This window comes from Battus philenor, unplaced genomic scaffold, assembly GCF_028537555.1.
Source record: "Battus philenor isolate CCGP_79_NKW_IND1 unplaced genomic scaffold, ilBatPhil1.0.hap1 SCAF_29, whole genome shotgun sequence".
Classification (NCBI taxonomy): Eukaryota; Metazoa; Arthropoda; class Insecta; order Lepidoptera; family Papilionidae; genus Battus; species Battus philenor.
Genome location: NW_027181692.1, coordinates 710,019 through 816,540, shown reverse-complemented (window position 1 = coordinate 816,540; position 106,522 = coordinate 710,019). Strand labels below are relative to the sequence as shown.

Sequence of the window (106,522 nt, the reverse complement as noted above, 5' to 3'; positions counted from 1 at the left end):
CAATTCTTTGTATTACGTCGACCTTGGTTTGCTTAGAAACTGCAAACATAGCCTTCTACTATTTGGAATTTGCCAAATGCGAGCAGCACTAGCGCGGTCAACGTGGTGATATTTGAAAGCCTATGCTTTGCAATTTTTTGGTGTCTATACTATAGATAAGAAAAGGACCAATATTTAGCCACTTCCGCACATGCAGTAGTAGTCATGGAAAAAAGTGGGAAGAGCACAAGTTCGATTTTCAGAACCGCCATGACAAACATTAAGTGTAAGTAAAGGACCAATATTTAGCCACTTCCGCACATGCAGTGGTAGTCCTGCAACAAAGTGCACCGCCAGCCAGCGGAAGGGCGGGCGGTGCACTTTGTTGCACGACTACCACTGCATGTGCGGAAGTGGCTAAATATTGGTCCTTTTCTTACTTAGTATGGACTTCCGCAAGGTAACGCCTAATTCCATTAAATATACTATAGATGTCAGATAAGTCTGTAAGATATTTTTGTGTTTATGTGAATTTATATCGCCTGCATACATTAAAACTCTTTATATTATTGAACAAATATAAATAATTATTTGCCCTTACTAAAGTGACACGAATCGTGTCGTAAAGTGTGGTTGCGCCTTAAAAGTCGACGATCGGAGCGACGTCTAACCGCAGACCTCAGTCGCCTACCGGCCCTCGTTTTGTCTATACGTGTTTTTTTTTAATCTGTGCAAAAGTACATTCGCCCGCAACTCAAGGACGTCCATTGTTTGCGATATCGAAAAAAAGCTTCAAACAAAAAGGTAAGCCCGGTTTCTGATCTCGCTTTGAGTTATATGTTTGCGTAATGAATTAAAATCATGTTCGTTTTATTTGCTGTTGAAAACATCGAATGCTTTTCGCTTAGTTAAAGAAAAAAAAATATTTATGACGTTTAACACAATATGGCGGCAATTAAAAGTAATTATTCTTATTCGAATTTTTATATTCTTCACTATATTTATATCGATAAATTATAATCACGGAATATATTTTAATATGTTTAATTATAAATAGATAAGCGTATTATAATACGAGTAAAAAATATACATAATTATTTACATTAATTTTTTTTAAAACAAAATGGCGGCAAATATAATTCCTATGTATCTATAGTTAGTTGTTTTATTACTTTTTGTTATCTTTATTCAGACAATCTAAATGAACTTTAATTAGGAAATATAGTACATATGTAAGAATATTCCGGAAAGTAAACATTTATCAATAGTTATATGTTTCGTTTTTATTAGGGTTTATTAAGAGAAATTTTAATTTACATTATGTATTGATTAATACGTGTAAAGCCTTGAAAGAGGTCAATGTGAAATCTAAAAATCAATGCTTTCATTTATAAAATACTAGCTGATTCCGCAAACGTTATTTTGCGAAAAAAAATTTTAATTAACAAATAAAAAATAAGGATTGATCGTAGACGGGTGAAAATTTAGAGTTGTGTGTATTTTTGTATGCTGTATCACATAAAAAAAATTCCTTAAAAAAATTAAGGGTGAACAACCCTTACCACTTAGGGGTATGAAAAATAGATAGTAGCCGATTCTCAGACCCATTGAATACACATATAAAATTTGGTAAAAATCGGTCGAGCCGTTTCGAAGGAGTACGGTAACTAACATTGTGACATGGAAATTTTATATATCAGATAACGTAATGATAATATAATAGACCGAAACGTTTTTAAAGTAATACTACATATTAAAATTAATTATTGTTTAATATCTTGACTTTGTAGTGAAGTTATTGGCTTGTCGCATTTAAATGGGAAAAAATAAATTAATATAACACATTCTAGAGTGACCATTTTATAAAGGTATGATTGTAAATAGGCGTAAAAGAAAATGAATATCTGTACAAAAAACCTAATGATGAAGTATTTTAGAAAGGCTTAGGGGGTGCATGGCATATAAAGGTTGAGTAACACTGGTTTTACATACCTTATTTTGGTTTAGATTCACGTCAAATGTTTGACAGCTAAGGATAGATGTGTTTATACTCTATGGTCGGTAGATAATATTTTTTTTCTGGCAATTTTTACATTTTTTATATTTACGAATAATAAAACGATAAAATGTAAGTTTTGAGGAGTGAAGAAAAACTATATGTTGGTTATCTATCAAAAATTTTAGCTACATATAGCAGTGAACATATAACAACATATTTGTATATATTCTTTGCATGTATTTAACCTTATTTAGACAAAAAAATCCTTTGTCTATCTCCGCCATTTTTAGCCAGAGAATTATGTTAAAAATTGACAAGGTATATTGAAACTCGTAGATTATATATACACGTAAATATAATATATAAATAATATCTTTATTTCTCTCCACAAACAACAATCACAGCCTGAGTTTGTGAGAGCTGACTCTTGTACTAAGTTTGCACCTGGACTACAAATCATCAGGGCTCGCTTCTTGAATAGTATTTTGATTTTGATAGTACAGTCCAAGAAAATAGTATCAACAAAATTAGGTTTACACACCCAGAGAAATAAGGAAATACACCAATACCTCACTTTGCGTCGTGGTCACGTTCCAAAAAAACACGACGCAAATTGAAACGCCGCAAAGTGAATTAAGATTTTCTATAGCAAACCATGTAAAGATCGAAGTTAGGTTCCAGGGTCACGAAAATACTACTTTTTTATAAAGAAAATTGAACAAAGTAAACATTTTAAAAACAGAAATAATATTACTCTGCCAATAAATAAATTGGAATAATATTTACCTTTTTTGTAAGCAGAAACAACACGTTAAAATTTATATAAATTTATTATTCTCTTTTAAAAAAACCACAACACACACTACATTATACAACGCACTACGTAATTAATACTGAATTCTAAAATTAGCAAAACAAAGTGAAAATAAAACTGTATTCAAATTGCGTTGATTTTTAGTTAGAAAGGGAATCCCCGAGTTTTGATGGCATGGCGCAATTAGAAACAAAAGTGTTGCCATCTTTTTGAGAAAAAAAAAGAAAATTAAAAAAAATTAGACTCGAATCCAAAACAACGCAACCTCGAAAATCTAACGACGCGCAGTGAAAATTAGTACTAATTAAGCAGCGACGCAACTTCGAAGAAAACGCAAAACGAATCGACTCAAAGCGAGGTATTGGTGTATAAATTTCAAGTAGTTATTTCTTTGTAATTACTAAGTGAAAAGTGTCTTGTATGTTATTCACTGTGATGTTATGTCTTATTAATTTATTCCAGAGAATGTAGTGAGTTTTCTGTCTTCACAAATTTTTCGTTTTGCAACCATTCCGTTAGCATATTTACTTTGAAAGTATTTAGAAGATGAATGGAGAACGTTTCATGAATTTTGAACAGATTAGCAACTTAAAAAAACCAAAAAATCTGTTGTTTATAAAAACACACACACACATAACTGTGCCAAGTACTGTATAAGAATTGTAAATAGGTTTAGTGTTAATAACTTTGAGTAATATAACGTGGTTTGGTTTTTATGTCGCTCTGTGAAGCCTACACATATAAAAAAAAACCTGTTATTGCTCTAATAAATTAGTTACGATTTGCAAGTTGAATTTATTCAAGTTACGCTTTACTTTATTGATTTTATTTTACGCATTAACATTATTGAATCATCGGATGCGTGAACAAATTTGTATTTATATACAATCAATTTGTATGAAGCGTTCATTCTTAAATATGTTACATTAATATATTTTTTTGTTTCAATGCGATAGCCCAACAACCTCAGTCACTAAAAATCTGTACGGACAGATAGTAAATAATAATTATATATATATATATATATACATATATATATACATATATATATATATATATATATATATATGTATATATATATATAATATATATATATTAGGGGGATCGTAATGTCGCTTTCTTAAGTTAAATTCACACGACATCTTTAAAGTTTTTATTTCTAATCAACAATATATTCACCTTCGTTATCAACAACCTTTTGCTGTCTAATATACAAAATGCCGGAGCGGTAACAAATCAATCGGTTTTTCTGTAAAATATGTCGACAGAGACGACATTACTTTCCGGTGTACCTAATAGCGGGAATTAGCTGGATGTGGATAGCGGAAACCTCTTATATATATATATATCATACCGCAAAAGTAATAAGTGCTAAAATCGCGTGCAATGTTTCAAGGTCAGCTGTGAAGCTGACAGCAGCCAGCGCGTGACGCGCGCGAGCGATTTAAATCTTTATTGCACCATTACACCACTTCCACAACGATTAATTTGCAAAACGTGGGTATTTCACAAACAGTTGCAATGTAAACTAAATGTTATGTTTGTTTATTTATATTTACATATGAACGTATTGTAAAATGAAGTAATTGTTAAAAGAATTTAATAAAAGGGTAAGTTGTACTTATAACTTTGTTGTCAACAGGTGTTTTGGGTCCCCAATAGCGTCGCGTGTTAGGGATAGTATAGGCATATAAGAATATATTGTTGATAAGAAATAAAAACTTGTTGAAAATGTTGTCGTGTGAATTTAAACATTATAAAGCGACATTACTTTCAACTCCCTCAAGTATGACGCCACAACTTAGTAGAATTATATATGTGTGATCTGTATTGACATTCGAAATTCAAATATGATATCTTAGCCCGAGATAGAATCATTATAAATAAATTAAAAAAAAATAATAAGTTAAAACTTTCTCGCAAGATACAGCCAGGTTCACCGCCAGATACACTTAGGTCAGAGGTCCAGACGGCGCTAAGATAACAGACCTCAACAAGAGTTCAACGTTATCCCACATAAATGTATGTACTAAGTTAATCCTTATTTTAAATACAGGGTGTTCCATTCGACAAGTAGTGGGAAGATCGCAGCTTCCCGCGAGTTCATCTATGTCGTTAGTTCAGCTAGTTCAGAGTTCCCCAAATTTTTTTTGTGTCGTAGACCCCTTGCCATGTTTTTCCGTGTTGGGTAGACCCCCTACTTACCTGATATTGATTTCCTGTAAATTTCTAACTGTAGTGAAGTTTAGTGTTAAAAACTTAAAGTAAAAACACATGTTAATTTATACATTTATTAATTGAATTTAAATTAAAACTACTCAAAATAATATTTTGTATCTGTTATGTAAAATATACGTAACATTAAATAAACAATTTTTTTACTTCATAGGTACTTTTATAAATAATGTAAATGTTTTGATATTATAAGATGGTATGATGTATGTAAATAGGTACTATCAGTGTATGTGTTGAGATCCACTATCGTGGACCCCCATTTTCATTTCATGGACCCCCAAAATTTTTTTTCGCTGACGTAAACCCCTTGCAGGTTGTCATAGACCCCCAGGGGTCGATATAGACCACTTTGGGAATCACTGAGCTAGTTGGCTCGAAAACCTTTCAGCCTCACCGCCATCAGCTGCACGAGCGAAATGCCCCGCCCTCAGACACATCATATGAGCAATTCTTCAAGCTACATTCACATTCTTAAATATGAATGAGCTTTTAAAAAAATGTGATACGAATTTTCAAATGTTATACGATGGAACGTAATACATGTTGTCCCATAAATCAACGTCAGACTAAAAATTCGCTAACTAGAATAAATCTATAAATGATCCGTGTGTTTGCTTGCATAAATAATAAATGTAATATGATAGGAAAGGATAAATCAAATGTCAAATGCAGTACCCGGCGATAAATGTTGCACATCGACTTTCGGAAAGAGACAATCGACTTATTTCGGCTTCGTAGAGCATTATCTTTGTTCCACGCTACCTATATGACGTTTTGTCAGTCGTTGTATTTCTCTACGAAGCCGAAATTAGCCGATTGTCTCTATTCAGATATCGATGTGCAATATTTATCGCCGGTCATTGTACTGCATGAGTTCAATGTATAATTATTGTTAACATATTTAATCTGTATCATAACAAAATGGCGGCGGAACGGGGACATCTTGGCATTACGCGCATGACCTTTGCCGATAAAAAACGTATCGAAACGCTATGTTTCCAAACAGAAGACGCGCGGGTAGGATCCTCGGTCTACTGTGGCGGGTATGTGTTTTTAAATTAAGAACTAAGTTGTTTTAAGTTGAAATCTTTTGAACTTAGCGCCTGGGTGTACCGCGTTTGGAATAGGAGAATAAGCACACTTTCTTGTGGTTTTACATGGTGATAGAGAATGTAATTAGGCAAAACAAAACCGTGTACGGAAGTGTGGCGAGGGATGGGAGGCGATGCGTGAATGTAATGTGGGTGAATGTAATTTGAATGTATGCTGAATGATAGAAAATTTGAAGGATGAAAGAGGGAGGGTGAAGGTAGGAGGGTGTATAATCCTGTTCCGAAAACAAAATGGGGGATGAGTGGTTTTACAAGGTGGTGGGGTGACGTAATTAGGTAAAACAAAACCGTGTATGGAAGTGTGGCGAGGGATGGGAGGCGATGCGTGAATGTAATGTGAGTGAATGTATTTTGAATGTATGCTGAATGATAGAAAATATGAAGGAAGAAAGAGGGAGGGTGAAAGTAGGAGGGTGTATATCCCTGTCCCGAAAACAAGATGGATGATGAGTGGTTTTATAAGGTGATGGGTGACGTAATTAGGCAAAACAAAACCGTGTTCCATACACAGTGTGGCGAGGGATGGGAGGCGATGCGTGAATGTACTGTGGGTGAATGTAATTTGAATGTATGCTGAATGATAGAAAATATGAAGGATGAAAGAGGGAAGGTGTATAACCCTATCCCGAAAACTAGATGGGTGATGAGTGGTTTTACAAGGTGGTGGGGTGACGTAGTTAGGCAAAACAAAACCGTGTACGGAAGTGTGGCGAAGGATGGAAGGCGATGCGTGAATGTAATGAGGCTGAATGTAATTTGAATGTATGCTGAATGATAGAAAATATGAAGGATGAAAGAGGGAGGGTGAACGTAGGAGGGTGTATAACCCTATCCCGAAAACAAAATGGGGGGTGAGTGGTTTTACAGGGTGATGGGTGACGTAATTAGGCAAAACAAAACCGTGTATGTGAGTGTGGCAAAGGAATGGGAGGCGATGCGTGAATGTAATATAATAATGTGGGTGAATGTATTTTGAATGTACGCTGAATGATAAAAAAATATGAAGGATGAAAGAGGGAGGATGAAAGTAGGAGGGTGTATAACCCTATCCCGAAAACTAGATGGGTGATGAGTGGTTTTATAAGGTGATGGGTGACGTAATTAGATAAAACAAAACCGTGTATGGAAGTGTGGCGAGGGATGGGAGGCGATGCGTGAATGTAATGTGGGTGAATATAATTTGAATGTATGCTGAATGATAAAAAATATGAAGAAAGAAAGAGGGAGGGTGAAGGTAGGAGGGTGTATATCCCTGTCCCGGGAATAAGATGGGGGATGAGTTGTTTTAAAATAAAAAAGGATGTACCACAGAGACCTAATCTTCAACCATTACTTTATTCAAACTTCATAGCACACCTCGGCTGTGTGTGTGCTAGTTTATCACTTTTATGTCAAGTATACCCAAAGAGACCGTTTTTAAACAGTTTTATTTAGTTCGACCCGTACGGAATTTGTATATTTGGGTCAAAATTATAAATTTAAATTTAAGCACCTTCCCGTTGTCAGATTGATCTGAAATTTTGGTACACACATTTAATTTAGATGTCAATACTATATAATAAAATCATCACATTATAAATCTAAGATGGCCGCTGAAACAAAATGGCGGATTACATATTTTTCCTTAACCCTGTCAATATGGGTATACTAGTAAAACACGATGTATATGTCAAAATTTAAAATTCAAGATGGACGCCGTTCCAATATGGCGGACTAGGTACATATTCCTCCACAACCACCACAATATGGGTATCAAAAAACCGTTTAATTTAAAAGTTTTTTAAGTGTATTTATTTAAATCATACGTGGAAGTTCACTGTAAGTTAAAAGCCTACAAAATAATGCCTTAATTCCATAATATTCATATTTCATTCATATCCACTATTGAATTGAAAATTGTCATCATATATTTTGTCTAATTCAAGTACGAACTTTTATATCGTATCTATTTATTTATTAACATAAGCAGAAAATAAATTAAAATTACATTAAAATTTACTATATACAACAATGAAGATTTTTTTTTGCAAAAAAATCTCGTAGCGAGATACAGTACCCGGCGATTAATATTGCACATCGACCTTTTGAAAGAGACAATCGGCTAATTTCGGCTTCGTAGAGCTTTATCTCTGTCGCACGAAATACCGTCATACAGTGGATGCCGTCTGACTCCGGCGTTGGTAACGAAAGGTTTAAAGATATCTTTAAAAATGTCTAAACTTATCTGTCATGTATGAAATATTTTTATTTGATTCAGCATATTGTCAAAGGTTATCTGTGGTCTGCTATATTAATAGCAGTTATAACGAATCTAACGGATCTATTTATAGCATTATATGCTATTAACGGGTAAATATGTGTTACCACGCGAGCACATATATGTATCTGACAATAATAGATATATCAGGGGTGGTCAAACTGCGGCTCTTTGAACGATTATTTTTGTCTCCGATCGATTGTCGAATAATTACAATATTTAAATTTATATAACACGCGTCAGCTGCTGCTGGTAAATCGAAACAACATTAGCGAAATACAAACACCAATCGTATGTCACTGGTTTAAATCCCGAAATATCTAATATATAAAATTCTCGTGTCACGGTGTTCGAACTTGAACTCCTCTGAAACGGCTTGACTGATTTTTACCAAATTTAATATGCGTATTCAGTAGGTCTGAGAATCGGCTACTATCTATTTTCTATACCCCTAAGTGATAAAGGTTGTTCACACTTAAAAAAATTTTTTTATTTTTTTAACGAAATTTTTTGTTTTTATTTTTTTATGATACAGCATACAAGAATACATACAACCATAAATTTTCACCCCTCTACGATCAACCCTTATTTTTTATATGTTAATTAAAAACTCTAATTTTTTTTGCAATACAACGTTTGCGTGATCAGCTAGTAATCTTATATAATTCACAATTTATATATTGATTATATATCATTGAAAAGCCGACTTATATTTCATCGCTCCAAACTATCCTCAGTAGTGCTTCCCAAAGTGGTCTATATCGACCCCTAGGGGTCTACGATAACCTGTAAGGGGTCTACGTCAGCGAAAAAAAATTTGGGGGTCCATGAAATGAAAATGGGGGTCCACGATAGTGGATCTCAACGCATACACTGATAGTACCAATTTACTTACATCATACTATCTTATAATATCAAAACATTTACAATATTTATAAAAGTACCTATGAAGTAAAAAATTATTAATATGTTACGTATGTTTTACATAACAGATACAAAATTTTATTTGGAGTAGTTTTAATTTAAATTCACTAAATAAATGTATAAATTAACATGTGTTTTTACTTTAAGCTTTTAACACTAAACTTCACTACAGTTAGAAATTTACAGGAAATCAATATCAGGTAAGTAGGGGGTCTACCCAACACGGAAAAACATGGCAAGGGGTCTACGACACAAAAAAGTTTGGGAAACTCCGGTTTAAACAGATAATTCTTTTTAAAACACTCGCAGATTTGTTTTAAATTGACGGACATTATAAATACGATTATTTAGTAATTTTATATCGAATTAAACACAAGAAATCACAGTAAAATTTTTAGATAAAGTAATGTGCGACGACAGTGCCTGTTGAAGACCTCTAAAGCCTTTTAATTCTGGAGTAGAAATTCCACCAAATGTCTCTATTGGAACAATGTGGAATGACCTATATCAAGAAGTGAACATCCTTCCTATCTTTTTTTTTTATGGCCCCCGCTATTGGGAGCCTTTCGTACCCCTGTTTTGTTTGGGACAGGGACTTTATTTACAAATATTTTTTCATGGTTTTATCTTTATTCTACACTCGCTTTCATTATTCTCAATTTCTTTTATTCTTTCCTTTTATCCTTCACAATAACTTGCAATTTTTTTTGTTATTTCATTCCTCGCTTTCATCGCCATCCTTTCCTCATCTTTTTTACTCTTAGGTGGCTAGGTACAATTTTATTTCTAATCTTTATTTTATTCTTGCATTTCTATCATTATATTTTGATATTACAGATTTGTTTAGATTAGACTTTCCATCCTATCTTGTAGGATATAAGTGTTCATTGTAAATAATTTAAAAGTGTCAATTGATACAAATAAATGAATGTAAATCATATGAAATCATTTCGTCTCTCATTGCTCCGGGCGTCAGCTGTGTCCGCTAAGATCGTTTAGTTAAAGTACAATATACTAATACGATTTAGTGATGTACTGATCGAGAATTTATCGGTTAATCGGTTTTAATAATAAATTATATCGTTTTTTTTACCGTTTTTTATATATACATAAATTCTTATGGTCACCCATAACTCGATGTTTTAATTTCAATTCAAATAAGTGTAAACTGTCGCGGTGATATATGAAATTCATTGGAATGACAGTGTCGCCATCTGTCGAAAATTTGTCATACCAACTAAGAAACCTTCGTGGGATGATGTACAACAAGTTTGCTAAATATTTAATGGAATCAGGCTTTACCTTGCGGAAGTCCATCCTTAGTAAGAAAAGGGCCAATATTTAGCCACTTCCGCACATGCAGTGAGTAGTTGTGCAACAAAGTGCACCGCCCGCCAGCCCGCTGATAAATGCGTGTTTTCACAGAGTGTGTTTGGCACTAATCGGTGTAACATAACTCCTGAAGATGCCCCGTGGAGGGGTGAAACACGTGTTGAGTGATTTAACGGTGGTAGTTGTGTAATTCGCGTTGTTTGCCGCTTGTGCATTTGTCAGCGGGTTTTAAAATTCAATTAATTTCTCTAAGGGTGCAATCATGTTATTGATCGCTTTTACTCAAAAACAATTCTTCGCAAGTATATATATATATATACATATATATACATGTTTTCATTGGAATATCGAGAAAGAGGTCCGACACGGACAAGAAATTACGTAATATCTTGTTACGAGTGTCTTATAGGTGTAAGATAACATCATCAGCGGCGCGTCGAAAAGGGGAATTCCACAGAATTCCATTTCATAGAACATGGTTGCACAGACTTATTAAGACTAGGGGCCACTCGGGCAAATCATGAACTGATGGCGGGCCGGCCGCCAGGAATGTAGGTAATTAAATTTTTTTTTGGTTTTATTCTTGAATAGAATTAAATATGTTTTGGAATGTACGAGAGTATTATTTTTGCTGTCGGCGGGCCACCAGTATTCGACCGGCGGGCCGCGGTCTGTGCATCCATGGTATAGAAGAATAGCGCACCACGGTTTTTCCGCGGTTCTATATTGAATTGCTCCGCTTGTATATATATACAAACACAACATATACACATATATGTACGTAAACGGACACTATTTCGTACGGAACAACTTAGGATTTTTTTTTTAATTATAAAGAAATTAATTTTACTTTTTTTTAATTTTTTTATATGGTCCCCATTTTTGGAGACCTTTCGTTATCCTGCCATGTGTGGGTCAAGGACGTTACATTTCGGATATATGTGTTTTTCTAGATTTTTTTAGACCTTTACAATATCTTTTATGCCTTCCTTTTGTCTTTCGAATAGTCTAATATTTAAACTACGTAATAAAATATGAAATTCCAAAAACTATTCCATAATATAAAATGAAATTGTTACTTGGAAAATATATATACAAGAATTTAAAAATCTTTTTTTTAATTTTAACATATATATAACCAGCTGTAAAAGTTAATCTAGAACTGGCTGATTATACCAGAGCGAGAGGAAGACCTGATGCCAGATGGGCTGACGTGATCGTGGCTGCAGCAGGTCACGGGGGACTCCAAGTTGCCAAAGATAGAGAGAAATGGAAAGATTTGGAAGTGGTTTTTATTGAGGGGATCCATACAAACTTAGTACAAGATAACCATAAACTATATTTAAAGTTACTAGTTTTAAATCATTTGTGTGGAATCAAAATAAAGCTTTATTATAATTAAAATTCAACCGGTAAAATTGTCATGTCATGTCACATCACTAGATTTCTTTAACCTGTCAAATGTCAACTTGCGCGCGCGCCGTATGTGGGGCGAGGTTAAAGAACTCGCGTGGGAAGAACGGTAAACCTATTCTTTGCGACTTCACAACAGTTTAATAGCAAATGTAATTTTTACAACCTCCATAAACATACGTTCATTAATATGTATATGTATAAGGTGGCGCAAAAATAATGTCACAATTTAAAAAGAGATCTGTTTTTTTTTGTCGCACGAAATATAAACAATCACTTAAGTAGTGTGGGACAGAGATAATGCTCTAAGAAGCCGAAATTAGCCGATTGTCGCTTTCCAAAGGTCGATGTGCAATATATATCGCCGGGTACTGTATACTAAATAACAGGTGGCGCAAAAGTAATGTCACAATTTGTACCGGCAGACATTTTGTTATAAATTAAAAAAGAGATCTGTTTTTTATCTCTATCGCACGAAACACAAACTGTCAAATAGGTAGTGCGGAACAGAGATAATGATCTACGAAGTCGTAATTAGCCAATTGTCTCTTTCCAAAGGTCGATGCGCAATATTTATACTGTATAACTAAATAACAGGTGGTGCAAAAGTAATGTCACAATTTGTACCGGCAGCCATTTTCTTATAAATTAAAAAATAGGTGTTTTTTTAAACAAAGTTTATTTAAATGTGTAAAATTAATGTTATTAATTTAAATACTATATATAGTTAAAATATTCACCTTGCGAATTGATATATAAATTGCCTTCGTTTTAAAGAATTTTGATTTGTTGCTCATAATACATCTGGCTGCAAATTGGTGGTTTCCGTGAAAGCATTTAATGCTAAACTTTGGGTGATTCAATCAGTCTAAAACTTTTGTAAATAAAACTGTGTTATTTGAGTTTAAAAAATATTTTAAGTACACCGTATACGAACGATTTAAAAAGATATGGATTTTAACAGAGATAACTTTGTGCTAAAATAACCAAAGACACGACTATATCTATAAGATACACCTGTAGTCATGTCATTGTAGTCGCATTGTCCAGAAACGACGACGGCGAGCAGCGAGCACACTGCAGCTAGTCAATAACAAACCGGTATCGTCGGTAACGAGGTCTGGTCGTGCGTTACAGTGGACACCAATCCACAATCATTCCATACAGACGCGATGCTGGAGTTCCTTCTGCTAATTCTTCTCTTTTAGCTTCATCATCAACTGATCAAGCCAAAGTACTGCATTCTTTATATCAGAATGCTAAGCGGGTATCAACGAATCAGCCCAAAATGAGGTCCCCTCGTGGGGCACCATGACCCTAATCAATCCATGCGTCCACCATAGCGATATAATCCTGATAGAGTACGTATCGGCCTGATCCAAGACTCCGAAGAGTCTTTGACCTTCAGTACTTTTAAATAGGTCTTAGATTAGGCGCCCTCTGCCGCCTCGGAATATTTAAATTCCATTTGGGCAGCGGTGATAGTCCGTTTCAAGTGGCAGTAAGTAGACTACATAACGTATAATAGATGAACGCCAAGACTTTAAGGTTTTAAAGGTAAGTATGGCGTCCACAAGGCGTATTGCGCCCTGAGTGTCAAAAGATTAGATGCAAGACGATTTTATTCAGTCTTATTAGAATATATATATATATATATATATATATATATATATATATATATATATATATATATATATATATATATATATATATATATATATAACTATAGTGAGGTTTGTTATATTTGTTAAAAGTAAATATGGAAACGCCGACATTACATCGTTCTCTACAACTGTTTACATACAGGGTGATTGGTTATAGCTACAAAGGAATAAAAGTGTAGCTAATTTTTTTTGTTTTTTATGGCTCCCGCTATTTTTTTTTTTTTTGTAAATACCCCTATTTTCCTTATTAATTATATATTTTCCTTATTAATTCTTCTATCTTTCTCTATTGCTCTGTTCTACTTTTATTCCTCATTTCTTATTACATTATTTTGGCTCCCGCTATTGGGGACCTCTCCTTCCACCCCCTACTTAATTGGCTTGTTTATTTTAGTTTAGTTGTTTAATTGGGTTGGTGTAAAATAGGGTTTTGTATTTCTTAATAATTTTTTCACTAGAATTTTTATTTTCGTTCTTGTCTTCCATAGTACACAATGTCTTTTTTTTCTCCTTCTATCATTCTACAAGTCTATCTCCCTTTCTCAATCATTCCATTACTTTCGTAGATCCTCAAACACTTCAGTTATCTAATTTCTATTACAGTATCACAGTTTTAATTAAGTAAAGCTATTTACAATCAACCTGTATATGTGATCAATCTAAAAATCAATTTATATGTAACAGACCAATATCTGTCAATACAAAGTGTACAGGAACAGATACTAAATAAAAAAACTTTAAAACATTTTTACTATATTATCATATTTTTATACAGGTATACCATATATAAATTGAAAGTAAATGTGATATACATTCATTCTTTTAAACAATATATAGTTAAATATATTGTTTAAAGTAATATATAGTTAAAACGTCACTTATATATATATATATATATGTCTAGGTTAAAAGTTAATCTACCGTCATTAAAATCGAATGAACCAACTCCATCTAGCGACAGTCATACGAAACATATCAACACTAAATCGAGATTTAGAAAGGCTGTATAGAAAGCTTGCCTTCGTATAGCAACGACTCGAGAAAGTTGAAAGTTAACAGATGTTATATCCGGTAATAAAGGTTTAAGGTGGAAAAATATAGCGTAAATATAGTTTGTGGCGCTAGTAGCGCAGCGGTATAGGAATGCGATTTGAGATCGTGAGTCGCTGGTTCGATTTACGAGATACAAACTTATATAATTCACACTATTTGTATTAATTATATAGGATTGCTTCTAGAGCAGTGATTCCCAAAGTGGTCTATATTGACCCCTAGGGAGTCTATGACACCCTGCAAGGGGTCTACGTCTGCGAAAAAAAATTTGGGAGTCCATGAAATGAAAATGGGTGTCCACGATAGTGGATCTCCACACATACACTGATAGTACCTATTTACTTACATCATACTATCTTATAATATCAAAACATTTACATTATTTATAAAAGTACCTATGAAGATAAAAAGAAACAGACTGGACATCATTAGCCGAGGAGATTTAAGATTAATCCTCACAAAATTGACGCCATATGATAATTTATTATTAAAGCATCAGGTTCAATTTTCTCACTAAAAATATTAACTTATTGCTTATGTTATTTTATTTATAGTTTATTTTATGTTACGTATATTTTACATAACAGATACAAAATTTTATTTTGAGTAGTTTTAATTTAAATTCAATTAATAAATGTATAAATTAACATGTGTTTTTACTTTAAGTTTTTAACACTAAACTTCACTACAGTTAGAAATTTACATGAAATCAATATCAGGTAAGTAGGGGGTCTACCCAATACGGAAAAACATGGCAAGGGGTCTACGACACAAAAAAGTTTGGGGAACTCTGTTCTAGAGGATGGTCAGTAGTGTCCTCTGCGTACCATAATACCACACTGCGATCGCCAATCCACCTGCCAGGCGTGGCGATTATGGTATAGTAATAGGTCGACAAGTTTTTTATTTAATCACCCCGTTTTTGGGACCTCTTGTAAACCCTGAGGATAGGAACTATTTTGGTTATAATTTTTTTTGAGGTTATGTTTTCTGATGGATCAACATTCGTTATGGTCCACTAGGAAGACGAAGGGGAGAGAGAATGCTTCCTCAGCTACTGCAGGAAGGTGGTAATAAATGCAATAGGTAAAAATAAAACGAACACTAAAATATAGAAATAAAAGGAATAGTAGTACCAAAAATAGTGTAATAAATAGTAGAATATAAGATGATAATTACAAAGAAAATACGTGTTAAATATTTGAACAATAAATAATGTTGCAAAATAAAAAAGTAAGGAAACCTAGAATGTAGTGGTTGAGGATGGATGTATGGCTAATGGAATGAAAGAGAAAGACTGGGAAAATTGTAGAATGAAAGAAACAGTACGACAGATAAGATGATATATGAAAGAGAAGAATGATAATAATAAAAAATATGAATAAATTACTAGAATTAAAAAGTCCCTGTCCCGCACGAGATAGGGGAACGAGAGGTCCCCAACAGCGGGGACCATAAAAAGAAAAAAAAAAGGAAGGTGATGTGACCTTAATACGATTCCTTTTACTTTTATCTCATAGATAGACTGAAAAAGGAACAGATAGTAGATGTAGGTTAAATCAATTTCATTCTTAATTGCTATTGTCTGCCATTTTTATTAGTATTCTACAGACTGCATATTTCAGAATATGCGTCCCTCTCGCACACTTTAAGAAAGGAGTGCCGCAATAGCTGTCGAACTGCGTAATACACCTATCCCCCGATTTACACGGTACTTGTTTTACACGTTTTCGCTTTTACACGGTTTTCCAAATAAGTTTTTTTTTTGTTTATATTTCTGCTTAAAACATCGAATCGGCACAAATAACTTGGAGTGATGAAAGTGAATTCGAACCTTCGATTCCGAAAAAAAGAATGAGAGTAATTTCTGTCAGTGATAAAAAATAATAAAACACCTTTGGTTTTATTTTTCGTTCTTCTGTTTAATGTATTGTAATTAAATAAAAATTAAACAGTGTTTCCGTAATATATTAAATATTTTAACTTGTCAGTGCATTTTATTTTCTGCGAGCTTTTCGATTTACACGGTTTTGACTTGAAAATTTTTAATTTTCGATTTACACGTTTTTCTTAGGAACACATCTGCCGTGTAAATCGGGGGATAGGTGTATTTTAACTTTGGACATCACTAAACTTTAAAGATATAGCATCGGCGAAAATATGTCTGCTTTTATCGGTGTTATACATACAGCATGTTTCAGAATGTGCGTTGGAATTACGTCAAATAAATCCGCCATATTTCTTGCATCGGACAACAAGACGGTTGAAATTCCTTCCACCCGCACTATTTGTTTTGTTAATACTTTTATATTGCGTTACATGGAGTGAAATAACTTACCGGCGTCATTATTTCTGGCTAGATATACCTTGGGAGTCTTCCAGTCAAGTGTTAAAAGTATTTAATGGAATCAAGCGTTACCTCGCGGAAGTCCATCCTAAGTAAGAAAAGGACCAATATTTAGCCACTTAAGCACATGCAGTGGTAGTCGTGCAACAAAATGCACCGCCCTCCAGCCCGCTGATAAATGCGTATGCGGCAAACAATGCTAATCACACAACCGCCACTCGTGTAAAACATGCACAACCAATTCTGCATCATCCTGTGTATAACACAAAAAAATAGTAGTACAGATAATAAACACAAAATACACAAATTGGTTATACCGTCATTCGTAACACTAACCTTGTTTCCGATGCACGCAAAAAAAAAACAAAAACAAACATGGCGTCCGTTAGTCTGACGTTTGACATTAGCAGCGCGGGAAAATATTACGCAATTAATTCGAATAATGTTAATTTTGAAATCGACAAATTATATATTACTAGAAATTAGGTGAAATTTTTCCTTTTTAATTTTTGATACACCCTTTTGTATTCCAACATAAATATATAACGTTTTTATTTATTTTTTTCAAATTTTGGAACACTCTTTTGTATTATTACATAAATATATTATATGACATTTTTTTTAATTTTGGTACACCCTTTTTTATTCTAACATAAATATATGATATTTTTTTAATTTTGGTACACCCCTTTGTATTCTAACATAAATATATGACATTTTTTTTTTAAATTTTGATACACTGTTGAGTATTCAAACATGAATATATGACATTTTTTGTTTTTAAAAACACTCGTTCGATTGTTTGCCTTGGCCTATATACATCCACTTCAAGGCCTAGGCCCTCCACTAAAGATATCTGTGGGGTATATACCTCAATCGCCACTTTTTGATTTGCGATCGCATTTTGGTATTATGGTACGCAGAGGATGCTACAGCGTATATCAGAAACTTGTTTGTTATCTGTGGCAATCCTATATAATTAATGTAAAAAGTGTAAACACATTTGTGCTCCCATCTACCACAGCTGTTTGTAAATAAATTACATAGTGTTTTAACGTTCTATTCGCAGCCGCGAAACCTTCAAATGTCACTTGGTCAGCAATGTAAGCTAGGTCAAAAAAAATTTGGTCGTTCAAAGATCGTTATGGTGCGCATGCGCTGCATCCAGAGACATTCCACGAAAATGTCGTCGCTCTTTCGGAAGGTTACGTGGTCATTGTAAATGGTGCATCCTATATCTACTCGTAATATATAAAATATCCATGTCACAATGTTAGTTACCGTACTCCTCCGAAACGGCTCGACCGATTTTTACCAAATTTTATTTGCGTATTCAGTAGGTCTGAGAATCGGCTACTATATATTTTCCATACCCCTAAGTAATAAGGGTTGTTCACTCTTAAAAAATTTTTGTCGATTTTTTTTTGATACAGCATATAAAAATACATACAACTCTAAATTTTCACCCCTCTACGATCAACCCTTGATTTTTATTTGTTAATTAAAAACTTTTTTTTCGCAAAATAACGTTTGCGGGATCAGCTAGTATATTTATATATATATGTGTGCGTGTGCGTGTGTGTGTGTGTGTGTGTGTGTGTGTGTGTAACTTTGACTATGTCGTCGGTCCACTAGTGGGCGGCTTGCCCACGCCACGTCTACCCGCTCATGGTCACCACGAGGTCAAGCAGCTAATTACACTTTTAATTTCGACGTTTTACAACATTCGTCTTTTCTGTTCCAGTACAAGATGAAAACTCTTCTGGTTTTTGTTCTGGCCGCCATCTTGTGCGGTGTATGGGCCAAGAGCAAGAGGGATGATAATAAGGTGAGTCTTAAGTGATTTCTTTTAATTTAATGACGTCAAACACTCATGACGTGTGTGCTTCTGTTTTTTCACCGGTATTTCAGTGTTATTGTAATAAAAATTATAGGCTTTCAATTTCAGGCTCCAATAACAGGTTACGATGTGATATCATTGTCATTTCAACCATGGGACGCCCACAGGTGGACAAAGACCTCTGCTTTAACCCTTAGTAGCCTGATTTACGAAAGTGATTTTTTTTTATATTACTGTGTTTGCTTGAGGGTCTAGATGAGGGGAAAAATAGATTTTTTTTTAATTTCGTTAGAAAGAATATTATACAACAGTAAAATACATACAGCCAACCTATTAAAAACTAATAGTAATGTGAACATTCGGTTTAAAAGATTGGTATCAAAATTGAAACTCTAGGTCATTAAGGGTTAATCTTTATAATTTTATGTATATAATTGGTGTAACATTACTCCTGAGGATGCCCCGTGGAGGGGTGAAACACTTGAGTGATTTAACGGTGGTAGTTGTGTTTCCCATTGTTTGCCGCATGCGCATTTATCAGCGGGCTGGCGGGCGGTGCACTTTATTGCACGACTACTGCTACATAGCGGAAGTAGCTATATACAGTAATAAATGTACAAAGAAAGTATGTCCCTGTTCATAACAAAATAGGGGGTGGAACGAGAGGTCTAGCGGGGGCCACAAAAAAATCATGTGTCAAACAATAATCAAGGGGTCTTTTAGATCTCCTAACGATATATTTCTCCGCGCAGGTAAAGATCGCAGTTTACCCTCCCGGGGGCCAAAAAAAATTTGCGTCAAACAAAAATCATGAGGTCTTTTAGATCTCCTAACGATATATTTCTCCTCGCAGGTAAAGATAGCTGTTTACCCTCCCGAGGGCCACAAAAAAAAATTGCGTCAAACAAAAATCAAGGGGTCTTTTAGATCCCCTAACGATATATTTCTCTGCGCAGGTAAAGATAGCTGTTTACCCTCCCGAGGGCCACAAAAAAAAATTGCGTCAAACAAAAATCATGAGGTCTTTTAGATCTCCTAACGATATATTTCTCTGCGCAGGTAAAGATCGCTGTTTACCCTCCCGAGGGCCACAAAAAAAATGCGTCAAACAAAAATCAAGGGGTCTTTTAGATCCCCTAACGATATATTTCTCTGCGCAGGTAAAGATCGCTGTTTACCCTCCCGAGGGCCACAAAAAAAATTGCGTCAAACAAAAATCAAGGGGTCTTTTAGATCTCCTAACGATATATTTCTCTGCGCAGGTAAAGATCGCTGTTTACCCTCCCGAGGGCCACAAAAAAAATGCGTCAAACAAAAATCAAGGGGTCTTTTAGATCCCCTAACGATATATTTCTCTGCGCAGGTAAAGATCGCTGTTTACCCTCCCGAGGGCCACAAAAAAAAATTGCGTCAAACAAAAATCAAGGGGTCTTTTAGATCCCCTAACGATTTATTTCTCTGCGCAGGTAAAGATCGCTGTTTACCCTCCCGAGGGCCACAAAAAAAAATTGCGTCAAACAAAAATCAAGGGGTCTTTTAGATCCCCTAACGATATATTTCTCTGCGCAGGTAAAGATCGCTGTTTACCCTCCCGAGGGCCACAAAAAAAAATTGCGTCAAACAATAATCAAGGGGTCTTTTAGATCCCCTAACGATTTATTTCTCTGCGCAGGTAAAGATCGCTGTTTACCCTCCCGAGGGCCACAAAAAAAAATTGCGTCAAACAATAATCAAGGGGTCTTTTAGATCCCCTAACGATATATTTCTCTGCGCAGGTAAAGATCGCTGTTTACCCTCCCGAGGCCCACAAAAAAAAATTGCGTCAAACAAAAATCAAGGGGTCTTTTAGATCCCCAAACGATATATTTCTCTGCGCAGGTAAAGATCGCTGTTTACCCTCCCGAGGGCCACAAAAAAAAATTGCGTCAAACAAAAATCAAGGGGTCTTTTAGATCTCCTAACGATATATTTCTCTGCGCAGGTAAAGATCGCTGTTTACCCTCCCGAGGGCCACAAAAAAAAATTGCGTCAAACAAAAATCAAGGGGTCTTTTAGATCCCCTAACGATATATTTCTCTGCGCAGGTAAAGATCGCTGTTTACCCTCCCGAGGCCCACAAAAAAAAATTGCGTCAAACAAATATCAAGGGGTCTTTTAGATCTCCTAACGATATATTTCTCTGCGCAGGTAAAGATCGCTGTTTACCCTCCCGAGGGCCACAAAAAAAAATTGCGTCAAACAAATATCAAGGGGTCTTTTAGATCTCCTAACGATATATTTCTCTGCGCAGGTAAAGATCGCTGTTTACCCTCCCGAGGGCCACAAAAAAAAATTGCGTCAAACAAATATCAAGGGGTCTTTTAGATCTCTTAACGATATATTTCTCTGCGCAGGTAAAGATCGCTGTTTACTACGAGGCGCTTTGCCCGGACAGCAAGCGATTTGTGACGTCACAGCTGGCGCCAGTGTGGCGTGACTTCCGCGGCGCCGTCAAGGTCAAACTGGTGCCTTACGGGAAGGCCACTGTGAGTACATCTTTCTTTTATCTAATATATAAAATTCTTGTGTCACGGTGTTCGAACTTGAACTCCTCTGAAACGGCTTGACCGATTTTTACCAAATTTTATATCCGTATTCAGTAGGTCTGAGAATCGGCTACTATCTATTTTTCATACCCTTAAGTGATAAGGGTGGTCCACCACTAAATTTTATTTTTAATTTTTTAGACAATTTTTTTGGTTTTTATTTTTTTATGATACAACATACAAAAATACATACAACCCTAAATTTTCACCCCTCTACGATCAACCCTTATTTTTAAATTGAAAATTAAAAATATTTTTTTTGCAAAACAACGTTTGCGGGATCAGCTAGTTATTATACATTTATTTCACAGTGATCATATATGTATATCATTAGATAGAAGTTTTCCCGGACGCTATCTCAGCCTACCGCGTGTCTTCAGTGTCGAGGTGGACGCGGTCTTGGTCCAGCTCTTTGCGGGGCACGGGGGGTTTTCTGAGTACCTTCACAGGTTCAAGATGAAGGAGGACCCCTCGTGCTTCTGTGAACCAGGCGTGGACCAGACCGTGGTCCACCTGATAGCCCACTGTTCCGCGTTTGGAGGACTCCGAGTCGGCTCCGAATGCCTAACCGGCAATGAATAAACTAGAAAAATGTTTACCTTTTTTGTAACCAGAAATACACGTAAAAATTTATATAAATTTATTATTCTGTTTAAAAAAAAGCACAACACACTACGTAATTGAAACTGAACTCTTAAAATTAGCAAAACAAAGTGAAAATAAAACTGTATTCAAGTTGCGTTGATTTTTAGTTAGAAAGGGAATCCCCGAGTTTTGATGGCATGGCGCAATTAGAAACAAGTGTTGCCATCTTTTAGAAAAAAAAGAAAATTTCAAAAAAAATTAGACTCGAACCCAAAACACCTCAAAAATCTAACGACGCACAGTGAAAATTAGTGCTAATTAAGCAGCGACGCAACTTCGATAAAAACGCAAAACGAAACGACGCAAAGCGAGGTATATATATATATATATATATATATATATATATATATATACACGCATGGGATACACCATTTACAATAAGAAAAGAAAAAGTATACAGCGAAGCCATTTCAAACATGCGAAATCTGCAAATAGCATTGGGGCAGCATTGACACTCCGATCCAAAAAAATTGACATTATAATATTTTCATAAACGTATTGAATAGCAAAAGTCAACGTTTAAATTACAATAAATTAATATATCTACACAAAAAGTAAACCAATTAAACCAATTTTCTTTTAATATCGTTTAAAAATAAATTACAGATTAAAAATCTATTTCAGACATCTTTATGTCATTTATACAATGACATTTAATAATTATATAAATAATTTGCATTTTATGAATTTTGTTATCGATTTGCTGACGCTTTTACGTATTGCGACTTATTTAATTAAAAAAAAAAACATGGATCTACATAAATTAATTACTAATTAAACGTGTTTTAATATTACGTAATACAGGTTTATCATTTATTTTTAACATGTTTCCTCTTTACTATAATTAGTTATTAGATTTGTACATAAATTGAATATATTTTCACGTATTTTAAAATGATTTCAATTTTAATAATACTACGTTTGTGATGTTGGCAATATAAATAAATACATTTAAAAAACTTTTAAGTTAAACGGTTTTTGATACCCATATTGTGGTGGTTGTGGAAAAATATTTACCTAGTCCGCCATATTGGAACGGCGTCCATCTTGAATTTTAAATTTTGACATAATCATCGTGTTTTACTAGTGTAGCCCTTTGATTTGATACCCATATTGTGGGGGCTAAGGAAAAATATGTAATCCGCCGCCATCGGCGGCCATCTTAGATTTATAATGTTATTGATTTTATTATATTGTATTGTCATCTAAATTAAATGTTTGTACCAAATTTCAGATCAATCTGACAATGGGAAGGTGCTTAAATTTCAATTTCTAATTTTGACCCAAATAAATAAATTCCGTATGGGTCGAACTAAATAAAACCGTTTAAAAACATTTCTGAGGTTATATGTACATATTATTAAATAAATATTATAGCATGGTAGTTTATGTTTGATCTAAATGTGTGGAACTTGGTTTGATGACATATTTACATGGTGGATATTATAATGTATACAAAATTGTTAAATTTCATTTAAAACAGCAACTGTTGAGTTTCTGTCTGTCTGTTAGAGCAGCGCTAGTCGGCGGCAGCTTGCTGCTTGTAATGTTACAAATAATCGACGATACAAAAGCGCGTGTGAATTACTTGAAAAAGTAAGAAAAGGACCAATATTTAGCCACTTCCGCACATGCAGTGGTAGTCGTGCAATGAAATGCACCGCCCGCCAGCCCGCTGATAAATGCGTATGCGGCAAACAATGCGAATCACACAACCACCAAATCACTCAACACGTGTTTCACCCCTCCACGGGGCATCTTCAGGAGTTATGTTACACCGATTAGTGCCAAACACAGAGTCAGACATGTGCATGTGCGGAAGTGGCTAAATATTGGTCCTTTTCTTACTTAGGATGGACTTCCGCGAGGTAACGCCTGATTCCATTAAATTACTTGAAAAATATATATTTTTAATTTGAATAGATTTACAAGACTGGAAAATGGATTTAGTGATTTGTGAGCTATGTCAGCCGTCTGCTATATTCAGAATGAATGTTAAAAGATATCGCCCAGTTTTTTTCTTGCATATTATTTTTCATTTATTTCTCTTATGTACATATTTTAATACATTTCTATATAGAACTAGCTGATCCCGCAAACGTTGTTTTGCAAAAAAAATATTTTTAATTTTCAATTTAAAAACAAGGGTTGATCGTAGAGGGGTGAAAATTTAGGGTTTGTATGTATTTTTGTATGTTGTATCATAAAAAAATAATAACAAAAAATTTCGTCAAAAAAATAAAAAAAAATTTTAAGGGTGAACAACCCTTATCACTTAGGGGTATGAAAAATAGATATTAGCCGATTCTCAGACATACTAAATACTCATATAAAATTTGGTAAAAATCGGTCAAGCCGTTTCAGAGGAGTTCAAGTTCGAACACCGTGACACGAGAATTTTATATATTAGATGGATTGCGAAATATTTGACAGTTATTATTGATGATATTTTAAATTGAAATTGATTGTTTTTTAGCACGACAAGATAAACGGAAAATGGGAATTTACGTGCCAACATGGTCCTGATGAGTGTTACGGGAACAAGGTATGTTGACTTTTGTTGATATTTATCAGCGGGCTGGCGGGCGGTGCACTTTGTTGCACGACTACCACTGCATGTGCGGAAGTGGCTAAATATTGGTCCTTTTCTTACTTATGGACTTTCGCAAAATAACGCCTGATTGCATTAAATAAAAGCATATAACTCTATTTAAGGGAACGTTCACAATAAAGATGATTGCAAATTATTCGTTTTAATTTTATGCTTTTTTAATGGCGCCCATTATTGAGGGCCTTTCGTTCCTCCATCTTATTTGTGGGACATGTATATCTTTCACAAATTTTCTACTCTCTCTCTCACACCCTTTAAAATTTCTATCTCTCTCTCTCTCATCTCTTGTAATTTTAATTAATTACATTTCCAATCGAATATTTTCGTTTTTGTTTCCTTCAATGTTTCTATTACGTGTTACTTCATATAATAATATTATAATTATTTCATTTTCTAAACAACTGTTTCTTCTCAACATTATAAATATGTCAATATATTATAATGTATTCTTACATTGGTTTCATTACGCTTAATTACAATTACTTAGGATGGACTTCCGCAAGGTAACGCCTGATTCAATTAAATAAATAAGTTGACTTTTATTTAGACGCCTTCACATTTGATCACCAACTTCCCTGATGATAAGCGACGATATTTTCGATGAACGCAATAAATAGGTACCTCACTCTGACTCTTAAGACACCTGGCTTTTCGAAAAATAAACTGGATTCTATACTCTGGCTTAAAAATCGTAGAGTCGAAATGCTTAATTTTAATGGCTCCTTCTTTCTCCTTCTTTCTTTTAAGCTGATGGATGCCCATTGCAAGACAAGCATTCCCTAAACATCGTCACAATAATTTGTTTTGAGCTGCTCGCTTCCAGCAAGTTCCCACTTAACTATATCGTTATACCACTAGTGGGAAGCTTACCCACGCCGCGTGTGCATGTGCACAGGCAACTGCCACTTTAGACGATTAATTCTTCGAGTCGTGTCAGTAATCTTTGTCCTTCTGCGGATTTATGATTCGATCTCGCAGCGAAATTCATATGTAATTCATGTTTATTGTTTCCAAAGAATGGTCTGCAGTAGAAGTGTAAGTGGAATCCTCTGCGTACTATAATATCACACTGATCACCAACCCGTCTGCCAAAAGGCGATCATGGTGTATGGAGGGATATATATATATATATATATATATATATATATATATATATATATATATATATATATATATATCTTTGGTGAAAGCGTTGCAGTGGGTCTCTATGAGCTGAAACAATGATTTAAATCAGAGTTCTCTAAACTTTTTTGTGTCGTAGACCCCTTGCCATGTTTTTACGTGTTGGGTAGACCCCGTACTTACCTGATATTGATTTCCTGTAAATTTATAACTGTATTTGTAGAGTGACGAATTGAACAAGTCAGTGCAAGGTAGCGAAGCTCTGAGACTGCGACTCTCAGGTTTTTACAAGTTCAAAATGTATTGCGACCACAAAGCGAATACCAACATCCTACAACTTACACAATTTTATAAACATATATAATATTTTATTTACTTCATAGGTACTTTTATAAATAATGTAAATGTTTTGATATTATAATATAGTATGATGTAAGTAAATAGGTACTATCAGTGTTTGTGTTGAGATCCACTATCGTGGACCCCCATTTTCATTTCATGGACCCCCAAATTTTTTTCGCTGACGTAGACCCCTTGTAGGTTTTCATAGACCCCTAGGGGTCGATATAGACCACTTTGGGAATCACTGGTTTAAATCATAGGACGTCAACTGCTGAATTTCACTAAAACCTGCTGAAAGCTTGTATCCAGCGATTTCAAAGTATTTTGTCCACTTTGTCCACAATTGGGCATCAGATAATGATGATTTATATATACGTGATCATTCACAGCTGCAAGCCTGCATCCTGAAGGACCGAAGCCTCCAGGATACAGATAAGATGGAGATGGTGCTGTGCTTGATGGGCAACGCGAGTCCCGACAAAGCCCTGGACACGGTAAGTACAAAAGAAGTTAATAATGAACCTTTTTGGACCTCTAGTGGAGCAATAGTGATCATACTGGAACTTTCTACGACGTAATTAGGTTCATTTAAAACTTAAATCCAGGTGGTACCAGGTCTAAGGTGTGTAGATATTTAGAAATTCAAGATCACCTGAGGAAGATTTAGGAGAAGATAGGTCATCTGTCTTAACTGACGCACTGTAATAATTAAATAAATATTTATTTCAAATAATGTTTACTTAGGTATATATAGTGAGAGGCCGGTCTCGCGCCGGCGCGAGATCCTACCGACAAAATTACATGAGATAGTACGACGTCAGCATCGCGCGAAGTAACATGCTAAAATGTCGGCACTGCGTATTTTTTAATTTTAATTACCTTATATATGCAAATAATATTTAATTATTAACATTTGAATTCAAGTAAATGAACAAAGAAAAAGTTGGCTATAGAAAAATGGGAGTCATTCAGAAATCACTTCCATTTTTCAAATATAGTCCAGTAGCGACCTCATCGTATACATATGTTAACCTCTTTGGTAGATTTATAATAAATATTCTAGAAAAATCTATGGCAGAGGTTTTTTATACCGCGTGGTGTACGTAAAGAAATATTTATATTTTTTATTTATAAATTTCTTTCAAAGTTTGTTACTATTTATATAGAAGTAAATGAAAATGAGAGAATAATCAGAAAGGTTATTCCGTGTAAGATTAAAAAGCATTATTTATAATTGAAATCAAGGTAAAAAACCACTAATATCTAAGGAGCGTAAATAAAAAAAAAACTTAATATATCGAACAGCTAGCGCGTGGAACATGCTATATAACAGTAGCAATAATATTTTAACTGTTGTCGCGAATGTTGTGCACTGGATACATGTACACAAGAGTGTGTATGGCAAAATAAACGCTAATATTAAGTATTATCTTAAGTGAGTTTTGATATTAAGCGACTTTTTAAATTAGTGTTAAAGTTAGAGTGTATGACATATTAAACCATAAGTAATATAGCCTTTTAATAAAATTTTGTTACCAACTTATATTCTATGGACTCACTGGATCCTGAAATAAAAATTATTCATTCATAAAAAACCGGCGCGTGGCATATATGGTCGCGTGGATTTTGTATCTGGTTCAAATTTATAAGCGACAGCGTTTTTGGAATAAATGTCATGATCTAAGATATTTTAACATTTGGTATCTGGTCCAACTTTATAAGCGATAGCATTTTTGAATCAATGTCATGACGTTAAGATAATTTAAGATTTGGTATGTGATTCAACTTCATAAGCGACAGCGTTTTGAATCAATGTGATGGTTTAAGATATTTTAACATTTGGTATCTGGTCCAACTTTATAAGCGACAGCGTTTTTGAATCAATGTGATGATTCAAGATATTTTAAGATTTGTGTATCTGGTTCAACTTTATTAGCGACAGCGTTTTTAAATCAATATGATGGTCCAAGGTATTTTAACATTTGGTATCTGGTCCAACTTTAAAAGCGACAGCGTTTTTTAATCTATGTGATGGTCCAAGATATTTTTCATTTGGTATCTGGTTCAACTTAATTAGCGACAGCGTTTTTGAATCAATGTCATGGTCTAAGATTTTTTAACATTTGATATCTGGTTTAACTTTATAATCGACAGCGTTTTTGAATCAATGTGATAGTCGAAGATATTTTGAAATTTGTATCTGGTTCAACTTTATAAGTGACAGCGTTTTTGAATCAATGTGATGGTTTAAGAGATTTTAACATTTGGTATCTGGTTCAACTTTATAAGAGACAGCGTTTTTGAATTAATGAGATGGTTCAAGATATTTTAACATTTGGTATCTGGTTCAACTTTATAAGCGACAGCGTTTTTGATTAAAATCAAAAGTTATGGTTCAAGAAATTTTAAGAGCAATTTTAATTGTCAATACTTTGACATAATTATTGTGTTCATAATATTTTACTGTGACCACATAGTAGAAGTTTTATTAATTTAGCAATAAAAACCAACTACGTAATGTCGATACTTTGATATAATATACAATTATTGCACAGGGTATTAATAATGCAAATTTTCTCCATTTAGGCCAGGTTCGAAATGTTGGTTCTTCCGAGAAGAACCTGACGATGTAATGAAGAACCTTGAAATAAATAATTATACATTTACAAGCAGCATCGAGGTACGGTGATACAGATGTTACATCTCCGATATATTCCATCACCGTTTCTTCCAGTGCCTGGACCAGGTGAAGAAGTCCGCGAGCTCCGACAAGCTGAAGCGTTGCGCAGCTGGTGAACAGGGTGATGCACTCCTGGCTGCGTACGGAGACAAGACGGATGCCGTGCAGCGCCCACTGTCCTTCGTACCAACTGTCATCATCAACGAGGTTCCATAATTTTATCATCATTTTAACCCTAGGATGACCAATGAACATATATTTTCTCCTAGCCTCTCCTGATGTCTTTCAGCGACCTTAAGGTCTATCTACTCCTCAAAGTAAAGCCTTTTTTACTCCACGGTTGTCGGTACTAGTGACAAGCTGACCTTCATTGCCACCTTCATCAATGAAGTTCCACAACTTTATCATCATTATCATTTTAGCCGTTAGACTTCAACTCTTCAACATGGTGACCATGCTTTTAGATTTTCAATAGGATCTGTTAGAAGCGAGCCGTCAGTGGGCGGACGTCATCCGCTGCGTGTCGATCCAAAGTCTCCTCACCATAAAACCCCAACCGTCTCTTCTGCCCCCGCCACATCAACGTACCTTTTACTCACAAATCTATCTAAATTTTTTTATTCAAATACCCTCTTGGAGTTGTGGCTGTCAAACTTTGTGCCACGCCCTTTTTTTTTGGTTTCGGTGGGGGAAATCTTCCGGTATTCAAGATGCCCTGCCTCTGGGGGGAGGACAGGCATATGTGGGATTCCTGCCCACTAAAACCCCCCCCCCGGTGGTCGCCCTCTGCGCTATACGGGGGACCGCGGTATCTCCCGGTCAGGGATCACCACGCGGTCTTCGCTCGCGCCGTGCTATTTTAGATAGCCCGTCTCGGGGTATGCGTGGATACGCTACCCCCGAAACCCTCGAGGTGCTATCACGATGGTTATGCCACGCCCTACCTTATCCTTTCTAAAAATTCTTACGCCTATTACGCCTCTATTTGATATATATATATATATTAAAGCGAAAGGGTTCAACTCGTGTCGAGTCCACTTTCGAATGTGGGGCGTGGGCCCCGTGTCGGGAAAAACCACTAAGACTTGAGATGTCTAAGTTGAGGTTGCAAGACAAATGAGGATCTTGGGGAAAATGTACTATGTCTGTTTCTCTGGCGTGGTACATCCCACAGTCCATCAACAGCTGGACAAGTGGTACCCGGTTGCAAACTAGGAACTTCTTTCCGCACTCCTCACTACCACGGACTGTGATCAATATTACGTCATCTGTGTAAAACTTTGCTGTATCCTGTTACAGAAGTTCGATCAGGCTGTCCAGGACGAGGCGGTGAACGACCTCCGTGCGGTCGTATGTCGCGTCGCCACCACCAAACCCGCCGCCTGCTGACAATCGTCACCACCAGACATACCACTTAAAAAGTAAGATATATTACACTTACCGTTCGATAGATGGCGTTGTAATAAAATTTATTTCTACCCTCAAATTTTTTTTACAGATTAAGTACAATTATCACTTTTGCTAGTAATATTGTTTATATAAATACAGTATGTTACATTTTAATGCGATTTAAATATGACAATGTTATTATAAAATGAACTTAATGCTCATAGTGTTGAAGTACAATGTTCAATAAACACTGTACGTAAATATCACAAGACTAAATCGACAATAATTAGTTTTAAGGAACTTGTAATGTTTTTTTTATATATTAAATTAAGTACTTATGTATAGTTGATTTATTTACAAACCTACCCACGGCTAGAGGTCCCGATATGGCTAGACCCTATCCTGATACAGACTAGCTTTCTAACCTATTTCTATATTTAAAATCCACAGGATGATTATTTATAGGTGTAAAAGGTTTAGATATAGGATATAGTTTAGATATAGGTTTAGATAGCGGAACTAGTTTCTTTAATAATTCTACTTTGTATTATGCCTAGCTTATGTCGGTAAAGCAGTGTTTGTTTCACCTTGACGCTCCATAGATGGCGCTGTCAACAACGGTGTTAAGCTCCTGTCTATTTCTATATTTAAAATCTACAGGATGATTAGTTATAGGTGTAGCAGCTTTAGATATCTGACGAAACTAGTTTCTTTAATAATTCTATTTAGAATAGTGCCGCCCTTATTTAATGTCGGTAAAGCAGTTGCTATTTAACCTTGACGCTTCATAGATGGCGCAGTTTACAATGGTGTTAGGCTCCTGTCAATTTCTATATTTAAAATTTACAGGATGATTAGTTATAGGTGTACAAGCTTTAGATATGTAACGAAACTAGTTTCTTTAATAATTTTATATTGTGCCGCGCTTGTCGGTAAAGCAGTTGCTGTTTAACTTTCATAGATGGCGCTGTTAATAATGGTGTTATGATGGCGTCCGTTGTGGTCGGTAAAGCAGTTGTTATTTGTGATGACAAAGTGATAAAAATGGCAGAATATAATTTTAAAGGGAATTGACAATTTAAATATTAAATTTAAATGTAGTTTCTTTGTTTTCAGAACAATGCATTGTTATTTATATATATTTATACCTATATATAGTCGTAAGAAATATATAGCTTATTCACTGTCTATTAATATACATCACAATAATAAAAAAAGAGTTTTTAAAATTCGTATAAATACATATAGAAATTAATTATTATTTATCTGTCCTATTATAATTTGTACTGCCTGAAGATTTAGCATGTGGCAATGAAATAGTTTCAGAACGATCCTTTTATACAGGATGATTGGAAATATGTGTAAAATCTCTAAAACATAACCTCTAACCCATCACCATGTATATTCGATATTAAAAAACAAAGTATTTTATTTATAGTGTGCTTCAATACATACGTATTTAATAATGAAGACCAGTGGGTAGACCTAGGTATCGCTGGATCGATCGCGTTGAGGCAGACTTGCGCGAATTGAATGTCAGCCAATGGCAGACGATGGCGCAAGATAGAGGAAAGTGGAAGTCTCTCGCTTCGGAGGCCAAGACCCACTTTGGGTCACTGAGCCAGCGGAGTAGTAGTAATAATGATATGTTCGGTATTTCTCTATGATATCCGATTGAAAGTAAACAATCTAATCTAGCAGATAGAAAAGTTGAAGTGGCAATGGGCAAGTCAAATAGAAGAATTGATGGTCGCTAGGTTCTTATAACTCTGGAGTAGAGATCACAGACAGGCTGCATAGGACATCCACCCAGAAAGATGTCCAAAGATGCTGCAAGCAGAACCTTTCTATCCAATCTTTTTAGAAATTCACTAGCTGATCCCGCAAACGTTGTTTTGCAAAAAAAAAATATTTTTAATTTTCAATTTAAAAATAAGGGTTGATCGTAGAGGGGTGAAAATTTAGGGTTGTAAGTATTTTTGTATGTTGTATCATAAAAAAATAAAAACAAAAAATTTTGTCAAAAAAAAAAAATTAAGGGTGAAAAACTAGATAATAGCCGATTCTCAGACATACTAAATACGCATATAAAATTTGGTAAAAATCGGTCAAGCCGTTTCAGAGGAGTTCAAGTTCGAACACCGTGACACGAGAATTTTATATATTAGATTAACCCTTTCCACTCCAATGTCGAGTGTCACTCGACACTGATTTTGTTCCACAAGCTCCACTGTCGAGTGATACTCGACATGGTGTAATACTTCTTTTTGCGGAAAAATTTAAAACGGGAAAGATTTTTAAAGCGTGCGTGCGTGGGTACGTAGCAAGCTTTTTAAAAGAATAGAAGGTGCGAGGGCAGAATGGGAAAACTTATACTAAAACCAACGTATTTATGCGAGAAAGTTGAGGGGCAAACTGACATGCGCTCCGCGTCAAAATCGTACCGAGACTGGATCCCGCGCCGGCGCAGCCGCTGCACTGAGTGAGCGGGGTTGCGCGGGCGACGGCGGGCCGTGACCTACATAGCCGGCCGGCAAGCAAATGTCGCAGCTAGACTGCTAAAATAAATGTTGCGTACAATGTCAGTTTGACCCTAGAATATTTATTTATTGAATACACATAAACAATTACAAGTAGATATAATTTAAATTAATTTAGGTGTTTAGGTTTATGTAAATAAAATCTTTTGTATTAAAATAAATGTAAATAAAAATTTTGACAAATAACAATTTAAATAAAGTGACTAGTGTTAGTGAGATCACTACATTTTTGTTACTAAAATGTTTGAATCGCGAATGAACGAAACATATTCTAGAATCGCAGGATACTATAATTCAATTACATTTTATCGATGCTACATAACAGCCTTGGAGTGGAAAGGGTTAAGGAAACTTTTAGAGGATTATCTAAATGTGTTTTATGATAGATTAACCATCTCACTGCACCAATCCCCCAACATTTACTAAAGAATTATAATTAATCTATCTACATTGGATCATCTAGAGCAATGTTTCCCAACGTGCCCACGCCCCACAGGGGGCAGCTTGATTGTTATCGAGGGGCAACTTGAAATTGAACTCGATATTAGTGTTTACCCTTATCGCTTTAATGCTGAAATGATATATGTTACATAGGGGAGTGTAAGTTTTAGAAACGCTTAGGTGGAGCATGGCGCAAAAAAGGTTGGGAAACGCTGATCTAGAGGGACAGCTCGTGTCATAAATCTACGAGGGTTCCAAACGCATCCTAGTCTAAGACAATATATAATTAAAACAGATTTGAGAAAGCGACCAAACAAAACCTTGGTCAGAAAAGGATCAATATTTAGCCACTTTTGCACATGCAGTGGTAGTCGTGCAACAAACATGCTTTGGCACTGATCGGTGTAACATAACTCCTGAAGATGCCCCGTGGAGGGGTGAAACTCGTGTGGAGTGATTTAACGGTGGTAGTTGTGTAATTCGCATTGTTTGCCGCATACGCATTTATCAGCGGGCTGGCGGGCGGTGCACTTTGTTGCACGACTACCGCTGCATGTGCGGAAGTGGCTAAATATTGATCTGTTTCTTACTTAGAATGGACTTCCGCAAAATAACGCCTGATTCCATTAAAACCTTGGTCGTCATTTCAAAATCTTTATTCAGTTCTCTATGATCTATCTAACATTAGCATTACAAATATATGCCCAGTTGTGGGAAATCAAACAATTTAATTTCATGTCATCATAATATATTTGAGAAGAATGTCCAGCATCTTCCATACAAACACCGCAGTGGCACACACATTACAAATATACATTCAAACCATTGCCATGACTAATTACATCAATCTTGGTCAGAATAAATTAAGGGGAATTCCCACTTTTAGTTCATGTTACACTTAATCTACCATCAATGATTATATGTATATTTCAAAATAGTCAAATTTGACATTTAGTTCATATAGCAACACATTATACAAGCTATAGGGCAGTATTTATTAAAATGGAACCCACAATCCACAGGTCGGACAAGAATCATATGGAGGTCATGTCATGTTCATCATCTACAGAGAGACGGTGACTTGCTCGTGCTCTATAGAATGTCCATCACCACAAATAAGGCCCCACTGTCCCACAGAGCATACACCCCAATATACGAGAACCTATTGAAGGTTGTACCCTCTCTAAGAATCCCAACAATCCACAGCCTACACAAGGGATCACATAATGCACAAACATAACCCATCTTTTCTATTGAATGAGAATTAGATAGATTTAAATAATAAATCATCTTAAAAAATTTATTATAAAGGAAAATTAGGAGAAACCTCGCTTTATAGGAAGTATATATATATTGGGTTATTCGGAAAGTTATTTCGTTTACATATAAGTCGCATTATCACTACATGTTTTGACAGCTGATACAGCAAGGCTTATGTGTGAATAAATTCAATTGATTGTATGCAGTAGTTTTTGGTCGATGCCCTTCTAAATATGAAGAGCAATGAGCAGCATTTTCGTCATATTTTACTTATGTACTATAGAAAAAGTAAAATTACATTAATTAAATATATCATACAAAGATCATCTTTCGTTTTCACCACAAAAAAAAACGAAATTACTTTCGGAACAACCCAAAATATTATATATATATATATATATATATATATATATATATAATGAAGTTCTTGAAACGTTTATGTATGTATTATTGATAGATATGAAACACTGCCCCAGAGTTTGCCAATATATCATACAAAAAAAGTTTGCACAATTATCATACCAAATATAGTGATTGTTGAATGTACAAAATCTATTATAATACTATAGCAACACATCCCACTGTGTGGCCATTCGATTTGGTAGTATACAAACATTACATAAACAAAAATCAACCTTAAGACTATAGGACAAGCTTTACATTCGCCAAACACAGGTTGTCCCATAAATCAACGTCAAAACGTAGGTAGTTTCAAAATTAAATATGAATTAAAATGACTCCAAATCCTAACTTTTCTATACTTATCTCAATTTCATCTCACATTTCTTTAAACTACAGACGAAATTGCGCACTTTGTGTCGGATTTCAAAACAAAATTGTAAGTTTTGTTAAATCTAGAACTAAATTATTTCTACCCCAGATATTAACAGACTTTCTAGATTTCTGGTTTTAGTCACTACAAGGTTAGATCCTGCCTACTTTGGTTTGCTGAAGTATTAGCGGATTTCTGTTTGACCTTGATTTATGGGACAACACTATATACTGAATTATTCGTGTATAATATATATGTATATATGAGTGTGAGTATAATATATATATATATATATATATATATATATGTGGGTGAGTGTATATATATACATATAGACATAGGCATTTGTTGTGGTACAAGCCAAGCAACAGAAATGTTATTAGTAAACCCAACTTAACAACATAATAGAACTAACTTGAATTGGACCAGGGTTTGGTAAACATATACAAAATTATCAAATATAAGAAAAATAAAGTCTAATGGGAACAACTGTGGTTTTGTACTGGAGACCAGACATTCACTCATTAGATGAACAGACCATCTTGTTATCTAAAGATGTTAAATGCAGTTTTCCTCTTTCCGGTTCTATTGGGAATCTACAGGATCTGAAGATGTTAAATCCAGTTTGCCTCTTTCCGGTTCTATTGGGAATCTATAGCATCGGAAGATGTTAAATACAGTTTGCCTCTTTCTGGTTCTATTGGAAATCTATAGCATTGGAAGATGTTAAATTTAGTTTGCCTCTTTCCGGTTCTATTGGGAATCTATAGCATCTGAAGATGTTAAATGCAGTCTGCCTCTTTCCGGTTCTATTGGGAATCTATAGCATCGGAAGATGTTAAATACAGTTTGCCTCTTTTCGGTTCTATTGGGAATCTATAGCATCTGAAGATGTTAAATGCAGTCCGCCTCTTTCCGGTTCTATTGGGAATCTATAGCATCGGAAGATGTTAAATACAGTTTGCCTCTTTCTGGTTCTATTGGAAATCTATAGCATTGGAAGATGTTAAATTCAGTTTGCCTCTTTCCAGTTCTATTGGGAATCTATAGCACCGGAAGATGTTAAATTCAGTTTGCCTCTTTCCGGTTCTATTGGGAATCTATAGCACCGGAAGATGTTAAATGCAGTTTGCCTCTTTCCGGTTCTATTGGGAATCTATAGCATCTGAAGATGTTAAATGCAGTTTGTCTCTTTCCGATTCTATTGGGAATCTATAGGCTCTGAAGATAGTACATGCAGTCTGCCTCTTTCCGGTTCTATTGGGAATCTACAGGATCTGAAGATGTTAAATTCAGTTTGCCTCTTTCCGGTTCTATTGGGAATCTATAGTATCGGAAGATGTTAAATTTAGTTTGCCTCTTTCCGGTTCTATTATAAATCTATGGGCATGGCATGTCCAGTAGTGAACAAATTGGGTTAACTATCACATTCCCTTGCTTGACTTTAATATATTTTATATAACTATATTTATTTGAATGATTTTATTACATTGTGGGTGTACAAATTTATCTTAAGCATTACATACAAAACAAGACAGTTCAATTCAATCTTAATGCTTACAATCAAAATCAGAATTTTATACAATTCCATTTTTTTGCATAAATATCTAGCTATATATACTTTTAAATTAAAGTTACATTTTAATATCAAAATTTAACTAAATCAAATTCTTAACCCGCACTGTAAAATGACCGAAATGTAGCCATTTTTAACATTCTTATATAAATACATCAAATACCCAGTGATGTCCTAAACTTATAGTAACTTATAAATAACATACATACAACACGGTGTTGCAAACTATATATATATATATATATAAATATATATATATATATATATATATATATATATATATATATATACATATATGCCAGACAGATATCAAATACACCCAGCCAACAATGCGACAAGAGTCCAAAATCACAAATAAATTTCTTTGCTAACATAAGAACTTTAGTAATTAAATTCAAATCAAATCAAAATGAAGTTTACAATTATATATAAGAATGCCACATGTAAAAATGTAACCACATGTAAACACATATTTACTTTTCATTATAACTGCTCAAAACAATCATCTGACCGTTGAAATCTGTCAGACATATATATTATAGATATAATTATTAGTATTGCTATCAAAAATATATATATAGATAATATATATATAAGGGGTTGGCCAAGTGCCTTGATGATGCGAGCCAATTTTTGGTTATTTGAAATTTTTAGTGAACCGCAAATAAATGTTTTATAACAAAAATATAGAATATATGCATTGAAATTAGATACTAGTGATTTTAAAATTAGTTTCGACAGAGGAGTTACTATTTTTTAAATATAATTACATAAATATGAAAGTTGTACTGTACCCGGGGATAAATATTGCAACATTGACCTTTAGAAAGAGACAATCTGCTAATTTAAGCTTCGCAGAGCACTATCTCTGTTGCACGATTGACAAAACGTCACATGGGTAGTGTGGGACAGAGATAACGCTCTACGAAGCCGAAATTAGCCGATTGTCTCTTTCCAAAGGTCGACAAATAATATTTATTTTACTGTACTCGGTTACATTTATTGCAAGCTACATATAATCCAAAACAGCCGTAGGTTGGCAACCCCTGATTATAAATAAATGAGCACAATTCTTAATTATTAATGGTAATGTTTGGGACAGGAATTTCAAGTCGATTTTTGCAAAATTAGTCTGCAATTGTAACATATTTTGATTGAACCTTACAACATCCTGTGATTTAATACATTTCTTATAATTAACCCTTAATCAAATATTGGGAAATTATTTCCCACATGCCACTACTGAAATTTTTATGTTTTATTTCGTTTTTGGCAACTCTAATCAGTACCAACCTTAGGGAAAAATAATCGTACAGAATTTTTTAATTTTATTTATTTGCAACATTTTGTCTTAAGGCGCGAACTGTCATTGTATGTCAATGTCAAAAACACAGTTTGAAATATTTTGTGAAAAAATCGTTTCAAACGGAAGATTTAAAAGTTTTTGAAGAAAAAAATCTGGTAAGTGCATAAACACAATAATCTTGTAAACTAGACTTGTTTTCTGAATGTTTCTTACGGTTTTTGGGCTCGCAGCATTGATATTTGTTGTATTTTCTTAGGTTTAATTATGTGGGAAATTATTTCCCATTGTTTGTTCCTGCATTTGAAAAATACCAATTTCTATATATACAATAAATAATTTGTCTGTTGCACTATATAAGTACCTAAACAGGTATAGTTATTTATAATTTTATCTAACTTACACAAAATTGTCAGCGAGTAACTCATATATGGAGCTTTCTCGAGAGTTATGACTGCGTTTGTGTGATTTCTCACTTGATTTTTATAACTATTATATTTTAGAACTATTTGTAATGCTCAGACTACCAAGTTAGTTTAGACTTCCTTTTATTTGTTTTAGCTATCTAAATATGGACGCTAAAAAGTTACAAAAAGTTCTACCAAAGAAAAAATTGGAGGAGGTGGTGCAAAATTTAGACAACTTGTCTGATTTATCAGCCTCAGATTCTGAAGATGACTCATGCTATGTCAATAGCATTCATTCTCCATCCGATACTTACCTCAATCAGCTTGACGATAACCTAATTGAACAACGTCTTGAATATATCTTCGGCTTCAAATCGAATGAAGATAAACAAGAAATGCCTACTATACAAGCCCAACAGATTTCAACGGATGCCTTACTGACAGCCTTAGGAGAAACATCTCATATCACAAACTCACCAACAACAGACAGTCCTTTGCTAACTTACTTAGATACAGAAAATGACGAATGTAATATACAACTTCAAGACATTCACGCATTTGAAGTTCAGCAAGACTTAAATGTCATTGACGTTCCCATGGAAGAGTTTTTGGCAGACTGAAACTAACAACGAAATACGCAGAGATCGTTCTAAGCCAAGAGTATAGGAGACCAAATCCGAAACCCATGATATTCCCGTTTTTGAAAAACGTTTTAAACCCAAGGCGAATGACACGCACAAAACTTCACCACTAAGTATTTTTGAACGGCTTTTTCCTGATGAACTGATTGTTATAATTGTGGAACAAACAAATAGATACGCATATCAGAAAAATAGCAACAATTGGCAACCAGTAACTCAACAAGATATTAAGGCGTATCTAGGAGTTTTAATCCTCATGGGCTTAAATCCTCTGCCGGACATGGAACTGTACTGGTCTTCAGATCCTTTTTATTACAACAAGGAAATTGCCCAGGTTTTCCCAATCATAAGGTTTAAAAAAATTACGGAAAATCTCCACTTAAATGATAATGAAATGGAACCACCAAGAGGCTCTTCTGAATACGACAAATTATATAAACTGAGACCCCTCCTCACAGTACTGAACAAGGTTTATCAGAGAGAAGCATTTAATTCTGAAGTACAATCAATTGATGAATGTATGGTGAAGTTTAAAGGTCGAAGTTCGTTAAAGCAATATATGCCGAAAAAGTGATGCAAAAACCGGGTACTTGTACCAATTTGAAGTTTATACTGGAAAAGGCGACAGCACGGAAAATGAAGGATTAGGATACAATGTTGTCATGAAACTCTGCAGTAGTGTACCAAAAAATACTTTAGTCGCATTTGATAACTTTTTTACAAGTTGTAATCTTATAGAAGATCTATATGATAAAAAGATTTATGCAGTAGGGACAGTCACATGCAATATGCAATAGAAAAGATCTACCTGATATAATAAAGAAAAAGCAACCAAAACCATTGCGATTGGAAAAACATCAGTTTGCAGCTGTTACTGCAGAGCCAATCACAGCCATTAAATGGCTTGATACGAAAGAAGTCGCTATACTTACGACAGCCCATCAGCCACTAGATACAATGCTTGTAAAGAGGACCCAAAAGGATGGTTCTAGAGCAGACATTCTTTGCCCGAAAGCAATTGCTTCGTATACACTTAGCATGGGTGGAGTTGATCTATTCGATCATTTTAGATCATCGTTTCCAATAAGCTGTAAATCACGAAAATACTGGATGAGACTTTTCTTTTTTTTGTTCGATGCATCCATAATAAATGTATATATTACCTACAACTATACACATGTTGCGACCCTTCACGGACACCGAGAATTTAGGTTACGCTTAGCACGTGCCCTAATAGATAATCACACAACACGGAAAGGTAAAGCACAAACAGGTGTACTTTTTAAAAAAGATAAGAAAGGGGGTAGGTTTGGCGTGCCAGACGAAATTCGTTTATTGAATGTGGGCATACACTTGCCAGAAGAGACTAATACTTACAAAAGGTGTCGCTTATGCAGTACCAAACAGAAAGAACAGAGAACAAAAATACAATGTTCCGCCTGTGGAATAGCTTTGTGTGCTGAAAATTGCTTCAAACCTTTCACACTGTTCCACCTCAATAATATTATTTTTCTTAGTAATTAAGTTTCAGTTTATATTAAAACTATATATCATTCCTAACGTTGTTGTTTCATTTTATAACTTTATTCACTCCTATTACAGTATTTTTTTCAATTTTATTATATAAGACAAAAAAGAAACAAGTAAAGTAGGAGCAACTTACATGTATAGAACTTGTAGTAAAAATATATCAAAAGTTGAGAGCTATTCCGGATAATGGGAAATAATTTCCCACTGCAAAACCCCTATTTCCCCCCTTTTTATAAAAAAAAGGAGTTGTTTTTTGAAATCTACGGCACCCACTTACCTAAAAGCCGTGACCAGATTTCAAATTACTCGAAAAATAAAGTTTGTTTGATTAAGGGTTAATATAGTTTTTAACATGAAACTATAGGATGGAGTGACATATAGCCCTGATTATAAAGCGACCTATTTAAACCACTCACTTTTGATGTTTTCTCATCTTGTGCCTCTTCAGATCTGATTTCCTCTTGGTGATATAGTCGCAAAGTCTGCACGAATACACTTTGTCATTGCAATGACGAACATGACGAGTGATATGACGCTTATGTTTGGCCTTGTATCCGCATTTATCGCACTTGAAATCACTGCATATATCGTTTACACTATTGTGACAACTCTCATTGACACTTTCATGGCAATTCTCACTGACAATTTCGTGGCAAATTTCACTGACACTTTTGTGGCATTTATCACTGACGTTATGGCACTTATCACCGACACTCTCGTGACACTTGAGGTGGTATACCAGGCTCATGCGGTGACGGGCGCGATACTGGCAGAGGTGGCACTGGAAGCGACGCTCCTCCTGATGGCGTTTCTTGTGGCGCGTGTACTGCGTCTTGCTGGATGTCGTGTACTCGCACTTGGGGCACGCAAGGATCACTGTAGAGTGGGACAGCATGTGCTTCTGGTATTCCACCTTCTCCGTTGTCCTGTACGAGCATTGCAAGCAGTAATACTAGAACAGAGATGAGAGTTGAGTTGATATTTATAATTATTACTCGGGCAAGAATAAAAAGTGTGTAGCGAAATAATCACAGTTGTCAAAATGCTTTCGCTTATCTGTCAATCCATCGGTCTACGCATGCGCAATAACTTATGACGGCGGCGTATGATTTGTAGGCGGTTGTCTAAACCGCGTCTCACGCCGAAAAATATGAAATATAATAATGGCGAACGGCGTCAAGTGACATATGTGTTGTTGTTTGTGAATTTGTATTAAATCTTCAGTGCTGTGATGGAATATGTAATTAAATACTATCTTATATCAATTTTGAATCAATGTTTTATATGTACAAGTGAGTGATGAAAGTTTTATGTAAAAATTATTTCATGCGCATCAAAAATAATTTATTACGGCGTTGGTGTGTCTGAAGATGTAGGCGGATGACTTTTAAAATAAACTGTGTCTATCTTTCATCCTAGCGTTTTAATTTTTGTGCTCCAGCTCGTTAGGTGTTGTCTCTAACATTGCCTACCTAACCTGTTAAACTCCACCACAACTGGTGACCCCGACGTGATTTGAACACGCAGCCTTCTGATCTGGAGCATATAAATTTATAAATCGTCCACAGCTGGGCTTATACGGCTTAACTCGTTGCTGGCTTTGACTGACATGTTTAACTAGAGTTTAAGAGAGTAAATAAAATTTATTTACGATTTCTCTTTTAATATTGTTTAATAGACATATTCCATAGTTTATTATTTTGATTAATGTTTATTACACAAGAAAGAAAATATCTTTTGTATAGCTTTTAAATAAGTATTGAATTGAACATGCCTATGGTCCCCTGAGCAACTGTGATCTGGCCAACGAGGAGTTCAGTGTCGCATGGAGGCCGCTTCTAAACAGTCTTATTGGAAATCTTATTGGTAATCTTAAAATTATTGTGATGATGCTTATGGTGATTATTGTGATGATGGTGTTCATTGTGATAATGATGATGATCATTGTGATTATTGTTACGATGATGACGGTCGTGATCATTTTGATGATTATGAAGATGGCGATTGTGATGATGATGGTAATTAATGTGATGTTGATGAAGGTGTTCATTGTAATTATGACGATGGTCATGACTGTCATTATGATGGTGATTATTGTGACGATGATGAAAGTGATTATTGTGTTTATGGTAATCATTGTCCTGATGATGGTGGTTATTGTGATGATTAATGTGATTGTAGTGATGATAATTATTGTGATAATGGTAGTGGTGATGATTGTGTTAATTATAGCGGTGATTATTTTGATAATGATGATGATTATTCAATGTATTCAAAGTTTGTAATCAACACCAATTGTACCTAAATACAAGATTTAATAATACCTCATATATGCCAAACCCGTTCTTCCTGTAAAAGGGGTTGGGAGCTCGTTTCCTGGGGCGAAGCTCCCTGGGGCTCCGGCCCGGGCTGAGCAGCGACACGAGAGGCACGTCGTCCTCGTCCGTCGCGTCAGAAACCTCAACCGTCTCGATGTGGGGCTCCTGTATGATCACGTCGTCTTCATCGCTTGACGTCAGCAAGCTGATCGGTTCCTCATGACTGGAAATTACAAGATGATCTGAACACTATACTCTGATGTATATGGAGGACGTAAGAATTTTAGCAAGATGTTGAACCAGTACTTACTGGCCAGTGTCCTCGTCGCGGTCAGGGAGCAGAAGGTCGTTGGGGTCCAGTTCCACCTGGACGCTCTCCAGTAGCATCAGACAGTCGCGAGGACTCCCCGGGCCTGCAGTCGCTTGATGCTCTGTGGACATAATCAATATATGAGAAGTTTCTTACTCGTGTTCTTTTTCGATATGGACAGAGTTCAATCTGTACTTCCTTTCTACCATGGTTCTTCCACCATTCAGCAAAAGAGAGTGAGAATTAAGTATAAATAGATATTCATTAATAATAGTATAAGATATATTTTGCTTGATTACATCCAAACACAGAAACAAGGAAATTCGCTGAGTAACCTCGGTCATTGATTTAACTTGAAGAATTACTCGTTTTAAGTGGCAGTGACAAGAAGCTCTTGCTTGTTTATACAGGATGATTGTAAATAGGTGTAATAGTTTTAAAGCTTTTTTTCTAGCTTTACATTCACCTAATTAAAGCTCCATGATGACCGATCCGCTGCCCACATCTAGTAACTTCCCATATCCTTGACTATGTCGTCTGTCCACCAAATGGGGGGGGGGCTACTCCCACTGTGTCTACCGACTTATGATCGCCACTCAAGAAAGCCTACTGCCACTTTAGATGAGCAATACAGAGTTATAAATTGCTAAACTTTACAACCAACCGGAGGTATTTGATTTTAATTTTTATAAATGTGAAGATTCACACATTTTCTAGAATGTTCTAAAGGAATACAATTTATAGAAGGGGAGTAAAAATAATCATGTATACCCTGGTCCACAGCGACTTCAATGAACACGGGCTGTGGCTCTGTATGATTTGATAGATCGATCACATTGCTACTGTCATCCGCTGTTTTATCTCCATTCTTTATGACCTCCTCACTCAACTTCTCCTTCTGCAACTCCTCCGTCTGTCTCTCCGCTACTTCTTTATTCTGCTTTATATAGTAGTATGTCAATATATCTTCTATATCATCTTTTTCTATCGCAGAACCTGTTTGTTGTCCTTGTTTGATTTCGTTTGTGCTGAAATTTGAAAAATAGAAGTCTTAGGAACTACAATTTATATTTAGGTCATAGAAAAAAAAGATTCTTCTAGATTGAATTTATACTGTGTATAATATTTAATATAAACATATAATGTTTTGGCTTTTGAAAGGTGCTTAAGATAGACTATTTGAAAAAATATTATATATAAATTCCAAAAAAATTTATTCAACATGTAAATGATTTTATTCAACATGAAATGATGCCGGTAGGCCTTACCATACTTTGGCTTTTCACACAATACCATAGTAATAACTGAACTATATACATTACCTTTCTGATAATTTATTGGGGACTTCCCCCGCATCTGCCTCTTGTCTATGGTCCTTATCAATGTGATTTGACTCCATTTCCATTTCGGAATTTTCATCGCCATTTTCTTTTGAATTTCCATTATGATTTTGATTTATTTCAACTCTACTGTTATCGGTTTCTATGTTATCTGTTTTTTTGTGATTATTCGAAGGATTTTGGGAGTTTTGATTTGACTTTTGTGATGTTTCATTCTGAAATAGTAACATATAAACATATGATATCTGAAGATGTATGACATAGCATTTAAGGCTTCATAGGCGACGGAAGGCTTGTGCTCGGTATTTTCTAGCGAGATCTATTCAGGAATATTGAAATCCATTGACGAAATTAACCGACATAGCTCACAGGATTGGCAGGTTGAAATGGCAGTAGGCAGGCCATATAGCGCGTGAACCGAAGGCTGCTAGAGGAATTTGGTTTTTGGAGTGGAAACAAAAAACCAGCAAGCCAGCCGCACCAACAGTTCTATTGGAAATCTATGGGGTGGTCGATGTTCAGAAGCTGTCTCCGACCAAGGTCCCTGACGTAACTTAAAGAATGGCTCGTCTGAAATGACAGTTGACAGGGTACTTAGTGCGTGGAACAAATGGCTGCTGGGATATTAAGGTTCTGGAGTTGAAATATAGAACCAGGTAATGAAGGACCTATGAATGAAGACCACGTATAACCAGTTATATTGGGGTTCTATGAGGTGGCCAATGTTCAGCAGCTGTCTCTGGACAAGTTCACTGACGTAGCTTAAAGAATGGCTCGTCTGAAATGACAGTTGACAGAGCATATAGTGCGTGGAACAAATGGCTGCTGGGATATTAAGGTTCTGGAGTGGGAATATAGAACCAGCTAATGGAGGACCTATGAATGCAGACCACGTATAACCAGTTATATTGGAAATCTATGGGGTGGTCGATGTTCAGCAGTTGTCTTTGGTCAAGGTCACTGACGTAGCTTAAAGAATGGCTCGTCTGAAATGACAGTTGACAGAGCATATAGTGCGTGGAACAAATGGCTGCTGGGATATTAAGGTTCTGGAGTGGGAATATAGAACCAGCTAATGGAGGACCTATGAATGCAGACCACGTATAACCAGTTATATTGGAAATCTATGGGGTGGTCGATGTTCAGCAGTTGTCTTTGGTCAAGGTCACTGACGTAGCTTAAAGAATGGCTCGGCTGAAATGACAGTTGACAGGACACACAGTGCGTGGAACAAATGGCTGCTGGGATATTAAGGTTCTGGAGTTGAAATATAGAACCAGGTAATGAAAGGCCTATGAATGCAGACCCCGTATGACCAGTTATATTGGAAATCTATGGGGTGGTCAATGTTCAGCAGCTGTCTCTTGCCAAGGTCAACGACGTAGTTTAAAGAATGGCTCGGCTGTAGCGGCAGTTGACAGGGTACTTAGTGCGTGGAACAAATGGCTGCTGGGATATTAAGGTTCTGAAGTGGGAATATAGAACCAGCTAATGAAGGGCCTATGAATGCAGACCACGTATAACCAGTTATATTGGAAATCTATGGGGTGGTCAATGTTCAGCAGCTGTCTCTGGTTAAGGTTACTGACGTAGCTGGAGAGTGGGTATATATATGTTGGTTGGGGCAGAAAGGTCCTCGAGTGTCAACCACCAACCCGTACATGCAGACATATGGGGAAGTGAATCACGCAGGCGAATAATAGATGTTTTTAGATATTTTTTAAACACTTTATATATATATACAAACCGGCCCATCGCCATCTTCCCAGCGTATGCCATAATTCAATCCTACTCTTCATTCATTCATCAATCAATCGCTCACTTCCTTCACTCTTACGTTCCGTTCCCACATATATATCTATTATATAAAATTCTCGTGTCACGGTGTTCGAACTTGAACTCCTCCTAAACGGCTTGACCGAATTTTACCAAATTTTATATGCGTATTCAGTAGATCTGAGAATCGGCTACTATCTATTTTTCATACCCCTAAGTGATAAGGGTGGTCCACCCCTAAATTATTTTTTTATTTTTTAGACAATTTTTTTGGTTTTTATTTTATTATGATACAGCATACAAAAATACATACAACCTTAAATATTCACCCCTCTACGATCAACCCTTATTTTTTTTTAAATTAAAAACTTTAATTTTTTTGCAAAACAACGTTCGCGGGATCAGCTAGTTACATATATATAACTCACCTGAGATACAGGCAACACTTTAGGTTTTAACCGAACCTTCCCTCTGACAATACCATAGTCATCCGGGTGAAAATGAGCACTGCACACCATGGAGTTGTATGTCAGTTTCCCATTCACCTTGATGTTCTCCAACCATTTCTTGCATCGTGTCTTACTATTGGGGAATCTGGAATAACATATATATACATAAGTTTTTTTTTTTTAATTTAGAACAATTATAAGACATCACTATTGTGAATACACCAATACCTCACTTCGCGTTGTAGTTACGTTCCAAAAAATAAAACACGACGCAAATTGAAACGCCGCAAAGTGAATTAAGATTTTCTATAGCAGACCGTGTAAAGATCGAAAATAGGTTCCAGGGTTACGAAAAAAGAAAATTGAAAAAAGTAAACATTTAAAAAGCAAAAATAATATAACTCTGCCAATAAATAAATTGGAATAATATTTACCTTTTTTGTAACCAGAAACAACACGTATAAATATATAAAAATTTATAATTCTCTTTTAAAAAAAGCACAACACACTACATTACAACACACTAAGTAATTGAAACTGAACTCTTAAAATTAACAAAACAAAGTGAAAATAAAACTGTATTCAAATTGCGTTGATTTTCAGTGAGAAAGGGAATCCCCGAGTTTTGATGGCATGGCGCAATTTGAAACAAAAGTGCTGCCATCTTTTAGAAAAAAAATTCCAAAAAAAATTAAGGACTCGAACCCAAAACAACGCAACCTCGAAAATCTAACGACGCACAGTGAAAATTAGTGCTAATTAAGCAGCGATGCATCTTCGGAAAAAACGCGAAAAGATAAGACGCAAAGCAAGGTATTGGTGTACTCTGAAAGAGTAATATATCTTTTGACTTAGTTTCATATGGAATTGTACACCTTGACCTAAAAAGTCAAAGTCAAAATTATCTTAATAAAACTATCGATGCTGAATTGTCTAAACCAGTGTCTCCCAACGTGGACCAGTGTGGGCCCCATAGGGGGGCAAATTGACAATGGACTTCAACACAAGTTTAACCCTGAAAAAGGCTTAGATGAGGCATGGCACAAATAAAGTTGAGAAACACTGATCTTAATTGTCTTCATACCAAATATCAACGACCCTGGAAATCCGGATAATTCCAAAAGATACCAGGCAAGTATGTTGCTAGAAGCTATCATCGTCAGAGCATCGAAAAGGGGAATTCCACAGAAATATAATTGTTTACATATCAGCCAAAAGAGGGCGCTGTACAATAATTCTGAAGGCGTTATTTTTATAGATGGTTTGATGGATGGAAAGGTTCCTACCCAGTAGAAGGTCTAACGTCATTTAGAGAGCAATGTTGAGGGCTATGAGAAATGAGGAGATCTGGAGAAGAACCAAGATCACGGAGGTAGCTTGAAGAATTGCCTATCTGAAGTGGCAGTGAAGGCACATCGCTCGTGCAACCGGTGGAGCCGAAAGATTTTCCATCGGTGACCATTAGCAGGTAGGCGCCGTGGGTACGCACCAGGTAGACCAAAGATATATAGTCACGGGAAATCACTGAATGCGAGCATTCATATTTTGAAATATAAAGTCTTACCTGAAATATACAACATCTTTGGCATCACAACCTTCGACACAGCAGGACATCACCATATCTCTCGAACTGAAACAATAAACAATTATTATTATATTACATTGGATGTCCACAGGTAGACCGAGGACCTGTTAAAATCATCGGAAGACTGAAAACAAAATGCTTCCAATTGTTTCAAAATCTATGGTGAAGATGTCAAGTAATGGAGTTCCTTTGGCAGAAATAATGCTGATGATAACACTTCTATGACAAATATGAATGTAAATGTACCAAGAAATGCTACATCTGTGGAGAGACGATTGGCACAGCTAACTTTGAAGATATAGGAGGAGAATTTAGTCTTTCAGCAGCAAGAGCGCAGAAAAAGTCAAAATGAACAAGCGACCCATCAACTTTCTGAAAGGTGACTCATAAATATATAGAATACTGTGATCAAAAACTAAGTTGTAATTTGTATATGATGTGTAAATTCTTTATTTATTCTTTTAAATTAATTTCATCACCTTCAATGTAATCCCCGTCTGATATTATGCACTTTTGCCAACAATTTATCCAGTTCTGGAAACTACCAGAACAGTCTTTTTCCAGTATAGTCTTCAAGACCTTCGGTTTTTATCTATACAATTGTTTCAAAACTGCGACCCTGCTTTGGCTGTTTGAGTTTGCTGAATAGCCAGCTGCAGAGCTAAATCAGGCAAATACAGTTGTTATGGAATGTGATCAGTTGAGTTTTTTGTCAAGAAAAGTTGTGAAGAACCAATGCCATATGACATCAACCAATTGAGACACAAAACATCATTCAAATGGTTCAGGCTGAGCTGATATTAAAATTTTTGACAGACAGACGCTTGGCAAATGTTATAGGTAGTCCTACAACCATAGAAATAAAAATTTACCTACTTTCCTAATGGCTAGAGATTTTTAATAACAATTCCACCTTACTTTTTGATCTTAGCAGTATATATACAAACAAAAAACACACACATATGGTAAATAATATATTAGGTGGACCGCAAAGTAATATTGTTTCTGACAAAACATCTTAAAGAAAAACTGATGGATTTGTTACCGCTCCGGCATTGATTTTACTAGATGGCAAAAGGTTGTTGATAACGAAGTTGAACATATTGTTGATAAGAAATAAAAACTTGTTAAAGATGTCGTGTGAATTTAACTTAAGAAAGCAACATTACTTTCCGGTGTCCCTAGTAGAATCGCTTAGTAATGGCAGCAACATCCTTACTGAACTTGTTCCTTATTCCAATGAACATTGAAGAATACCAGGCAATATGGTATGCTCACTGCTTCATGGTACATTGTTAAGTGTTATGCAAATCTCAAGAAAATACTTAAAAATAGCATTTAACATATTCCATGGCACAGCAATTTTTGAAAATTTTCCATTCAAGCCACATGGGGCATATATGACCACCACACTTTAAAAATTAAAAGAAAATCTAAATTATATAAGAATATGACTTATATACCTTAAACTTTTTCATTACTGCAAAGCTATAATTAGTAAGAAAAAGTTATAAATTTTAATATGCATTACCTACATGTGTACACGATGTGAAGTTATCTATATTCTACCCTACAAATCATTTGTTTAAGAATCCTTTGTTTTTCAATGAGAACTGCAAATGGCCTGAATGGAAAGTGCAGCATGGGTTGCATGCGCCCCATATGGCAAGGAATGTACTAAAGTTCATTCTGGAAATTATACATTTGCCAAGTTTACATATCTCATTTGAAAAGCAGTCCCTGAATTATGAGGCATATGGTGTGAACATAATTGTGTCAAATAAGAAGCTCTGTTGGGAGACCTTGGGATGCCTGTGCTGAGTCGGTTTATTTCAAACCATATTATCAAAACCCCTGAGACCACTAGGCTGATCTATAACATTGTCAGTCTCTCAGCCTTGTAATTTCTAAGAGAACTTTATATTTCTATGAGTAGCATGTCTTCTCAGATCTTGTTAAAATTGAGATTAAAAAAGTAGTAAGCTGGCTCACTATTCCATACAGCCCAAGTATAGAACTTACTGCTTCCTTATTATCCAAGAATTATAACCCAAGTCTCATCAGGTTCAGTGTGATTTGGCTCCTACTAAGACTGCATACTTCATCTTTGATCACATTGTTGCCTTTTATCAGGCGAGTTGGTGGTCAAACCCAAACAAGAAAATATTTAAAAAAAAATCCAAATCATCATTAACATATCGGCCTTAGGACCTGCACTATTGGACACTGGTCTCCACAACCTATATCCTATAGGACTGCACGGAAGCCATCTGCATCCTGCACATTTCATTAATCTTAGATTGTCTGTTCACTTTGGAGGTGGATATCTTATACCATGCTTGGTCTTCACTCCAAAACAATAAGGCACCTGTTACCATCTGTTTTATGAACTATCTGACCCACTACAACTCAAATTTGCTTTATTATTTTCAGTTTTTTTTTTATATAGACTTAATTCCTGATTCAATCTTGTGGCTTTTAGAGCAACAGTGAGCTTGCCAAAGAAACCTGAAGTAAGAGACCACATTATCACTGTCACCTATTTGTCTACCTAATATTAATGACATAGTTTTTTCTGTGTTGTAGTCACATATTAGTTTACTTATATAAAAAGACCTTTTATAAATATAAATTTCTAGATATATTAAGTCACAAGAAATCATTGAATCTTGAGAAAAGACATTCATAAAAGTAGAAGTTGTATTTAAAAATCGTATATTTTTGACGTCAATACAACAAATTTATGTGTATTGGCTGAACTTCATGGAAATCAGTATAAACGATTTTAAAAAAGAAACAAAATTGAATGCAAATAAGGGGTATAAACACTTGTGGTTTTCTGTGCTGAAAATATTGAATACGTCGTTATTCTGGGATCGCATACGATTGGTATAAATGCGAAACCATTTATCGCTTATTGTTATAGACATAAGAATCATAATCCCTCAGCAACTGTCCTAAAAAGCGATCCAACTCAGTAAGCAATATTCAGAATAAGACGCGCCAATGATTTTAGCATCAAGTAAATATGTGAAAAAATACCTCGCATGTAAATCAAATGTCTTATAACTAAAAACCATTCGCTTCGTAAATATTTTCGCGCGCAAATAAGTAAACAATATTAAACGAACATAAATCACTTACAGCGGGTTGCGGTGCTTATGATGCCCGTGAGAGCTGCAGGATATCACGAAGATTGATCTTTCTAAAATATTTATTTTCCATGCTTTTCACACTTAAGACAAAAACCGGCGAAAATACTTCAGAATATAACAATAAAATAATAAGAAAAATATTTACAACCGATTGACTTTTTCAGACTTGTATGACAGTAATAGGGATGCGCCCTCACAAAACCAGTTCCGATTGAATCGATATCTGTTGATATAAATTCTCAATAATATTCGAATTTGTATAAAATATTTTTAAAGAAATTAAAATATATTTATTGTTATTTTCCTGTATTTTCTAAATTCTAAACATTATATACTTAGTCAAAACCGAAATAGATGTTACGATGATGATGAAATTTCTTTTCATGTTTATTGACGTAAAATCAAGAATAAATAAATTGGTCAAACTTTATTTACAAAGAAGAGTGATTTATGTGGTGATTTGTAGATTAAGTAATTTCTAGTGCTATAAAAATAATTCAATTATGTATAATATTAAATATCTAACTATATAATTAGATATTTTTCATTAAATATTATTAATAAAATAGTAATCACCTTAAGTACATGCACTACTAGATAGGAGTTCCCTGGACCTTAGTAAAGGGTCTATGACCATGCCTGCTCTGCCAAAAATAAGCGATAAATATAAAAAGAAAGTCCTGTGAACTTTTTATATAGGTCTTACCTAATACTACCTACCATGTGTAGTTTTTTTATTCTACTTACCTAGGTATAATTTTTGAAGGTATTGACAATTTTTGGAGTACCTGTGCGGTGGATTTTACATCTGAATACCGCTTTAATCCTTTTTTAGGTATAGAGGTCCTTAAATGTGACGATAGTTGTCTATCGAAAATTAAATAAAAGGCCGTTTTGTAAAGTAAACCACATACAATGCTTAACAGAATTATGTGGCTATTTATACATCTGCGGTAAAAATATCACAAAATGTTCCCATAGTCGCGGACTATGACAATTTTCATAGTTGGATTAAATACTAAATATTTTTATCGAATTTTGGGAACATGGTAAAAATTTAACTGCAAGGGATTCACCGGAACTAACTAATTTTTGTATGTCGTTTATGAGAAAGTCTAGGAACCTTCAGCCTCCAATGTGCAGAAAACCTTAATGCTTAGTATAAACAGACACCATCAGCTTCGAATTCAGGTAAACAGGAGTGAAATTAATATTATTAGAGAGAATAACAGACACCTTCAGGCCGTATAACAGTGTCCACGTGGTGGGAGCAATATCACGTCACACGAGACAAGATGCGATCGCAAAATTCATCAACTGGCGCACAATCTGAGGATGTCAATGTGGAGTAGGGATGAGGAAATGATCACAGGAAACGTAATTTTAAGAACTGAACATTGTAAAGGCGTCAGTTAAAATAATCAATACACCAATGATTTTTATAAAATATAAAAGTAATTATTTTACTTTAATTTATGGTAAAATAGTTTGCTAGTAACATGCAAAAATGTGGGCGACATTTTTTTTTTCGGAAATATTCAATGACATCTTAAAAATAGAGGCACGGACGCTAATGTCTGAAGTATAAAGACATTGTAAATGTCAATGAGAAATCATCATAATTTCAGAATTAGATTCGTCTTTTAAAATTAAATAAATCGTTTATAGCACAAGGTATATGTATATACAATAAAATTCTAGTCAATATCAGATCTGCTATTGGAAAGATCTAGAATCAATATTAAAGAAATATTTTTGAACAAAAGTATGTTATTGCATCCAAGAGCACTGCGCTGATGTCAATGCGCGGAGTTGTATGTAGTCACGCGCTTTGTGTAACTGTATTTGCAAAGAGCAACTGCTGAGCTTCTGCCTGTTCAGCAGAACTGTGTCGAGCTGATAGCTTGCTGTAGGGACGACAATGTCGACATTTTGCAAAGTGCTTGTAACAGCTTATTCAAATAAAGAATATTTTAATTTGATAGATTCCCAATAGAACCGTTTGAAAGCGTCCTGTCTTTACTCTAGAACCTTTAAGCCCTAGCGGACATTTATCATTACAAAAATATTAAAATGAAAAACAAAAATCAATTGTAAAAAATTTATTTCATTTTATTACTAATCACAAATCAACAAATATACTATATTGCTATATACAGTCTTATATTACACATAATTATATTTATTAAGGCTGGAAACAGCTTATACAGGATGATCGGTCATAGGTGTAAAAGCTGCCAATTAATGTATCGAACACCTGTATAAAAATCAATGATTTCAGAAATAATAACTCAGTGATAATGTAGGAAAAAAGTGTTTTAAAAATTAATATTACTACATATTAAAAGAAAAATATTGTTACTATCTGCCTCTCGCATATATAAAATATAAATAATGTAACATATTTAATGTATCTTTATACAGAGCAATTGAAAAAATATGTCAAAACTTCAAAGATCTTCGCTGACAAATAAACCAACTATACATTTGCCTCATAGCATTTACACCTATACTTAACACCCTGTATATTGCTTTAGAAATAAAAATTAATCTAACATTCAAAATGATCACTCTATACAGGTGATAAAGATTTTTGCTGACACTACACTCCTAGGCTTTTACAAGTATAACCAAACATCCTGTATATCATAATGTCAAGTCAGGCAAACATAGTAGATTGTTTGGCAGTATGAGCATACTTTAACGCATTATAGCTCTAAATGCAATAATATTTATTGATATATTACATATATAAATAGTCCGATGTTTCCGATTTCATTTCATATATTCTGATGAAAGATGTTAAGAATCTTGATATTTCCAAAGAGGTCCCCAGAGGCGTGATATCACATTATAGTGACTTTTGGGGCATTTTATGAAGCCATTGCATGACTTTAAACAAAAAGACGATGTAAAATTATTTATATTTTCATGAAAACATTAAGCATTCCATGAATTCACAGTGCGGGTGTAGTCTATCGCGGTTATCGGGGCTGACGCCTCGCATACCAGGTTTGGGATGGCCATCCTAACTTAACAAGTTATAAATGATCTTACTAATGTTGCTTTGAACGATTTGACACTGATTTTTACTCTATACAGATATAAATACTTCGACCAGATTACAAAATCTTTCACTCCAACCTCCACCGCAAATTCATTATGTATTTATTCCTAATTATTACATATATATATCTGCTTGTTCACATTAGTCATGCAATCTTTAGGTATATTTCTTAGGGAATGTCTGTCACTTATGAACATAGACCTCTCGCTTAGACTTAAAAATAGATTGGTTTGAAGCAACAGTTCAATGACTTTTGAAGATTTAAGCTTTGTAGATGTCTTACATTACACTTGCTGGTTCCTGGACTTCATTCCAGAACTACAAAGCTCCACTCATGTTTGCTCTTGACAAACACAAATAGTTTTCAAACACTGAGAATGTATAAGGATGCATCTACATTTATCTTAGCAATGGATTTCATGTTCAAAGTTATATTTATATAAAACTTTGCTGTCCATTCACTATAAAATGTAACCCAATCTGTAGGTCAGGGTTTTGCTACCACATGACTACAAGAATTATGTCCAAGCGCTCAGAAGACATTATCATGGTAGTTTGCTTTTTGACTCTGGCACTAATCAGTGTAACATAACTCCTGAAGATTCCCCATGGAGGGGTGAAACATATATTGAGTGATTTAACGGTAGCAGTTGTGTAATTCGCATTGTTTGCCGCACACGCATTTATCAGCGGGCTGGCGTGCGGTGCACTTTGTTGCACGACTACTACTGCATATTCAGAAGTGGCTAAATATTGGTCCTTTTTTATGTAGTTTGCTTTACCTGGTTTTTTACCAAGCTAAGTTCATTCAAGACCCACTTCAAGGTCTAGCTTAGCTGGCATTTAGTGAATTACCGCAGCCATAGACATATCATTTGTCTACCTAGGAGGGGCCCACACATCTACCAGCTTCTGCCAATTGCAAGAGCAATATGCCCTGCCTACTGCCACTTCCAATAAGCAATTCTTTCAGCTATATAGCACACTTGGATAAAATAGTTTTTTAACATTGAAGGGAGGTAATGTAGTGTTTACTTCTATATTAGCAAATGAAATTTGTAATGTTATAAGGCTATATTTCATTCATAGATCTGCAGCTTCATAGTAAAATGCAACCAAATGCGCAAAGCTCGGGTGTTCTATCCCAACAAATAAGGGAATGACGTCTGAGCGCCCAGAAAACCCTATTCGGATGACTCAGACTGGTTTTTTTTTCTGAAAATCTCGATAGTGTATATAGTACATATGAATAACATTGGCTTAGCAATCGACAAATTTTGAATGAATTTACCACTTCACAGTAATATGCAAACCGAAGCCCGAAGTTTAGGGCTTAGCCTCAATAAGTATGGGAACAGTGCATTAGTGTCAGAACATGAATAGAAGTCGGAGCCAGCAATGGGCTGTGCTAGCCTTGTCTTGTTTTTTCCTGTAAATCCTGCCAAGTTGTAATAAGATAACACAACTGGTACACTATAGTCTTCCAACACTGAGGAGAAGTAAGGATGCGTCTACCTTCACACTAACAATTAACTTTGTAATATTCAACCGTTGTATTCCGTTCAGTTTTCACCAAAATTGCGACCACTTCACTGTTTGTCACTTCGCTGATGTAACCCGACCCGAAGCTCAGGGCTTCGCCCCCACATGATTGCGGGAACGGCGTCTAAGCGCTCAGAAGACACGATCTTGGTATCCGGAGTCAGCAACGGGTTGAGCTGGCTTAGCCTGGGCTCCGGCTACGTGGTGATGATGCCGGAGGTGACCTGGCCTCCGTGGTGGCGCCAGATACTCGAACATGCTCTGCGTGTGCTGTGCGAGCATGTTCGCCAGGTCACACGGCATGGGGTCCGTCCAGAAGAAGTCGTGGTTCAGGGCCGTATCCGCATCATACCTGTAACATATTTTTTTTAATAATATCAAGCAATCTGCATATTTATTTCACTAATAAGACTTCCCACTGTTGGACTTAAGAAATCCTCAATAGATTTCAATCAAACATAAAGCGTTTCAAAGGAGATAAGTTAAAATACAATATCTCAAAGTGATGAGAGAGCCCTAATGAAGGGAGAAAAGAGAGGCAAGTCAAGAGATGTAAGGACAATTTACCATGGGGTTGACAGAGTTTGTAGATATAGAGATAGAGAAGAGTGTAAGGTTTGGGGGAGGGGAAGGTACAATGTAACAAAGAAATTGATATTAGAATCGATATAAAGTTGATGTTAATATTTTTTTACATTAATAAATAAACATTTACCTTTTAGCGGGATCCAGCTGGAGTAATTTATCAAGCAGATCACAGCCATATGGGTCCTTCACGTATGGTTTTAGCCTTTCCTGGAACAAAATTTAATTTCTATATAAAAACATGTACAGGAGTAAACTCACGATGGGTTTTTTTTGCATCACTGTTATAACTGTTGGCGACCATGCGGTGCAATTATTGGTCAGTATAATACATGCTGTTTCTATCGCTTCTAAGAGCAAAGATTTTGTCCTGGTGTTACAATCATTAATATAAGAAATAAAAATTAAACTTGTAACACATGTTATGTCTTACATAACAAATCCTTTGCGGGTCTGAGTGTATGCACATATAATAAAGTTCAATAGGATATCTTGGACCTTACTTTTCCTAGTTTTAAATTTAAAATACATAATATGTTATTAAGTAAATGTTATTATAGCATTCAAGAGTTTATATTTGATTGTTAGCTCCTTTACATGGTTGATATTATTCTTACACATCATTTTTTCTTTAAAATAGTCTTAAAAAGAGCAACTGTTTAGTATCCGGCAAACTCTTTCCAAATCATCATTCTGAGGCATATTAGTACAAGGTATTCTTTATTTATTTATTTATTAACACTTTTTTGTACATTATAGACAATAAATACAGGAAAAAAAGAAATAATTCATATAGAGGGGGTTTTATCGCTCAAGGCAATCTCTCCCATGCAACAAAAATATTGAAATAATTGCCAGTTCATAGGTGGAAATGCCTACTTGAACCTATTTGAAAAGGATTTGCCCAGTAGTGGACAACTTACAGCTGTAATTATAATGAAAATTGTACTGTATGTGAGAATAACAAACCTTGACTTTCCTCTTCTGTCCCTTGGGCAGTTCCATTTTATTGTACAAATCCAAGTTTTCAACACCAGGCCATACGTCCGGAGTACAGGATCCACAGAGCTGGGAGATGAGGATCAACTGCTGCTGCTCCGTTGGACCCTGGAATAAGTATAGGATATCAATGTCTCAACATGAATATTTGCATGATCACCAGCTGTTCTCTAAAAGGTAATGAAGGTAGTTAGAATAATCAAAACAATCACAGTTGATCAAATGGTAATACCACATGTAGCTTTATCATTTTGGACGTAAGACATCCACTTCTGGTCATATGCCTCCCCTATTAATTAACAAAAAGGCTGGTTAGAAGGCTTTTGCAGACACTATGCATCTTGTGGACCCCACTTCTTCTTTTCAACTGATAGATGCCCACTGCAAGGTTTAAGCCTCCATCAAAGATCGCCATTATGATCCGAATTCCCGTGAACCATATTTATGGTCCACCTAGTGGTAGCATACCCACTCTGCGTCTACTGGCTTGTCGTCCCCACTCTAAGCCCCATGTTAGCCCCACATAGGTTGTCCACACAAGCAATGTGTCCTGCTCATTGAGGAGCAATTCTTCGAGCTACGACGATGACCTTGGTTCTTCATGCTAACCATCCAAACCAGTTAGCTTTCTAGTCAGTCTTGTATAAACCTCTTGTTGCCAATAGCGTGGAGTAGTTCCAAACTAAAGGATGTATGTTTAAAAACTGACCTGCATGATAGGTGACCTGGTCCACATCTCAGCCATAATGCATCCTGCACCCCACATGTCCACAGGCGGGCCATAGTTACGATCACCTTTAAACAATTTAAATGCCTCTAAAATATTAGGGTGAACTTCAACTTCGTCATCAACAACCTTTTGCCATCTAGTATACAATATCAATGCCAGAGCAGTAACAAATCAAACAGGTTTTCTGTAAAATATGGACTAACATTTACAAAACTCATATTAAAAGTAAATTTATCGAAAAGGTTTATTATTCAATAAACAAATATTTAAATGCCAAGAATCCTTGGCAGCAATGTCGCTAGATTGTTTTGATTTCATTCAGGCTATATCTGATTGTGTATATGTATACATCATTATTAAATTTTATTAGCAGATGTGTTTTTGTAGAATTCAGATTTCTGTTTACCGAGTATGCTGTCTGAAAGATTGTGTAAACATCTGACATCTTCTCCAAAGAAAACAACTGAACAACACAAGGAAAGAGTGGATCCAGGTATCTATGAATAAATAACTTGCCCACTACAGTCACTCTAAAACTCTTAATATGTTAAATATTTAATGGAATCAGACGTTACCTCGCGGAAGTCCATCCTAAGTAAGAAAAGGACCAATATTTAGCCACTTCCGAACTTCACTGAGTGAGATCACTGTGTGTTTGGCACTAATCGGTGTAACATAACTCCTGAAGATGCCCCGTAGAGGGGTGAAACACGTGTTGAGTAATTTGGTGGTGGCGGTTGTGTGATTTGCGTTGTTTGCCGCATGACTACCACTGCATGTGCAGAAGTGGCTAAATATTGGTCCTTTTTTTTCTTAATATGTTAAGCGCTTCTGCATAAATATAGAAATAGCTTTCTGTGACTTTTTAAAAAGAAGTCCTGGATATGATCAAACTTGACTACAGTTTGTTACATTTGTTTTAAATCATTAATTCTGGATTTAAATATAGACGCTATTATTTATATGACCGCTAACAATGCATGTGTGTTTAGTTTGAGAAAGAAATAATCACAGGTGGCAGTTAAAGTTCTAATTGTGTATGCCATGAATAGTACAGATTTATGTTTGGAAAGTTTTTTGGAGGTAAATAAATTGCAAACAGCTTGTCTATTATGACTATATGACTGTTGAAAGTATAGTGGTAAGGTAAGCAGGGACCTGCTTGACACGCGGGAGACCAGGATTTGATTCTCTGCCAGATAGAATAATTTTTTATAAACATTATACCAAAATCTAAATTTATGGTCAAACATAATTATTAAGTTGGCACTTATTTTTGAGTATACATTACACAATGTTGTAATATATATGTGAAAATTCAAAAAGAATTCCTTTTTTGAAATTTGAAAATCTTTTCCTTTTTTTAACTAGATTCCACTAACATTTGCATTTGTACCTTTTTAACAATTACATTTAATATTTCTGAATTTTTTGGCTTATGTTATTTTTTCATGTCAGTGTTTAACAGTCCTTTAACAGTGTGAATGCCGTTCTCACCTTAGAGTGGGAAGAGAGGAAAAGCACGGTATGCCTGTCTTACCTTGAGGAGGGCTCTTGGAGTTGTGTTCTATATTCTGGTTCACTATTATTGATTTTGTATGTTTATTTTATATTAAATAATTAAAATTTCTAGATAACTTCATCTCAACCCAAGGCGAGAAAGGCACCCAGATTGAAAATTTTATCCCAGACCCTTTTCCTGCCCTAAATCATGAGAATTTTTTTAAGTAGTTTGAATTTTTTTTCTAATAAAAATCAATGAAACTACTTGTTTTGTATATTTTGTCAAAAACCAGATAAAACACCAAAAAACACTTGAACGTCTCCCTACCAGTGGAGCCCCACGGTCAGCAGTCAAACTGTTAAATTATTTCCTAACTTAACCCTTACAGTGCTAACCATAGATATATCATCACTATATGAATGTGCATAATGTGCGGAGTGTCAGTATTGCGAAGCTAGTACTATTGCGCAGTCTATTTGTAGATATTGACATGAAACTGACTTTTTTTCAAAAATCTTTATGCAATATAAAATTACCTCAGCACTAAAAGGGTTAAATGCCTACCTATGCTAATTTTTTTATACATATTATTTTTTTACAAGCTTGTTTTACCTTCTAGTATCATGAATTATATTATTACATTTAGCAATAAGATGTCCATTATTACCATATACATAGGACATAGGCCTTCCCCAAAGATTATTAACAGGATTGGTTTCTCATAAAAGACATTGCATCCAGTGTCTTCTAATGACTATAATAAAGTTATCACCAATATTAACTTACTGGTACATGATTGCCTTTCTAGAACCTTGAGGCTGCAGCTGCCATTTTGTGCAATATTTAACCTGCCCAATGCCACTTGCAACTTGCCAATCAGCTATATCAAAATTTATGCACAATCTCTTACCTAAAAGCAATTCCGGAGGCCTATACCAAAGTGTGACAACTCTGTTGGTGTATTTGTTGACTTGTCCCGCCTTCGCGACGCTAAATGCTCGTGCTAGACCGAAATCCGCCAGTTTCAACACTCCATTCTTAGTTATAAGAACATTAGCAGCTTTCATGTCCCGATGCAATATTTTGTTGCTGTGGATGTAGTACAGGCCGTTCAGCAACTGCTGCATGACCTTCTTGATCTCGCCCAAACTAAATTTCACATTTACGTTCGACAATAAACCCGCTAAATCGTGTTCGCAAAAATCGAAAACTAAATAAAAAGTCGAACGATATTTGTTATGCAATGTAGCTTTTGTGCGACATATTTCTATCAAATTCACAACATTATCGTGTTTTAGTAGTTGAAGGATCTTAATTTCTCGCAACGCTGTGATAGGGAAGCCTTCTTTTTCGTTGTCCATCAGCACCTTTTTCATGGCAACGAATTTCTTTGTGCTATTCCTTGCGCGCGCTTTGAACACTTCGCCGAATGTGCCCTGGCCGATTTTCGCAACCTTTTCGTATTTGGAAGATTCATCGCAGAACGGAAAGTCGAAATCTTCAATATATTTCTCTTTTTCTCTCATGTTTAGAATAGTCGAACTCGTGCTAAGTACAGGAGCGGGCTCCCGCGGAGCGTTTACGTTTTGCATTTTCGAAGCAATTATGAATATTTTAAAAGAAATACACGGTTAAATTTATCACAGTTAATGCAATGTCCACTTATTTTAGTTAAAATTCTCATAAACTTGTAAATCACACGTTGAACATGCAATGAACAGAGAAATGAAAACAATAAACGTCACAACTAAAAATAGATAAAAAATAAGACGTAAAGGTCAATTTTAAATTACAGATTATATTCATCGGGAAAGTTAACAGATAATCATCAAGTTGATAGTTTTGTACTGGATATCAATAAGTTTATTTATTTAGAAAGGGGTGGTAAATAAAAATATAAAGTGAATTATCATGCCTTCTGTTTGAAAAGGGCAACTACACAAAACTTTTTAACACGATAAAATCAATGTTATAGGGTGTAATTATGATTATACGTTATAACGGCTCTTGTGTTTGTTCGGACTCCTGTTTAGGACGTTACGATTAAAAGAACGCGAACTTTCTTAAAGAATAATAAACACACACGTAATAATTTTAATACAATATTATTCTGCGCTAGAACCTGTTGCTGGGAGGAAAATAAACTTTGTGGCGATATTACCACATTATGCAACTTAACTTAGTGTGTCATTCATATGGACGAAAAATTATATTTGTTTATTAACAGAAAACTTTTTTCTCGATCTCGACATATATTATGCTCGCAATAAGATATATAAACAAATGTATTGTTTATTTGTAACATTTTTTAAAGTTATGTTAAAAATATCTATTTTTTAATGAAAAGAAATGTATGTCGTAAATAAACAGTTAAAACAGAACTATACTTACATTAATTATATCTACATAACAACTGTTTCCGACAGTTGTCACTGATGTCAAGTGTGTCGCGTCATGGAGTAGGTGTATTAGATTTGTTTTCCCAAAATTTTCACGGTTTTCCACACAAATAAATTACTGACATCTAAATTCTCGTACTAAAGGTAATTATTACACTATATCATTATTTTATTTCTTGTAGTATAGTTACAAAACAGCGCTGTTGCACTTTCATTACGAATGCAGTATTGATCGTGAAAAGGGAGAAATAGGCCAACTCTTTATATGTTTATCGGTATTTTTCTGTTATCGTCCAGTTGCAAAATGTATAAAATGAATGACTCGGCGCATATGGCGCGTTGTGTGCTAAAATTTTACTGCAAACTCTTCCATTTGCTAAATAAATACGTTTTATACAAAGTATTGTTTATGTTTAACAATTCAAAAATATTTCTTTATTAGACCATTATCAAATATAATTTAATTATAAGCATATTTTTTCTAGGTTTGTACATATTGCGCCTTAATTTAGTCTTCTATATGTTTGTGTGTATATTATATGACACTGCAAAAACGAAGAGATTCGCGATGTTTGCAACGTCAAGATTATAGTTAAAGGGTGTGATATTAAAACATTGATTAAATCTAACTTTCACTCTCACAATTAAATTATTATTTACTTTTTTAAATGTCCATTTATCAATAGATGTGTAATGCAGGGTGCTCTATTTTAATGTATTTTTGGACCGGGTTGAATTCTAAAGGCTTCATTTTTAAGAGTCAAGTCCTGAAGACCAAATGCCATTAGCTTTCCTCCATTCAGTGTCCCCACCCCAATTGAAGAAGGGTAATTCCCATTCTTCATTCATCCACTCTTGCAGTAGTCTGGTTAGCATCAAACACTCTCAACATTAAATGTGATAGTGGCCATGGGAATTGTTACAGTAACTATTTTGTATATTTTTAACTAATTTTTTGATAAGTTCTATATTTATTTGACCTTATTACAATATTTGGTATAGTTACGTATGTTTATTTTTTATATTTTATGAATATTGTTCAAGTATTGGACAGGGTCCTATCTTATTATAATTAAGAGAGCATGGAATGCAACTCGATCAATAAACTGAAATTTACGGGTTAGTCAATGATGGTAGTTTACGATAGGCTTTATTAGAAGGCTGAAAGTCACCCATAGCAATGGAGAAAGCTATGCTTGGGATTTTGCTGTGCAAATAAATAAAAATGAAGATCTCTATAGTAGAAGCTAAATCATCAATGAAACAGACAAGTAATTCTACATACTTGTCTGAAGCTGGTGAGGTCAAAAGTTTCTATAGCAGTGTTTCCCAATGTGGGGCATACACCCCACAGAGGGACAATTTGATTGTTAACAGTGGGCAATTCGAAAATGAACTTGACACTAATTTAACCCTATCGATTTAATATTGTAATGATGTATGTTACATAGGGGGGTGTAAGAATTTTAAAAAGGCTTAGTAGCACAAAAAAGGTTAGGAAACACTGTTCTACAGTGTTGACAACAAACCAGTAGATGCAGCATGGACAGGATCCCCTCGAAGTAGAAAACATCAAAGTCGAGTAGCTGGATGTGGGTAGCACAATGCTGGTCATAGTGGTGATCTTGCAGGAAGCCTGTACCTTACAGTAGGAGTATGTTGGTTGATATGAATGAAATTAAAACCATTAGGGCCTAAGTTCTTATTTACAGGTAAGTCTAGAGGATATCAATACCATATCCTCAGGGACTTCATTATTATTCAATACTGTATTAAAATTATATGTTACATAACATATATTACAGCATAATGGCAAGCGACTCCAGCTCAGCAGTTCTAGAGCTGAATGATGGAGATATCACAGAAGACACAGAGGCACCAAGCGTCACGGATGATGCAGTTGAAGGTGCACCGTTGATCATGGAGCATGGATATGATATAGCTGTCAAGGTACCATGAATTTGTTTTCTACTTGAGCACCTTTGTGTTGGAATACTAATCGGGTATTATTGATAAGTGACTGCCCAAGCCTTAAGTTGAAGTAGTAGAATGTAGCGGCCTAAGTTGAGGGTGCTTTGAAAGCCCTTAAACTTTGCTACCTCAAAAGAAGTCTTAGGGTAGGTTGCCTTCTACACCCTTCAAACTCACGGAATCTTTGAATGTCACTAGTAGCAGCGAAAGTCTAAAGAAAAAAATAATTTTCTCTCTTTAACAGTTTTTTTATGTTTAACCTTGTTATGATCATTTCTAGTTGATCGATTCAGCCCTACAATGTGTCCTGGGACATTCTGAGACTAAAATGTTAATGATGATGGCCTGTTTGATCATCAAGAGTGATGTATAATTAAATCATAAATGAATCCATAGAATTATTGACTTTACATTAAAAGTTTGACCGGTTTGATATTGTCAATATTATAATACTTAGCTCAAAGTACGAAGAGTACCTGATTATGCTCGAGGACTAGCTGAGGACTAGAGGGCTTATTCCACTAGTCCAGCAGTGGACATTTTAAGGCCTAGATAAGATTTAATTAATGTTATTACACCTCTTCCCAATGTATTTGTTTAACCTTGGGGTCAAAATAGTTTTTATACCATTGTATAGGTTAATTAAAACTATAGTGCTACTAAAACCACTGTACTGCGTCATAGGAAAGCGCGGCTAGGTGGGGCCAGAGAAAAGAGAGCATAAGTACCTCCACGGCAAGCTTTGACCTTGGACTAGCTGAAAAGACAGGTCATTACTCCTTCCGGTACAGAAGTTTCGGTAACACTGTAGTAACATTGTATGGAACTGTTTATACTCTTTCAATACACTTGTAGTGTTTCGAATTATGATAAATATTTTAATAGGTTATAACAATAAGTAAAAAACGTCTTCACAGTATAAAGTATTTTTGCAAGGCTATCGACTGCCAGCGCTATCTGTCGGCGCGATACAAAATTACAGTGCACCGAACGCCATCTAGTGTCAAGTTGTAAAAGTAAAATTTTGTGGGTAGGTAGATGCACCAATGAAGCAGCTGTCCACGTTGGAGACCTTCGTGACGTACCGTGTTCGTTGCGTATGCGCCCGCTGGCCCACGCCGCCATACGTGAGGCGCCGGTACAACCATTTCAAGGTATGTACTACTTTATATGTTCACTGTATCAACTTTGTCTATACGTAAATTTGGTGATGTCTTTGGTGAATGTCTCACTGGTGATGTATCTGTCGGCTTTTTGTACAATATATATCACCGAGATGTTAGAAATTGCGTTGAGTTTGAGAAATTTTACAATGGGTCAAATGATTTTTTTGATATCGGATACATGAATTTAGAAATCTGATTAGTTGTGATTGTTGAACCGTTTACAGTTACTGCACCGGCGGCTGTGCGCAGGGGCTCCGCTTTTGGCACCTCCAGCTCTGCCTCCGTTGCATTCGGCACGCCAGCAACTAGATCGTTACCAGCCCGCCTTCGTTCATATCAGGGCTTTAGCCCTGCATGCCTTCCTTGGTAAGTCCAAATTTTTTTAATTTTTATACAAAAATACTCAGTTCCCAAAGTGGACCAGGTTGCTGCCTCTACAATAAACCCCTCTAGATGGATGACAGACCTGACCTGACAGACAGACCTGACTTCCTTCAATTAATAGGAATAAAGGTGAAAATAGTACGAGTCGAATAAGAAATTAAAGAAATAGGAGAAATAGAGAACTACATAAACAAAACAGAAACATAGATATGTAAAAATTGTTTAGTTGTTAAAGTATTTTAATTCAGGATATATATATTACAAATAAGATTGTAATACTCTGTCCCATAAATATGATAGGAGAGAGCGAGAGACCCCTTATAGCGGAGGCCCAAAAAAAATTGTCTAAGGTCATTTATGAGTTTGCGCTGACCACCAAGAATTACATCTGCTCACCAATCACCAATGATACATTACTTGAAAATCTGATCTGGTCGTATACCTTGTGGAGGCATTTAAAGATACACAAGGCTGGTATACGTTGAGCTTTGAAGGCGCTTACCTTTAATGTTTTTAATTAAATTAAACCGAAGGGCTACATCAAGATTCTTAGCTTGGTCCAATATTTTATTTGGTATCCAGAATTAAATTTAGCGAAATTACGTGATTTTAAATTTTGAAAACGCTTTTTCTTATGTAAGAAAAGGATCAATATTTAGCCACTTCCGCACATGCAGTGGTAGTCATGTAACAAAGTGCACGTGTTTTACCCCTCCACAGGGCATCTTTAGCAGTTATGTTATGCTTTTTCTTATTTTATTATCATTACATTATTAATTATTTCTGAAAAAAATCATTTTTATATAGGGTGTACCGTATATTAATTGAGAGCAAATAAGCTATATATTCACCCGTTTAAACCTTTTGCATTTATAATGAATCACCATGTATAACTAGTAGATGGTTGGGATAATAAGATACTTATCTAATAGAATCAGGCGTTACCTTGTGGAAGTCCATCCTAACTAAGAAATGGACTAATATACTACTAACACTACTATTAACATCGAGTGCACTCGGTGTTTGGCACTGGTCGGTGTAATATTACTCCTGAGGATGACCCGTGGAGGGGTGAAACACATATTGAGTGAATTAATGGGGGTAGTCGTAACTTACTTTAGAGTAAAATGTAACCAAATTTAGTTCACGTCCAAATATTTCACGACACAGGCCTTTCTGTTGTGGAATGATTTACCTTCTTTTCAGTCGATGGACATCCACTAGGCATAGGCTTTCTCTCAAAGATCGCCAGTCATCCTATTTAAAAAAAAACAACTAAGAAATATTTACTAGACCAGGGGTAGCCAAGCTCCTTGATAATATGACCCTATTTTTGAAATTTTTCGTGAGCCCCAAAGCCTAACATCTGAGGATGCCCCGTGGAGGGGTGAAACATGTGCAGAGTAGATTAACGGTGGTAGTTGTGTTTCGCATTGCTTGCTGCATGTGCATTTATCAACGGGCTTGCGGACGGTGAACATTGCATTACTACTGCTGCATAGCAGAAGTAGCTGTATATTAGTCCCTTTCTTAGTTAACAAGATGCATGTTGTTCGCAGACCGTGTGGCGAAGCACCCTATTCTGACACACAGTGATGACTTCAGACTTTTTGTTACCACACCTGATGAGGAATTTGATAAGGTGAGAATGTAAGAGAGTATATTATAACACATGATTTCAGTCGGAACATGTTCACTGTTGGACATAGGCAATCCAGTTGAGAGCGGCATCAAATGTCCAGGTTGTGAGTGGAAGTTCTACTCGTACGCTGGTCTGTAGTCTCCACTCTACAACCTCAAGACATCAGAGGCCATCTGTTCTATGTGACCTACTACCGCCTACCGCCTACCGCCACCTCAACCCAACAATGGGCCATGTCGGTTACTTTCCTTTCACTACAGATCACCTCATTCGATGACATAATATAAAAAACGCTTGGTAGCAGGGATGTGAACCATGGTGATGGTCTTTTTCAAAGCGTGCCTGGAGGAAGACGAGAGAGCTGTTCAGGTACTTCGGTATACGGGGGTACCATCCATGGTTACCCATCTCGGAACACCGAGGTGCGTTCCCGAGATCGCCGGAACATCAAGAGTCAGCTAGGATATCTCAAGGAGTTGGAAAATGAGATGAATGCTTAGTTGCGGAAACCAGCTAGCTGAGACAAGACAAGACAAGTGTCCTAGTGAATATTATAATAAATTGTTGCACTGAAAGTTAATTGAAGAAATAAACGAGATCTGCAAAAGAACCAGGGACATCATTGTAGCTGGAAGTATTGATCGTCTAAAGTGGCAGTAGAGGGGCATATCGCGTGTGCAGCTGACTGCCACCAGTGGGTGCTCCATTTAGTAAACCGAAGACAAAGTCAAGATTGCAAGAAGTCGCTGGTTGCAGATAACCCAAGACTGGACATTGTAGTAATTTTTGTGGGATGTCTATGCAGTGTGTGTGTGTGTGTGTCAATTAGCTGATAAAATGATAACTGTTTAGTGAATCAAAAAATAATTCCAGGTGTTCAAAAGTGAAAACAGTGCGTTAAACCTGTGGGGTCTCAGCAGCGCTTTATACGGCAGCGGGGAGTCCAAACCTGGACCCAATGGAGCCAGGTGAGTTTCGCCAGATCATCATTCTTTCTTTCAATTTCTACCTACAGATATCAGTCCAGGAACCACGATTACTGGTTAAACCATAGTCATTGGGGGTCTCTCGTACCTCCTTTCTTTTGTGGGACAGGGACTTTACGGGCAAATTTAATTATTCACATATTTTTTTATTATTTACTTTCTCTTCTTTCATATTTCACATTGTCTTTCGGTCTATTCTTTCATGCCACAATTCTGCTGTCTTTCCTTTGCTCTGTATCACCTTTCATTCATTCCTCTTTTCTTTTTACATTTTCATAATTACATTGTTTTATATCACATTTTTATTACTTAAATTCTATTATTATTTTATATCACAGTACTGTATATTATTTTGCTCTTATTTTGTCTTCATTATCTATTTATTTGCAATATTTACGTTATATTTTTTTCTATAGCATTTTTTACGATTTTTCTGCAGAGGGTTATGAATGACTGTTTGGTGTCTTTTTTAGCTCAGGTTGACTAGAATAGGGCTAAGGTATCCTTTGCCTGTCGTAAGAGGCGACTAAAAGTGGGATTCGCGGACGTTGAGAGTGGGGTGGGGGGGCCTTTATCAAGCACTCCATGCAAACCCGAGCAGGTCAGCAAAGCAAAGTGGGATGTACCTTGGCATAGTATTAAGGGGTAGCTGCGAGGTTCTTAATAACCTGGATAGAGCCTCTATAACCATGTCCTTCTATCAGAGGGCAAGGTATCTTGTATATCTAGAAGATCCCCCACCCCAGATACAAAGAAAGTTATAAAAGTTTTGAAAGGGATGAATATATACTTCATTTGTTGTCGAATTATGTATGTAATGGTCATTAATACAGATCTATCCACAAGGTGAACAGATGACTTTGTCAAAATCTATGTTCAGCTGTGGGCTTCTATTAAACGTCTGTGTAGTCGAATGTCTAACCATGTAACATTCGAATCGACAAGATGATCAATAAATTGAGATTTAAAATCGCATTTATACAGAATTGAACGGTGGTAGCATAGTGGTAGAGGATTGAGGCTTTATCATGGGTTGTGGGTTCGATTCTAGATTACTACTGCTCATAAACAAGTGTCCAGGATATGGTATATCCTCTGTGTACCATAGTTAGATACTGTGATCACCACACCCACCTTCAAAGTGTGGTGATTATAGTATATTATAGTATAGATATATTAAGGAGAAGCTTATGCCTTGCAGTTAGTGTCTATAGGCGACTATTAATTTATATATATATATATATATATATATATATATATATATATATATATATATATATATATATATATATATATGTATCCATTGCTTTAATTAGAAAAAAAAATCATCAAATAAAACCAAAGAAATTCATTGAAATAATAAACTGTATTATGAACTATTAATAATATAGATGAGGGTAATTGTAAATATAATTAAAAATAATTTTTAACATTTTTGCAATGTAACTTTTATGTTGTACATCGGTATATATCAGGGCTTCTTATACTATGGGTCCCAAGGCCCCAAATGAGGTCGCGTGGCAAAATTCTGGGGTCGAGAGATTTTAATGTCAAATATTTATATATACCATTTTATAACATCACTAGAGTTGGCGGAATACAGTGGACTTGCAGCGTCTAAACACGCTAATTGGTGGAAGTTTTTAAACTAATATAAAGACAATTTTATAATTTTTTGAGCAATTTTTAATTTCAGATTTTTGTATGTTTCAAAACGAATTCTAAAACTAAATATTTTCAAATGTATATTGTTAACTTATAAATAAATCATCAAAAATTATTAATTTATTTTTCTTTTCCGTTTGTATGGGGTCGTCAAGAAACTCGCAATCATAATTGGGGTCGTGAATGACAAAAGTTTAAGAAGCCCTGGTATATATCAATCTAAATAATAAATCGAGTGATATACGATGACACTTGTAATTGCGTGAAATAATTTATCGTCCGGCTTTAGGGTACAGGATCCGGAGTTCACAGCAGCGGCTGACTACCTACAATCCTTGGAACAGAAGCTGACAACCCTATGCACATTGACCACAAAACTTTACAAAGGGTCGGTTGCACTCAGCGGGGAGTACATGAGGTAACATATACTATGTCTATTAATTTATATATAATTATAATTTCATATATACGCCCACTGCTGGATATGAAAGTCCAATATACACCAATACCTCACTTTGCGTCGTGGTTACGTTCCAAAGAAACACGACGCAAATTGAAACGCCGCAAAGTGAATTAAGATTTTCTATAGCAAACCATGTAAAAATCGAAGATAGGTTCAAGGGTTACGAAAATACTACTTTATAAAAAGAAAATTGAACAAAGTAAACATTTAAAAACAAAAACAATATAACTCTGCCAATAAACAAATTGGAAAAATATTTACCTTTTTTGTAACCAGAAACAACACGTAAAAATTTATATAAATTTATTATTCTCTTTTAAAAAAAAGCACAACACACTACGTTATTGAAACTGAACTCCAAAATTAGCAAAACAAAGTAAAAATAAAACTTTTCAAATTTGAAAGGGAATCTCCGAGTTTTGATGGCATGCCGCAATTAGAAACAAAAGTGCTGCCATCTTTTAGAAAAAAAAGAAAATTAAAAAAAATTTGACTCGAACACAAAACAACGCAACCTCTAAAATCTAACGACGCGCAGTAAAAATTAGTACTTATTAAGCAGCGACGCAACTTCGAAAGAAAACGCAAAACGAAACGATGCAAAGCGATGTATTGGTGTATATTTACATAAACTCCGGTTGGAGCAGATTTTTTCAATGTCTTCACGTATATGATGTCCAGTACAATGATGCCAGTACATGGTCTTCCCTCCAGAACTTTAAGGTACCAATGGTCATCAGGTATTCGAAGTGGCTTCCTCGGTGCCATTTCAACCTGCCAATCTGCTTTGCTATGTCGGTTTCTTTCGTTTGTCAATATATCTATATATCTATCTCTATATTCAATGTCACATATTAAAATAAATATAATATTTTATATTTTGCAATATATATATATATATATATATATATATATATATGTATGTATGTGTGTACACATATATATTTATAAATATACATATATATGTATAATGGACTAACCAAATGGCCATCACTTCATAAAGATCATCTGTCCACCTTCTTGGTTGACGTTCAACGGTAAATGAGGTTCTGTAGTGGCCACAGAATGGTTCTAGGAACTGACCATAGGACCGCTATTATCTATGAGGGAGGCCTATATCCAGCTGTGGACATCCTACTGCTGAAATATATATGACATCATCAGTGTAATGATTAATTGAGGGTAGTTTGCGAGGTGCATGCGGTGCATGGGGTCCGGCGGGGGCTGCGCTAGCTGGTGGTGCGTGTGCGGCTGCCGGAGCCCGAGCTGGAGCGCCGCTCCGACACCGCGCCGCGCTGCCGCTGCTAGCGGCGTACGCGAGAGCACACACACATAAGATACGTCACAGGAATGCGTTGCACGGTAAATATCATATTTCTTACAATCAATTCTATTCATCAGCTAATCCATTCTTCACCATTGCCAAGTCAGTAGCATCACCTATTGTCTTTTATCTCCTCATTGGATAGCAATAGCTATCCAATACATCCTTTATATTTCACATTTCCTAGTAGTACCTTCCATACATCACCTAAACCTCTCCACACCATAGCCCAGTTCTTCTCCTACTGTACTCCTCATCACATGGTCTGTCCTTACAAGTTATTCGCTCATAACTTGTTGTTCCACCCATTCCTTTCATTATTAAATCGTTTCTTCACTTAGTCCAGTTTGTTTCTTATACTTCTATTGCATAGTCCGTTCTTCAAATCTCTCTTTACAAAACCCAGTCCATTCTTTATACTTCACATATCCTAGTAATCCCTTCCATACATCACCTAAACCTCTCCACACCATAGCCCAGTTCTTCTACTGTATTTCTTATCACATGGTATGTCCTTACAAGATAATCGCTCATAACTTGTTGTTTCACCCATTCCTTTCATTTACAGTTTCTTCACTTAGTCCAGTTCGTCTCTTGTACTTCTTATTGCATAGTCCGTTCCTCAACTCTCTCTTTACAAAACCCAGTCCATCCTTTACACTTCACATATCCTAGCAATCCCTTCCATACATCACTTGAACCTATACCTATGATTGTCCAGTCCATTGCCCCATACACTCATCACCCAGTGATGTACCCCTCATCACATGGTCTGTTCTAACAACTTCATTGTCCATTACCTGTTGTCCAGTCCATTCCGTACACCACACATTATCTAATAATACCTTCCACAAAATTTCTAATTGTTTCTCTTCTTATTGTTCAGTTCGTCTCTTTGTACTTCTTATTGCATAGTCCGTTCCTCAACTCTCTCTTTACAAAACCCAGTCCATCCTTTACACTTTACATATCCTAGTATTCCCTTCCATACATCACCTAAACCTATACCTACGATTGTCCAGTCCGTTGCCCCATGCACCCATCACCCAGTTCTGTTGTACCCCTCATCACATGGTCTGTTCTTACAACTTCATTGTCCATAACCTGTTCTCCAGCCCATTTCGTACACCACACATTATCTAATAATACCTTCCATAAAATTTCTCATTGTTTCTTCATAATTCAGTTCGTTTCTTGTACTTCTGCTTTCATAATCCGTTCCTCAACCCCCCCTTCACATTACACTTTCTAATAATCCTTTCCATACATCACCTGAACCTATACCTATGATTGTCCAGTCCGTTGCATATTCCTCCATCACCCAGTTCTTCTCTAGTACTCCTTATCGCATGGTCTGTTCTTTCACCTTCCTCGCTTATGACTTACGATCTAGCGAATCCCCTTTCATCATACGTTACCTAATTGTTTCTCTCTTGTACTTCTTATTGCATTGTCCGTTCCTCAACTCTCTCTTTACAAAACCCAGTCCATCTTTTATACTTCACATTTTCTAGTGATCCCTTCAATACGTCACCCAATTCTCTTCCTACCATTGTCCAGTTCGTTGCTTCATCTACCTATCGCCCAGTTCTTCTCCTGTACTTCTCATTGTCCATAATTCCTTCCAAAAATATTCCAGTCCTCTTCCCATCTATTGTCTTCTGCTCTTCTCCATCATTTGTCTGGTTCACAGCTTTCCTCCACCTTTTGCCAAGTCTGTTACGACCTATTGCCTTTCATTCTTCTATCTTTGCCCAATCCATTGCCATCTAACCTGTTCTCCAGTCCAGCCATGGCATCTGGTTAGTCTGACAAATTTTCTCCGCCTCGAAATTTAGGTTTTTTTATATACATTTCGTTAAATACCTAAACCTATGTATAGAAATGTATTATTTTTTTTTTATTTATTCCAAACACTTGTAAAGTCTAATTATTAATATTGGTTCAAATTGTCCACAGCTGCATATGTATCGGGAAACAACTCTGCCGGCGATCTTCATAACAGGTGCGTATTTACTTTATCATGCAGGGGATTGATAAGTTGAAGTGACAGTGGTCACGAACTATGTCGTCGGTCGACCTAGTATGGGCATGCCCATGCCACGTCTACCAGCCCGTGGTCATCACTCGAAGACCATTCGGCTTCAACCGCCCTCAGCCACACGAACAAGGTGCCGCACCCACTGCTACTTCACACAAGCAATTCTCCGAGCTACATTGGTCACTCTGATTCTTTAGTCCAAACTGCACTATTCGTGGTGAAGGCCTATGGATAGATCTTATTGTTATCATGCACTACCTGACTAAGCCTGGTCGGAAAAGAGATAATTTCTAGTGCTCACTGTGAAATTATTTCATGTTCTTATTAATCATATCCAACTCCTCAGATTGGAGCAGGCGTCCGAAGCTCTGCGGTCAGAGCTCGCCGACTGGATCCCAAAGACTCGTGCTGAAGTCAAGTCATTACTCCTAGAACTCGCCGACCGGCAGGTTGCCACGCATTCCCAGACCCTCATGGGTTGGCAGCATGCCCTAAAACTCTCCACAGAGGCAGACATAGGGGAGATATTTAAGACCGTCTCCAAGACCGCAGTCCAGAACCTGTCTCCTTCCAAATGCCGTGCAGACACTCCCACAGATCGAGATTTCGATGATATAGAGAATTATAGCGCAGATGAATCAGATCTAGAAGCTTCTAGAACAGTCTACCCTGATATCATACAAGGGGTGTCGGTGATAAGAGACGATGATGAAGGTGAAAGGGTAGTTGGAAGCGTGGAAGTGCACGTTGACTCTAGCGGGAGTGCGGACCAAGTGAAATTGGACTGTACGTCACAGGAAGAAAGTCTAAAATCAATTGAGAAGACTTCAGACCCGCTGCAAGAGTTCTCTGATGTCGAGCTCTCGTGATTTTTGGACACCGTGTTTCTGGACGTTCTTGGCGACATGTGAGCCCTCTGTCGTGGATTGTCTCCCGTGCCATTTTCACACTATATCCTGTATTTTAGTAATTTCTTCATCTACCCTCATTCTTAACTTCTTATATATCCATTTCAACCTTTATGCTATAGGTCATAAGATCCAGTTTGCATCGTCAGAGTCTGTATTCATTTTTTTGAACCTAAATTCTCCAATTAAATATATATGTGACTTACACCTGGTCAAATATGGCAACGTTTCTTAAGATTAAACTAGATTTTTCATATTAAACTATAAATAAGTTAAACGGTTTCCGTAAATTGTTATAAGATGTGAATTTTAGACCTTATTGCAATAGCATAAAGTTGAAATTTTATTATTTTCTAACTTATCCAACGCATAAAATTAAGAGTTGGAGGAAGTATCCAATATCCCCCAACCTCTATTCATCTCTGTTCGACGAGAGACATTTGAAATCCGACAAAATCTTACCACCTTTTTTGTGTATATAAAATGTGTCAAACGTATCAATATAAAAACGTAGATTTCATATATCAGGCAGCAAATTGTTGTCCAATTTATCGTAATTAGATATAGTAAGCGAACCAAATTGATTGTAGATACCCACGGCCCACCAGTGACCCGTACGGGTCGACTTCATAACGGTAGGTAAAAATATTAGTCCAAAATTTCTTAGGTGTATATCATAATTTGTTTAAAATTTTGTCAAAAATATCTTGACCCTTGAAGGTCCTCATAAAATTGTTGATAAAATTTCGATATTAATGATGTTTTAAATAGTTACGGCCCACCAGTGACCCGTACGGGTCGTCTTAATAACGATGTCATTTTCGTTTGGAATTTTTGGAACGGTGTATTACAGTTTGTCCCAATAATTGGATCAATCCGCGGCTTATAATTTCAACAGGGATCTTTTGTACAAAAGAAAAACCGAATTTTCTGGAGAGAATTATAGTACCTAAAATGCCTTGACCTTTTAAGGTTTCCATAAAATTGACTGCGAAACAGTTCGGAACTTATTAGAATTTTAATAGCCACGGCCCACCAGTGACCCGTAAGGGTCATCTATAACGATATATATTAGCCCTAAAATTAGTGTGTATTATATCACAGTTTGTTCCAATAGTTGGGTCGGTCGAAGTTTTATCTTTTCTGGTGGTAACTTTTGTACCCAAAAACCTTGGCTTTTGGAGGTCCTCAAAAAATTTAGATATGTTATAAATAGTCACGGGTCACCAATGACACCTACGGGGTCGTCTTCATAACTTTGTCATTTTAGTTCTTTTTTGCTGTTGATTATTATCACAGTTTGTAACAATAGTTGGGTTAATCGAGGATTTATAGAAATTGGGAGAGTTCTTTTGTACACAGAATACTTAGACCTTTAAAGAAATCTTCAAAAAGTTTACAACGATTAATATAAAATACTTTTTAAAAAACGACAATAATAGTTTTCAAAAACACCTGCAAGTTTAGGCTGTGGACTCTCCGCCATTTCTTTTCGAAAGTTTTCATTTAATTTAGCAAGTATTCACGGAAAATAACAGTAAACTCCTTTTAAAATTTTTATTATTTTTCTTGTAATACATCTCCAAGGATGTCCCAAACTATTATTAAAGGTGTAACGTATCTTGAACCGAAAGATTTTTGTCTACCCACAGTTCGGTACACGTGTACTCCAGTGAGGGTAGTTTTAGTTTTAAATTAATGTACCCTCAGATTAGATTGATCTTTTTTTTTGATATATTGATGATACCAAATGTTAGTTTTAAATTAATTTCTTCCATATTTGTGCTTGTAGGGAAACAGGATTATGCAGTATTCCTACTTAAACATCTGGGGGAAGTCCCTAAAAGTCTTGCTGCACTATGCAGCCTTGGCCAAAAGTATTTTAAGTTATAAATACAGATTTTTAGAGAGGTTTTAATACCGATGTATTTCTCTTGTTTGACTTCCTTAGATTTGTGAAGTAGAGACAGTTTGTATAGAGATGATGAAACAACAAGAAGTTCTTGTACTCTGTTAAAAATCCAGATGCTAAATGAACAGAAGTTTGAAGCAGTGAAAGGTAGATTAGAAGCGTCTAGTGCTTTTGGCAAAGGCTGTATGCGATTGAGACTAAAATGTATCCAGTTCAAATTGTATATTATGTATAATTAGTGATGTATTATTTATGTCTGAGATATAAACCTTTTGTAATATTGTCGGTCTGATGACCATGTTGTATATAATGACGGTATTTATTTATTAAAATTAATTTAATATTTTTTATATTGTTTTGCTTACCTCTTACCTTTACCCTCTCCAGTTTATTGAAATGACTTTTTTGCCATATTGGTAAAATCACTCCAAGGATTGTGGAGAAGGCTTTTAAGGATCTCTCTAAGATCGAATGAGGAATGAGGAACAAAAATAAACAGCCCAACGGTTTGATGAAACACAGTGAATAGGCCACATAGCGAGAGATAGCTGCTGGAGCATAGGATCTTCACCTAGTTGGACAGACAACCTCACGAAGGAGATGGAGGATACAGACCACTTCCAAATGGTTCTATTGGGGGATATATTGGAAGCCTATGTCCAGCTGTGGGCATCCTACGTCTGAAATGATGATCTGTTTCGACAAAGTAGTAGCACCAATGAAATCGATACTGCCTTCAAATTAAAGAAACTTTGTTGTCGCTAAAAGGACGTCGTGGGATTGTTGGAGGCAGGTGATGATGGTAGGTAGAAACGATTCGTAATATATATCAAAAGACTGAAGCTTAAATTAATTATATAATTATATGAGTTACATTCCTTAACAGTTACTCCCCTCCTATAACGCGTAATATATGACAAAATGGGCTACATTTCTGTATTACAGTCATTCCTACAACGCATAAATATATAATAAAATTACTTTTATTTCCGTATAATAGTTGTTCCTCTTATAGCGCATAAATGTATAAATTACTTTTATTTCTATATAACAGTGGTCCCTCCTATAGCGCGTCAATGTATAAGAAAATTGGTAACATTTATGTATTACAGTCATTCCCCCAACAACGCGTAAATGCATAACATAATTACTTATATTTCTGTATAATAGTTGTCCATCCTATAGCGCGTAAATCTAATATATAAAATTCTCGTGTCACGGTGTTCGAACTTGAACTCCTCCGAAACGGCTTGACCGATTTTTACCAAATTTTATATGCGTATTTAGTATGTCTGAGAATCGGCTACTATCTATTTTCCATACCCCTAAGTGATAAGGGTGGTCCACCCCTAAATTTTATTTTTAATTTTTTAGACAATTTTTTTGGTTTTTATTTTAATATGATACAGCATACAAAAATACATACAAACCTAAATTTTCATCCCTCTACGATCAACCCTTATCTTACATTTGTTAATTAAAAACTTTAATTTTTTTTTGCAAAACATCGTTTGCGGGATCAGCTAGTATACAATAAAATTGGTTACATTTATGTACTACAAAATTATCTATATATCTCTGTATGTGTGTGTGTGTGTATGTGCGCGCGTGTGTGTGTAAAATCGTAGCCTAGCGTGGCGATGGCATTTTAAAATAACAAAATATTTAAATGCACTCTCTGATATTGTGTCTGAATACTCTATCATTTGTGTAACAATCGAATGTATATATAAACGAAGTCCATTGAACATTCTCTATTGTAATTGAAGAACATTATTCATATTAAAACATCAATGGACTTAGGTTGAATTAAAATAGCCGGCGTACTGACGTTCGTAGTCGTCTCGTAGTAAAGAACGACGGGTCCACTTAGTGCATCCTTCAGATGAAACTCCACGTTGCAGTCGCACCAGGATTTCCAGGTTCAGCCAGGTATTCGGAGCAAGTCTCGTCTTCCATGTCAAATTTAATGCAATAAGTATAGTCCATGACATATTCGACACGTATAACTTATAATTGTGTTAATGATAAATACCGTAATGATGAAGATCTTCGACTGGTGTGTTATATGACTTATTTATCCAAGATGTGGACATATGCTTGAGGTCGAAGAGCAATGAAGGGCTATGCATGTAAAATATCACAAAATAAATATAAATAAGTCGAGGTCGTAGTAAAGAACGACGGATCCACTGACATCATAAGCTAGTGTAGTATAAAAGTATAAGAAGGTTGGTTTCCTTATATATGTTAAGTTCATTTACGAACAAAAAGCTGTTTTTCTTTTACACCTATTGCCAATCGCACTGTATAAAGAACTCAATAAATGGGCTATAATTTCTGGCAGCTATAAGTCTACAGCAGTGATTCCCAAAGTGGTCTATATCGACCCCTAGGGGTCTATGACAACCTGCAAGGGGTCTACGTCAGCGAAAAAAAAATTGGGGGTCTATGAAATGAAAATGGAGGGTCCACGATAGTGGATCTCAACACATACACTTTTTTACATTATTAATTTCCTTTCCATCGTCATACCAAGTGGAAAGGGGGGTTCAGCGCTGTTACCAATCTCCTAACGAAAAATAGAAACAGACTGGACATCATTAGCCGAGGGGATTTAAGATTAACCCTTACAAAATTGACTTGGTTCATCCTTCTCACTAAAAATATTGACTTATTGCTTATGTAATTTTATTTATAGTTTATTTTATTTTTATTTAATGTTACGTATATTTTACATAACAGATACAACATTTTATTTTGAGTAGTTTTAATTTAAATTCAATTGATAAATGTATAAATTAACATGTGTTTTTACTTTAAGTTTTTAACACTAAACTTCACTACAGTTAGAAATTTACAGGAAATCAATATCAGGTAAGTAGGGGGTCTACCTAACACGGAAAAACATGGCAAGGGGTCTACGACATTAAAAATTTTGGGGAACTCTGGTCTACAGGGACGGATAGTAAAATAAATTGTAGTTTATATTATACCGTATTTTGTCAAGGTTGTTTCTTAGTATATTTCGATATATGTAAATTACTATTAACTGCAATTTATATTCTAACAATATAAATCTTTTCTTAAACGAACACTTAGTCCTAGCTATAAAATTGAGGTTATAAATCCAGAAAAAAATAAAACTTATTAATCTTATCTAATTTTTTTTCTTTATCAGCAAATGAGCTTTATATTGACCCATAAAAAAGGTTTATATCTATAACCGATCACGTCAAAAATCCCGCCAATAGCTCAACTTCCTTCTTTTTTTACGGAGACTCGAGATAGTGAATATATATTCCGAAAATATTATAGTATAGTACAGCGATTCGCATGTCGATTTATTTCAAATGAAACAGTCACAAACATTTTATGATTTATTATTACAACCATTCAATTTTAATTATTAATTTAAATAACAATAGCAAAAAAAGCTTAACATAAATCGCAAACAGATTATATATAATTGTGTGCTTTTTGTTTCATAAACTACGTTGACATTTCTTTAACGAAGGTTTAATGACATTTGATGTCAAACTTTCGTAGTTTTGGTGGGAAATCTAAAATTAATTTTTAGATTTGATGTTAAAATACGTAATACTGTTCGTAAATAAATGTAAAGTGTAAATGTGCGCAAAATTACTTAAGTGGTTTTTAAAATTGTTATCCTAAGTGAAATATAAGACTCAAATGGGGAGTCGCCAATATGTAGTGGACTTTACATTTGGTAAATAACTTGAAATTAGAATTAAATAGGTTTTTGTTTCTTAAGTTCCTTCCTATAATCACCTTATATTTTTAGTTAATGTTATTAATTGCGTTGTTTTATTATCGGTTTATATCTAAAATATACTGTGGATGTGAAAATAGCCTACAAGACATTGTTGCGCTTTTGTGTTTTGCGTATTTACGTTATAAATTCTCTAATAAGTATAAACGGTAGTAGAGATGTTATTAAAATAATAAATAGATTAACTTTTCTTGTTTTTTAAAGCCATTTTAATGAAAATAGTTGAAGTTTTAATACCTTGATTATAGCTAAATATATTTGATCTTTCTAAATGACACATTATTAAATGTATGTGCGTTTGTTTGTAAATATATATGTTTTGTACACGTCAACTACCCATTATTAGTACTTCTAACATTTCCATACTATGGTTGTCTGTAAGAGATTGCCACGTGTGATAAGACCACACATTGTAATCTTTAGTATATTATTGTGAAACTATTTAAATGTATCCTAACATGTACAGTAAAGTATATTAAATAAATAAATAATGAAACAACATCATACAGGGTGTTTGGTTATAGGTGTAAAAGGTATAAAGGAGGGTGAGTTTTTAACACAAACTCAAAAGCGATATTTACATATTTTACAAAGAGATCAATCTGAAACATGTTACATTAATAGATTTTTTTTATTGGAAGGTTATAGCATTGTGGTGTTAAATGTCCTTCTTGATTTACTATCTATGATATATCTGCAATCTGATTTTGAAAACACATTTTTCTTATTATGATATTTATTATTTATGAAATTATTCACCCATTTAAAGCCTTTATACTTATAACCAATATGTGTATAGGAGTGACTGTACTGTAAAATGGCATAAAAACATGATTGTTTTATTGAGGGGTTCATAGATATTTGAAATAAAAAAGACAAGGAATGGAGTTCAATTTTTTTGAACCAACATTGTGAAAATTTTATATAAAGTTCTATGAACCTGTTGTGTATTGAAGGTATTTTTTTTATTATCTATTTATTTAAAAATAGAACAGACATCCAAAACTCAAATGATATTTATTTAAAAAATATATTTGGATACCCTCGGAGTAGGGTAGTCATAAAACTGAACATTTTAAAGTATATATATACTTTATGTAAAGAAACAATATTTTATAAAAGGATATATAACAGGAAAACATGTCCAGGATTAGTATCATGTTGATTTTCATGTGAAGAAATTGTAAAATGGCATTGAGAGTAATTTTCGAGTTTCTTCTTAAATCAACATATATTATATGAATATCTTGAATTTTCAAAAGTGTTTAGTGAAGTTTATATTAAATATATATTTTGTTTCTCTTTTCTTAACCTTCTATATGAGCTCTAAAAACTAAAGGTTCATATTTGGCTACCACAGTTCACCAAACTGATTTTACCTATAGTAATAAATATAACAAAATAAAACTCTGTAAATTAAAAATACACAGCCGCAAAATAATACACATTAATATTTTTAATTGTATCTGTAAATGAATGGCCAAAAGGAAAGCATCTATTTAAAAAAATAACATCAGAAGTTCTAGAACTTTTCGCTGAATCTATTTTACAATTAAAATAGAAATTTTATAATTACGCCGTATGTTATTTTGTTGGGTAAATGCAGTAATACCTGCATCATATTATTTAAATTAATATATATATATATATATATATATATATATATGATATTACTTTTAAATACCATTTTTTAGTGCTGTACTTCCCAACCGAGGGTTGCCAGGTAACATATATTTCAACTAGAACCTTCTTAAATTTAGAATGCTAAAAATTAATCTATTTTTATTTAAAATTAGCTAGATGGACTGTGCTCCTCCAGGGAACACCTCCTGAGATATCCGGTAGCAGTCGTCCCATGGCACGACTTTAGCTTTGACCTGAGGGTTGGGAGAGGCCAGTGTTTTCTTTATCAGGTCGTCCAATGGGTACCCACGTCTTGGGAACACTGTTGCCTGAAAATTGGAAAAATACACTTCAATATTTACTGAAAGAGGCGATTCTTTAGAACTACTACTGAAAGAGACGGTTAGTTATTGAACTATTATTGAAGCGGATAGTTCATTTGTGAAATACTACTAAATGAGACAGTATGTTAGTCAACTACTGCTCAAAAAGACGGTTTCTCAGTGAACTATTATTATGAGAATGACAGGTTAGTGAATGACCACTGAAAGAAACCGTTCGATAGTGAACTACCACCGAATAAGCCGGTTGGTTAGTGAACTACCACAGAATGGGCCGGTTTTTAGTTAACTACCACAGAAAGAGACGGTTCGGTAGTGAATTACCACCGGATAAGCCAATTCGTTAGTGAACTACCGCCGAATAAGGCGATTCGTTAGTGAACTACTACCGAATAAGACGATTCGTTAGTGAACTACCACCGAATAAGGCGATTCGTTAGTGAACTATCACGAAAGGGCCGGTTTGTTAGTGAGCTACCACAGATTGAGACAGTTCGGTAGTGCACTATCACTGAAGGGGACGGTAAAAACTCTAGTAAAATTCTAGTTGCGGTTTGTTCATTAACTACTTCTGAAGGAGCTTGTTCGTTATTAAATTACTATTGAAGGAGACTCTTAGACAGTCCTTTAATCTACTCTTACTTAAGGAAATGATTCGTTGCACAATTACTCAGACAAATGCCGTTGTGAACTACATCTAAAGGAGTCGGTTCATTAGTGAACTACCTCTAAAGGAGACGGTCTGGTAATATACTCCTCAAGGAAATGGTTCATTGTTGTACAACATCTCAAATAAATGCTCCTTCTGGTGGTGTTTTAAGACTCACGTGAGGTGGAAGTGTGGTGGCTGGACAGTAGTCGTTTCTGCCGTCGCCGCAGTATATGATGTTGGCGTAGCGCCGCTGGGAGCCCCATTGCGCCAGAGCCAGAGACTTGCACAGATTCGTGGGACATCGAGGACAGCTGGTCTGATGCATGCATGGCTCGATGTACAGGCGCTCGTTCTTCCAGAACGCTCTGTTGGTAACCACAGCAGTCACTGCATCCTGGAATAGAAATACACGGACTGGAACCTTTGCGTCTTTTTATTTTGGAGATCTTCAAGTCTGGACAAGATGTCTTCTTCTGGTCAGTAAAAAACACGAGTTGCAGAACCCTCTAAAACAATAAACACGGAACCCTAGGATCAAGAAGTGCCGTAAACACGAGTGACCTTGAAGTTACTTATCGATTTTTGTGACGGTTCTCGAAAATTTTAACCGAGTACTATCTCGAACTTACTAGAACTTTCTCCGTAGTAAAAATAGGTGTACTCCCCATGTCGACAGTTGAGTGTTGTTTTTCGAGTTATAAGATTAAGATCTATGATCAGTGATGCAAAGTGACTATTTGGTAAGTTATTTGGACATTTATTACTTAAGCGATTTGGAAGTGAAGTTTGGACTAAGCGAAAGTATACTTTGTGAAAATAGGGTGACCGTCTGATTTGTGAATAAAGGACTCCTTGTGAACTATTGCTGTTTTATACCGAGTCAGAACCTACAGTACGTAACAATAATTAATAATTTATTTTCAGAGAACTGTCTACAATTTCAGAGGACGTTCCCTATTTGACATAGGCTTCACCTATAGATTTTCAATCCTTCGAAACTAACCTTCGAATCTAAATCAGTTATGACAAACCCAGGGTCAAATAGGATCTTGATTTTGCGGTAAATCCACATAGTATTATATCTAAAGTAATGGCCGAAGTCGAAGTTCCTGAGGTATACCTCCACCAGTCAATGTAAAGGTCTACATTGACCACCTTCAGCGCTCTGTACTAATGCACCCTGTAAAGCTTTGTATGCTAAAAATAAAATGTCACTTGACAATCATAGCAAAAGACCTCAGGGTTTAGTGGTCTCTGAACTCGGTATAACATAATGACCTGAGGTGAGGTCCCTGTGTTACACCTCTAGCGTAGTTACCATAGAGGTCCACGCTGACCAATTACAGCGCTCATTATACAGAGACCAATGTATAACATATAAAGTACCTGCAGTATTCTGGTTGAAAGGCGACGAAATTGAGGTGATGAGTGAAAGGATTAAGAAAAAAAAATGTAATACGATGAAAAAAATATTTTGTAAAAATGTTCCCTGTATATCCAAGACAGTGGGAAGCATAAGAGGTCCCAAAAACGGGTGCCTTTACACAACATAAAGTAAGGACCCAACTTTAGTTCAGATAACATATAAAATACCTGTAGTATTTTGGTCGGAGGCCGACGAAAGTGAGGTGATGAATGAAATAATTTGTGACGAATAAAATGATGAATGAATGACACGGAGAAAGAAATAAATATGACAATTTTTTATTTCTATAAATGTTCCCTGTATATCCAAGACAGTGGGAAGTATAAGAGGTCCCCAAAAACGGGATCCATAAAACAATATAAAGTAAGGTCCAGAATTCAGGTCCCTGTGGTATACCTCTAGTGTATTTACCGCGAAGGTCTATATTGAGCGCGCGCCAAGGTCACACCCGATGAAGCCTTAAATACGAATATCATTTATACCAGAAGAGGAAGCAATCACCGTGGGCTTGCGTGTGGAGTACATGCCCAGCACGTGAACAAAGCGTGATTTCAATGGAAAATGTTAGCCCATCGATAATTGGTACGTTCTTCACCTTGATATCACGTAATCGTGACGTAGACAATTTACGTTCATACTTCCCTAACGTATTATCGTTCGTTAGCATTGTTATATTCCCACAGCTGGGACAGAATCTTATTTAAGAGACTACTACTTGATATAAATTTCGTATGTTAAAAATTCCATTGGGTCGATTAGTTCAAAAAGTTTGTACATTGAGGAAATATTTTATCAATGTTTCTGTTAAAAGAATGTTTCCGTAATAGGACATATATACACACACACACACACACACACACATATATATATATATATATATATATTGTACACGCTATAAAATATTAGGTACACCGGAAAGTAATGTCGTCTCTATCGACATATTTTACAGAAAAATCGATTGATTTTTAACACATAGTATTCTTAATTAAAAAAAAAACTTTTTCTCTGTATATTATCATTACGGTATTTATTATTTATTTTTGTATATATTGCACTATACATACATTATTTGATATCAACTGCGCTACACTTTCGTCCACTTTATAGCTTTTACACCTGTAACTTATCAAGCTACATTTAAAAAAGGAAATATACTTAGGTTATACACACGTATATTAAAAAAGGTTAATAAAAAAAATATTCCAAATTGCTCAGAAAATTACAAGAAGATTCAGAAGATATTTGTTACCGCTCCGGCATTGATTTTGTATACTAGACCGCAAAAGGTTGTTGATAACGATGGTGAATATATTGTTGATTAGAAATAAAAACTTGTTAAAAATGCAGTCGTGTGAATTTAACTTAAGAAAGCGACATTACTTTCCGACTCCCCTAATATATATATATAGCCGTATAAAAGTACAGAAAAAGTACAATGGGCGGTCTTACACTAGGCAATTTCAGACAACCATAGTATAGAAACAGAAGTATATATAACAAACATATATGTATATAGCATATATACTTATAATAAATACGGTATATGTTTTATAAATACAATAATAAATAAAAATATCAAACTGACTTAAATCGCATTTGTCTAAGAAAGAATAAAGAAACAGAGAAAGAAAAAAATATGTATCGATTGTCTAGTACAGGGGTGACCAACCTGCGGCTCGCGAGTTCCATCTTTAAAAGATTATTTGTAGCATTAAATGTAACAGAGTACAACTAAGAAAAGGACTAATATATAGCTACTTCCGCTATGCAGCAGTAGTCGTGTAATATTCACCGCCCGCCAGCCCGTTGATAAATGCGCGTGCGGTGAACAATGCGAAACACAACTACCGCCGTTAATTCACTCTACACGTGTTTCACCCCTCCACGGGGCATTCTCAGGAGATGTCAGACCGACCTGTGCTAAACACCGAGTGACTGTCGGCACGTAGCTGTGTAATATCTTTTTAAAGCATTATTTGCGGCTCAAAAAATTTCAAAAGTAGGGTTATATTATCAAGGAGCTTGGCTACCCCTGGTCTAGTAAATATTTCTTTTTCTAATTTTTTTTTTAAATAGAGTGACTAGCGATCTTTGAGGGAAGGCCTACGTCTTGTGGGTGTCCATGGACTGAAAAGAAGGTAGTGAATTAACACGTCTTATATATTTAATGGAATCAGGCGTTTTTTGCGGAAGTCCATCCCAAGTAAGAAAAGGATCGATATTTAGCCACTTCCGCACATGCAGTGGTAGTCGTGCAACAAAACAAAACAAAGTGTGCCACACACAGAGTGCCACTAATCGGTCTGGCATAGCTCTTGAGGATGCCCCGTGGAGGGGTGAAGCACGTGTTAAGTGATTTAGCGGTGGCAGTTATGTAATTCGCATTGTTTGCCGCATACGCATTTATCAGCGGGCTGGCGGGCGGTGCACTTTATTGCACGACTACCACTGCATGTGCGGAAGTGGCTAAATATTGATCCTTTACATACCACGTCTTATATTCAGCGGTAAATCATTCCACAACCGAACGGCCTGGTGAAATATTTGGACGTGAACTAAATTTGGTTACATTTAAAGTAAGTAAAAACACATCATTAACGCTATGCTAAAAGTGATTTCAGCAGATAGTCTTGCACTGTAAGGCATTTACCTGAAGTCCATGCGTCTTCAGCCAATGGTTCACGAAGACTGTATTCGCGTCTGTCAGAACGAGGACATCCCATTCCTTAGCAGCAAGAGTAGATATCAACTTCTCCACACCAGGAGTTGGACGCATTGAAGCGATGCTGTCGAGGATGTCGTCCGGGTGCATGCCAGCGGAGTACGCATGCTCGAATACCTGATGACAATAGGAGAATATATCCAAGTCCTCAGATGAATGTGGTGATGATGATAAATGTATTCCTCGTGTTGAATATAGTACAAAATTAACTATAGTTATATATAATCTGTGGCCTTTTGACAGGACTGTCATATGTCATTATATTTATTTATGGTAATTTTTTCCTCTAGCGAGAATATATAAAATTCTCGTGTCACGGTGTTCGAACTTGAACTCCTCTGAAACGGCTTGACTGATTTTTACCAAATTTAATATGCGTATTCAGTAGGTCTGAGAATCGGCTACTATCTATTTTCTATACCCCTAAGTGATAAAGGTTGTTCACACTTAAAAAAATTTTTTTATTTTTTTAACAAATTTTTTTGTTTTTATTTTTTTATGATACAGCATACAAGAATACATACAACCATAAATTTTCACCCCTCTACGATCAACCCTTATTTTTCATTTGTAAATTAAAATATCAATTTTTTTTGCAAAAAAACGTTTGCGGGATCAGCTAGTAAATCTATAAAATAATAAAAAGGAACTTTACAATAAACTTTAAATGTCGTTCAGGCGATATAATAGTACAGTACTCGGCGATAAATATTGCACATCGACTTTTAGAAAGAGATAATCCGCTAATTTCGGCTTCGTAGAGCACTATCTCTGTCCCACACTACCTATGTGACGTTTTGTCAGTCGTTGTATTTCGTGCGACAGAAATAAAACTAGATTAAAACAAAATAATCCCAAGTTAATAAATTGTATGATTTTATAAATTAATCATATAAATGTCATATGTTATATAATGTATATGTCATATATTTCAATGTAGATGCAGCGATACAATTTAGACGGCGCTCCAGGGCCACGGTCGGATCCGTTTTGGCCCGGAATCAATACACGCTACCGACCTTGACTTGTGCCTCTACCGTGTGGCGCAATACATAAGCGATAGCGATTTCAATATACTGTCGTTGCCAATTTTTTTTTAAATAAATGTTATTATAAAAAACTTTCTATAATAAAAAGTTAGATATATATACGGATGTATTAGTGCGTTTCAAATATATACAGGATGATTGCTTATTCATGTAAAAGTTTTGAAGAGATGAACGTATAGCTAGTTTTTAAAAGCTTTATACCTAATTTTAATCACCATTTTATTTTTTATTATAGCATGCGACAAGCCAATAAATACTGGCAGTACAAAATCAGATGGTAAAATATAATTAACTGTATATGAAGTAATCATAACTATAACACAACATCTATTTAATGGAATCAGGCGTTACCTTGCGGAAGTCCATCCTTAGTAAGAAAAGGACCAATATTTAGCCACTTCCGCACATGCAGTGGTAATCGTGCATCAAAGTGCACCGATCGCCAGCCCGCTGATAAATGCGTATGCGGCAAACAATGCGAATTACACAACTGCCACCGTTAAACCACTCAACACGTGTTTCACCCCTCCACGGGTCATCTTCAGGAGTTATGTTACACCGATTAATGCCAAAGTCACTCTATTAGGCAATGCATGTGCGGAAGTGGCTAAATATTGGTCCTTTTCTTATATAACACAACATCATTATCTTATTTATTATTTCTGAAATTATTTATCTTAGATAGGGTGTACCGTATATTAATAGAGAACAAATGAGTTTTACAATCACCCCTTTAAAGTTGTAACGCCAATAAACAATCATCCTGTATAATTTATGAGTATATCAATATATGAATATGCATCCATTTTCAAAGTAAGACTCCTGTAGATTTTTTTTATAAACACATCATGCGTTCTTTATTTAAATCTATTTTAGTTTATGGATAAATCGATCATTTTGAAAATAACTACTTCTTATACTATTTATATCTCTATCCCGCTTCGTTTATGACTTAGACCAATTTCGTTTTAAATAGAATTTGTATAAATTAGAACGTGGTGTAAAGGAAATAGATCGTACCAGAAATAACAGCGCTGAAACGACGCGATTAGCTTTTTGTTAAAAAAAAAAAGTTAATTACGTGCTATTATTTCTAATAGGGCTATATAAACTATTGTTACGTTATATTTTAAAAATGGAAAAATTATGCACGTCAATTATGACGCGTAATAGATGTTCAATATTTTTAGGTTTTACCGTGACAATAATATGGTGAAGAAATTGTCCTGTGTGGTGATGACTTATGAACGTAACGATTTCTTCCTTCTTCTTCACAACTATAACACATTGCGAAGTAGAGTAGAGTTAGAAATGAAATAGATTTTAAAAAAAAGATGTCGATCAATAAGAGTTCTGTTAAAAGTTCCCATATTCAATAAATTATTTAAAAAAGAAAATATTGCTTCGAATAGCCTACGCAAATGTATATATATATATATATATACACCTTGCTCTGTCGCATTAATCTTCCGTCGCTCTCACACAAACGACACTTGTGATTGGTTGTAAATCGTGGTTGTGATTGGTCGCTTAAATAAAATTTGTTACAGGATTCGTTAAGGTTGCTTTTTTATATTTTAAATTTCAGTTTCCAAATTGCTGTACTTTGGAAGAATGGTTTTTGAGTAAAGGCGCGTTCAATAACATGATTGCACCCTTAGAGGTACCAATTCAATAATAATGCAATATAAGGAACTGCAAATGGATGCCGTCTAACTTCGGAGCTGGTAACGAAAGGGTTAATGTATTGTCTGTTAGTCTGAACGAAGTACTGTTGGTCTAATTCAGGGGCGGCTTAACCTATAGTGCAGGATGTGCAATGCACACGGGCGCCGCGGCGCTGCCTGAGACAGCTAAGAGCATCGCCTTGGACCATCATGGTACAACAATGATATGACAGAAGCGTCCAGCCAGCGCGGTGGCGGCAGTTATCAAACGCGAGCGCCCAATGGCCGGCTTCTTTTTCGAACATTTTGTTTCAACTCGAAATAAACCTTATTTCACGGCAGCGGAACTGAAATTCGATACATTTCACTTCTATTTCTCTGTCCAAAAAACTTAAAACACAAGAAACATGAACTATCGCGGTTCGCCGTTTAGTTTCGCAACAGAGATGTGCTACAGGCATAAAAACAATGAGTGTTATTCTGCCGTCACAAGATAAAAGGCCGTAACTAATATCATACTGTAAGCTATACCTACTTATAAAATAGCTTGTTAGAATATGAAAAAACTTTCTTGTTACGACTGCAAAGTTGATAGTTATAGCCGCAGGGGGGGGGGGTCATGTCTAGGTGACGCCAGGGTTTCATTGCACACGGGCGCTACACGAGCTAGAGCCGCACCTGGTCTAATCATATACATACACTGTAAATTGTAATTAGTGTAATTAGTAAGTACTTTTTCTAATTACGCGCTCCGAGTGCGCTATAAGATCAATCTTCCTTATCAATAGGAAACCCGATAACATCGATTGGATTCTGATAAAGTTGATTAAAGTGAACTCAATGTCAGGACTGTGGAGAATTTTTTTTTCGTTTAAAAACACTACATACAATCCACGTGTAATTAAAACAAAAGGGTAACTAGTGGATTTCTATTGGATAAAGTTACACTACCTTTTTTTTAAATGGTCCCCGCTGTTGGGACCTCTCGTTCCCCTATCTCGTGTGGGACAGGGACTTTATTTTCTAGTAATTTATTCATATTTTTTATTATTATCATTTTTCTCTTTCATTTATCATCTTATCTGTCGTTTCTACTGTTTCTTTCATTCTACAATTTTCCCAGTCTTTCTCTTTCATTCCATTAGCCATACATTCATCCTCAACCACTACATTCTAGGTTTCCTTACTATTTTATTTTGCAACATTACATTTATTGTTCAAATATTTAACACGTATTTTCTTTATAATTATCATCTTATATTATGCTGTTTATTGCACTATTTTTGATACTACTATATTTCTTTTATTTCTATATTTTAGTGTTTGTTTTATTTGTACCTATTGCATTTATCACCACCTTCCTGCAGTAGCTGAGGAAGCATTCTCTATCCCTCCACTACCTTTTGACTGCTGTCGACAATATCACAGCCGTAGTCCACAGCTGAACATAATTCTTCCCCATATATCTCCAATAGTGCAGATTGAAAACATTAATTTTCTATCTTTCTGGATGTACATCATACATGGTCTCCAGGGTCCATCATGTTCTCCGTTGTGGTCTGTCCATTGTTACTTCAACTAACCAATATCGCTGTGATCTTAGACCTCCCCTATATTTATTATGTAACACCTTCGGCGATGTGAAGAGACTATTTGAGAGAGAGAAAAGAATATATCTAATAAAATTTAACCTTTTTAAAACATTCGTCTCCCATTGCAAAGCCTCCTTGCCCAAAGATATCTATGGATGTAACATAATCGCCATGCTTTTCAGGCAGATTGGCCATCGTAGTGTGGTATTGTGGTATGAAGAAAACGCTGCTGTCTATCCTTTGGAAACTTGTTTGTGAGCAGTAAGAATCCTATACAATTAAAACACATAGTGAGAATTATATTCCGGGCGTCAGCCCCGCGTACAACGATCGCAAGTGTCATTCCTCTACCGCTGGACTATCAAGTGTGAATTACATATACCTTTATCCCAGAAATCGAACCCATGATCTATCACTGCTCTATACCTATGCGGCCTATTGTAATTAGCGACTTAAAACAAATCTATGATATTTTAGGAATGAAAGAAAAAGATGTAGAAAGAAGCAAGAAAGAAGAAAAGTAAGGTAAAAATGAAAACTGAAAAAATCATTTACACGTGTAACATATTCTCTATCCCACATGCAAATGAAAGGTTCCCAAAAACAGGGATCAAAATTAAATTTATATTATTAATAACAAAACGCTTGGTACGAGTTGAAAATAGGACGATATACCCGAATCCGAATCTGCAATTATAGTATGTAACTATCAATGCAGGTATTCTTGAATCTGCAAATGCTGCTATTTGAGCAGCAAATATAGTTCGGTCCAAAGAAAAGTACAATAAACATCCATAGATGATTTTACAATCAATGACGTCATTACATGATGTAACTGATGTAACGGCATGGCAAAATAGAAATCTTTAGTCATACAGTTTCCTGGCTTTACTTGTGTTTGGCTAAATGACGTAATATAGTCCGTCTTTGATCACCGACTCTTCGTTGGAAAGAGACGATGCGGTTGAAGATGATGAACACGCTGCCTGATGATACCAGTGCATTAATAAAACAACATAGGATTACTAAATAAATGTATGTTTTTTCGAAGTTGCGTCGCTGCTTAATTAGTACTAATTTTCACTGCGCGTCGTAAGATTTTAGAGGTTGCGTTGTTTTGGGTTCGAGTCTTTAATTTTTTTTTGAAAATTTTCTTTTTTTTCCAAAAGGTGACAACACTTTTGTTTCTAATTGCGCCATGCCATCAAAACTCGGGGATTACCTTTCTAACTAAAAATCGCCCCAATTTTAATACAGTTTTATTTTCACTTTGTTTTGCTAATTTTAAGAGTTCAGTTTCAATTACGTAGTGTGTTGTGGTTTTTTTTAAAAAAGAATAATAGATTTATATAAATTTTTACGTGTTTTTTCTGGTTACAAAAAAGGTAAATATTATTCCAATTTATTTATTGGCAGAGTTATAGTAATCCTGGAACCTATCTTCGATCTTTACATGGTTTGCTATAGAAAATCTTAATTCACTTTGCGGCGTTTCAATTTGCGTCGTGTTTTTTTTTGGAACGTAACCACGACGCAAAGTGAGGTATTGGTGTATACTGTACATTCTCTGTATCTGTTATCTGTATACATTGTGTCCTGAAGAAGCTGTAAAAGCCGCAACTTCGACACTTATCCTTGGGATTTCGTATTGTCCTTACCTTCAAGACTTGCCGGCTGTAGAAAGAATCTTACAATTGCATTAAAGGCACTATTTACTTGCAAGTCATTCACAAGACCACACATTCATTGGCAAATTGAAGTGACAGTGAACAGACCACATAGCGGTCAGAACAGATGATCGCTGGCGCTTTAGTTCTGAAGTGGAAACTGAGGTAAAGCAAGTTCAGCGTATATCGTCTCCCCACAAAGTGGATAGTTGACCTAGTTGAGATCATTGAAAGATGCTTCTTCTTCTTGAAGTGCCTCTCCAACTAGTGGAGGTTGGCTATCAGCTTCCTGCTCTCTTCCTTATTTTTGTTTGGTTCTGCGTAATAGCTCAGCAGCGCTGGCGATTCCGGTCCACTCTCTAATGTTACAAAGCCACGACTTCTTTCTCCTACCAACCTTCCTTTTACCAGCGACCTTTCCCATCATGATAAGTTGAAGGAGATTGTATCGTTGGTGTCGAAGAACGTGTCCCAAGTAAGCGATTTTCCTTCGTTTTACTGTGAGCAATTTGGAATTGAAATGAATTTGGAAACTATAGAATTTATTATTTGTAACCCTTGGAAACCTATAGAGAAGCCAGCAGTATCGTTCCAAGCATAAGCTCCTGTGAGAGCCCTAGATTTTACTCCAGAAGTTCTTCCTAACGCCCTCTGCACACAGCCTCATCAAAGTGATTGAAATTATTAAAGTCAATTGGCGAATAATACTTGTTCGTAATTTAAAAAAATATTTAAAAAAAAACAGATCAAACAGAAAAAAAATATTTGACGCCAAAAAAATTCTCGAAGAAAAATATTATATATTAATAGAACGTATAAATTAATAATAAACAATTTAAAAATGAACATATAATATACATTTATATGTATTTATATGTATTATACATTATATGCACAATTATGCACAAGTAAATCGTTATTATTACATTCAAACTAAAAAGATCCCAAAGTGATACAAGTGGACCTCCGCTGTTTTAATAAAACAATACACCAACGATTTAAAAAAAATTATAATTAGTTGACTTGAATTTAATTTTAAATAGTCTACTGTTTAAATTAGAAAATAGTTTAAAAGAATTTATAAACACTGGCATGCAGAAACGTGAGCAAAAAAAAAAACTGAAACAAAGACATGGACGCTGTCTTTGGAATTTAGATCATAATAAATAAAAATGAACCTCTGAGATCCTTGAGCTCGATGTAGGTCTACGTTTTTCAGGATAATTTATCTGCTTTCGATAAAGACGAACTAAAATGTTGGCTTGACTTTTAAGACTTTTTTACTAAATTTACTTGTAAGAATTGGTATATACCATATTAAGTAGACTCAGATCTACAAGAACCAACTAAATTTTGGTAATGGCCTATGAGAAAAAATATCACGGAAACTCCAATTAAAAACGTATACAAAAACTAATAAAAATGGATGTTTTACAAAGTTACAAATATTCTTAGATATATTCTCTTTGCTCTACATAATTGGCTTTTTGCCAGCTGAAAGGTTTTTTTTTCTTCGAGCATTAAAAAATTAGGTAATTTTCGGAATTAAAATGTGTGTATAAATAAAAAAAATCACGTACATTGCTCATGTAAGGCGTCCAGTCGTGATTGCTTGCTTCCCATTCAGGCGGAGGTTTCTTTTCACGGAGTCTGTTTATGATGGTAGCGTCCGAATCATCGTCGACTATAGTCCGATCGAAATCAAAAACAGCGAGAGAAGCCATTGTCCTTACACGTCCACACAGCCCGACTGCCGCGGCTACACTGAGCGTCATAATTATGTCACCTAGCTGGTGTCATGGTCACCATGATACATTGAAAGCCATAAGGGAATTTTTCAGACGCCTTTATGATTCACAACACGTGATAGCGCTGTGAGTGTAGCGTTTTTTTTTTGTGGAATTTTAATTTAAACCTGCTAAAATGACGTAATGCAATCATTTGACACTTTACTGTTCGTTCAGAAATTTATAAGTTTTAATTATAACAATGTCTACTTTGTGCAAGAAATAAATTTTTAAGAAACTATATAAAAGTTATATACTAATTGAAAAATTAATCTTAAATTCTAAAACATACAGTACATTTTTTTGGTTATAATAACTTGGTTGTCATAGCTAAACTGTTAAAATCTCCAACAAGTACCTATAACAAATATAACATATTTTATGATAACAATTTAATTCATAAAAAATCCTGAAAGAAAGTATAAAACAATATTGCGTGTGAAGGTATATATTAATATTATTATTTAAAAATGCTTAATAAGGCAAAATACTGCCTACCATTATGAAAAAAATATTATATTTAATAATTAAACTTACCATATTATTGTATTAACTATATATTGTTATATATAAAATTAATATCTTTGAAAACTCATCACATATTAATTTTAAGGTTGTATGCAAAAAGTGTAAATTACAACAGTAATTTTAAAGTTAACGGGGATGTGGTTTGAAAAAAAAAAGTACTATGACAGATATTTTAGACAGAGATAAGAGTGGGATAAGACATATAACCTCTTGGTCGCATTTTTATAAATTCCGATAAAATTTCGACCTGACAAATAAAATGGCTTCGTTAAAAGTGTATTCAGTCGGCAGACTGGTGAGATATGTAACAGACTCGAGCCTTAGGACATTCCGAGGCAATGTTTACAGGTAAACCATTGCGCAACCTAACTTATACAACCTAAAATTACTTTTAAATTCTTATAACACTCGTTTAATATAAGAAATAACCCACAAAACTATAGTTTACAATAACGTAATAATTATAGTTTAAGTTAGATTTCATTTAATTTATTTTTTGATATTTCATCATCCACCATTCGCGGTTAATATTCATTTAGAATGACTGAAAAAGTACCTATACAGTAAAAGCTACTTATTAGTGTTTCCATAATTCGCATTTTCACAATACTCGGATTAAAACAATGCGACTCAATTCCTATATTCGCGGCTAAATTTTTTTTTATCACGGATCCAGTAAGTTCATACATAATAAAGGGATTCTAATAGGTATCCAATCCAAAATCCTTTATAAATTCCGTCAAATGGACTAATAAAAGTATAATTATGTGGCCTGCTGTGAGAGAAGGAAAATGATGAAGAATTTGTTCAAGTTCAAACTTTGTCTGCAAACAGCCGAAATTGCGAATGGAATAGGATGAGATAGGTTCGAACAGATAGAATCAATTGACATTCAATAATTGCTTGATCACAAGATGAAGATTTTACTGAAACCGACTTGCAGGAAATGTTACATTCCCAGCCCATTGAAGAAGAGGCTACAACAAGCAACAGAAATGTGACATTTAATTTGAAAAATCTTAACGAAAGTTTAAGAATGGCAAATGAGCTTTGTTATTTCTTTTTGAGCATTGTCCCATCTCTGGAACAGTCTTATCTTTAAGAGGCATATTGGTAATGCAAGCTGCATGTCAGTCTGAATTGTAGATTTTAAAGCGGCGGTGTAAAGTCAAGCGGAAGAAAATTACAAAATTCTTCAAACAAAATAGTTGAAGCCTTAAGCTAATTAATCAAAATGTTGAAAAAACTTGAATTTCATTTTTATTCTGTCACTTAGGAACATATCCCCTAATCACATATAAATTAGCATTCCATATTCACCGTTTCATTTGCAACATATTTATGGAACATATATCTAGCAGATAGAGCTTTTACTGTATTTAAATACACACCCATATGCCTTTCTAGTTACTAGTATTATATATTTTTCCTTCTATATTCCACAGACATTACCATCTATCCCTTTGTTTTTATTTATGATTTATATTCGCTCACACTTCAACACATTAGCGATTTATAAATCTCTTAAAGTATATCTTAACTTAAATCTTAGGTTCTTAAATCACTGAACCTCTCTAAGCTACTAACACTGGGCCTGGCCCCTGAGGGTTTTGCCAGTGTAGATGAACTGAAGCCAGGTTTTTACCTTGGTTGGCTCTGATGATCTCTCTCTACACAGCCTTTTTCAACAATGGGCCATAGCCTATTGTTGAAAAAGGCTGTGACATGATGTGATGAGAGTGTGTGGATGACATATCATAGGACAATCTGGTAGATGCTGATTTGTTAAACTTATTAATTAATCATCATTCATCAGATCCACAGTTCGAGGGTACAGCACCGAAGAGAAGGCAGCAGTGGAGCCACCTGGTGATAAGCAACAGCCATCAACTCTGGAGGAGTGTCAGAAACAGATTGAGACCCTCAGCGCGGAGGTGGCCACACTGAAGCAACAAGTGAAGGATTATGAAGTTAGTTTTTGGATTTTCGTCTTTGTATATTGTTTTTATTGTCTCTCCCTTATAGTACTGCATATTCCTTCTCAATATCTCATCATCACACTGTAAGGTATAGGCTTTGTCGAAAGAGAAATATGATCACCAATCTAGCGATGCATTCAGTGACATCCCATAATTTTGACTAGCTTGTTATTCCCCCTACTGGAGTAATCTTTCGTATATGTTATCTGCAACACACACTCTCCTATTTAAAGTTTCAAATGTTGCTTTACAAGCTGGGGTGATTGTTACAATTGGACTCTGTTATACAGGATGATTAGTTATAAATGTGAAAGCTATACACGGGTGAATGTATAATCGATTTGCCAGCTAATGTATGGTATACCTTATATAAAAATCAAAGATTCCTGTAATAATATGGAATGATAATGTAGTGTAAAATGAAATATTATTTATCTGTCTCCACAGACTTTGTAGAGCCAGAAGTCAATGACTTGTTACAATAGAAAAATATTTCAGAGTGATCACTTTATCATCATTTCAGCTTGCAGACACCCACTGCAAGACTTAGGTCTCCACCAACGATATCTATGGGGGATATACCATGATCGCCATGGGCAGGCAAGTTGGCGATCACCTGGTATAATGGTATGCAGGGGATGCTGCTGTCCATCCATTGGAAACTTGATTGTGAGCAGTGGAAATCTTATATAATGAATGCACAATGTGTGAATTATATATACTTCCTTACCTCTTGGCTACCAATGCTCATATATACAATTTTATAAAATAACTAGCTGATCCCGCAAACGTTGTTTTGCAAAAAAAATTAAAGTTTTTAATTAACAAATGTAAGATAAGGGTTGATCGTAGAAGGGTGAAAATTTAGGTTTGTATGTATTTTTGTATGCTGTATCATAATAAAATAAAAACCAAAAAAATTGTCTAAAAAATTGAAAATAAAATTTAGGGGTGGACCACCCTTATCACTTATGGGTATGGAAAATAGATAGTAGCCGATTCTCAGACATACTGAATACGCATGTAAAATTTGGTAAAAATCGGTCAAGCCGTTTCGGAGGAGTTCAAGTTCGAACACCGTGACACGAGAATTTTATATTAGATTACCCTTGATTTGAATTGTAAAAGCCTATTGAAACTTTTAGACCTATAAAAAAATATAAATGGTTAGAAGTAGATAAGAACATGATTAAATGAATAACTTGTGTTCCAGGATAAATACAAGCGTGCGTTGGCAGATGGTGAGAATGTACGGAGACGTATGATGAAGCAAGTGGAAGATGCCAAATCATTTGCCATACAGAGCTTTTGTAAAGATCTCCTAGATGTGAGTGATATTTATTTAATTTAATTTAATATTGTTTATTGTATAATATAATGTGCAAACTAGGCAAGAAGTTATATATACTTCCTAGAATTTACTTTGCCAAACAAGCTATCTGCATAATTATGTGAATATCCGAAATCCTTTCCGATAAACTCAAGAACGTAAGGGACATCGGATGGTCAGGGCGTCAGTTCAGGGTCAGGCTGCGGGGGAGTCGCTGCTCACCAGAGCACCAGCTCGGACTCACAGAGTCCACAAATCTGCTCTTACATAAACAATAGAATAAAATATATGTTCTTGTATAACTTTAAAAAACGAAGTCTTGGATCTATGAAACTTGACTGCATATATACAAACACCTACATAAACATACATACGGTATAATATACATTATTAAATATAATATGATAATTAATAAAAATATCAAACTGACTTGGATCGCACTTGCCTCAGAAAGAATAAAGAAACAGAGGAAGAAAAAGAAATAGAAGACAAATAATCATAGGTCTAGTAAATTTTTCTTAAAAAATATGTTTTCCTTTTTATATCAAATTTCATTTAATAAGTCCACAATAATTATGATATTGTAATTTGAATACATTACTGGTTTTATTCCTAAGATACAAACTTAAATAGTTCACATAGAAAAAAATAGTATATGTATATATTTAAATATATGTATTATTGTATATATATATATATATATGATTATAGCAAGTAGTAATCATTAGTATATTTGTTTTTTATTTTTGATATTGTTACATACTGTGGGTTCTGACTAGAAATGAAACACCATTGGTTCACAAGGAGTCCTTTATTCACAAATCAGATGGTCACCCTACTTTAATATAAAGTATACTTTCGCTTAGTCCAAACTTCGCTTTCAAATCGCTCAAGAAATCACTGTCCGAATAACTTACCAAATAGTCACTTTGTATCGCTGATTGTAGATCTTAATCTTATAACTCGAAAAACAACATTTGAACTGTTGACATGGGGAGTACACCTATTTATACTACGGAGAAGGTTCTAGTAAGTTCGAGATAGTGCTCGGTTAGAATTTCCGAGAACTGTACACAATAATTTCAAGGTTCCGTGGTTATTGTTTCGAAGATTCTGTAACTCGTGCTTTGTAACATTACCATTCAGTAACTTTACTTTCTGTTTCTTATTTGTTCCTTCTGAATGTTTCTCCTATGACCTTCTTCCCATATTCTTTGAAGGTTTTAGGGACTCATCTCGTTCTTTAATGCGATATTTCTTTCCTAGATCTTTTACTGCAACCGAATCTTGCAATCTATTTATTCATTCATTCAGTTTACAGGGTTCTGTAACTCTTGCTTTGTAACAATATTAATTTGTTTCACCTACCTTCATTAATTTATGTCTGCACCGCCTAATTGTTGGCTTGTAGTGATGCATAAAATGTGAGAAAAGTATTTTAAATAAATAAATAAAAATAAACTGTGACATAGTACAGAAGGTCTCGTCAAAGAGCTAAGCTTTATATATACTGTGGTCTATTTGTTCTTTTTGTGAATAAACTATATTAAGTATATATACTAAGTAAGTTATTGTATGTTATTTATTTAATTTTATTATGTATATATTTTACAACATATATGACAGATTATGTTTTAAAACCTTGGTAATATTTATCAAGATTGTGTTGGTGTTGAAAAATATAAACCATCTCTGAGTAATAGAACTGTCAGCTAGAAACATAACCATGTAAACATGCTATATTTACATACACATATATATATATATATATATACTTAGTCTTGCCATAAATATTGTTATAAAGAAAAGCACGATTTTTTTTTTATACGTAACATTTATTCCTTTCATAGTGAGTTAGTTTAATACATCAATATATAACTATTAAAAATATACAATGTTTATTCGAAGTGGTCTCCATTGGCTGCAATACAGTCTTTTAAACGTTGAGGCCAGTTATCAATAGCAGCACGAACTCTTTCTAGAGGAAAATTCTTCACTGCCAACCGAATGGATCGTTTTAGGGACTCCAAATTATCATGGCGTTTAGAGCAAGCCTTACTCTCTAAAACTGACCATAAATCATAATCCAATGGATTTAGGTCAGGACTTGACGACGGCCAGTTTTCAGTGCTGATAAAGTCCGGAACGTTAGTTTTCAACCAAGATTGGGTGGATCGAGCTCTATGACCCGGTGCCGAGTCTTGTTGAAAGCACCATTCTTTGTTATTGAACATGGTGTTAGTTAAAGGCTTAACTACCGTCTCAAGAATGGTATTTTGATAAACTTGTGCCGACGTTTTAATACCTTTTTCACAAAAATATGGCTCAGTCACCCCTTCATAGCTAACACCCCACCAAACCATCACTGAAGTGGGATAATGCCCACGTTGTACTCTGTTTACTAATTGCGAAGCTTCTTTAGAGCTTCCAGCATAAATACGGTCATTTTGTTTATTAAAATACTGCTCAATTGTAAAAATTTTCTCATCCGTAAACAAAATTTTTTTGTGACCTCCCTTTGCGTACCGCTTAAGTAGTTGTTTGGATTTTACCACCCTATTCTTCTTTAAATTATCAGTTAAGATGTGACCAGTACGTCTCTTATAGGCTGCAAGTCCTAAGTCATCTTTTAATATACGCGACATGGTTCTAGGAGCTATCTTCATCTCCCGAGATAAAATCTTTTGCTTACGGACAGGATTTCTTCGAATTCTTTCCCTAACTGCTTTAATCACCTTTTTCACACGAACGGTACGTGGACGGCCAGATCTTTTTCTGTCACAAACAGAGGAGGTATCATTGTACCTATCAATAGCCCGGCAAACAAACATTTGACTAATACCAAGCGGGTGGAGGGTTTTAAAAATTGCACTTTTCTCCATACCTACTTTATGTAAGGCAATCACAGCGATTCGGTTCTCTTTATCACCCCACTCCATTTTAATATAACAAAATATTTAACAATATAATGGCGCGAAAATAAGAAAACACATCAAGCAATCATATAAAAATGACAGATTCCAAATTCAAACGTAATATTTTCTTTTTTTGAATAGTAACAGTATTTATGGCCAGACTAAGTATATAAATAGAATTGTAAGAAAATCTGTAGAAAAAACAGAATCAATGTAGCTGGAAGAATGCTTGTCTGAAATGGCAGTTGGTAAAGGCACTATCAGAGTGGAAAGATGACATAGTCCAGGTCACAGGAAATGGCTGGTCAGCGCAGAACTCCTCGTGATGACTATGCAATAGGCATTTATCAGCTGAAATGATTATGGTCGCTTATGTGCATAGCTTGAAAAGGTACCATGGATATATTTTTTTTGTGTACACATATCAACCCAATTTACACGGTAGATGCGTTCCTGAGAAAACTGTGTAAATCGAAAAACTTGCACAAAATGCATAATTTTGTTATTTAACGGTTGTGATTTTTTTCAATATTTTTATTGTAAATCGGGACAAGGTGTACTTTATTATACACTATAGATAATAGCTAGAAAAACTATTTATTTAGAGGTACAAGTTTCAAGTACAAAATTTCTACCAGGACAATCTTTGGATGGAGATGAGAGAACAAAGAAGAGGCTAGTTTAGGGTGTACATACATACAAATGCATTATCTTTCTTGTGTCAATAACATTTCCTAATGCCGTCATGGTATGCGCATGCGCAGGTTGCAGACACGCTTAGTGCAGCAGCGGATAGTGTGCCTGAGAGGGCGGACGCCCACGCGGAGAGCGCTGCAGCCGCCCTGAGGTCCTTGCACGACGGTCTCCGCCTCACACGAGCTCAACTCGACCAGGTAAGTTCCATCATCAGAACGAGACAGTTCATAAAAGAAGAGATGGGATGTCAATGTGATATATACGTCAATGCTAAATATATGTACATATACAGGGTGATTGGTTGTGATGACGAGAGGGAACGTTGGTTTTTAAACCGCTGTCACAGTTGGATATCAAATGAGGTTAATATAGTAAGTATAAAGGATGATTTATTATAAGCATAAAAGAAATAAAAAAACATTTTAAAATTTTTGTTTTTAACAATCATGTTGGTGCTCTATTCTGTGAAATGACTTGAATTTAATACTATTTATTGCCCATGCTAGATCAGTGTTTTCTAACGTGGGCCCAGCTCCCAGAGTAGGGCAATTTGATTGTTAATGGGGCAATATATTTAATTAGTTGATTTTTTAAAGCATACTAAAAAAATTCAGGTCATATTGTCATTTAAAAGTCGAAAAAAGATAATTTTTTTTTATAGATTGGCAGGACTGTCTATAACTGTGTTTCCCAACTTGGAAAATGCCCCACAAGTGGGTAATTCGAAGGTGGATTTGACATGAGTTTAACCCTTTCGCTTTAATTTTAAATTTGTTAAATATGGAGGTGTAAAATTTAATTTATATATATATATAAACAATATATAATTTATATATATATGTGTGTGTAAAGAAAAAGTGAAATGAATGATCTAATCATACGGATACGGAGGAAATTTCTTGAAGATAACCATAGTATTGAAATATATGTCCATATAGACAAACATACATATATTATATAAGATATTGTTCATCAAAGACAAGAAAAAACACTTAAGTAACATATATTGTATACTATTAGATTGTATTGGTTCCTTGTTGACATACAGGTGTTCGCCAGGCATGGTCTGGTAGCTGTGTCTCCGCTGCGAGAGAAGTTTGATCCTAACCTGCACGAGGCTTTATTCCAGCAGGTAATGTCTCCATCATATCATCTGATAGACTTGACTAAGTTGTTGGTGCACCTTGTGGGGGGGGGGGGGTATACCCACTCTGCATTTACTTGTGGTCGCATTGGAATCTCTTGGCCTAAATGATTACACAAGTGATGTGCCGAGACCACAGCTACTTCAGGCAATTAAAGATTTAATTTATTATATTTCAGTTAAATGATGTCCAATGTTAAACACAGACCGTTATTGCTTTCCAATAAGACAGGTTGGAAGTCTCCTGAATCTAGCATCCTGAATGATAGTCTAAACCAGAGTTCCCCAAACTTTTTTGTGTTGTAGACCCCTTGCCATTTTTTTTCCGTGTTGGGTAGACCCCCTACTTACCTGATATTGATTTCCTGTTAATTTCTAACTGCAGTGAAGTTTAGTGTTAAAAAGTTAAAGTAAAAACACATGTTAATTTATACATTTATTAATTGAATTGAAATTAAAACTACTCAAAATAAAATTTTGTATCTGTTATGTAAAATATACGTAACATTAAATGTTTTGATATTATAAGATAGTATGATGTAAGTGAATAGGTACTATCGTGTATGTGTTGAGATCCACTATTGTGGACCCCCATTTTCATTTCAAGGACCCCCCAAATTTTCTTTCGCTGACTTAGACCCCTTGCAGGTTGTCATAGACCCCTAGGGGTCGATATAGACCACTGGGAATCACTGGTCTAAACTTATTGTGTCACTCCTAAAGTAATGAAGACAGCAGCCATGATCATCATTTAAGTTGTAAGATGCCCATTGCTGGGCTTAGTATACCTCATAGATTTTCTAGAGGTCGATTGGAAGTGATCTGTATCTAGCATACTAAACCATAGTCTGACATAATGTAGCAGTTTACTATAATTAGAGTTGCCTTTCATCAAGCGATGAAGACAAAAGAAGCAATCATCATTTCAGTAGTGGGATGCCCATTGCTGGACTTGGACCTTCCTCATAGATATCCAAAGACCGGTTGGAAGCATCCTCCATTAACCGTTCTCACATGGTTGTCCATTTTTGTGATTAGACATCTTTCTGGGCTTGCTGGTCTCACAGACAGTGTTTCCCATCGTGGGTCCCACGCCCAGGGCAAGTCGAAAATTAACTATTGCTTCAATATGAAAATTATGTATATCAATAGGGGGACATAAGAATTTTAGAAAGGCTTAAAAAAGGTTCAGGACCTCTGCTCTAACCTAATATATAGATGTATGTTCTATGCTGTGCCAATTCATGGTATCTCTGTCATATGTTAGATTAATTTAATCCTAGTTTTCAATATATATATATATATATATATATATATATATATATATATATATATATATATATATATATATATATATATAATAGGTCGCTGAACTTATTCTAAACATAAAGTAATATGAAATTGTTTTTTTTTGCTGCAGGAAGTGGAAGGATTTGAACCTGGAACGGTTGTCACTGTCAGCAAGGTGGGCTACAAACTGCATGAACGCTGCGTGCGACCCGCACTTGTGGGCGTGGCCAAAGGCTAGCGCTACATGTGGGTAGTCTGTGAAATGGGGGTAGGTCGTTAGAGCCTGTCAGTTATATTGGTCATAATTTGGTTTGGAGAGTAATAAATTTATACAGAAGTGAATGTTTATTTTAAGTATATATATTTATATATATGTATATTATCTGTGGTGTATTGGACTCATTTTTAACAGCCTTTACATGTTTAAGAATTCAAATGTCAAACTTGTTATGCGACTAAATTAAGTAGCACAATAATATAGTGAAGAACTCAGGTCAGCAAGTGTTTTTATATTTAGCCGGTAAACCATGATGACAGGTGACATGGTCTAGGAACCTTTACTATCACTAGTATGAGTGGCGTTGTATTAAATCAGTGGTATATATTGGAATACTGTCAAAATAAAATTGAGGGTAGTTGGCAGTGGCGTACCTAGAACTTTTGCCGCCCGGGGCGATCTCCAGTTTGCCGCCCTTTCTATTATATGTCAATCAAATAGTGGTTTTTGATTTAAAAAAATATTGATATATCACTTCAAAATAATCATACAAACTTTTCAAAAGAAATGACATTTATAAACTGACATCAAAAAATTTTAGTTAGGAAAAATTGCCGAACAAAGTCGTAAAGATCCTTTTACGAATTCAACGAATTTTAATGAAAACAATAAAATAAAATTATTATCTTGTTCTTGAATTAGAATCCAAAATTTACACTAAAATGCATTTATATACACCGAGGAATAATATTCGAAATCATAAAGTTAATCATAATTTACATAAATCAAATATTAAACTTATAATAATCATTTATTATTCAAGAAAGAAAATAAATTTGAAATGAAAAAGTTGCTTTTTACAACTATAAGTAAATATAAAAAATGCCGCCCCAAGGTAAGTGCCGCCCGGTGCGGACCGCACCCACCGCCCCCTCCTAGGTACGGCACTGGTAGTTGGATTTTTGGTATGATCATATGAAAGCATGAAAGGTCTATTTTCAAATTTTACACTGGTAATGACTCCAATTCTTTTAGATTACGGACAAACTAAATTATTAATAATATAGTCT

The 106,522-nt window shown here is 35.2% G+C and overlaps 7 protein-coding genes across 7 annotated transcripts; 4 read left to right on the top strand and 3 right to left on the bottom strand.

Moving 5' to 3' along the window:
• The first annotated feature begins 693 nt into the window (after positions 1-693).
• LOC137926289 (gamma-interferon-inducible lysosomal thiol reductase-like) lies at positions 694-30,683 on the top strand. Its single transcript, XM_068769888.1, has 7 exons — positions 694-783; positions 18,874-18,957; positions 21,363-21,494; positions 24,676-24,744; positions 26,664-26,768; positions 29,009-29,161; positions 30,254-30,683. Exons 2-7 carry the CDS (start codon positions 18,880-18,882, stop codon positions 30,341-30,343), a joined length of 627 nt encoding a protein of 208 aa, XP_068625989.1. The 5' UTR covers positions 694-783; positions 18,874-18,879; the 3' UTR covers positions 30,344-30,683.
• Positions 30,684-39,539: 8,856 nt separating this feature from the next.
• LOC137926417 (piggyBac transposable element-derived protein 4-like) lies at positions 39,540-40,733 on the top strand. Its single transcript, XM_068770016.1, has 3 exons — positions 39,540-39,853; positions 40,081-40,373; positions 40,681-40,733. The coding sequence occupies exons 1-3, from the start codon at positions 39,540-39,542 to the stop codon at positions 40,731-40,733; spliced, it is 660 nt and encodes a 219-aa protein (XP_068626117.1).
• A 421-nt stretch (positions 40,734-41,154) lies between these two features.
• On the bottom strand, positions 41,155-48,630 carry LOC137926416 (RE1-silencing transcription factor-like). Its single transcript, XM_068770015.1, has 7 exons — positions 48,571-48,630; positions 46,986-47,151; positions 44,764-44,996; positions 44,213-44,469; positions 43,442-43,562; positions 43,138-43,354; positions 41,155-41,765 (listed from the first exon to the last, which is right to left on the bottom strand). Exons 1-7 carry the CDS (start codon positions 48,624-48,626, stop codon positions 41,226-41,228), a joined length of 1,590 nt encoding a protein of 529 aa, XP_068626116.1. The 5' UTR covers positions 48,627-48,630; the 3' UTR covers positions 41,155-41,225.
• A 7,415-nt stretch (positions 48,631-56,045) lies between these two features.
• On the bottom strand, positions 56,046-61,875 carry Cdk9 (Cyclin-dependent kinase 9). The gene is made up of 5 exons (XM_068769875.1): positions 61,084-61,875; positions 58,649-58,734; positions 57,910-58,047; positions 57,071-57,150; positions 56,046-56,707 (listed from the first exon to the last, which is right to left on the bottom strand). The coding sequence occupies exons 1-5, from the start codon at positions 61,763-61,765 to the stop codon at positions 56,488-56,490; spliced, it is 1,206 nt and encodes a 401-aa protein (XP_068625976.1). The 5' UTR covers positions 61,766-61,875; the 3' UTR covers positions 56,046-56,487.
• Positions 61,876-62,616: 741 nt separating this feature from the next.
• LOC137926311 (sorting nexin-7-like) lies at positions 62,617-75,289 on the top strand. Its single transcript, XM_068769912.1, has 10 exons — positions 62,617-62,716; positions 64,378-64,522; positions 65,578-65,697; positions 65,934-66,075; positions 67,653-67,735; positions 68,609-68,703; positions 70,676-70,804; positions 72,036-72,211; positions 74,133-74,178; positions 74,561-75,289. Exons 2-10 carry the CDS (start codon positions 64,382-64,384, stop codon positions 75,081-75,083), a joined length of 1,455 nt encoding a protein of 484 aa, XP_068626013.1. The 5' UTR covers positions 62,617-62,716; positions 64,378-64,381; the 3' UTR covers positions 75,084-75,289.
• A 7,221-nt stretch (positions 75,290-82,510) lies between these two features.
• On the bottom strand, positions 82,511-95,449 carry LOC137926341 (pyridoxal phosphate phosphatase PHOSPHO2-like). The gene is made up of 4 exons (XM_068769945.1): positions 95,147-95,449; positions 87,520-87,708; positions 83,619-83,837; positions 82,511-82,779 (listed from the first exon to the last, which is right to left on the bottom strand). The coding sequence occupies exons 1-4, from the start codon at positions 95,339-95,341 to the stop codon at positions 82,624-82,626; spliced, it is 759 nt and encodes a 252-aa protein (XP_068626046.1). The 5' UTR covers positions 95,342-95,449; the 3' UTR covers positions 82,511-82,623.
• A 609-nt stretch (positions 95,450-96,058) lies between these two features.
• On the top strand, positions 96,059-105,760 carry Roe1 (grpE protein homolog, mitochondrial Roe1). Its single transcript, XM_068769895.1, has 6 exons — positions 96,059-96,229; positions 97,698-97,851; positions 99,074-99,187; positions 102,870-102,998; positions 103,850-103,933; positions 105,366-105,760. Exons 1-6 carry the CDS (start codon positions 96,141-96,143, stop codon positions 105,471-105,473), a joined length of 678 nt encoding a protein of 225 aa, XP_068625996.1. The 5' UTR covers positions 96,059-96,140; the 3' UTR covers positions 105,474-105,760.
• Positions 105,761-106,522: the final 762 nt, after the last annotated feature.

Coding starts and splice junctions, on each gene's coding strand:
- LOC137926341 (XM_068769945.1), bottom strand. CDS start 95,341: ATGACGCTCAGTGTAGCCGCGGCAGTCGGGCTGTGTGGACGTGTAAGG. Junction 87,709..95,146: donor GGACGCCTTACATGAGCAAT/GTACGTGATTTT, acceptor TATTGTCATCAG/GTATTCGAGCATGCGTACTC. Junction 83,838..87,519: donor TGAAGACGCATGGACTTCAG/GTAAATGCCTTA, acceptor TTTCTATTCCAG/GATGCAGTGACTGCTGTGGT.
- LOC137926311 (XM_068769912.1), top strand. CDS start 64,382: ATGGCAAGCGACTCCAGCTCAGCAGTTCTAGAGCTGAATGATGGAGAT. Junction 66,076..67,652: donor AGCCCTGCATGCCTTCCTTG/GTAAGTCCAAAT, acceptor TGTTGTTCGCAG/ACCGTGTGGCGAAGCACCCT. Junction 68,704..70,675: donor CCTGGACCCAATGGAGCCAG/GTGAGTTTCGCC, acceptor GTCCGGCTTTAG/GGTACAGGATCCGGAGTTCA.
- LOC137926416 (XM_068770015.1), bottom strand. CDS start 48,626: ATGGTGATGTCCTGCTGTGTCGAAGGTTGTGATGCCAAAGATGTTGTA. Junction 47,152..48,570: donor AAAGATGTTGTATATTTCAG/GTAAGACTTTAT, acceptor ATGTTATTCCAG/ATTCCCCAATAGTAAGACAC. Junction 43,355..43,441: donor CGCGACGAGGACACTGGCCA/GTAAGTACTGGT, acceptor TGTAATTTCCAG/TCATGAGGAACCGATCAGCT.
- LOC137926289 (XM_068769888.1), top strand. CDS start 18,880: ATGAAAACTCTTCTGGTTTTTGTTCTGGCCGCCATCTTGTGCGGTGTA. Junction 24,745..26,663: donor ATGAGTGTTACGGGAACAAG/GTATGTTGACTT, acceptor GATCATTCACAG/CTGCAAGCCTGCATCCTGAA. Junction 26,769..29,008: donor CCGACAAAGCCCTGGACACG/GTAAGTACAAAA, acceptor CGTTTCTTCCAG/TGCCTGGACCAGGTGAAGAA.
- LOC137926417 (XM_068770016.1), top strand. CDS start 39,540: ATGGGCTTAAATCCTCTGCCGGACATGGAACTGTACTGGTCTTCAGAT. Junction 39,854..40,080: donor AAGCAATATATGCCGAAAAA/GTGATGCAAAAA, acceptor AATATGCAATAG/AAAAGATCTACCTGATATAA. Junction 40,374..40,680: donor ATCATCGTTTCCAATAAGCT/GTAAATCACGAA, acceptor TCGCTTATGCAG/TACCAAACAGAAAGAACAGA.
- Cdk9 (XM_068769875.1), bottom strand. CDS start 61,765: ATGCAAAACGTAAACGCTCCGCGGGAGCCCGCTCCTGTACTTAGCACG. Junction 58,048..58,648: donor CCAGGTCACCTATCATGCAG/GTCAGTTTTTAA, acceptor TACTTATTCCAG/GGTCCAACGGAGCAGCAGCA. Junction 56,708..57,070: donor CAGCTGGATCCCGCTAAAAG/GTAAATGTTTAT, acceptor AATATGTTACAG/GTATGATGCGGATACGGCCC.
- Roe1 (XM_068769895.1), top strand. CDS start 96,141: ATGGCTTCGTTAAAAGTGTATTCAGTCGGCAGACTGGTGAGATATGTA. Junction 99,188..102,869: donor TTTGTAAAGATCTCCTAGAT/GTGAGTGATATT, acceptor GCGCATGCGCAG/GTTGCAGACACGCTTAGTGC. Junction 102,999..103,849: donor CACGAGCTCAACTCGACCAG/GTAAGTTCCATC, acceptor GTTGACATACAG/GTGTTCGCCAGGCATGGTCT.